Source organism: Mesoplodon bidens (genome assembly GCF_964165515.1).
Source record: "Mesoplodon bidens genome assembly, chromosome: 11".
NCBI classification, from domain to species: domain Eukaryota; kingdom Metazoa; phylum Chordata; class Mammalia; order Artiodactyla; family Ziphiidae; genus Mesoplodon; species Mesoplodon bidens.
The window spans coordinates 24977504-25121682 of record NC_138167.1 but is presented as its reverse complement, the minus strand read 5'-3'; the positions used below and the strand labels follow the sequence as shown (position 1 = coordinate 25121682).

Here is a 144179-nt window from a genome sequence, read left to right as displayed (position 1 = left end):
GGCCATGGTGTATGATCCTTTTAGTGTGTTGTTGGATTCTGTTTGCTAGTATTTTGTTGAGGAATTTTGCATCTATGTTCATCAGTGATATTGGTCTGTAATTTTCTTTTTTTGTAGCATCTTTGTCTGGTTTTGGTATCAGGGGGATGGTGGCCTCATAGAATGAATTTGGGAGTGTTCCTTCCTCTGCAATTTTTGGAAGAGTTTGAGAAGGATGGGTGCTAGCTCTTCTCTAAATGTTTGATAGAATTCACCTGTGAAGCCATCTGGTCCTGGACTTTTGTTTGTTGGAAGATTTTTAATCACAGCTTCAATTTCATTACTTGTGATTGGTCTGTTTATATTTTCTATTTCTTCCTGGTTCAGTCTTGGAAGGTTATCCTGTTCTAAGAATTTGTCCATTTCTTCCAGATTGGCCATTTTATTGGCATACTGTTGTTTGTAGTAGCCTCTTAGGATGTTTGTATTTCTGTGGTGTCTTGTAACCTCTCCTTTTTCATTTCTAATTTTATTGATTTGAGTCCTCTCTCTCTTTTTCTTGATGAGTCTGGCTAATGGTTTATAAATTTTGTTTATGTTCTGCAAGAACCAGCTTTTAGTTTTATTGATCTTTGCTACTGGTTTCTTTCTTTCTATTTCATTTATTTCTGCTCGGATCTTTATGATTTCTTTCCTTCTGCTAACTTTGGGTTTTGTTTGTTTTTCTTTCTCTAGTTCCTTTAGGTGTAATGTTAGATTGTTTGAGATTTTTCTTGTTTCTTGAGGTAGGCTTATATAGCTGTAAACTTCCCTCTTAGAACTGCTTTTGCTGCAACCCATAGGTTTTGGATCGTCGTGTTTTCACTGTCATTTGTCTCTAGGTATTTTTAATTTCCTCTTTGATTTCTTCAGTGATCTCTTGGTTATTTAGTAGCGTATGGTTTAGTCTCCATGTGTTTGTGTTTTTTACATTTATTTCCCTGTAATTCAGTTCTAATCTCATAGCGTTGTGGTCAGAAAAGATGCTTGATATGATTTCAATTTTCTTAAATTTACTGAGGCTTGATTTGTGACACAAGGTGTGATCTATCCTGGAGAATGTTCTGTGCACACTTGAGAAGAAAGTGTAACCTGCTGTTTTTGGATGGAGTGTCCTATAAATATCAATTAAAACTATGTGTTCTATTGTGTCATTTAAAGCTTGTGTTTCCTTATTAATTTTCTGTTTGGATGATCTGTCCATTGGTGTAAGTGAGGTGTTAAAGTCCCCCACTATTATTGTGCTACTGTTGATTTCCTCTTTTATAGCTGTTAGCAGTTGCCTTATGTATTGAGGTGCTCCTATGTTGGGTTCATATATATTTGTAATTGTTACATCTTCTTCTTGGATTGATCCCTTGATCATCATGTAGTGTCCTTCCTTGTCTCTTGTAACATTCTTTATTTTAAGTCTATTTTATCTGATATGAGATTGCTACTCCAGCTTTCTTTTGATTTCCATTTGCATAGAATATCTTTTTCCATCCCCTCACTTTCAGTCTGTATGTGTCCCTAGGTCTGAAGTGGGTCTCTTGTAGGCAGCATATATATGGGTCTTGTTTTTGTATCCATTCAGCAAGCCTGTGTCTTTTGCTTGGAGCATTTAATCCATTCACGTTTAAGGTAATTATCGGTATGTATGTTCCTATGACCATTTTCTTAATTGTTTGGGGTTTGTTTTTGTAGGTCCTTTTCTTATCTTGTGTTTCCCACTTAGAGAAGTTCCTTTAGCATTTGTTGTAGAGCTGGTTTGGTGGTGCTGAATTCTCTTAGCTTTTGCTTGTCTGTAAAGCTTTTGATTTCTCCATTGAATCTGAATAAGATCCTTGCCAGGTAGAGTAATCTTGGTTGTAGGTTCTTCCCTTTCATCACTTTAAGTATATCATGCCACTCCTTTCTGGCTTGTAGAGTTTCTGCTGAGAAATCAGCTGTTAACCTTATGGGAGTTCCCTTGTATGTTATTTGTTGTTTTTCCCTTGCTGCTTTCAATGATTTTTCTTTGTCTTTAATTTTTGCCAATTTATTACTATGTGTCTCGGTGTGTTTCTCCTTGGGTTTATCCTGTATGGGACTCTCTGTGCTTCCTGCACTTGGGTGGCTATTTCCTTTCCCATGTTAGGGAAGTTTTCGACTATAATCTCTTCAAATATTTTCTTGGGTCCTTTCTCTCTCTCTTCTCCTTCTGGGACCCCTATAATGCGAATGTTGTTGCGTTTAGTGTTGTCCCAGAGGTCATTTAGGCTGTCTTCATTTCTTTTCATTCTTTTTTCTTTATTGTGTTATGCAGCAGTGAATTCACCTTTCTGTCTTCCAGGTCCCTTATCCGTTCTTCTGCCTCAGTTATTCTGCTATTGTTTCCTTGTAGTGGAGTTTTCATTTCAGTTATTGTATTGTTCATTTCTGTTTGTTTGTTCTTTAATTCTTCTAGGTCTTTGTTAAACATTTCTTGCATCTTCTGGATCTTTGCCTTCATTCTTTTTCCAAGGTCCTGGATCATCTTCACTATCATTATTATGAATTCTTTTTCTGGAAGGTTGCCCATCTCCACTTCATTTAGTTGTTTTTCTGGCCTTTTATCTTGTTCCTCATCTGGTACATAGACCTCTGCCTTTCCATCTTGTCTATATTTCTGTGAAAATGGTTTTTCTTCCACAGGCTACAGGATTGTAGTTCTTCTTGCTCCTGCTGCCTGCCCTCTGGTGGATGAGGGTATCTAAGAGACTTGTGCAAGTTTCCTGATGGGAGGGACTGGTGGTGGGTAGAGCTGGCTGTTGCTCTGCTGGGCAGAGCTCAGTAAAACTTTAATCCACTTGATGGCTGGTGGGTGGGGCTGGGTTCCCTCCCTGTTGGTTGTTTGGCCTGAGGTGACCCAGCACTGGAGCCTACCTGGGCTCTTTGTTGGGGCTATTGGCGGACTCTGGGAGGGCTCACTCCAAGGAGTAATTCCCAGAACTACTGCTGCCAGTGTCCTTGTCCTCACGGTAAGCCACAGCCACCCCCGCCTCTGCAGGAGACCCTCTGACACTAGCAGGTAGATCTGATTTAGTACCCCCTGGGGTCACTGCTCCTTCCCCTGGGTCCTGATGCACACACTACTTTGTGTATGCCCTCCAAGAGTGGAGTCTCTGTTTCCCCCAGTCCTGTCAGAGTTCTGCAATCAAATCCTGCTAGCCTTCAAAGTCTGATTCTCTAGGAGTTCCTCCTGCTGTTGCCAGACCCCCAGGTTGGGAAGCCTGACGTGGGGCTCAGAACCTTCACTCCAGTGGGTGGAATCCTATGGTATAATTTTTCTCCAGTTTGTGAGTCACCCACCCAGCAGTTATGGGATTTGATTTTATTGTGATTGGGCCCCTCCTCCCATCTCATTGTGGCTTTTCCTTTGTCTTTGGATGTGGAGTATCTTTTTTGGTGAGTTCCAGTGTCTTCCTGTTGATGATTGTTCAGCAGTTAGTTGCGATTCTGGTGTTCTCGCAAGAGGGAGTGAGAGCACGTCCTTCTACTCTGCCATCTTGGTTTAGGGCTCAATCCTGTGTCTTCTGTGTCATAATAATTTTAGTATTATTTGCTCTAGTTCTGTGAAAAATGTCATGGGTATTTTGATAGGGATTGCATTATGCTTTGGGTAGTATGGCCATTTTAATGATATTTATTCTTCCAATTGAAGAGCATGGTATATCTCTCCATTTCTTTGAATCATCTTCAATTTCCTTTATCATTGTTTTACAGTTTTCAGTATATAGGTATTTCACCTCCTTGGTTAAGTTTATTCCTAAGTTTTTTAATTTATTTATGATTTTAAACAGTTTTTTTTTTTACTTTCTCTTTCTGATATTTCATTGTTAGTGTAAAGAAATGCAGCAGATTTCTGTATATTAATCTTGTATCTTGCTAGATTCATTTATTCTAATAGTTTTTGTATGAAGACTTTAGGGTTCTCTACATAGAGTATTATGTTATCTGCAAATAGGGACAGTTTTACATTTCCCTTCCAATTTGGATACCATTTATTTCGTTTTCTTGTTTGATTGCTGTGGCTAGGACTTCCAATACTATGTGGAATAGAAGTGGTGAGAGTGGGATCCTTGCCATGTTCCTGAATTTAGCAGGAAGGCTTTCAGCTTTTCACCATTGAGTATTATGTGGCTGTGGGTTTGTTGTAAATGGTTTTTAATATGTTCCCTCTAGATCCACTTTGGTGAGAGGTTTTTTTTTTTTTTTTTTTTTTTTTTTGCGGTACGCGGGCCTCTCACTGTTGTGGCCTCTCCCGTTGCAGAGCACAGGCTCCGGATGCGCAGGCTCAGCGGCCATGGCTCACCGGCCCAGCCGCTCCGCGGCATGTGGGATCTTCCCAGACCGGGGCACAAACTCGTGTCCCCTGCATTGGCAGGCGGACTCTCAACCACTGCGCCACCAGGGAAGCCCGAGAGTTTTTTTTTTTTGTTTAATCATTAATGGGTGTTGAATTTTGTCAAATGAGTTTTTCTGTATCTATTGAGATGATCATGTTTTTTTATCTTTCCTTTTGTCACTGTGGTGTAGCACATTGATTGAATCCAACTTGATCATGGTGTACAATCCTTTTAATGTATTGTTGGATTCAGTTTGCTAATGTTTTGTTGAGGATTTCTGCATCTATATTCATCAAAGATATTGGACCTAATTTTCTTTTTTTGCAGTTTCTTTGGTTTTGGTTTAGGGTAGATGGTGGCTTCATAGAATGAATTTGGGAGTGTTCCCTTGTCTTCAATATTTTGGAATGGTTTGAGAAGTATGGGTATAAGTTTTTCTTTGTATGTTTGGTAGAATTCCCCTGTGAAGCCATCTGGTCCTGGACTTTTGTTTGCAGGGAGTTTTATTACAGATTCTATTTCACTTGTAGTGATAAGTCTGTTCAAATTATCTGTTTCTTCTTGACTCAGTTTTGTCAGGCTGTATGTTTCTAGAAACTTGTCCATTTCTTCTAAGTTGTCCAATTCATTGACATATAACTAAGTGTTCATAGTATTCTTTTATGAGTTTTTTTTTTTTTGTATTTCTGCAGTATCAGTTGTTATTTCTCCTCCTTCATTTCTTATTCTGTTTATTTGGGTCCTCTCTCTTTTCTTGGTGAGTCTGTCTAGTTGTTTATCTATCTTGTTTATCTTTTCGAAAAACCAGCTCTTGGTTTTTCTGATCTTTTCTATTGTTGGTTTTTTAAAAAATCTCTATTTTATTTATTTCCTCTCTGATTTTTATTATTTCCTTCCTTCTGCTGACTTTGGGTTTTGTTTTGTCTTCTTTTTCTGATTCTTATGGAGGGTAGGTTCGGTTGTTTATTTGAGATTTTCTTGTTTCTTGAGGGAGGCCTGTATCATTATGAACTTCCTTCGTAGAACTGCTTTTGCTGCAGTTCTTCTACTCCGCCATCTTGGTTTTGCTGCAGTTCTAGATTTTGTGAGACTGTGCTTTCATTTTCATTTGTCTCAAGGTATTTTCTGATTTCTTCTTTGATTTCATGGTGACCCATTGTTTTTTAGTAGCATGTTGTTTAGTCTCCATGTGTTCATTCTTTTCCCATTTTCTTTCTGTGTTGATTTCTAGTTTCATACCATTGAAGTTAGAAAAGATGCATGAAATAATTTCTATCCTCTTAAATTTGTTAAGTCTTGTTTTGTGACCTAGTATGTGGTCTATCCTAGAGAATGTTCTATGCGTGCTTGAAAAGAATGTGTGTTTTGGGTTTTTTTTTTTTGAATATAGTATCCTGTAGATATAAATTAAGTTCAACTGGTCTACTGTGTCATTTAGGACCTCTGTTGCCTTATAGATTATCTGGATTATCTGTCTATTGATGTGGGGTATTAAAGTCTCCTACTATTATTGTATTCCTGTCAGTTTCTCCCTTTATGTCTGTTAGTATCAGTTTTTTCTATTTAGGTCCTCCTACATTGGGTGCATATATGTTAATGAGTATAATATCCCCTTCTTGTATTTGTCCCTTTATATAATGCCCTTCTTTTCTTTCTTTATGGACTTTGTTTTAGAGTCTATTTTTTTGGATATGAGTATTGCTACCTTTGCTTTCTTGTCATTTCCATTTGCATGAAATATCTTTTTCCATCCCCTCACCTTCAATCTATGTGTGTCTTTTGCCCTAAAGTGAGTCTCCTATAAGCAGCATATTGTTGGGTTTTTTTTAATCCAATCTGCCACTCCATGTCTTTTGATCAGAACATTAAGTAATTATTGATAGGTATGTACTTTTTGCCATTTTAAGCCTTGTTTTCCAGTTGTTTTTGTAGTTATTCTTAGTTTCTTTCTTCTTCTTTTTGTTTTTCCTTTTGTGGTTTGATGATTTTCTTTTGTAGTATGCTTGACTTCCTTACTCTTTGATTTTTTGAATCTATTGTATGTTTTTGATTTATGGTTATTCTGGATTTCAAGTATGTTGATCCATAACTATATCTACTTGCTTTATTTTTTTAAATAAATAGTCTTTATTTATTTATTTGTTTGTTTGTTTTTGGCTGCATTGGTTTCTGTTGCTGTGCATGGGCTTTCCTTAGTTGTGGCGAGCAGGGGCTAGTCTTCATTGTGGTGCACGGGCTTCTCATTGCAGTGGCTTCTCTTGTTGCGGAGCACGGGCTCTAGGCATGCGGGCTCAGTAGTTGTGGCTCACTGGCTCTAGAGCACAGGCTCAGTAGTTGTGATGCACAGACCTAGTTGCTCCTCGGAATGTGGGTTCTTCCCGGACCAGGGCTCGAACCCATGTCCCCTGCATTGGCAGGCGGATTCCTAACTACTGCTCCACCAGGGAAGTCCCTATCTACTTGCTTTAAATCAATAGCCATGCAAGTTCAAACACATTCTAGAAGATCTATATTTTTATATTCCCCTTCTGCACATTTTGTGATTTTGATGTCCTATTTTACGTCTTCATGCTTATCCTTTTGCTGTTGTAATTGCTTGTAGATATAATCGCTTTTACAAAATGTTTTGATTGTTTTTTAATCTAGGTACTGGCTTATTTAAGTGATCTTCAATCGTTTTATATATCTGCCTTTCCTATTGTGACTTTTCCTTTCCTATAAATTCTTGCTTCTTTTCTATTTAGAGAAGACCTTTCTATATATATATATTTAACATCTTTTTTGGAGTATAATTTCTCTATAATGGTGTGTTAGTTTCTACTTTATTACAAAGTGAATCAGCTATACTTATAAATATACCCCCATATCTCCTCCCTCCTTTCAATACTTCTTTTAGGGTAGGTTTAGTATTGCTGAATTCTTTAATTTTTGTTTGTCTGAGAAATACTTTATCTCTCCTTCTATTCTAAATGATAATTTTGCTGGGTAGAGTATGCTAGGCTGCACGTTTTTCCTTTCAGGATTTCAGATATATCATTGCCACTCCACTTCTGGCCTGCAAAATTTTTGCAGAGAAGTCAGCTGAAAGCCTTATAGGGGTTCCTTTGTAACTGACTCATTTTTTGTTTGTTTTGCTGCCTTTAGAATCCTTTCTTTAACTTTTGCCATTTTAATTATAATATGTCTTAGTATAGGTCTGTTTGTGTTCATCTTGTCTGGGACACTTTGTGCTTCCCATACTTGGATATCTGTTTTCTTTTTTAATTTTAGGACGTTTTCAGCCATAATTTTTTTTATAAGCAGATATTCATTTTTAATTAATTAATTAATTAATTAATTATTTTTGCTGTGTTGGGTCTTCGTTTCTGTGCGAGGGCTTTCTCCAGCTGTGGTGAGCGGGGGCCACTCTTCATCGTGGTGCACGGGCCTCTCACTATCGCAGACTTCCTTGTTGCTGAGCACAGGTTCCAGATGCACAGGCTCAGTAGTTGTGGCTCACGGGCCTAGTTGCTCCACGGCATGTGGGATCTTCCCAGACCAGGGCTCAAACCCGTGTCCCCTGCATCGGCAGGCAGATTCTCAACCACTGCGCCACCAGGGAAGACCCCATAATTTTTAAAAATTTTTATTTTATTCAAGTATAGTTGATATACAATGTTGTCTTAATTTCTGCTGTATAACAAAATGATTGGTTATACATATATATATATACACACATATATATATATACATATATATGTGTATATATATATATATGTGTGTGTGTATATATATATATATATATATATATATATATCTATCTATCTATATACATTCTTTTTCATATTCTTTTCCATTATGGTTTATCACAGGATACTGAATATAGTTCCCTGTGCTATACTGTAGGTCCTTGTTGTTTATTCATTCTGTATATAATAGTTTGCATCTGCTAATACCAAACTCCCAATCCCACCCTCCCCCCCCGACTTGGCAACCTCAGTCTGTTCTCTATGTCTGTAAGTCTGTCTTGTAGATAACTTCATTTGCATCATATTTTAGATTGCACGTATAAGTGATATCATATGGTATTTGTCTTTCTTTTTTTTTTTTTTTTTTTTTTTTTGCGGTATGCAGGCCGCCTCTCACTGTTGTGGCCTCTCCCGCTGCGGAGCACAGGCTCCGGCCGCGCAGGCCCAGCGGCCATGGCTCACGGGCCCAGCCGCTCGGCGGCATGTGGGATCCTCCTGGACTGGGGCATGAACCCATGGCCCCTGCATTGGCAGGCGGACTCCCAACCACCGCGCCACCAGGGAAGCCCCTGTCTTTCTCTTTCTGACCGTCTTCACTTAGTATGATAATCTCTAGGCCCTTCCACGTTGCTGCAAATGGCATTATTTCAGTCTTTTTTATGGCTGAGTAGTATTCCACTGTGTATATGTACCACATCTTGTTTATCCATTCATCTGTTGATGGACATTTAGGTTGCTTCCATGTCTTGGCAATTGTGAATAGTGCTGCTACAAACATTGGAGTGCATGTATCTTTTTGAGTTAGAGTTTTGTCTGAATATTTGCCCAGGAGTGGGATTGCTGGATCATATGGGAGCTCTATTTTTAGATTTTTCAGGAACCTCCATATGGTTTTCCACAGTGGCTGTACCAATTTACATTCCCACCAACTGTGTAGGAGGGTTCCCTTTTCTCCACACCCTCTCCAACATTTGTTATTTTTAGACTTTTTAATAATGGCCATTCTGATCAGTGTGAGTTGGTACCTCACTGTAGTTTTGATTTGCATTTCTTTAATTATTGGAGATGTTGAGCATCTTTTCATGTGCCCATTGGCCATCTGTATGTCTTTTTGGAGAAATGTCGATTTAGGTCTTCTGCTCATTTTTCATTTGGGTTGTTTGCTTTTTTGTTACTGAGTTGCATGAGCTGTTTTGTATATTTTGGAAATTAAGCCCTTATCAGTTACATCTTTTGCAAATATTTTCTCCCGGTCCATAAGTTGTCTTTTTGTTTCATTTATGGTTTCCTTTGCTGTACAAAGCTTGTAAGTTTGATTAGGTCTCAGTTGTTTATTTTTGTTTTTATTTATATTGTCTTGGGATACTGACAGTATCTAGTACTATCATACCTAAGAAAACATTGGTACAATTTACGTCAGAGAATGTTTTGCCTATGTTCTCTTCCAGGAGTTTTGTGGTGTCATGTCTTATATAAGTCTTTAAGCCATTTTGAGTTTATCTTTGTGTATGATGTGAGGGTGTGTTCTAACTTCATTGATTTACATGTGTTCAGCCATAATTTCTTCAAATACATTTTTTTTTTGAAGTACGCAGGCCTCTCACTGTTGTGGCCTCTCCTGTTGCGGAGCACAGGCTCCAGATGCACAGGCTCAGTGGCCATGGGTCACGGGCCTAGCTGCTCCACGGCATGTGGGATCTTCCCGGACCGGGGCACGAACCCATGTCCCCTGCATCAGCAGGCGGACTCTCAACCACTGCACCACCAGGGAAGCCCTTCAAATACATTTTTGATCCCCATTTCTCTTTCTTCTTCTTCTAGATCCCCTATTATGTGTAGGTTGGCATGCTTTACATTATTCCATACATCTTGTATGTTGCTTTCATTTTTTTTTTCATTCATCTTTCTGACTGCTGTTCTGATTGGGTGATTTCCATTATTCCATCTTCTAGATCACTTATTCCTTCTTCTATGTCATTTAGTCTGCTATTCATTGCTTCCAGGTTGGTTTTTATCTCAGCAATTGAATTGTCTAATTTTGATTGGTTCATATTCATTGTTTCTATTTCCTTGTTACTGTGGTCTGCATTTCTTTCAATAATCTTTCTTAATTCCTTTAGCATTTTTATTGTCTCCTTTTTGAACTCTGGTTCTAGTAGACTGGTGAGGTCTGTTTCATTATTTGTTCCTTCAGGGGATTCCTCTTGTTCTTTTAATTGGGAGTAGTTCCTCTGCTTTTTCATTTTACTTAACTTTCTCTCTTTCTATGAACTTAGGAGAAACAGTTAGCTACTGTGGTCTTGAACTGGTGTTTTTTGTGGGAGCATCCCTGCCTAGACTTCTGTGACTCCAACTCTTTTGGTGCAAGAGCTGGCTTTGGTATGGATGCCAGCCATATCTTTCTTTATAGTGTGCCAGTTGTTATCCCCTTGATAGGGGATGTGATTTGTGTCGTGGTATCCAGAGTCTGTGCTGGATGTGTGGCAAGGCTTCCTCTTTGCAGCTGTCACTGCCCTGGCAGGAGTGGGTTCTTCTCCCCAGTTGTAGGAGTAGAAGCCCTGAGGATTGGGTTCGATAAGGCTCTTTTGCCTTTGAGTGCATGCCCTGCCCCAAAGGAGGTGCTGTTGAAGCATGTGAGGCCTGTGTGGTCACAGCAAACCTATGTGTTACCCATGCAGGTGTCTGCAGTTCTGCCCAAAAGTAGCCTAAGGTGGCATCCCTTTCTCTGTTATGTTTTTCCCAGACCTAGTGCAAGGCTGTGGTGTGGAGTATGCTGGGGTGGGGACCAGAGTGCTGTTGCTGCAGGTCGAGGTGGCTGTGCTGCCACTGAGGTCCTGGGCTGCCACTGTGGCAAACTTCTCCCAGGATCTGTTCACCCCAGATCCAGCTCCAAGCTGAGGTGTGGAGTGGAGGAGCTGGAGTGCTCGTAGTTCACGGAAACAAACCAATGTGTACTCGTGCCAGGCCCTGTTTGCCCAAGACTCAGTGCCCAGCCTCTGCACATTCTGGACCCACTGCTGCTGTGCATGCATTAACAATGGGCTCCCTCTGCTGTTCTCCCTGGACCACACCCCAGCTGCATCCAGTCCTCTCCTGGGGCCTGTCTGCCTGAGATTCAGTGCCAGGCCACTGCACATTCTTGTGGCACTGCCCAGTGCATGTGCTGACAATGGTCTCTGTGGTTGGGCCTGGATCACACCCCAGGCATCCCTGCCTGTCTCTGCACAGCTAGACTGAATCTCTGCCATGATCTCATGCTAGGCTATGGTGTTGAGCGAGTGGGGCTGGGCATTCACCCCTTCAGACTGGGAAGAGCAGTGAGGCAGCAGCCACCAGCACGAGTCTCGCTCAGCCCTGATTGCTCGCATGCAAGCACTCCTTGTGAGCAGAATCTCGTCTTCTGCAGCCCCTCTATCTGTCCAAGTAGATTTCCCAGCAGGCAATTTGGCTCCCCAGGGTATGAGCCTGTCCATGTGGAACTTCTCTTTCTTACAGATCCCTCCCAGGGGCGCCAGTCCGTCCTGATGCCTCTTTTTCCCTCGTTCTACCTCTTTATGTGGAGATCTTTCCTGTAGCTTTTTTTTCTTTCTTTCTTTCTTTTTTTTCCCGATACGCGGGCCTCTCACTGTTGTGGCCTCTCCCGTTGTGGAGCACAGGCTCTGGACGTGCAGGCTCAGCGGCCATGGCTCATGGGCCCAGCTGCTCTGTGGCATGTGGGATCCTCCCAGACCAGGGCACAAACCCATGTCCCCTGCATCAGCAGGTGGACTCTCAACCACTGCGCCACCAGGGGAGCCCCTTCTTGTAGCTTTGATTGTATAGGAGCACTTCTGCCAACTTTCAGTTGGTTTTCTGTGAGAAGTGGTCCACATGTAGATTTTTTTTTTTTTTTCCAGTACGCGGGCCTCTCACTGTTGTGGCCTCTCCTGTTGCGGAGCACAGACTCCAGACACGCAGGCTAAGCAGCCATGGCTCACGGGCCCAGCCGCTCTGTGGCACGTGGGATCTTCACGGACCGGGGCATGAACCCGTGTCCCCTGCATCGGCAGGCAGACTCTCAACCACTGCGCCACCAGGGAAGCCGTGTAGATGTATTTTTGATGTGTTTGTGGGGGGGGGTGAGCTCCATGTCCTCCTGTCAGCCATCTTGGTCTTCCTCCCTCTAGTGGCTTAGTAAAAGTAATGGACCAGATGCTCCAATGCTTATATCACCCAAATGGCCTGATGGCTCTGAAAGCCTTCAGCTTTAATCAGCTTTTTGACTGCAGCAGGCTCAGCAGATTCCATGATCTCTGGTAGCCAATTCTCTCTTCTTCCATGGTCTGGCCTTCTTTCTTGTTTCTCCTCTGTGTCTTCAAATCTCTCTCCTCTTATAAAGACCCCAGTCATTGGATTTAGGGCTCACCCTCATCCAGTATGACCTCATCTTAACTTGATTATATCTGCAAAACCCCTATTTCCAACTAAGGTTACATTCATGGGTTTTGAGGTTAGGACTTCAGCATTTTTTTTGTTTTTTTTCTTGGTATGCGGGCCTCTCACTGCTGTGGCCTCTCCCATTGCGGAGCACAGGCTCCGGACACACAGGCTCAGCGGCCATGGCTCACGGGCCCAGCTGCTCCGCGGCATGTGGGATCCTCCCAGACCGGGGCACGAACCCATGTCCCCTGCATCGGCAGGCGGACTCTCAACCACTGCGCCACCAGGGAAGCCCTCAGCATATTTTTTGATGGACATAAATCAACCCATAGCATCAAACCACTCACCCATTTAAAGTGTACAATTCAATGATTTTTAGTATATTCACAGACTTGTGCAACCATCATTACTATCAACTTTACAGAACTTTAATCCCCACAAAGAAACCATGTATTAGCAGTTGCTCCCCATTTCCCCCTAGAAATTCCCCCAAGCCCTGGACAACCAACTAATCTACTTTCTGTCTTTATAGATCTGCCTATTCTGGACATTTTATATAAGTGGAATAATACAGTGTGTGGCCTTTTATGTCCGGCTCTTTTCTTGTAGCATGTTTTCAAGGTTGATCTGTGCTTTTGCATGTATCAGCACTTCATCCCTTTTTATGCTTGAATAATATTCCTTTGTATGGGTATACCACATTTTATTTATCCACTCATCAGTTGATGGACATTTGGGTTGTTTCTAATTTGTAGTTATTCGAATAATGCTGCTGTGAAAATTTGTGTTCAAAATTTTTAGTGGATAAATGTTTTCATTTGTTCTGAGTGTGTATATATATATATATATATATATATATATATATATATATATGACTATATACTTGGAATTGCTGGGTCATATGGAAGCTGTATGTTTAACTGTTTGAGGAACTGCCAAACTGTTTTCCAAAGAGGGTATACTATTTTAAATTTCCGCCAGCAGTGCACGAGAATTCCAATCAATTTCTCCACAGCCTCATCAACATTTGTTATTATCTGCCTTTTTGATTATAACCATTCTAGTAGGTATGAAGTGGTATCTCACTGTGCTTTGATTTGCATTTCCTTGATGACTAGTGATGTTGAGAAGCTTTTCAGGTACTTATTGGCTATTTGTATATCTTTTTTGCAGAAATGCCAAGTCAGATTCTTTACCCATTTTTAAACTGTTTTTTAAAAAATTATTTAGTTGTAGAGTTCTTTGTATATTCTTATATAAGGAATAAAACGCAGATGTGGAGAATGGACTTGAGGACATGGGGGGGAAGGGGAAGCTGGGACGAAGTGAGAGAGTAGCATTGATATATATACACTACCAGATGTATAATGGATGGCTAGTGGGAAGCAGCTGCATAGCACAGAGAGATCAGCTCCACGCTTTGTGGTGACCTATAGGGGTGGGATAGGGAGGGTGGGAGGGAGGCTCAAGAGGGAGGGGATATGGGGATATATGTATACATACAGGTGATTCACTTTGTTGTACAGCAGAAACTAACACAACATTGTAAAGCAATTAAACTCTAATTAAGATGAAGAAAAAAAAAGAGATAACCAGAAAAAAAAGTACAACATTGTATATATATAATATATATTGGTGATATAAGTACCTTATCAAGTATGTGATTTGAAAACATTTTCTCCAGTTCTGTGAACTGTCTTTTCATTTTTTTGATGGTGTCCTTTAAAACACAAAAACTTTTCAGTTTTGATGAAGTCTAATTTATTTTCTTCTTTTTTTTGCTTGCTTTTTTTTGCTCTCAGTGTCACATGTAAAAAAATAGAACTTTTTAAAGATGTATTGCTTATTAAAGATGAGTAAATAATTTATGTGAGAAATTCTGAGGTAACAATATGATGGTGGATAAAAAGTGACAAAATAACTTGTACTATTTTAGGCTTTCTTTTAGGATAACTTTTTCATGTTTCATTTAGGATTCTTGTCCTTTTATGGGGGGAAGAATTATACAGATTACCATTTATTCAAATATTTATTATTATATATTATTTTTGTGGTTCCATTTGGACAATTAACATTTCTGTTAAATAATGAAGTATCTAAGTGATACTTCAAGTAAAGTGTTATTTATTTTTTTTCTAATTTCTAACTTGTTCACAGGAAAGTAAAAAGAAGATAATTAACATCATACAAAATTCTAGCACTCAAACATAACTCAGTTAAAATTTGTTTTAATAAAAAGATATGTACCATATGTTAAGTGAAAATGACTATATTGCCAAATGCTTTTAGTACATTCCTATTTTTGTAAAAAGATTATACAGATAATTGCTTGGAAATAAAGTCTGGAAGGATGTAAGCAAAAAATTAAGAGTAGTAGTTTTCATGTTTTGGGGAAATTTCTTGGGTCTACTTTGCTATCTAAAATAAACATATGTGGGAATTCCCCAGTGGTCCACTGGTTAGGACTCCACACTTTCATGGCCTGAGGGTCCAGGTTTGATCCCTGGTTGGGGAACTAAGATCCCACAAGCCACGTGGTGTGGCCAAAAAAAAAAAAAAAAAATTAAAAATTAAATAAAATAAACATATGCTATAAAAATAAAGAGGAAAATATCTTCTAGCCTTTCCATGCATATTTAAAATTAAATATTTTACAAAATCACAACTGTATTCAATGTCTTATATTATTATCCTGCCTTTGTTTACTTTGTATAATATCACGCCATTGAATATTATTTTAAAAGATTTGTACTGCTTGAATTATAATTCATGGGTTAGAGTCTCCTTATTCAGCTATTTCCCTACTTTGCCTAGGTTTTTGTTTACAATTTTCTATCACTTAAAAAAGGCTGTGATTAGCATTTTTATAAATAAATTATTGTCTGCATCTCTCATTATTTCCATAGGAGAGATTCCTAATATAAGGGCTATTGGATCAAAAGATATGACTATTTTACAATGTCTTATTCAATAAATTCCTTTGAAGGGGACTTCCCTGGCAGTCCAGTGGTTAAAACCCAGCGCTTCCACTGCAGGGGGCACTGGTTCAATCCCTGGTTGGGGAACTAAATCCTGCATGCCACTCTGTGCAGCCAAAACATAAAAAAAAATTCCTTTGACGAAACAGTAACACTAATTGCTTATTCTTTGTGCTTCTAGCTTTGTCAGTGTAATTCTGTTTCTACCCTTTATTCTCTATGGAAGCAGCAAGGAAAAGGGTTGAAGCTGCTTGGAATGCACTTTGCACTAGTGGGCAGGAGACCTTGATTCTTTAGGTCCTCAGAAAACTCCCAAATGTCTAGAAGCTTTATTTACCTTATCTTTAAAATAAGGGGAGAGGTTTCACAGCCCTAAGGTTCTCTAGTTCTCCTCAGGATACCAGGAGAAATGCTGGGCTTCACACTGTTGGAAAAGAAGCACATGAAGATACCTCAGCAGAGGATATGCCTTTTCATAAATGAAATGAAGTCCTTAATGACACCATTAAGCAGCTATTATTGTCTTTCTCTTAGAGCTGAAGGAACTGAAGCCCAGAGAACTTAGGTAACTTGCCTAAGATCACTGTGAACTAGTAAGAATCAGATCCAGGTGTGCGTGGTTCCAAAGTCTGTGCTGTTGACCCTTTACAATGATTTCAAAGTTGGACACAAACAGTATTTTTATGCTCTTGATATTATTAACCACACACACATTCACAAGTTCTAAACTGATCATTTCTCTCCAAAGAAGTTTTATTTCAAAGGGACTTACTGGTGAAACACTGTTAATGTATTAATTCCAATACCATAAAAATAGTTTAAACAAAACCTCTGGGAATGTGGTGCTATAATTTCATGAAATAATAACCCCACAGAAATATTAACCTTAGAAACTCTAAGAATTCTGTTATAATGCTTCAAAGAATTATGGCAAAAATTTTTTTTTTTCTAACTGAAGGCTATATTGGTCAGTCCTTCACTTACATAACTATCTCTCCTCAAGTATTTGAAGAGACACCCAATGAATCTGAAAATATGTGAAAGTGCAATATTTTAAAATAACTTTACTATGTTATCTGTTCCCTGAGAATCTTTCTTAGCCTTTTCTTCCTTCCTTCCTTCTCTTCCTTCCTCCTTCCCTCCCTCCCTCTCTCTCTCTCTCTCTTTCTCCTCTCCCCACCTTTTTGTGGCAACACTCCAGAAAGCCTTGCAGAACCAAAGAGAAACAGATTTCTATCGCTTGTAACAAAATATACAAGATAATTTCTCTTATCTCCACTCATATGCTACCAGCTTCAACGTCCTTTGGTGAAGTAATCTTTCCAGCTTCAACAATATGTAGCTACATTAATTTTAAGTGACTACAGCATAACCATTCCTATAGGAACCATGCATTTGCTAGACAATGCATATTTAAAACCTTCACATTTTCAAGGTATGCAAAGTTCGGCTGTTTTTACAGAAATGAGATGATGCATTATAAGTCTTTAGTATTTTTGTTTTTCTATTTTGAGTTTGTTGTTTTTGCTATTTATTCCTGCAGCTTTTATTGAATTCCCACTCAGCTCCATGAGGGCAGGGGCTATATTTGTCTCACTTATTGTATCCCTATCACCCAACACATATCTGGTGCCCAATAAATATCTGGTTTTCCCCCCAGCTTTACTGAGATATAACTAACATAACAAACATATTTGTTGAATGAATGTATTCTTCCCCCATTGATTTGAAACAACTTTAAAAATCACATTTAAATATAGTAATTCGTTGCTAAGCTTAGAGGTGGCTATCCACAAATACTGCCTCACTGTTGGCAAGGCAAATCAAGGTGTAGAAAATAGGGAGTGGGGGAGGGGAAAATAAAGACAAGCCCTAACAAGTAAAAACTGAGGGGGCACGTGCTTTCAAAATAAACTGGATTCATTGGTTTTAAAGATCTTTTCTAGCAGGAAAGCTTTTTTCTGAATCACCTTTTTCCTTTTTTTCAGGAAACATCACTGCAACATTATCTATAAGGTACAATCTCCTACAAATGTTATGCTGTGCTTATACAGATGGTACCTTACCAGACTTGAAATTTAATTATGTTTGCTTTTGCATTCTTGATTCATCTTCTGAAATATGTTGGGAAATAAAACTGTATAGATTTACTCAGAATTATTCCATTTAGTGGAATATTTAGGATCTATGGCTAGATCTATATGACCCAAGGGATAGTTTATTATTTGTCAATTAGAAGGCAAACATTTAATGATTAATATGTCTGAAATACCATTCTGAGGTTCACTATTAGTTCAGGCTACAACAGCATAACCTGTGTTGTAACTTTGAGCCTGCTTGTTGATCCAAAAGTGTGTCCTTCACATTTTTTTTTTAACTTTGTCCACTTTTTTGCTTCCTCCCCTCACGTTAAGCAGCTTCTGCTCTATCTCTGGTTGTAAACAACGAAACAAATGGACAATGTAGTATTTGTCTGACCCTCAAGGTCACATATGGGATTCAGAGATTCAAAGCTAAAATGCAACATTAAGGTACAATAGGTTACCAGAGACTGAAAAGAACACAGATAATAACTGGCAAAATACTGTATCAATAAATGTTAAAAATCATGATAATTTTTGTGTAGGTTTCCCCAACACTTTTAAACTGGACTTTGGTTTCTTTGATTATACTTCTGATTTTTCTCTGTTATTCTCTTGCTAGTCTAAATAACTTTTATCAGAGCCCCAAGGACAGGACCTAAAACAATTCTATTTGGTATAATAGCTGGACACATGGTAGGTATTCCTGTTTTTCTTTTTTTACCCCCTCTTATTCTTTTGGTATGAGAAACACCATACCTTCCTTCAGAAACAGTGATGTATTTCCAGCCTTTTCTCTTAATTTGATGCAACCTTACCAAGATTTTTATCAGCTTTTTCTCTGAGTGACAACGAATTAATCTGTTTCAAAGCAACAAATGACACAGCCTAAATAAAATCTTGTTACTGAAGGTTGCGGAGTCACCCACTCCGTTTTTATGGCAATGCTGGTTTGGAGCATTCTGCTCTTACATGCTGTCCTTTCTGAGGAAACGGTGATTTTTCCCCATCCTACTGTGAAGGATGGAATCTGGGGGGCAAAGGCATCCCTGCGTTTCAAGAGTGCCCACCTCAACCACCAGAGGCTCAAGCTCGGTTTAACTGGCAATTCCACAAAGGGCTCGCTTCGCTTTTCGAGTGATCGAAATCACCTGTTCAAGGTCGCACATCCAATTGTTACTGGATGCAATCAGCAAGGTCGGGTAGGGCTGCCAGGTCTGCGACCCCCCAGCTCCCGGAGGCAACTCAGCAGGCCCACCTGGTGACCCGCAGTCTGCGCAATCGCTGGGAGAACGCGCCCTCTCGCGACCGACTTCGCGCCGCAGCTGGGCCTGGCGCAAACGCCCCCCGGGCGGAGGCCGGCGGCTGCAGGGCCGGGGAACCGGAAGGAGGAGGCAGCGGCGACCCGAGGCTGGGAGAGCGGGTGGGGGCGGGGCGCGCCTATATAAGCCCCGTGCGGGGTTGAGGGCGGGCCTAGGTGAGAGCGGCTAAGTCGGCGGAGCGCCTGGCGCCGCAGACCCGGCCAGCGAGCCCTGGGGAGGGAGAGGGAGGAGACTGGAGGAGGAGACGCGAGTGCGGGGTGGCGCCAGTCCACCTCCGCAACTCTCCTGGCTCCCGCCGGCTTTCGAAGGCGGGCCCGTGCTGCGGCAGCGGCGGCGGCAGCGGCCTCGGCGGCCTGCGGAGGTGAAGCCTGGCTGCCGCGGCCTGGGTCGGCGGCGCGGGGACAGGTGCCGGCCCGCGTGGGTGGGCAGGGTTGGGCGGCCGCCGCCGTGAGTGCAGGGGCGGCTTTGCATCCTCGGGGCGGGGCCCTGGAGGGCAGGTGGCCCGTGCGTCTTACTGCAGGTCGGCCTCCTAGAGGCACCTACAGAAGTGGCCCCGGCCGTGTGCTTCGGCGTCCGGAGGACTGTGGGGAGGGCGGGGGTCGCTGCCTTCGGGGCGCCGAGGGCCCGTCGCGTAGAAGCGCCTCTCGCCCGGGCCCTGCAGGGGCTTGGGATCCGCGCCGGCTGCCTGGGGCCTGTTGTGCCCTTGCTTTGAGGATGCTCCTCAAGGGGAGTGGGGGGAATAGCGCCGATGCGCGGGGGTGGAGGGGGAGCCAGGGTCACGGTCGGGGCGGTGTAAGACTCGCCAGGATGAGCTCTTAAACCGGTTGGATGTGAGTGGTTACCGGTTAGTCCAAACAAAACTGAATACCTACTCGGGGCGGTCGCAGCTTCAGAGAGTACCTCGCTCCAAATGTCCAGTAGTGACGGACTTGCCTTATAGGCCCCAGAGCAATTAAAGGGAAGTTAGCATTCTTGTTCAAGAAGTTTCTCTTCACTTAGTGAATGAGAACTCTAAAAGAATTGTGTGTGTTCGGGATTTTCTTTTAAAAGTCGTTGTTAGTGATTGGGGTCGGGGCTGCTGGTGAGGGATAATGTAGACAGTTTCGAATGGCTGCCTTGTCCCCATGGGGAAGGCTTATTTTTTGTGTGTCATCACTTGACCATAGAAATTATTCAATATGTGGATTGCCCTCAGCTCTGAAGCCACTGCTTGATGAGCGGCTCTTCCTCCCTATGTGGGAAATTGAATTTCTGGAAACGTCCCCCATATTGTAGATTTTTGCCTACGTAAAGGCGCCAGTGCGTGGCACTAATTGCCTTCAAGGTAGTGAAATGGAAGTGTGGTATTTAAAGCATCATTAGGTTTTGAGCTCACTTCTGTGGAAGAGAATTTTGAGGCGTGGGTCTAGACTTTTCAGGGAATTTAAAGCCTCTAGTCGTAATTGACTTTTATACTTAGTTTTTTTTCTTCCCTCTTTCAGCCTCATCTGTTTCAATGGTGCAACTCTCTTCATCTCCTTTTGGTTACCAGTCACCTTCAGGCCATTCGGCGGAGGGAAAGGAGGGGAATATGAAGTCAGCCAAGCCCCAAGTGAACCACAGTCAGCATGGGGAAAGCCAGCGGGCCATGAGCCCCTTGCAGCCTGCTCTCAGTTCTGCTGCTTCTCCTTCCCAAGCATATGAGACATATATTGATAATGGACTCATATGCCTTAAACACAAAATCAGAAACATCGAGAAAAAGAAGGTAACTTTTTTTTTTTGCCCCAGCCCTGTATATGCACCATCTTAAATAAGGGTTAAGGAACTGGCATTTTTGCTTTCTATCGGGGCTCATAGGTATTCTTCCTAAAGATTTTTTTCCTAAAGATTTAAGTAACCTTGAGATTTAGCTGGCTAAAATGTACAAGTGGGCTAAATATTGGCTATATTAAACACTTTCTGTTTGATTTGTCAGAGTAACTGAATAAAAATATTCTTCATAGTAAAATTATTATGCATGCTACTGTTGAAATACTTGAAGAGCTGGCTACTTTACATCAGATTAACTCCTTGAGTGTAGTATTAATGTTTCTTTTCATAAATGAGTAATAGTCTGAATTTTTTAGCTTGTTTTCCTTGTGACTTTCTGCAGCAGTTGATATTGCAGTATAGCTGCTGCAGTCTTTGGAAGCTTCAATGATGGTAGAGCCAGAAAATATTTTAGCACTAATTTTTGTGTTGCTAGGTGATCGTTTAAGATTGGTAGGTGAAAGCATTGTAGAGAGCCTTGTGAAGATACTCAGGGTTATAATCAGCCTAACGTTACAGTAAATGCTGATGTAAAGATCCAAATCATTCTTCATTTCCTGAGTCATGTAGCCTGTGAAACGGTACTGCACGTAGCTTTGTTATGTCATGATTCTCTTTTGCTTGTGATAGTAAGGTGAGTTAATAACTATCTGGACCTAGGAACTCTTAAATATTTTTATGCCAAGACCTAGTTAAACCTTAGAAAAGTTGCTTTTAATAGAGGAGGGTGAAGCGATTTTTAAGAGTCTGGTTGACTCTTTTTTCCTCCCCCTTCTCCCCTCCCTCGGCCCCCCCCCCGCCCCCACTAACACACACACTAGGAAGGTAGTGAAGAAGAGCCAGTTACTAGTAGCTTCTCTGTAGCCCCAGCTCTCACCAGTTGTCTTTTGAATGCATGCAGTTGATCACAAGTGTGATAAGGTGAGTGTGCCTGGGTCAGCACAAATTCCCTGCCACTGTGGGAAATTAGTCAAAGCAGGATCTTTTGATAGAGACTCAGTAATGTCTTACCCCAGGTGGAGGAACTACATATATATGTATAATTATGCTCTTCAGTTTAACTATAGTGCCTCTTTAATTTTGAATACCAATCTGGTCAGTACTTATACATTTGTTTCAAGCTTCTGGAAGAGCATTTTAAAGCTATCAAGCCAATATGGAAGGAGCCTAAACATTGCTTTTAGAATACCATAAAGGGTATGTCATTATTATGTGGACAATAAATGCAATTTGTTTGTCATCTATTTACTTAAATATCAAATTTTATATGAAAAATAGCTTCAAGTTGAGGCTACTATAATTCTAGAAAAGAAGTCATTTTACATTTCTGTACTTCCATTAGGAAGTTTCCTATTGAACAAATGCCTACATAATTCAACAGGTAACAGTTTCAGTATGAGGTTAGAGTAGGACTTCTCAGTCTCAACACTATTGACATTTTGGGCTGGATAATTCTTGGTTGTGGGGGGCTGTCCTTTGCACTGTAGGATGTTCAGCAGCATCCCTGGCCTCTACCCACAAGACGCCAGTAGCACCTTCTTCCTCCCTCCCATCCTCCAAGTTGTGATAACCAAAAATGTCTCCAGACATTGTCGTATATCCTTGGGGGACAAAATTTGCCCCTGATTGAGCACCACTGGGTTAGGAGCATATGATTGATTAAATCCCTGTGTGTCACGTAGTCTAATTATAATTATAGAGGCCATTAAGAGAGAAGGGTTTTATTACTGCTTAACTTCTGTAATTCCAGACTAATGTTGATTGTGTGTAATATTTTTTTCCCTGACTGGAACTCACCTACAATTGCTGCTTGCCTCCTACTAAAATGTTATTGTTACAGATTGATAGCTAACTTCAAGAACTTTGTTTTCATAAGGAACAGTCTGGTATTTAGTTTGTTTCAGAATTTTATATCAGGTTGTAGTAGATACAAGTTTCTCTTTTGTAGCTCAAACTGGAAGATTACAAGGATCGCCTGAAAAATGGAGAGCAACTTAATCCAGACCAGTTGGTAAGTGGTTTATGATCCTTTGGCCAGACCTACTGATTTTCTTTTCTTAGTAAAACTCTAGATGAATTTGGGGGAGACCAAAGATTTGATAGGCTAAAAAAGAAGAGTGAGAATCCACTGGATATTTCAAAAGACTTTGTCTTCACCTATTAGATCTCATAGCTTTGACTTTACTTCTTTTGCACTAGTAGATGGTTTACGGATGGGTGTGTGTGTTGTCAAGTAAGAGGGAAAATGTAGCCTATCACTGAGAGTTAACGTATGGATTTAAATTAACCTTTCACTAGAGTGGACTAAAGGAGAAGAGCAGGGAATCATCTAGCTTCCTACTTCTCTAAACCTAACATCTCTGCTCTGAAATATAAAAGAATAGTCACTACAGCTTGCCTTGGTTTTCTCTAGTTGCTTCCCCCTAATTCCTTTGATGGTTTCTCCCTGCTTTTCTATCCTGAATTGCCATGTTCCTTCTCAGGAGGCATGTTTATCTGATAGATAGATGTTGGGCTTTTTTTTTTTTTTTTTAATCTTACTATAAATATTTACTATTCACCATATTTAAAAATATTGTTTACCTTGCCCATGGTATACCTGGTAATTGCAAATTTTATCTAATGTGGTGAAGGAGAGTTTTTGCAATATGGAAAATTTAAAAGATGCTTTATTGATGTTTGCCATTTTGACCTGATCACATCTCCTGGCTAAGATGGGGACAAAATTAATCTAAAACTTATTCAATCTAGCTTGTAGATCTGTTGTATTTTATCTTTTTTAACTAAAATTTTTGGTTGTGAATCATAGGTCCTGGTATTCAAGGGCTTTTCCCTTGCCATATTGGCTGTTCTTCACTGACCTCGAATTTTTGTGATGTAGTAAATTACAGTTTTGCTGAGGCACAGATTTGAATTGTCTGAGCTCCGAGAATGATGGGCTTAGATAGCTGGTGAAAGGACTTAGCTGGACATTTCAGCGTTTCAACATGGCTTTGTTTTTAAGTAGTCATGGTATATTCGATAACTTTTAAAGTGATGAAACTTCCCTTTGTGTAAATACCCTTGGAGGAAATGTTCTGTTACAGTAGTGTTTTTGACTTTGGGGAAACATAGGAGATGGGAGTGGGGAGGTTGGTGGTTCTCATGATAGCTCTGTAAGAAATGTCGAGGATATGCTATATTTCAGAGCTCCAGCCAGGTAAACTTTAATCTCAGCATTTCATTACTGCCTTCACAACTACATGTTGCTTCTAGAGTATTAACTTGGAATTTTTGGGTAATATCCTGACAAATGCCAAATTTATATTGCCAATAGATGAGTCCTCTGAACTCTAGATTCTTATGCCCGGTTGTCTTTGACATTTTTGACTTCATTTTGCTTCCCAGAACCTGTTCCTCCTTTAACCTTCACTATGTCAGTTAATGGCTTGATGAATTGGAAGGATGGAGTTGCCCAAAACCTTGGAGAATTTCTCGTTTTTCTTCTCATACCTCATATCTAGCCCATCAGCAAGTCTGGTCAATTCTGCCTTCAAAATAAATCCAGAACCAGACCATTTCTCATAAATTCTGCTTCTGCCTTCCTGTTCCACACCACATCACCTTTCATCTGCATTACTGTAACAGCTTCCTCACAGGTTTTTCTATTTCTGCTCTCTATCCAAGTCTATTCTTAACATAGTAGCCTCAGTAATTCTTTTCAGATACAAGTCAGTTGGTCATTTCTCTGCTCAAAAGTCCCTCCCTATTGGTTCCCATCATGGTGGCAAAATGTCCTATAAGGCCCTACGGAATATGCTCCCCACTTCCTTTTGCATCTTTATTGCATTTCCTGCACTTCTGTTTCTTGCTGGCTTCATCCCAGCAACACTGGCCTTCTTGCTGGTCCTCAAACATCCCAGCCACACTTCTACTTCGAGGCTTTTGCATGTGCTGTTCTTACTGCCTGGGATGCTTTTTTCCCAGATGTCTAAATGGCTCCATTCCCAGCCTCCTTCAGCTTTTTATTTGAAGGTCATCTTAGTAACGCATGTCCTGACAATACCATACCTCCATTCCCCCATTCCCACTCTTTTGCTCCCTTCCTTGCTTTAATTTTCTTAATAAAAGTGCTTCTCTGACCAACTGTAAAGTTTTATCTCTCCTTCCCTTACACTGTAAGTTCCATTAAAGTAGAGATTTTTGTCTGTTCACTGTTGTTTTCCTAGTACTTAGAATGGTTTATAGCATATGGTAGGCATTTAAATATTTATTACATATAGATTTACTAAATATAAAATGATTGAATGTTAGGTTTTTAGGTGTGATTAAGTACATAGTTAGTGGTACTTTTGAGAAATAACATCTCCTCATCCAAGGAATATATACTTAAGGTAGAAATTTAGAAAATGCAGATGAGTCAGAAGAAAAAAAATCTATAATCTGACCCCTCAGAACGGTCGTCAGTAGTATAGTACTTAACTTAAAAGCTCTAAGTTTAGTTTTTAAAGTTGGAAGTAATTCACATAGTTTAGAAATCAGGAAATATTAAAAAAGATAACAGTTTTTCTTTCACACTGTCCTTCCTCTGTTCATTTCTCATCTTACAAAATAATGATTCTAATAGGTTACTTTGTATTTGTCCATAGTTTCTTTAAGCCTGTATACAGTTCAGCTTAATATAGATACTTCTGGGGCCTTTATTTTTGCTTCTTTTTTTCTTAGTGTACTTTATTTTTGGGGCAGCTTTAGAAATTGATCCCACAGTAGAGAGCACTCCTGTGTACCCCTTGACCCCACTACACACGCACAGCCTTCTCAGCTGTCACCGTTCCATACCAGAGTGGTACATTGGTTACAGCTGAACCTACATTGACACGTCATCGTCAAAGTCCATAGCTTCCATTAGCGTTCAACTCATTCTGTGGGTTTTGACAAATACGTAATGGCATGTATCCATTGTTATAGTGACATACAGAATAGTTTCACCGCCCTAAACATCTGTGCTCTGCCTGTTCATCCTTTATTAATATGGTGTCAGTGTTACCATAATACTTTAAAGTTTGGTTGAAATGTTCTAAAAACTGTCAGCCTGGTTCTTTTTTGGGTGGGAGTGCTTCGAAAGTATTCTCCATTTTTTCTTTGAAAATTGACCTATTTAGATACTTAATTGTTTTTGGAGTCAACTTTGTACAACTTTTCCTTGAAAATCACTAATATTTCCTCCAGTTTTAAAAAATTATTTGCAAAGATTGGGACAAAGTAATTATTTATAAAAGCCTATTTCTGTATTACTTTGTTTATTTCTAACTTTGTGTGGTTGTATTTCCTCGTTTACTCAATTAAGTTAGTGAGTATCTTAAAAAAATTCTTTTTTAAAGCCAGCTTTTATTTTTCCTCTCCTACGCCTTTTATCTTTTTGCTTTCCTTTGGTTTATTTGCTTCATTTTCTATCTTTAAGCTGAGTGCTTAATTTGTTTCCTCCCCCCACCCCCAATAACCTATATGTATTTAAAGCTGTGACTATTACTTCAAGCACTGCTTTAGCTGATACTATAGATTTGATTTGATACTGTTTTCGGTATTGTTGGCTAGAAATTTTGTAATTCAGTTTGTATTTCTTCTTCAACCCACCAGATATTTGTAATACTGTAAATAAAGCTTTCTATGATCTGCATGATTATATGTGCCTAGCTAATGTAACCTCTTTTGGTAGTAACTCTTAAGTAACCTGTTGAGACTAAGCTATAGACTTCTAAGATTTCACTATTGCTAACATAAACTTAGATTTCTCCTTTAAAATGGTAAGAAAAGTGTCTTAATGAAGTTTTTTAGAGTCCCATTTGTAACTTTAATATCTATTTTGATTCAGGTCTGGATTTGAAATGGAGAACCGAGACTCAAGTGAGTGCTTGAGCAAAAGGCAAGGGTACTTGATGCTTTCAGCTGCTATACCTGTAGTCTAGGTCAGAGCTTTTGGGAGCTGGTACCAAGATACTGGCAGAGGGGTTTGAATAAAGTAGTTGGATTTGAGAGGGAAAATCAACATAGCTTGGCACTGTGTAGGAACAGAGAGAAGAACCAAGAGTGGTTTCCAGGTTTCTGGCTTGAACAGTTGGGTGGATGGCAAAACCATTTATTGGGCTTGGAAACACTGGGAGAGAAGAATGTTTGGGGAGGATGGGATAAAGAGCTCAATTTTGGACCATTGATTTTAATGTGCCTGTGAAACATTAAAGGGTGAGAGAACTAGTAAGTATTTATGAGAAGGTCTGGAGCATAGAGAAGTTTAGTCTACAGATCTATCACCTGTATGGCTGCTAATTGAAGCCATGAGAAAAGATGAGACTATCACGGGTGAGAGTATAGAAAGCAGAACAGAAGCGTTAAGACAGAATGCTAAAGAAATCTAACATTTCATGTTTGGATAATAATGACTAAAAATATTGATAGTGAACTTACTTTGGGTCCAGGCATCATTCTGAGTGATTTATAAACATGAAATCATTTAAATTGCACATCTCTGTGATGTAGGTCCTATTATCTTTATAAGTGATTAAAAACTGAGGTGAGAATAGTTAATGGAAAAATTGCCAGTAAATAAGAAGCTGGAGAAATGGGAAGTTAGTGTTACAGAAAAAACAAGGGATCTTAGTAGAGCAGGAGGATGCCTTTATGTTGAAGTCTTCTGAGAAGTTAACCAAAATGAGAGCTCTACAAGATCCATAGGTTTAAAGGATGGGACTGACATTGCTGACTTTAGCCAGGACAGTTCTGGTGGAATGGTGGAAACAATTCAGGTTGATAAGGGCTGATGAGGAAATGGAAACTGTAGGCATTTCTGATGTATGTCTGAGACTGGAAGGACGTGGTTGCCAGAAAGGCACTTTTTATTTTTCTTATTTAGGTTGGGGGAGACTTGAACTTGTTCAATGCTGGTTTCAGCATCAACAGAGAGGGAGAGGCTCAAGACATTAAAGAGGGAATCAGAGTAAGACCTCCGGGGCTTCCCTGGTGGCGCAGTGGTTGAGAGTCCACCTGCTGATGCAGGGGACACGGGTTCGTGCCCCTGTCTGGGAGGATCCCACATGCCGCAGAGCGGCTGGGCCCGTGAGCCATGGCCACAGAGCCTGCACGTCCGGAGCCTGTGCTCCGCAGCGGGAGAGGCCACAACAGTGAGAGGCCCGCGTACCGCAAAAAAAAAAACAAACAAAAAAACCAGAGTAAGACCTCCCATGAAGGCAGAATTGAATACGATCAGGGCACAGGTGGAAGGACATCTCCTCCACTATATAAAGAAAGAGAGAAAGAAAGGAAGGAGGGATCCACTATTTGATAATGGCAAGTCGAGGTAGTTCCCATTTGATTTTGCTTTTCTTGAGTCAAAGTTAATACCATTTGGGAGTAGATATGAAGCGGTATTCCTTTTTAGTTTTACATCCCTTTGAGGACTGTATGATATGGTTATGTTATCTGTGCATTCTTGGTTCTATATTTGGAAGGCCTCTCTACCTGTTTTATTAAGAAATATGTAGTCCAAACAAAGTATTGCATGTAAGTTACAATGCATAATAAAGCAAGTGTCAGAACCCACTACTCAACCCAAATAGTTTATTACCAACAACGCTGAAGCTCCTTTGCAGAACTCTTTCCTGTAACCTGACCTTGAACTTTTTCCCCCTCATTCCCTTCCTTTTGTTTTAAGAGGACTAATTTGTTGTCCTTAAATCTGTTAGGGTTGCTTTTTTGAAACTTATGATAAATGTTATACTGTATAATCTTCAGTTTATCATTTTTACTCATTATGTTTAGGATTTTTATATTGATGCAAGTAGCTATATTTCATTTGCTTTTCTCTACTTAGTAGTAGTCTGTAAATAGATGGATGTTTGAGTTGTTTATTTTTTGGCATTCTACTTTGATTGGGCTTATATGTGTTATTGAGATACAGGTGTAAGATTTCTTCAGGGTGTATACCTATCATTGGGTTGTAGGGTATACCCATAGTTAACTTCATAATAAAAATGTTAAACTATTTTCCAAAACTATTGTACCAATTTATGCTAAGACAAGTAGTACACAGGAGTTCCTATTGTTCTGTACCTTTATAAAGACGTAGTACTATCAGATTATTTTAAAAACAGCTTTATTGAGGTATCATAAATATAACAACCTATTGTGAATGTACAATTCAATAATTTATAGTAAATTTGTAGAGTTATGCAGCTATCACAACAATCGAGTTTTAGAACATTTCTATAACCCCTTCAAGTTCTCTTTTGTGCCCTTATTTGCTTTCTATCTCTATAAATTTGGCTTTTCTGTATATTTCGTATAAAATAAAGTCTTGCATCTGGCTTTTTTGACTTACCATTATGTTTTTGAGGTTCATCCATGTTATAGCATGTATCAGTAATTCATTTATTTTTATTGCTAACTAGAATTCCTTTGTATGGTTATAACACATTTTGCTTATCCATTTACCAGTTGCTGAATATTTGGATTGTTTTTATTTTGGGCTATAATGAATAATGTACTATATAAATTTACTTACAAGTCTTTTAAGTGGGCATATGTTTTAATTTCTTTTGGGTAGATACCCAGAAGTGGAATATTATATTATTTTAACCATGGAGGCTTTGTAACATGCCTTTGTCTGATTGGACAAGTTCCCCATCTTGTTCTGTTTCATAATGGCCCTTTGAGGTAAAGTCCCACAAAAAAAATAGATAACTAATGAGAACCTGCTTCATAGCACAGGGAATTCTACTTCACTGTACAGTAGAAACTAACACAACATTGGAAAACAACTATACCCCAATTAAAAAAAAAACAAAACAACCTACCCCTTCTCTAATTATCATCTTTGTTCATCTGTGAAATCTCAAAGAAAATTTCCCTTTTTAAATTTACAGGGAATTCCCTGGAAGTCCAGTGGTTAGGACTCTGCACTTTCACTGCTGAGGGCCTGGGTTCAATCCCTGGTTGGGGAATTATGATCCCTCAAGCCGCACGGTGTGGCCAAAAAAAAAACAACAATATTTCTGTCACAATACTTAATTTGTCTGTTATAGGTAATTATTTACAAGTTTCTCCTACCATAGTATAAATTTCTTGAGGTTGCTTTCATCTGTGTGATTCTCACTGTGCTACTTGTGTAATATATTTGTGTAGTGAGTGAATATTGACAGAGGAATCCTATTGGCTCAGTGCTCTTAAAACCCACAGGCCTCTCTGACCTTAGACTTTATAGATAGTCAGCTTTATTATTATTATTATTATGGTTCAGATTTCTAGCATAAACAATTGAATTTTTAAATTTAACTTTATGTAACTTCTCTTAAATACTTTCTCCTTACTTTTTTTGAGTATGTATAGGCTAGTTCCTAAAGTCTTAAATCTCCTTTGCTGTTATTAAGGAACCTATTTTGAGATACTTGTACTTAGAAGTTCACAGAATTGATTTTTTTTCATCCTGTTCGGTAGGAAGCAGTTGAGAAATATGAAGAAGTGCTACATAACTTAGAATTTGCCAAGGAGCTTCAGAAAACCTTTTCTGGACTGAGCCAAGATGTGAGTATGTTTTCTTTGCTTTTCCTAAAACGAATTTAACCACTGATCTTGAAGAAAATATCAGTGTCTGATAATGGTGTTTGGTTATTGTTCATCTAATTCCTGCTGATATTTTATTGGGGGAGGTGGGGTGGAGTATAGTTTCTGAAGAACTAGTGTTTTCAGATTTCTAGAGTCTCAACACAAATGTTATCTGAATATGAGGCACTGTGGAATTACGGAAATCATTGAGAAGGGGAATGAAAACTATTTTGACACATACATTTATTAAAGACATTTTAGAATATAGGCTTGAAAATTTATATTACATAGGCTTGTAAGTTTAGCGTTATTGGTAGACTCTTCTTGTGAGCGTGGTAGTTATTACCAGGAAAATTTATGGTTCATCTTAAATTTAAATAGCGTTAAGTCTGGTCCCACTGCTTGTTTCAGTTGCTCTGTGTTGGCAACTCAAACTTTTCTCTTCCACAGATTTAATCAGTAATTAATAGTGAAGTCTTAAGCATTCATTAATGAAGTATTCTTCATTGTTTTAGAATCTTAGTGTTAGATGGCCCTTTAAAGATCATGTTCTACCAATTGAGGAAATAATTTGGTGAATTCATTTCTGAGATGGGGAGCGTGCCTCATAAGATAGTCTTTTCTACTTTTTGGATATTTTCTTGTTTGGAGAATTAAAATTCTCTTCTCCATTCCTGTGGCATCAAAAAAGAACAAATAAAAAAATAAAAACCCCAAACCATCATTCTGAAGCTGAAGACAGCTGCCATCTTTTTTTTTTTTTTTTTTTTTTTTAAATTTTATTTATTTATTTATGGCTGTGTTGGGTCTTCGTTTCTGTGCGAGGGCTTTCTCCAGTTGCGGCAAGTGGGGGCCACTCCTCCTCGCGGTGCGCGGGCCTCTCACTATCGCGGCCTCTCTTGTTGCGGAGCACAGGCTTCAGACGCTCAGGCTCAGTAATTGTGGCTCACGGGGCCAGCTGCTCCGTGGCATGTGGGATCCTCCCAGACCAGGGCTTGAACCCGTGTGTCCTGCATTGGCAGGCGGACTCTCAACCACTGCGCCACCAGGGAAGCCCCAACAGCTGCCATCTTAATCCTTGTAAAATATAGTTCTGAGTTGCTCTCTTCTGGATGTCTGACTTAATTAACTTTTAAAAGGTATTGTGAAACCTAAAATAGTGTAGTATAGAGACACTTCCTTCTGTTTTCTGGATAATTCTGTTAATGCAAGTCTAAGATGATATTAGCTTTGTTATCCATAGCACACTTTAACTCGTGTTTACTTATTCATCACTTAATTATAATACTTTCTGTTAGTTTCACAGTTGTTAAATACTTCTAGGCTATTTTATTTAATTTATTTTTTTAATTTTTATTTATTTATTTATTTTTAGGCTATTTTAGATATAATACTTCTGAGTCATTTTTTTTTCTTGTGTGATGGATTCCCCATCCCCCCACCCCCCATATGTTAAGTTTATTTAGTTTTGGTCCATTGTGCTAAAAAAAAGATCTTTTATATCTGCCTTCTGGTTGGAGGTTTGAAGTATATTTTTATAATACTTAAAAATTTCTGTTAACTATCTTTTGTGATTTACCCTATCAAATTTTCATTTTCCACTCAGGTGTTTTTTTTTTTTTTCAATGTATGATGTTCTTTTTAGATTTAAATCTTTTTTAAAACACCATCCATGTGCCAGGCACCTATGGAGGTTCACTATTTTTTTTTTTTAATAGATTTATTTATTTACTTTTGGCTGCGTTGGGTCTTCATTGCTGTGCGCGGGCTTTCTCTAGTTGTGGCGAGTGGGGGCTACTCATTGTGGCTTCTCTTGTGGCGGAGCACGGGCTGTAGGTGCCTGGGCTTCAGTAGTTGTGGCATGTGGGCTATAGAACAGAGGTTCAGTAGTTGTGGCGCAGTTGCAACTAAGCACGGGCTTAGTTGCTCTGTGGCATATGGGATCTTCCTGGACCAGGGTTGGTACCCATGTCCCCTGCATTGGCAGGCGGATTCTTAACCACTGCACCACCAGGGAAGTCCAAGGTTCACTATTTTTATAGCGAAGTACCTTCCAGCCTAGGAATTTGGGGGCTTTTTTTTTTTTTTTTTAAACTAAACTCTTTTGTCAGACCTCTTCTATGATAGCCTGTTTTGCAGTTTGTGTAACATTTTCTTCTTTCCCTTCAAACTAAAGTTGGAAGCCTTCAGCCCACCACATCTCTCTTTATCTTCATAATATGAGCTTTGTCCTTTGGGGATTTATCATTCTAAGTCATGGTTCAGAAAATAAATTTTATGGTTCGGTGCTATTGCTTGACAGCAGTTTACTTCGTATCTTCTTCTTTCTAAATCAGTTTTCAACTGAAAGAAGAGAAGTAACCTGATTTCTTAGTTTCCACATAAATAAGAATAGGCTGCTGTCAGTGGTTTTCATGACATCTGATTATGACCTAGGAGACAGCATGTTTCTTACTTGATACCTGATAGAATCGATAAATATTTGAGGTCCTGTCATGTGTCAGACTCTATGCTGGGTACTAGTGATATACTGGTGAACAACAGAGATATAGTCCCTGTCATCATAGAGCTGAAGCGTAAGGGGGATGCAGCTAAAGAAAAAGATAAGCCTTTCATGTAATAGATACTTTGATAGGGGAAGTTCAGGGTGACCTGAGCCCATAAGAACACCTAATCCAAACCTGGGAGGTGGCCAAAGAGAGATCTGAGGTAATCATGTGATATAGTCCTGAAGATGTCCTCAGCACCAATTGCCTTTTCTTATACCATCATGAATCTGTGTCCAAGGGAATCCCAATGTCTTGGAGAGCTAGAATTGCCACCTCTATCGTCTTTCCTCCTCAAGCAGAAGCTGAGTTTGGTAAGTGTTATTGGTGTAAGTCCATATTAAGGTCTTGGAAAAAGCTTTTCTGAGCCTTTGCCATCTTGAAGAAAATACCCTTGCCCATGTAACCCCCAACCAGTCCATTTCTCACTCTTAAAATTTTATCTTCAGCCATTGTCTCTTGTTCCTGGTAGTAGCACAAGTCATATTTATTAAGTTGCTTTCATACCCTGTAGAAAGGAATTAATAATGCCATAATGAATCTTTTTCCTGAGGGTTTTTTTTTTAAACCCCCATCTTGATTAGGATTTATGAACATTTCTTTTGTAGAGTTTTAAATGTTGATGCTGAATCAAAGTACTTTAACTCATCTATAGGAAAATTCTAAAAGTTTTTTTTTGTTGTTGTCTTAATTTTCATACCTTGGAAAATATCCAGTACGATGGAAACATTACAGACAGAAAAACACCTATGGGGAGAAAAGGCCTTTTGTGTTTCTCAGTGGAAATAGATGGTACTTTTTGTTATTGGTATTTTATAAATGAGAAGCCACTTTTGGGACCCACGTATTATATCAGACTTTAAGGTTTTACAGTTGTAAGCTTTAGAGTAGACTTGGAACTGCTCAGTCTACACACACACACACACACACACTCACTCACTCACTCACTCAGTCATTTGAGGGAAAACTTACATTCCACTAATTTTCCATGTGTGTTTCCATGACAAACTATTATGAAAATCTCTCTCAATTTTCCTAAAAAAACCCCTGTTTGCTGTGGCTGTTTTTTGGCATTACATTTGTAAGACATTTTATTTCTGTTTGGTTTTCAATTCCTTATGCTTTAAGCAGTCTTTGGTTGGTTGAAAATCAACCATCTTAAATACTCTTCCCCTGGAACATAAGATTTTAAAAAGAACCTAAACTAAACTGAAGCATTTTCTTAAAATATTTAGCCTAAAAAGGCTTGGTATACATAATATGGAAAAGTAAAACCTTGTGATTAATATGGACATTAACGATAGGTACTTTGCTTCTCATCATGGTGATAGTAGAGGTACTAGATTCAGCCTGGGTTTGGGAGTCACATATTTGGACTTCTTTAGCTTTAATTAGCTGAGACAAACCAGCTAAGTACTCGGTGACTTCTTTAGCTCAAAAAGCAAGCAGGCGGTTAAATGACCTTGTCAGTTTCACAGTCAGTGTTATATATTTGAGATTTATCATCTAATTTCAACTCTTTGGGATTGTACTTTTGTAGACTAATGGATTGCTAGTATGGGTTGTGGAGAGTTGTCAGCCTTAATTAGCGTTTGTTTTCACAGCTGCTTAAAGCACAGAAGAAAGCCCAGAGAAGGGAGCACATGCTAAAACTTGAGGCTGAAAAGAAAAAGCTTCGCACTATACTTCAAGTTCAGTATGTATTACAGAACTTGATGCAGGAACATGTACAGAAAGACTTCAAAGGGGGCTTGAATGGTGCAGTGTATTTGCCTTTAAAAGAACTTGACTACCTCATTAAATTTTCAAAATTGACCTGTCCTGAAAGAAATGAAAGTCTGAGGTAAGTTCATGAAAATATTTTCCTGAAACAGGACACATAACACTTTAGTCTAGCTTTTCAGCATGTATATATGTATATGTATGTGTGTATGTGTATATATATATATATATATATATATATATTCAGCTTTGGAAACGTTGGCCTGCCCAGACTCTCACGAGGTTGATAGCCTGTCTAGTAAGAAAGTGAATTTGAATGATCTCATTGACTTGCTTCTTTATTTCAACACTGATTTTTAAAATGTCTGATCAAGTTTTAACCTTATATAGGTATTAACCATAATACTAATTATGAATATTCTTAAAAATTTTTTTGTAATTATATCAGGTTGTTGTGTTACCTGAGAGTCTTTGCCTCCTTACTACTGCTGTACTTAAGTGGAGGTGAATAAAATTTAACTTGATTAGTATCACTAAACTGTCAAAGTAAGAATTATTTGGTGTTCTTCTTAGGCTGTGAGTAAATACTGAGAAACAAGTCTGATAATTTAAAACATAAAACCAGCAAATTGAGGCAACCCAATTTTTTTCTCCTACAGTATCTATTTACTGTTTTTGCTTAGATGGAGTAAATCAGCTAATGAGCAGAAGCTCTATGCTTTTGGTTTGTTAGATACAGGTTGTTTCAATGCTGTGTCTGTTAGCCATGCAAAAGCAGTTAGATTTCAACTGCTTTAGAAATTAGCCCTATCAGTGCAGGAAGAAACCTGATAAAACTCTTAATTACCTATATATAGCCATATATATATATATTTATTCCCATCCCAATAGTCTATTCCATCATCATTACCTATTTGGATGCTTCCTTCTCTTGCTTCACTTTGGTAGATCCAAGGAATGTAGCTTACTTTAATATGTGAAATGTAAGTGAAACAATTTGAAAAATGAGCTGCTCTCTTTAAAGACAAATGCAGCTCTTAATATTTCCATTCCACTGTTTTTTTTTTATTTTTTATCTAGGGCATATACTTGATAATGAAGGATACCACACTGATTGCTTTAAACTCTTTTTGGTCTATTCCTTAATAGCTGTATTTGGTAAAATCTTTATTTTAGTTGTTTTAATGAAAAATGCTTACATTTGAAATCCATAAATGGGTATTTAGTCATCTTTATAAAATTTCAATTTTTCACTTCCAAAGAGTAAAAAAACACAAAATTAACCTTGAATGTCTTAATTGTTGATGGGTTATATTGTATAAATTGTACTGCTCCATATATAAATATATGTGCCTCTAAAGCCACTTTGTTCTGCTGCTGCTTTTCCTTGTCAGTGTTGAAGACCAGATGGAGCAGTCATCCTTGTACTTTTGGGACCTTTTGGAAGGTAGTGAGAAAGCAGTGGTAGGAACGACATGTGAGTTTTCTCTACTCTGGACTTATGCAGTAAATACTAAACTTTATATCTAGGAGTTTAGTATGATATTGAGGGCCAAAACTGTGTCAGTCCATCAGAACTTACATGTCTGACAATACTAGATTCATCGGCAGAATGATATCTTTGTTTAGTTCTGTTAAAAGCAGCTATTGTACAATTGTACTCGCTAAAATGGAGCCTAGGGAGAGTTTTGAGGTGATGAGTCACTGTGATTTGGGAACAAGAGCTAGGGACTAGTGCTTGACCATTTTGGGGTTCAGTTCTCTATTGTGCGTGGTAGTACCTGTTCTATTTACAAATCTTAAATCCACATATTGTTAATATCAAGGCTTATCTACCAGATCTGCTTAAGAAAATAAGAATGATTTGGCTACGTAGTCTATTGAAACATTGTTGTCTATTGGTCTGGAAATGATCTGGAGAGAAAGAATCCTTTTGGCTTCCTAGACAGGCTTTGGCCAAATGACCAAGTACAAATGTTTGGCCATGAAGTACAGAGTTTTGTGTACTAGTGTAGGATAATGAAAACTCATTGGAAGCTGGTAAACATTTTTGTTACTAGTGATTGCTTCCTTTTTAAAAATATTTGAGTATGAATAACTATCTCAATTTCTAAGTCCTTTCAAGTTTAAACCACAGAAATTTATTGCTTGGCTAGAATGCAAAATGATACAAACACTTTGGAAACTAGTTTGTTAGTTTCTTATAAAATTAAGCATGCACTTACTATATAACCAAGCAATTACCCTTCTAGTACCGGAGAGAATTGAAAACATACATTCACATGAGTACTTGTACATGAATGTTCATACCAGCTTATTCAAAATAGTCCCAAATTGAACACAGCCCGGATGTACACCAACTGATAGTTAATAAACAAAATGTAATATATTCATGCAATGGAATCTACTCAGCAATGAAAAAAGGAATGAACTATTGATACTGCAACAGCATGTATGAATCTCAGAATAATTATGCTGAATGAAAGAAGCCAGACAAAAAATGAGAACATATTGTATGATTCCATTTATATGAAATTCTAGAAAAGACATAACTAGAACCATAGCAGGTCAGTGGTTGCCAGGGAGTAGGGGGAGGAGATTGATTATACAAGGGGCATAAGGGAACTTTTTGAGTTGTTTAAAATGTTCTGTATCATGGTTATGGTGGAAGTAACATGACTGTTAACATCTGTTAAAACTGTACACTTAAAATGTGAATTTTGTAAATTATACCTCAAATTTGATTAAAAAAAAAAAGGTCATCTGTGTCATAGTATTCCTGTGAAAGGAATAGTAGACCCAAATCAAGTATGAGAACTCTGCTTAATTTGGAAATTATGTTTTTAGTGGATATTAAAAATAGAATAGACTTTAGACCTATTTATGGTACAGTGACTTTAATAACATCATTTTAAGATTTTTCTTGATCATCAAATGGTGATGTGCTAGGAGTGAAATATAGCATAACTCAAGAGTAAACTCTTAATCATGGAATTTTTATACTTTAAAAATTCTTTAGAGGTTGTCCAAAATAGCTTTTTCTAAAGTTTATGTTTGAGGAACTGTGTGGTTTATTTTTCTTAAAGCCTAATTACTTGGGGAAGGTAGAGTAATTGCTTTTTGTGATGTCTTGGGGGCAGATGGGAGAAATCACTTCTCTCCCAGCTCAGGGAATAGATGTGTGCTTTTATAACATACTAGATAAAGTCCTTGATTGGAGTCTCTGATTTTTAGCCATTTTTCAAATGGTGGAAATGGAGGCCCAGGGAAACTTAAGTGACGTGCTAAACTTTGGGATTCTGATTTTTAAAATTTATATTGATTCAGCATGACGTAACGATGGACTGCATATTTCCTTTTCATGGTACGACCAGTTCTTTGAACACCCCCAGTGTAGACTGTTATAATGACATACTGCAACTAGGATAAAATTATATTAGGATTTCTATTCCAAATAATTTGCCATGAACTATTAGGCTATGTGATAACTAAGTCTTAATCACTCTTTCTTAGACAAACACATGAAAGATCTACTATCTAAATTGTTGAACTCAGGCTATTTTGAAAGTATCCCAGTTCCAAAAAATGCTAAGGAAAAAGAGGTATCATTGGAGGAAGAAATGCTAATAAAATCAGAGAAGAAAAAACAATTATCGAAGACTGAATCTGTCAAAGAGTCAGGTTTGTTGTGACCTCTGAAATTCTTTATAGTGGTTGCATTTTTAACACTTAACCAAAATGAGTTAAATCATTGTAAAATGATTACTTTATTTTAATTTTATTTTCTACATGCATGGAAATCTTTACTTGCCCCAGGATAAGCCTAGATTTAGGACACATCTCTAGGCTTTACTACCATGATTTGCAGAGTCAACCTTAATAGAAACATTAGGTTATACTTTGTTACAAGAGAGTACACTGTTAAAATGAGGCATTTATGGAATTTGAATTCTTTGTTAAACTATTAAAGTTTAACTCTTTGTTAAACTATTAAGATCATTCCATTTAAAACCATTGTTTAAAATGTGAGTTACAGTACATTCCAATACTCTATAGAGCAAGAATGTAAATAATCTAAGGTTAACATACTGATTTAGGAAAAAAATTGCCAAAATCAGTAAAAGAAATAATATTTTTCAAAATTCCACTTTTCTTGGGGAAGAAATACTTTGAGTAAATGGCACCTTTGCTATTTATTGTTGAGGCTGGATTTATTTAAGAAATATTACTTCTAAGGAGGTAGTCCAAGCAGGCTTCTGGTAGCCACTAGCAAGATTCGAGTATTTCTCGTTTACCCCATGGCACCAGAGCTATAAATCCAACTTGAAAGAAGCTGTGTTTGTGGGTAAGAGGAGATAGTCCTATTTTCAATCAGAAATCAGTTTTTAACTATAACCTGACTTCAGAAAAGTGTCTTATATAAGCGGAGCTACTAGCTTCAACTAGCCTCAGACCACATGCTTTTGACCAGCACCCAATAGTGAGAATTACTCCTGCCCTGAATGTACTTAATTGCACTATCCTTTTTCTGTTACTATTCTGAAATTTGTCGCTAGAATGAATTACAGTGTAATCAGTCTAAAAACTTGTAGTTTACCTAGTACTTATTTAATATTCCTTTTATCTTCTCAGAGTCTCTTATGGAACTTGCACAGCCAGAGATACAACCACAAGAGGTAAGGTACCGAAAGGTAATTTTCAGTCAGTTGTGGTTTTTGAAACTTTTGTATATTGTTGGGGTTAGGAGCTAAGGCTTTGGAGCTAGACTGCTTAAGCTTGAATCCTGGCTCTGCAGCTTATTAGCTTAATGACTTTGGGCAAGATATGTAGCCCAGCTGTGTCTGTTATCGTCCTACATAAAATGGGGATAATAACAGTGCCTGCCTCATATGGTTATTGTGAGGTTTGAAGGAGTTAAATCTGAATTACTTACAATTTGGCCTGGCACGCAGAACGGCTCAAGTGTTAGCTGGTGGTGGTGGTGGTTTTGGTCCCTGTATTGGAATTTGAAGATGGGTGGGATTTTGCTCTTTCCAGAATTTACTCATTGGTAATAGAAGAGGGCATTTGTTCTCTTTGTGAAGTGACATCGGAATTCATGGAAGCCGAAGAGAATGGAAGAAGCAAAATCACAGTATGATTGATATATAATGGGAATAAAGAAAAAGCTGGTAATTCAGGAAACATAAGGCTTCAGTGTAAAGAGTAGGACTTTGTGTAGTTGAACTACCCTCTGCCTTAACTTGAAGGGAGTCAGGTGGTCCTAAGCCTGGCAGAGGCAGAGTAACCTTGGTAAAAGAGCCTGAGTCGAGCAAATGTGGCACCACGGTGTGCACTGCTTACCAGTCTTAGGTGAATCAAATATAGGTTGCTACTTTTGAAGTAGACTTTTGAAGTTTGTCTTTCTGTTAATTGAGGGGAAAGGAATGGACATAAAAGTAGAATACTCTTTTCAAGTAGGATAAGGTCACAAGTTTCCTGTTAGCACAGTGGCTCAGACCAGTGTACATAGGAGTTCAGTATTCCCTTCAAGGTCTTCTACAGACTGTGACTTGAGCACGTTTTCCCTGTGGTTTAGTTTCTTAACAGACGCTACATGACAGAAGTAGATTATTCAAGTAAACAAGATGAAGAGCAATCTTGGGAAGCAGATTATGCTAGAAAACCAAATCTCCCCAAATGTTGGGATGTGCTTACCGAACCAGATGGTCAGGAGAAGAAACAGGAATCCTTCAAGTCTTGGGAGTCTTCTGTGAAGCACCAGGAGGTATCAAAGCCTGCAGTTTCCTTAGAACAGAGGAAACAAGAGATTCCAAAACTCAGGTCCACTCTGCAGGAAGAGCAGAAGAAGCAGGATGTCTCGAAAACCAAGTCAACTCCTAGCCAGTGGAAGCAAGAAGCTCTTAAATCCAAAGTGGGATACATTCAGGAGGAACAGAAGAAGCAGGAGACACCAAAGCCTTGGCCAGTTCAGCTGCAGAAAGAACAGGATCCAAAGAAGCAAACTCCAAAGTCTTGGACACCTTCTGTGCAGAGTGAACAGGACATCACCAAGTCATGGACCACTCCCATGTGTGAAGAACAAGATTCAAGACCACCAGAGACTCCAAAATCCTGGGAAAACAATGTTGAGAGTCAAAAACACCCTTTAACACCACAATCACAGATTTCTCCAAAGTCCTGGGGGGTAGCTACAGCAAGCCTCATACCAAATGACCAGCTGCTGCCCAGGAAGTTTAATACAGAACCCAAAGATGTGAGTTGATTTGTATCAGTTTGTTCCTATCAATGTAGGCATAAATAGAGATTTGTGGTAGTGATAATTTAAAAGTTCTCTTTAGGAAAAGATCAGTAAAACCCATGTTTTTTTTTTTTTCCGGTACGCGGGCCTCTCACTGTTGTGGCCTCTCCCGTTGCGGAGCACAGGCTCCGGACGCACAGGCTCAGCGGCCATGCCTCACGGGCCCAGCCGCTCTGCGGCATGTGGGATCTTCCCAGACCGGGGCACGAACCCGTGTCCCCTGCATCGGCAGGCGGACTCCCAACCACTGCGCCACCAGGGAAGCCCCCCATGTTTAATTAATGTATTAAGTATTTCACTTAGCTCTTTAATGCATAATTTGTTTTCCCTAGAAAATTGGAAGCAGATTTCTTCTGTCATTTGCGCCTAGCCTGAAGTGAAATTTCCACAATTAGAAAATATTGTTTTAATGCTCAAATTTTAATGACATGATACAACATCAAAATAGTGGATAGTTCAGGAAAGACCATAATGTTGAAGAAGTGAGAAACGTAAATGCATGTCGAAAGGCAGGAGACCTTTTTCTGACAGAAGTTACATTTTTCTATATTCTCTTCCTTCTCTTTCATTTATAGTCACTCAGATTAGCCTGTCCTCTTTGAAGAGGATACAGATGGTCAGGAGGAGAAACAGGAATCTTTCATGTCCTGTTTCAGAAGAAGCAGTAGTTGGGGAAGGATCTGAATTAGTTATCTATTTCTGTTTCAAAAGAATTTTCTGCAGATGAAAAGTATAGGCATTAAATATTCTGTAATTAGGTTTTGGAGTATGAGATTTAGTTCAAATATAAGGCCTCATTCTGCTAGTGATAAATAAGCCATGTCAGTAAGATAAGAAGCCTTATAATGAGTAATCTTGCATACAATGCTAGTTAGTGTTGTCTCTTATTAAAGTATGTTATTTACCGCTGTTTCATTGCAAACTTCGTTGAAGACTTGTTACCACCTTGTTTGCTAAGAAATGTGAACTTGCTACCCTCCCAGTGTTCTCCATATACATCTAGTAGTGTTCCCTGCACTTGCACGCCATTTTAGCCAAAGGCATGCCTGGAAATCTTTGGTCCTCTAACAGTTTGAAAAACATTTTGCTAAGGACCTACTTTATTGCACAGGGAACTATACTAAATATTTTGTAAAAACCTATAAGGGAAAAGACTCTGAAAAAGAATACACATACACACACATAAAACTGAATTACCATGATGTACACCTGAAATTAACACGATATTGTAAATCAGCTATACTTCAATTAAAAAAGGTGGGGGGAGAAAAACATTTTGCTTAGGGAATTCAAAGCATTGCATTTTATAAAGTACCCCTGCCTCAATTCTACCTTATGGGAAGAGGATTTTAGAATTATTTGTCTCCTTTTATTTTCCTTTCTTCCTCTTTAAGTGGTAATACAATTTTAGCTTCTTCCTGACCCTGCAGAAGATTGATAGCCTTTTTCATTAACTAGATATCATATGACAGTAATTGTAATATAACAACTATTTTGAGAGATTTATATCTAAAAACCCAATTTAATACCTCAATAAAGCTGTTTAAAAAACCGCAGTTAAAAATTCCACTAGGTATAGCAGTGCTGAACGTTTACTGTACCAGAATATTGATACCATGCTGTTTGCTGAATAGTATTTAAAATTAAGGGTGTTTAATTGGAAAGGTCAAAACTCATTTAATGTGCCTTATGGCACAGACATCATTATATTGAAGTTACAGGGTCTCTCAGTGACTGAGAGGACGCTTCTCTGTATAGTAGAGTATTTGCCTCTGTCTGTATTGAAATCTCAGCTGTTTGGAACATGACCAAGTACTGTCAAGGACAAAATAGAGTTCAAAGCCAAAAGACTAGATAACATGAAATAAATCACTAAAGTTCATACTTTTCTCCTAAAAGAGCCTTTCATATATTCCCTTAGGGTCTATTAACAGTTATTTTATGACGCTGTTGACAAGCTTAGCTGTGTGACTTCCCAGTGGATTAGAAGGTGGAGAAGTGGAGCTGGTAGGGACAGGCTTGCTGATGCCTGTAAGAAACAACCATAAACATGGGGTCTATTTCAGGGTATTCAGCAACCTTAAGAAATGTAGCAGGAGGGCGAACCACCTTCTAAACATCAGTAGCCTCCTCCCCCCCAAAGTATACCTACCGTATAACAGAATATAATAGTGTATTTCCTCAACTCTAGGATATACATGTATATGTTTTTACATCTTACTGTTTCTGAAATCAGATACGTGTTAAAAATGGGATGCATATTTAATGTGGTAGTAGTAATTTTGTTCCCTGGAGAAAAAAATCATGTGTTTTATATTAGAGTCAGTGGCATCTTATCATAGAGGACACAGGGTAACTGATGTCCATAACGAGAGAACTTCTATCACGGAAGGTCTGTTGCTCTGGGCCTTCCCTTTAAAAAGATGATGTTTAGAAACATTTCCCATTACAGTTGTTCTGAAGGAGGAAGCATGTAAAGTTTGCTGAAATTACTTAGAAAATGCATTTATGTGGAAATTCTTTACCTGAGATAAATCTGTAAATGAGCACTGCTATGTGTTTTGATTACATTAAGATGTAGTGATAAGCTTAGTTTCCTGAATTAGGCTTTTGAATTTGAATTTCACTCTTATACATTATGGGTTTATCTTACAGGTGCCTAAGCCTATGCATCAGCCTGTAGGTTCTTCCTCTACCCTTCCAAAGGATCCAGTATTGAGGAAAGAAAAACTGCAGGATCTGATGACCCAGATTCAAGGAACTTGTAACTTTATGCAAGTATGAGTCATTATTAAGTGAATCTTAAATGATAGTCATGGGGCTACTAGCTTCTGATGTGAAGCATTAAATGAAGTTGTTAAGAGCATAGATTCTGGTGTCCAGAATGAGTACAAATCTCAGTTCTGCCACTTCCTAGCTCTGAGAATTTAGGCAAGTTACTTAACTGTCTGCCTCAGTTTCTTTTTTGAAAAAATGATAATAGTTCCTATTCCTGTTTGTTGTGAGTAATAAAATGAATTAAACATGTAAGAAGCTTAAAGTGCTCAAATGATATTGCTGCTGTCGTGTGTAGATAATCGTAAGACATTCATTATGACACATGCTAAATTGTGTCATACAGACTCTTACAGAATTTCAGAATAGTATGGTATTACTGAGGGATGAAGTAGGCAGATAAGAGATCTTTGTGTAGTAAAAAGATTTTGAGCTTTGGAATTAGACTTGCATTTAAATCCACTTCTACCAGTTACCAGTTGTATAATCTGTGGCAAGTTATTTAACCTCCAACCTTCTGCTTATTTGTAAAGTGAGGGAATTGCATACCTCTTCAGATTATTTGATAAATAAAAGACCTAAAATGGTCACTGTAAGTATATAAGTTAAGTACTCAAAACATTGGAAATATTTTTAGGATAACCAGGATAGGCAGATGGGAGAAGAGAATGCCTTCTTGTCATGAAAGTCTCTAAGAGCATGAGTTAGTTTAGTGGTTGAGATAAAATAATTAGACCCTCTCATAAAATAATTAGACCCTCTCATTGGTTATAATAAAAATGAGGGCTCAGTCTATGCTAGGATTAACGTTTAAGACTTCAAGTCAGGAGTTTTCTTTTCCTAATTTGGCCTTAGAATTACTATTAGAGTTTTAACACTTGATACAGTCTTTTTTAAAAAAATTAATTAATTAATTTTTGGCTGCATTGAGTCTTCGTTGCTGCACATGGGCTTTCTAGTTGTGGCGAGCAGGGGCTACTCTTTGTTGTGGTGCGCAGGCTTCTCATTGCAGTGGCTTCTCTTGTTGTGGAGCACGGGCTCTAGGCACTCAGGCTTCAGTAGTTGCAGCACGTGGGCTAAGTAGTTTCAGCTTGCAGTCTCTAGAGCACAGGCTCAGTAGTTGTGGTTCACGGGCTTAGTTGCTCCGTGGCATGTGGGATCTTCCCGGACCAGCGCTTGAACCTGTGTCCCCTGCATTGGCAGGTGGGTATTTAACCACTGCACCACCAGGGAAGTCCTGACACAGTCTTTTTTTTTTTTTTTTTTAATAAATTTATTTATTTTATTTATTTATTTTTGGCTGTGTTGGGTCTTCGTTGCTGCGTGTGGGCTTTCTCTAGTTGTGGCAAGTGGGGGCTACTCTTCATTGCGGTGCGTGGGCTTCTCATTGTGGTGGCTTCTCTTGTGGAGCACAGACTCTAGGCATGTGGGCTTCAGTAGTTGCAGCATGCAGGCTCAGTAGTTGTGGCTCTAGAGCACAGGCTCAGTAGTTGTGGTGCACGGGCTTAGTTGCTCCATGGTATGTGGGATCTTCCTGGACCAGGGCTTGAACCCGTGTCCCCTGTGTTGGCTGGCAGATTCCTAATGACTGCACGACCAGGGAAGCCCCTGACACAGTTGTAAGGTTTGACAGTTACTTTAGATTTCGTTTTTAATTCTCAATTTCTTCTCCTATGAAGACTAAGTTATTAACATCTTGAGATGGTTATTAGCTAGATTCCTATAGCTAATAAGCAGTTGACGTCATAAATAATTTAATGGTAATAGCTTTACCAACAAATGATAATCTTTGTTTTCACTCATTATTTAAACTCTTGTCTTTAGGAATCTATTCTGGATTTTGACAAACCTCCAAGTGCAATTCCATCATCACAGCCGCCTTCAGCTACTCCAGGTAGCCCAGTAGGTATGTCCTCATTCTTAAGACTTGTTAGACCTACAGCTGTTTTTCCAATTACTTCTTTTACATATAATTTTACTCTAGATTATCTTAAGGTTAAACTATGTCTGTGTGTTAACTTTTTCTAAATGTGTACATATGTTATCAGAGTTACATACGGGTAAATTACCATGAGGATGTTAGTGTACTTAACTGACGTGTTTGCATTTTAGAGAAGGTCTCCAGATCGGTGAATGGAAGTACACAATATTAGTTGTCTTTGCTACTTTTTATATTCTTCTTGGAGTGAATTCTGCCTAGAACCTGCTTGACTTCTTTCAACTCTGTATGTCTAGTGTGGAGGCTTTTGGATCCTAACTATGAGTGAAATTACATCAGTGGTATTTAGTGCAGAGTTTAACACAGTAACTAATGATGCAGCCCAGATCTGAATCTGGTCTGATGCTTCAGACTTTAGGCTTTTTGTTCTACACTAGTTTATCTCAGAGGTGGAATGACATAATCGAAGCCATAGTTCAGCTGCAGTGAGCAGTAGACACCAACCAGAAGACTGGTCCAGTAATTCCTGGGTAGGGTAAGGAGAAGGAAGAGAGAGTACTTAACAAAAGTGATAGAGATTAATAAGAAGAAACCAAACTGAAACTATGTAATTGAAAAGTATATTTAATTTACATGATCAAAGAGAAAAAAAAATTGAAGAGCCAGATGACCTCTGCACTTGTAACTTAAAGTGTATCAGCTAATTACTGCTCATGATAGCTCAGGTTTTATCATCCAGATTACAATTACCGTTTTTTTAAAAGTCATAGTTCTTTTCTTTTGGAAGCCTTGAAATGCTGCGTTTGTCCATTGATGGAACTAATATCCTTTTCTTCTGTAATCTCTCTGACTCTTTTTAGAGCTCTACTACAGTAGAAAGGACTTGAGAGCTAGTTCTTCCAGATACTGCTTTGTTTTATAAAGTATAAACTTTAGTTTCCACCCAGTTGGTATGCATAAACTTTTCTCCTCCCTCAGTAGTTTACTGTTGATTTCACTCTCTGCAGCATCTACAGAACAAAATCTATCCAATCAAAGTGATTTTCTTCAAGAGCCATTACAGGTAACTTTTCCAGACTGATCTTTCACTTACTCTTCTTTGCTATTCAGGGAGGAAACTCTTGCTTTGGCAAGAATGCTCAGACTCGCTGATTCTAATATACCTAATGAAATTATTGCAAATGTTCTAAGGATACCTAGTTTTTTAGATTAAGTACAGCTGGTTCTCAAAAGATTCCATAATAAACATGGGGAAGTCATCTGTTATAATAGAGAAGGTTAGCTGATGTTAGTAAGGAAAGAGTGAGCCTGAAGAATTCGGAGGTACTTTGGGAATCTTACTTTGCTGTTGAGCTACCTAAGTCACTTAGTATATTGGCAGAGTAAAGGGTGTAAAGAAAGAGACTAATTTTGCTTAACTCATGGTTAGCCAGTCCCACCCGCCTACATATATCTGACATTCTGATGAACTAATTTTCACAGAACACACTTAAAGTTATAAAGGGACCAGATCATTGAGATCTGTAAATGCCACATTGCATTTCCATCAATAGTAAGTTCAAGATTTGCTAGTTTTCTGGTCATTACTTAAAAAAAAATTTTTTTTTCTCAGGATCCCTCTGAAAACCTTATGGCAATTTTCTAGACAGCAACTGCTTTGACAGTAGGTTAAATATTTTGATCAGGTGGTTCAGCAGTTGTTGCCTTCCCTTCCAAAAACTTATGAGTAAATACCATTTGTTTACAGTGGTTTATATTTAGTTTAAGATGTAGCTCGGTTTTCAAAATGTGTTTGTTAAGCAGGGTCCCTCACCCCAGTCACTGCTTTAACTAAAGAATTCCATGTTATCTGGTCTAGCTATTAGGTTCTATATGAGGCTTTCAAGTGACAAGTTTAAGATTTTGTTTGATAAACCAATAGTCTGGTAGTTCTCAGGGCATGCCTGTGGGATGGCTACATCAGAATCACTTGGTCACTTTAATAAAAGTATATATAGTTGACCCTTGAACAGTATGCATTTGAACTGCTTGGGTCCACTTATACATGGATTTTTTTCCACTAAATTCACAGAGTACTACGCTTCACGAATTTGCATGTCATCCTTGTGCAGGGGCCATGCTAATCTCTGTACTGTTCCAATTTTAGTATATGTGCTGCCGAAGTGAGCACTAAATACATAGAGCACTACGGATCTGAGGTTGGTTTAATCCAAAGTTGCGGAACCACGGGTATGAAGGGTCAACTATGGGACCTGAGCATCTGCGAATTTTGGTATCCATAGTGGGTCTTGGAACCAGTTCCCTGTGGATACTGAGGGATGACTGTGTTGTTAGATACCACCTTAGACCTATAGGGTCAGAATTTCCAGGGGTGTCGTCTAGTCATCTGTATTTTTAATCTGCTCCCTGGGTGAATCTGCACATCCATTTTTTGGAACCACTGGCCTCAAACATCATGCTTACTCAGCAGTACTTAAAATGAACTCTGGTCTTCTTAAAGAGCAATAATTTGGAAGCAAGAACTGCCGTAACTTCTAAATAAGTACTAATGTAAAGAATGTTTCTTTATCTTTTCTGTTAAGTTAACGTTTTAACTAAAATTCAAAGTCTTTTAAAGCTTAACTATCAAGTGGGCCAAGTTGCCTTAACTTAGTATCTTTGAATTTTTCTTTGGCAATAGAGTTAGTTATGTCCCCACAATAGCCAGTCTCACTTATTTTGGGTGGTTGTCTCATTGTTTTAATGAGAGGACCAGAAGAAAGACCTACTTTTAGAAACACTACCATTTTATAATAATTCTAATAGTTTGGTCAGATCTAAATTATACCTATTTATTTAGGTACATTAAATGCTCTAAAGGATTTCAAAATTTTCTCCATAAGACCTTTTAAAGGACTTCCATGAGACTTTTTAGAACTTGGTCACCATCTCCTTATCAAGAAGTGGCAAATCATGATGAACCCTTCTAGAAGGTCACTGAAACATAACTGTTCTGATATTTGGTTACCATTAATTAGTTTCTGTTTAACCCATTTTATTACTTGGGCTTCTGAGAACCACACTGAAACATTTAGATAAAAGGAGTGGATTCACCGACACTTCAGACCTTGCCATTGCTAGAATTTTATGGATCTCTGTTATGTTCTAGTACCTGTTGTGCCATAGCATTCCTTCCTAGCTACTCTTAGTTTTTAATTGATTACAGTTGTCACAGCATTAGTTCCTACTGTGCTTTCTCCCAATTTGTATTTTATACCTATTAGCTTTAATTTTTCTTAGAATATTGGTGCTATTGTGATTTATATAGAGCTTATCCTTTCTATTTATACTTCTGCCAACTTCTGTAAGACACTGAGAGCACTTAGAGTAAAAGCATAGTTGTCATGATCCCTGGCAGGCCCGTGCCTAGAGCATTAATGTGCCCTGGGCTCATCTCCCATGGAACTGCTATTGAGAGCCTGGTAGAAAATCTGACCCCAGATTTCCAGGGCCAAGAGTCTTGATAAATGAGGATGGGATCAGATGTGTAGCTCTGGTGACTAGGCCTGGAAAGGCAATGTAGCTGACTGCTTGGATTTGAATCTTAGCTCTTCTGCTTAATTTTAGTGTGACCTTGGGTAAATTGCTTAACTTTCTTTGCTTCTGCCTGATTATGAATAAAATGGGAATAGTTGTACCTATTGCACAGGGTTATTGTTAGGATTAAATATATTAATATGTGTTAAAAGTGTTTAGCATACCATTTGGCACTAGTGATTGCTCCACGAGTAATGTGTTAGGAAGCCCAGGGCCCAAGAAATATAAAGTGAACAACATGTGCCTTTTACAATGTTTTATATCTTCCTGTATTTAGGCTGCTTCTTCTCCAGTTACTTGTAGCTCAAATGCTTGCTTGGTTACTACCGATCAGGCCTCTTCAGGATCTGAAACAGAGTTTATGACCTCAGAGACTCCTGAGGTAATAAGAGACCAATTGTCTTAATTTCTTTTCTGTCTTAAAGAATAGCAGGACCAGTTTATTGTATGAATTACAGGCATAATCGGTTTAATGATTTAACATTTATACCTTACTAATGTTTGCTTTCTATAGATGTTGTAGTCCTGGAACTTATACAGGTAACTTTAACTTTATTGTGACCTTACCGTATACATGGACTTAATAGTGTTTTGCCTTTTCAGATACAATAAATATATCCAAATTGCTAGTGTCAAAAAAAAGTGAAAATTTCTAGGTAAGGGTAGGGTTAGTTCAAGTTTCTCACTGTATTCATACTGAAGGACTCCTTAGGAGAAAAATCTTTTTATCCATGTAACAGAAGACTCAATAACTTTATAGTTTTAATATTAGCACTGACTCAATTGGAATGAGTTACATTCTCTTTTTGCCTAATTTTGTCAAAGCATTTTGACAGTATTACGTTTTTCCTCTCGATTCTCAAGTGAAAGTTTTCGCTGTGTTTGAGCAAATCCTTGAGATAGATATAGCAAGATAGGATGATTTTTTGGATTAATTTAGCAATTCTTAGGTTTTATTATTATGTTTTGGTTAACTATTATATGAGAATTTGTGTTCTTTGTATAAGAAAATAAAGGTAAGCATTAGTTTTTATGGTGTTGACTTGGTCTAAATTAAAATTGCTTGATTCCTTATTTTAAGAAGAGGAAGTGTTTGCCACCTAGTGAGTCACAGCTGTCTGCTTCAAAATCTCATTGGTATTGGTTTCTTCATATCTTTTAAAGCATTTGGCTTTATAATCTACTATATTAAGGACTTGCTTATTCCCTTAGTTAAGAGTTATTTAGATTAGCTCAGGTTTGGTTTTCTTTTTTTAGGCAGCTGACTGAGGAATCCACTAATAAGACTTTAAAATAGAGAAAAATTAACACTGACTAAGTAACTAACCCAAGGTTTTTCTTAAGCCTAATTCTTCTGTATGAATTTGGAATAATACTAGATTCTGAACTGGAAAATACCATTACAGGGTTTGAAAAGGACTAGGTACTCATAAAAAGTTCAGTCCCTCGTCTGTTAGACTGATTAATAGTAAGATTCTCACTTAGTCAGCAAGCCGTGCAAAAGCAAATGCTAGTGTGCATCCTCAGCAATTGAGATTTGAAATTGTAAGCAAAAGCTATTCTTCTGCATTCCTGTGTCCAAATGTCGTCCTATAGGACTTGCTGACTTATGCCAGTCTGGGGTTTAGTGTAAGTTAACTGTTTATTGTATGGCAGGTGATTGGCTGATATTGCATTTCTCCTCCCTAGGCAGCAGTTCCCCCAAGCAAGAAACCGTCTTCACTAGCTTCTCCAAATCCTCCCATGTCAAAGGGCTCTGAACAGGGCTTCCAGTCACCTCCAGCAAGTAGTAGTTCAGTAACCATTAACACAGCACCCTTTCAAGCCATGCAGACAGTGAGTATGAAACGTGAATGATGATTGCAGTTCATTATTCCTGTTAAAAAGCTATTGTTTCTCTTACATCTCTTACATTAGGTACTGTGTGAAAAAATTTGCCTTTTCTATTACTCTTTTTGGGGCTGGTAGAATTTGCATTTGTCCAATGGAAATATTGTTTGTGTGGGAAGAGTATTAAATCCAAAGCCTTAATAATTTTGAATGGAAGTTTTTATCAGGGCCTTTTCCCCTCTGAAAATTAGTGGCAGGCAAAGCTGAGGACCCATATTAAATAAATGAAATGTGAGTGAGAAACATAATTTTCTGTAAATCGCTTAATAATACTAACCATTACTAATATCACAGTAGTAATGTTCCATGGCATCAATAACCTGAAATACAGGACACATACTTGTGTGTTCTATCACTGCTGAAACTTTCATTTGATTTCATCTTCATCTCATCTGGGTTTTGGAGAATTGTTCAGATTTCTGTGGTATTTTGAATTACATATTCCGCTACAAATTGCAGTTTAAAACTTCTTAAGGTGATATTTCAGCTAGGTTTGTATGTTTATTCTCCAAACGTAGAAAAGAATAAAACTTTTCTTTAGAAAAAAGCAAAAAGTCTTAGCCAAGAAGTACCTTTCCTGATGGTGCTTTAAGGTCCCACTCCGGGTACTTTCGTGTGATGGTGGTGGGATGGGGCCAGTGGAGTGGTAGTGGAAAGCAGGCACAATGCAGGGAGATGGTCTGGTGAATTCACACCCCTGAGTTCACTAACCTTATTACTTCCTGCTTGGCCACGTAGCACAGCTTTGTGTCCTTGCTTTCCCTCTATCCCTGTCAATCCATCCTACACGGTATTGCCACATTGGTTTTACTAACTTTTTCTTATTCCTAATTGAAAGCAAGTATTGGTCCATTATAGAATGATATTGAAAGTCCTTTGCCTGACACTCAGTAACTTTTGAAGTCCGGTGTAACTTGCCAGACTAGCCCCCCGGGCTTGCCTTGTACACTCTTGTCACAATACCTTTTTTTGTGTGGTGTGTGTTTTAAGATTTTCAATTTTAATTTGCAATGAAATACAGTTATTCATTCAACAAATTGGAAAATATTCCAACAGTTATTATCTAGAGTGGGGACAGGAATACGAAAGTTTTCTGCACTGCTGACGTGACAGTAAATCGTCACAGCCGTTTGGGAGAGGCGTCTCCTGTTACAGTTTGTCAAGCAGGGGGCATAAAGCCGTGACAGAAGGTTCACCGTGAGGAATCTAGACTACAGGAACAAAGGGATTAGTAGCTAAGGATATGCTTCAGTAGCTGAAGATACGTTGTATATAACGGCACCAGAAGGCAATCGCAACAAAACCAATCTCAATTGGAGACCATCTGAACGTCTGTTAACTGGGCAATGATTGACTAAATGATGGTATTTCCAATTCTATGGCTCGCTCATTCACTCACCGTATATATTTTTCGAGGCAGGCATTGTTCTGCTGTATGCCAGGCATTGTTCTAGATACTGGGGGTAAGGAAGTGAATAATACAGATTTGTCCCCTTTATCATGAAGCTTACATTCTAGTGTGTGTGTGTGTGTGTGTGTGTGTGTGTAGCAAGGGAGAGACAAAAATGATAAATGATAATAACAACAGCAACAATAAAACAAGTCAGTTAACCTTTAGAATAATTGCCTGTTTCTAGAGGCAGGTACCTTGGGTTTTTCAGTGAAAAAATTACATCCAGATTTTTATTCTGCTTTGAATCTTTGTGTCCTGATTAGTTGCTCCTCGTGTGTCTTCTCATTGTATTTTGGAAATTTTTTTTTTTTTTTTTTTGGCGGTACGCGGGCCTCTCACTGTTGTGGCCTCTCCCGTTGCGGAGCGCAGGCCCAGCGGCCATGGCTCACGGACCCAGCCGCTCCGTGGCATGTGGGATCTTCCCGGACCGGGGCACGAACCCGTGTCCCCTGCATCGGCAGGCGGACTCTCAACCACTGCGCCACCAGGGAAGCCCTGGAAATTTTTAATAGCACTTATCCTACTTTATTTTTATGTTTTTTAAGTGAAACTTCAGACTTTATCTGGATTTCCCTAGTTTTTCCACCAGTGTTCTTTTTCTTTGCCAGGATCCCATGCAGGGTGCCACATTGCATCACAGTACCTTTTTGCTCATGCCAATCTGTCTTCTCTACCTGTTTGGATTCTATCCAGTATAGATTGGTTCTTATTTGTTTGCTTACTCATTTATTCAATAAACAGGTAGTTATGAAGCCAGGCACTGTTCTTAGGGGTTGTAACAATGGAGAATAGACAGGTATTTGTGCTTAAGAAGCTTATACTTTATTACGGAGGTGGGAGGGCTAGAGAGAAAAATATTCATATATATATTATATCAGATGCTATGTGTAGTGAGGAAAAATGGAGCAGGATAAGGCGGCTAGAGAGTAACAGAAGTGCTGTATTATAGATGATTACCAGAGTCTGGACAGATCATTGCCTGCTACATGGTAGAAATTCAGTAAATGGCATATTTTTTCATTTGTTTTCAGTTTCTGAAAAAGTACCCTTTTCCCCTATATATAGCTTTCATTCTCAGTAAGCATTATTATAATGTAATAGCAGGAGAGTTAATTTTTGTACTTGGTTTAACTTCTGTCAGAAATCAAATAGAAACTTGTTTTTTTTACTGTGGTAAAATATGCATAAACATAAAGTTTACTGTTCTAACTGTATTTAAATGTATAATTCAACGGCATTAAGTACATCCACAGTGTTGTACAGCCATCACCACTATCTATTTCCAGAACTTTTTCATCATTCCCTCCCCCGTCCTAGCCCCTGGTAACTTCTATTCTACTTTGTCTCTCTGAATTTACCTATTCTTAGGTACCTCATATAAGTGGAATCACGGTATTTGTCCTTTTATATCTGGCTTATTTCAGTTAGCACAGAATTTTCAAGGTTCATCCATGTTGTAGCATGGATCAGAATTTCATTCTTTTTTATGGTGAAATAACATTCCATTGTATGTATGTACCACATTCTGTTTATCCATTCGTCTGCTGATGGACACTTGGGTTGTTTCCATCTTTTGGCTATTATGAATAATGCCATGAACATTGGTGTACAAATATTTGAGTCTCTGCTTTCAGTTCTTTTGGGTATATGCCTAGAAGTGGGATTGCTGGATCATATTCTACTTGGTAATTCTACTTGGTAAATGGGAGTTCTGCATTTAGCTTTTTGAAGAACCGCTGTACTATTTTCTGCAGTGGCTGCACCATTTTACATTCCCACCAGCACTGCACGAGGGTGGCAACTGTACCACACCCTCAGCAATACTTAGATTTTCTTTTTTTTTTTTTTTTAAGTAATAGCCATCCTAATGGGTATGAAGTGGAATCTCATTGTGGTTTTGATTTATATTTGTCTAATGACTAATGATGTTGTGCATCTTTTCATGTGCTTATTGGCCATTTATCTTCTTTGAAGAAATGTCTATTCAAGTCCTTTGCCCATCAAATAGAAGTTTTTGAATGTTGCAGAGTTTTGCTGAATGTCACCTTTAATTGTTTTCTATAAAACTTCACAAATGACTCAGTGTACCCTGTCTTTTAAGGTATTTAATGTTAATGCACCTCTGCCTCCACGTAAAGAACAAGAAATAAAAGAATCCCCTTATTCACCTGGCTACAATCAAAGTTTTACTACAGCAAGTACACAGACACCACCCCAGTGCCAACTGCCAGCTATACACGTAGAACAAACTGTCCTTTCTCAAGAGACTGGTAAGATCTTTGTGTATCATATTTTGAAGACTTAGATGAGAGCTAATTAAATGGAAAGCAAGTCTGTAGTGACACTTGAGAGGTTCTTTCTTGACTAGTAAGCCTTATCTTTTCACATGTTCAAGTACTGAGAAACACTTAATGCTTTTTCATCTCTTTAGTTAAGTTCACTTATTACTTTTAACTTTTGTAGAGGTAGAACTTAGATGGTTGATTTAACCTTGAAGTAGGCTTTTATTTTTACACCTGATTGCTTTGATTACCATCAACAGTGGTAGAGGTGCATGAGGCACTATCCAGCTGCTTTTATGAAGGTTTTGAAACCATTCTGTTAACTCCGTGTTAGCACAGATGGCTGTCTGGCCTTTTTTCTTCCCTCTTGTAATAAAGCATTGATTAATGTGAGGATATAATTTAGTATGCTTATTCTACTCTTTGCTTAGAGATGGGAGACACTTTTGATCGTTCATGCTATTCTAATACGTACATGAAAGAATAGCAACTTTGTAGTTATTTCCCAATTTAAGAAGCACTTGTAGATTTTTAGTGTTGGTATTTCAGGCCCCTATTGGGTTTTCTAAAACTTAAGCTGGAGCAAACAAATTGCTTGGTTAATCACAAGAGGTAGTAAATGTAAATCCCTGGACCTAGCCACAAATGACCTCATGCTCTTCTCACCTGTACTGTGAAAACATAGGGCAGGTGATTTACATAAAGGATACTTTTTGTCATATTCCTTTTCAATTACAGTATTAATAAGAGTTCATTTTCTTTTACTCCTCGATCTGGCATATTTAGCCTGTTTTTTTTCCTTTAATTGTGGTAAAATATATGTAACATAAAATTCATCATTTTAAACATTTTTAAGTGTACAGGTTTTATGGCATTAAGTACATCCAGGTTGTTGTGCAGCCATCAGCACCATTCATCTCTAGGAATTTTTCATCTTCCCCATTTAACACTAACTCCCCATTTCCCTTTCCCTGTAATCCCTGGCAACCAGCATCCTACTCTATGAATTTGACTGCTCTAAATACTTAACTTATATAAGTGGAATCATAGAGTATTTGTCCTTTTGTAACACCATAATGTCTTCAGGGTTCATCCATGTTGTATTGTAGAATGTGTCAGAATTTTCTTCCTTTCTAAGGCTGAATAATATTTTATTACTTAAATATATATATATATAGAGAGATATCTGTGTCTTTCTCTATATATACACATACATATCTATAGCATCTGTTTTTTTAAAAAAGGGACAAAGTTGTATTAAAGGTTTTGATATACACTGACTTCTAAGTATAACGAATATTAAACTTTTATTACCATTTAACTCTTGGACTCTAAAACTGTTTCCTTAAGCAGCAAGTTATCCTGATGGAACTATTCAAGTAAGCAATGGTAGCCTTGCCTTTTACCCAGCACAGACGAATGTATTTCCCAGACCCTCTCAACCATTTGTCAATAGCCGGGGATCTGTTAGAGGATGTACTCGTGGTGGGAGATTACTAACCAATTCGTATCGGTCCCCTGGTGGTTATAAAGGTATGCTCTGAATAAAATTTGTATGTTTACTTGACTCAAACTGTTTTTACTTTACCTTGTTCCTTTTTGTGGTTTCCATTTATAATGTAGTAGAGAATTACCTGTTTCTGCAAAATATGGTATTTCTAATATGTCTGTTGTCTATAACAGAGGAACTCTTTGAATGAAAAACAGATCGATCCTGTGACTTACTGAAGTGAAAGGTTGAGCATTTTGGTTTTTTTTCAGGGATGAATTTTGGTTTTCATATTTGAAGAATTCCTTTTTTCTGTTAATTGACTTGGCTGGCTCAAAACATGTCATATTTAAGACAGCGCCCATTTCCTAGTTATCAGAGTATACCACAGATGAAAACTTTGAGACAATAATAGTGATACGCTTTTAAGTTAGATATGGTTCCAAGTATTCTAGTCACTGCTGGTATTAGCAGAAGTACTCTAGACCAAGGCCTTAACCACCATCCTTTCCCAACCCCACCTGCATCCCAGCAATAGTAAATTTCCACAGTTTGCTTGTTTGAAGTCTGTGATATTTTTATAAATGTGTGTTTTATTGTGGAAACAGTATTATGGAGTTTGCTTAAAGAAGGCATAAATCTAATGATGGCTTTATAGGATCAATTTAACTTTCCAAGTGGTATAGAACAGACTATTTAAAAGTTTAGTGTAATTTTGCCCATAATTTTATGTAAGTTGTTTGTTTATTAGGTTTTGATACCTATAGAGGACCTCCTTCAATTTCCAATGGAAATTATAGCCAGCTACAGTTCCAAGCTAGAGAGTATCCTGGAACACCTTATTCCCAAAGGGTAAGAATAATTGTTATAACTGAACAATAGTACCATTGACGTGAAGCTGGTGACTAAACTATAGTAGAGTCGTAATTTGTTTTGTAAAGACACTCTTGTAACTATGGAGAGTGGATCTGGAAGCTTTTCTAAGAACCCAAGTAGGGTACATGACAACTGCCTGTCACATGGAACTTAGGAGGTCTTAAGGACTTTATTAAGTTTGCATTAACTCATTTACTCCATCATCCTATAAGGGAAACTGGGGTTCAGAAACAAGTAACTTATCTAAGGTCACTCAGCAAGTAAATGATAGAACTAAGATTAGATGCAGGTTTCTTTTTAACTCCAGAGCCCATGGTCTTTACTATTTTGCCTTCAGTTTAACTTTTTTAGATATCAAGTATAGGAAAGTCCTTTTTTGTCAGTTTGATTTTTTTGGTTTATTCTTGATTGACTAGTTCAGCAGATTTTCTTTACTATATATGATAAAAGACTGATAGGACAATGGTAGACATTCCACTTGAACAGCCCTTGGGAACTCCCTGTCGTTGGTCATGTATGTATATGAATTTATACTACATTAGCATTTTCAGTTTTGAAGTTTTACAAGCCTTTAAGTATGTATATGGTATTTTACTGAGTTCTGTTGTTAATATACAAAGGACCTCATGGTTACGTGAGGTAAGATAGATGTCTATACAGAGGCAATATTGAAGAACACACCAGGTCACCTAAATGACTTGGGTTTGACCCCTGATCTCACCAGTTTCCTCTTTGTGTGACCTCGGGCCTGTTACGTAAACTTTCTGAGCTTTAGTTCCTTATCTGCTAGGTGAAGACTCATCTGTTTGAGTTACTTATCTTACTCTGAAGTGTTGAGGATTACACTATGAGAGATTCTGAGGATTAAATGAAGTCATATACATACATAAGTGCTTTGCATATATCAAGGATGCAAATATTAACTGTTATTACTTGATTGTCACGTACTGTGTGTGCAGGGAAAACTTTGATTAACGCGGTCTTTCAGTAATGGAGCTATCTGTTCTTAATACCAGTATTCTAGTATTTTTGTGTGCTGCTTTAAATTTCTTCCTGAGGAAACATAAGATATCAATGATAGTAGTGCTATTGGGAAGAGGATTAGGCGTTTGGGGTAGGAAAATTTATTATTATTTTTACTGTATACATTCTCTGTTTAAATTTTTATTACATGTATTGATATTAATCTGATTACACCATTAATTATTCTTTTCATGACTTGCATGGCGGCTGACTTTCACCATACTTGGGAGTCAGTTTGAAATGTTGCCTCGTGAACATTTTTTCTTAAAGATTCCAGGCAATAATATGTTCATACATTAAATTCTTATCAATTTCCCTGTCAAAACAAAACCAAACCCTAACATAGTTTGTAATTGTCTTCACCCTTTGGTTTATAAATAGAGCAAGACTGAAATTGTCTGTATTTTTGCTTTATCATCTCCTTTTGTATTGAGATGAGGCACAGAGGACCAGGACATATTTCTGAATTTCCCTCATTACCTAGCATTGTGTCTTTTATGTAGTGTTCTCTAAATGCTTTCTTGTTTTTGCAAGTATTAACATATCTAATTTGTCAGGTTAATTAACTGATGAAGCAAACATTGCTACTGTGACTCTTGCTTTATTTGTTTTTCTTGGTGTCAACTGAGCCCCTTTGGTTGCTGGAGAAGACTAGATCAAGGGCTAGGAGGACTTAGTCTTACAAATTTATCTGCCAATAATAACTAATGACTTTTTCATTTTTGGTGCTAAGGTAAATATTATGTGTCCATTTTAGGATAATTTCCAGCAGTGTTACAAGCGAGGAGGAACATCTAGTGGTCCTCGGGCAAATTCGAGAGGTAAGGATAATTAATTGAGGAGTTTATTTACCCAAAACATACCTCTAGATCTTTCTTCATCCTTTGTCAAGTTCTCCCCAAAGTGTATTAGCATTTATCTTTTGAGGTTTTCAGTTTGCTTAAATGTTGTACTGAAGATCTGAGGGAGATATTAGACTACTAGAAAGGCTGTGGAAATCATTTGTCAATTTAAGTGTGTGTGTGTTTTAAATTTGCTTGACACCAGAGCATAATTTAACCTTCAATACATATTCACTATGCTGACTTGATATAGTTTCAGGTGATATTTCAGGACGGTGGTTTTGGAATAATGGGCACTTTTAGATACTCTAGTGCTCCTTAGTACTTTGATAGATAGGAATAAACAACAATTAGGACACAATGACTTGAACAAAAGCAGGATACTTTTAATACTTCTTAAAATGTGAAGGTACTATTAAAAGGTTCAGTGTAACTGAGAAAATCAAGAATTACTGAAGATTAACTTTGTCACAAGAAAAGAGAAACTTTTCCTTTTAAGAAAGTAGCCACTATTCACAAGAAAAGAGAAACTTTTCCTTTTAAGAAGGTAGCCACTATTCACATTATCTTTGCCTTCTATCTGAGCAGTGTTTTTGTACAGTACTGAAAACATTAAAATTTTATGATACCACATTAACTTAGAAATAAAGAACAAGCATTTATTATGGGGCTTAGTACCATAACAAAATATGTTTGAATGTCTAGTAGGCTAGTAGTTCCAGAAGTTGCTACTTTTATGTAATCTCAGTTTTCTTGAGTCCTTCTCCGTTAGATACTTAGAGTAGATTTATCACTAAGGAATTAAGAACTCAGAATTATGGGAGAAAGGTAGAGAATTAAAGAGTGTTCACACCTGGGTTTTAGACTCTGCTAACCATAATTACTGTTAAGTTATCCAACCTTTGGGGGCCTCATTTTTTTAATATTAAAAAAAAATGAGGTTGCTGGACAGAATCATCCAGGTCCTTTCTGGCTTTTAGAATAGTAGTAGAAAAGCCTATTGTCAGAGAAATCTAGAAGAGTATACTGTAGCTATACTTTATTGCTTTTTAAAAAAAATTTACTATAAAATGTATTTTTATCTGTATTTCAGTAGCCGACTAATGTTAAATATTGTGTTCAAAGCTAACTGCTTCATTATGAGAAACTCACTGTTGCTAATAAAACAGCAGGGTGGAGTGATTCTTCTCAGGTGAGCAGCCCAGAAAGAGACAACGAAACCTTTAACAGTGGTGACTCTGGACAAGGAGACTCCCGTAGCATGACCCCTGTGGATGTGCCAGTGACAAACCCAGCAGCCACCATACTGCCAGTACACGTGTATCCCCTGCCTCAGCAGATGCGAGTTGCCTTCTCAGCAGCCAGAACCTCCAATCTTGCCCCTGGAACTTTAGACCAACCTATTGTGTTTGATCTTCTTCTGAACAACTTGGGAGAAACTTTTGATCTTCAGCTTGGTAGATTTAATTGCCCAGTGAATGGCACTTATGTTTTCATTTTTCACATGCTAAAGCTGGCAGTGAATGTGCCACTGTATGTCAACCTCATGAAGAATGAAGAGGTCTTGGTATCTGCCTATGCCAATGATGGTGCTCCAGACCATGAAACTGCTAGCAATCATGCAATTCTTCAGCTCTTCCAGGGAGACCAGATATGGTTACGTTTGCACAGAGGAGCAATTTATGGAAGTAGTTGGAAATATTCTACGTTTTCAGGCTATCTTCTTTACCAAGATTGAAAGTCAGTACAGAATTGACAATAAAAGGATATGGTGTTCTGATTAGTGGGAATAAAGGAAAAGTAGTCCTTGCCCTTCTGACAGATTGGTTTAGGAAAATGTTTTCATTCCTAGAGGAAGGAGGAGGTCCTTACTTTTTTGTTTTCCTCCCCATGGTGAAAAATTTCAAGCTGAATGACAATTAGCACTAATCTGGCACTTTATAAATTGTGATGTAGCCTCGCTAGTCAAGCTGTGAATGTATATTGTTTGCACTTAATCCTTAACTGTATTAACGTTCAGCTTACTAAACTAACTGCCTCAAGTTCAGGCAAGTTATAATGCCTTGTTGTGCCTCAATAAAAAAGTTACATGCACCTTCAGTGTTCTTACTTGATTAAACATTTAGTTAAGAAGCAAAATGTTTAATTTTTAGTGTTCACACTGGTAACTCTTGAATGGGAATCTATTCATGGGTTCATACTGTTATTTTAAAATAAGCCTTTTATATATAACAGCTCCTTTTAGAGTTACTTTTATCTGTTGTTATACATATCATCCATCAAAAGATTTCATCTGTTTTCCACTGGCCAAATCACATATTCTCCTTGAAGCTGTTTTGCAGTAGGGTGTTTTATCCTTTAGTTAGCTATCTTCAAGTACCTACTATATGAATAATAATACAAGATAGAGTACGCGATACATGGGTAATACTACTGGTCCACCATCAGTAAGGCTTATGCTTTCTAGTGGATTCTTAATTTGAGTAGGTAAAATATTTAGTCATCAAAAAGCATAGGTCTGTGGTCAGGCAATGCTGTATTTGAGTGCTGATTTTGCCACTTAGTAACTGATCTTGGGCAAGTTATTATACCTCAAAGATTTTTTTAAAGACCATTTCCCGAAATGCAAAATGGGCATGATAGAACAGCCTCAGGGCAGTTGTGAAGTTCAACTAGGAATTTATCTAAAAGGCTTTACACAGTGCCTGGCACATAAGCATTTAATAAATGTTAGATGCTGTAATTGTATTTTTCTCATTCGGAATATTTTAGGGTGCTGTGTGTGTATATACTGTCTTGTATGCAGTGTATCAGGCAATGCCAGAGTTTAGTATCCATTCTAGACATACATCCTCACGTCTCAATTTAAGTTTGTATATGATTCTTACTACTAAGAACTTAATAATATGTTTCTCAATTACTTTAAAGAATAGTAATTCAAAATAAACATTTTGATTGAATATTCCAGAGTTTATTAAGGGTTGGAGAAAGGGCATTCTTAGCCTGCAACCAAGCAAGTCACTTGCTGAGACAGAAGGTTCTTGTTTTGATCCTCCGCTCACTCTGTGTTGTTAAATAATCTCAGGAAGATGTAAGAGCATTAAATTATTATGGTTAATATTTTTGAGCTAGGTGTGGGTTCAGCAATTAAATCCTTAAGCCATGTTTAATTCTGTGGTGTTTAGTGTTAGTACAGTGCTCTCAAGACAGAGGATGTAATGTGATTCACTATTTAACAGAACTTTTTCAATTCATGGTAAGTACTTTGTGAGTTAGGGATATTAGTATTCCAGTTAAATAAATTAGTTCATGGCTTTTATGTCCAGAACACAAAATGAAAAGTATGCAGGAAAGCAGAAATATGATGAAATGCTTGAGGGGAAAACTTGATGTTTAAGAACAGTTGTTGACCAAGTTCAATGAGGCCTTAGTCTTTTTTAGCCACTGTTTTCTGCATTAGGGTCTTCAGCTTAGTCTTTTGTCCTGCACATGATCGACATTTATTGAAAAAATATTGTGAATGACTCTTTATATTTTTTAAGGTAAGTGTCCAACAAGAAGAGATTCATTAACTAGAGTATCCCCTCATGATAAACTCATGTTTTAGGAGAGTATTTTAAATGAAATACTATTTCTCTAAGTGTAAAGACAATAAACTCGAAAATTATTCTCAGACTTAAGGAATGAATAGACAAGATCTTTCATTCTGAAGCAGTGTAACTTTTGAAGACACAGTTCTTTTGGAAGCTTTTAGTAAAAGTCCAGATGTCTTTACAGAAAGGTGTACACATGCAGATTTTAGATACCTTTGCAAGAGATGTAATGGGGATCCATAGATAGGTAAAGCACATTTAGGGACCTTGAATAAGGAACTTATATTTTACTGAGAGGATCTTGTAGCTATGACTGAAGTGGAAAGGCATTCCATAAAATTACTATGTATCTCTGAATATATAGATTCTTAGTTGCTTACTGGAGGTGGAGATAAAGTAAGTTTTTCTATTTTCTATAGATAGATTTTCTATAAATTCACCTCTGAGTTTCCTTTCACTTTAAATCTTTTAGTCTTTTGTTAAATGAATTCTTCCTTAAGAATTGTGAGCAACTGACTCTTACCTCCTCTAAAGTTATTTAGTGAGTAAATGCAGGTATTTAAAGCAGGAAATAATTTTGAGAGGTTTGGTCACTTGCCTCCCATACCAAGTATCTTTCTTGTCAACCATTCCATTTTTAAATTGAAACTTTCTAAACTCCATAATAGCTACAATTTTACAGTGCTTTGACATCACATACTGTGTTTTTATACTTCAGTCTTCCCTGTTGGCAAAGTTTTATTCCTTTATTGACTGATGTTCTGTTGTGATCCTTGTGATAACTGGGATGATATTTTATGTATTTTACAAGGCATATAAAGTATTTTATATGCCAAATAATTCTTGGCATATAGACGTTAAAGTCTTTCCATATGAATTCCACTCTGCTCCCACAGCAAACACTTCATTTTGATGAAAAAATTTTGAGTTGTCTCTCCAGGTCCTCCACTTGCTGATGTTATCTCAGAAGTATTTTTTTTTTTTTTTTGCTGTACGCGGGCCTCTCACTGCTGTGGCCTCTCCTGTTGTGGAGCACAGGCTCCGGATGCACAGGCTCAGCGACCATGGCTCACAGGCCTAGCTGCTCCACGGCATGTGGGATCTTCCCGGACCGGGGCATGAACCCGTGTCTCCTGCATCGGCAGGCGGACTCTCAACCACTGCGCCACCAGGGAAGCCCACTCAGGGGTACTCTTAATTGCCACTTTAATGATTAGGCTGATATCTTTGTCCTTATTTTTCAGCTTTTGGGCAAGTGTTGACAAAGTGATAGGTACAGCTCACTTGCTACCAGTGCAAGACGCTGAATGCCAGATGATAAAATATTGTTACCCATTATCAATATCAAGAGGCCTTAGGCTCACTAATTGTAAGCTTCTTAAGCATTATTATTATTATTATTTTTTTTTTTTTGTGGTACGCGGGCCTCTCACTGTTGTGGCCTCTCCCGTTGTGGAGCACAGGCTCCGGACGCACAGGCCCAGCGGCCATGGCTCACGGGCCCAGCCGCTCCGCGGCATGTGAGATCTTCCCAGACCGGGGCACGAACCCGTGTCCCCTGCATCGGCAGGCGGACTCTCAACCACTGTGCCACCAGGGAAGCCCCAAGCATTATTCTTTTACTCATTTTAATTCAAGGGCCTTATATGTTGAAATAAACCATTAATTTAGGTGGGTTTTAATTTACCATAAAACCCAAATAGGTGGGTTATCTATCTGATTTGTACCTGGCTCACGGGCTACAAAGATGAATGTTCAGACACATCAAGTATATCAATTTTATCCATTTCATCTGCTGAGAGCAAATCTCGTGAGTTATTTCTCTGATTTCTATCACACTTCTGTTTTTTTCTGTTCTATATCTGGAAATCTTACTATTCAGAAGCTAAACCTCCTTGGACAAGTTATTTAATCTCATCTTTTCTCTTGTTTCTAAGTTTTCACTTTCTGGAAGATATCCTTGATTTTGTCTTCTGACCTTTTTACAGAGTTTAGATTTCTGCTACGTTTAAAATTTATAAGTACACATCTGTTATCTTGAATGTTCCTTACATGTGTATTCCATTCTTGTGATTGCACTATTGTCTAATTCTAAGGATAGTTGGTTTTCTTAAAGTTTTCTTCCCTCTGTAGTCTATTTCTGTACTTCATTTGTCCTAGTCTCATATCTGTATTGTTATATTTGCTCAGAATCTTGTGATTATTTGTTGACTGTTGATATTTAAGAATGTGGCACCTAAATATGATTGGAAGCTTTGAATGCAGAGGTGGGGTTTGTTGATTTTGGGGTTTGTAGTAGCATGATTTTTGTGGGGAGAACACCAATGTGGAAGTAGGGAAGAGCTTTCTAAGTGGGGCACAAAACCCAGAAACCGTAAAAGATGGATAAATTTGACACATAGAATTTATTCCCCTAAAACTTGTTAGGGGACATAATGTCAAAAGACAAATGGCTGCCTGCAGTGGGAGAAAATCAAGAAAAAGATGGCCCAAAAAAGGAGCCACAGAAGTGAAGAGACAGTTCATATGTGCTTACAAAAAAAAAAAAAAAAATCAGTGAGCATATGTAAAGTCTTAAAGTGCGTATTTTGGCAAGCATGTGGGAAAAGGGGCACTCATAATGTAGATGGTAATAAAATTAGTACTTTTTGGAGAGAGAAAGTATATGCTTTCTAACCCAGAAATTGCACTGCTAGGAATTTACAAGTAGTTTTGGAATTCTGCCAAGGTACAGGCATAGAGATATTGTGTATAGCATTAATTATAACAGCAAAAACTGGAGAAACAACCTAGATGCCCCTCAGTAGGAAATTGGTTAAGTCAGAACAGAAGAATATAGATCAGTGTGTGCAAAATATCACTTGTGTAAAAATTCCTAAAAGCACATATATGTGATTCCTTGAATTATATTTTTTTTCCTGGTAGTATATACAAAACTTGATAGTGTTGGCTTTAAGGAAAAGGGGTTGTAGTAGGTATTTTTCATTCTGCATATTACTATAGAACTTTAAATGTACATATTACTTTTTGTTAAAAATTTTAAAGATAAAATGGTAGATTGCTATGGTACTTACCCTGCTTTGTCTTTCCTTGGCTAGAGCTTGAGGGTCTGCTTTAATTATCATTAAGCCCGGGATAACACATGGAAGAGTTACCGTAAAAACCTTTCACCTTTCACTAATATTTGCATTTCACTTCATAATTTAAAGAGTACTCTCATTTGTGTAATCTTATTTGATCTTCACAATGGTCCTGGTGAGGTAGATGCTTTTCTAGGGGATAAGAAAATTGGGACTCTTGGAGATTGACTTCCTAAGACCACTAGCAGTAGTGCCTGAGCCAGGCTTTGAGTCCAAATACAAGCGCGACCTTTCTTACCGTACTTCTTGCTCTTCTTTAGTTCTCAGGTGTGGTTGCCTTCACTTTATTTTCCATTGCTGTTTTGCACACTGATGTTTTAGATGTACTACTCAGCTTTACTAGAGCAGAATAAACACTGTGAACTGGATAAACTGGACCCAGTTAAGGCTGTCATAAGTTATCATTTCTTGTATGTCCTGAATATCAACAGGATGACTCCTTTTCCAATGTGAAATGTGGAAAGCCTGAGGAAATGAAGGAACAGAACATTTTGAGGAAAAAACTGATTTGAAAGTACATATTTCATTTTCAGTCTTAGTTAATGCCACTCTCTTTAGCTTCTATGCCTCCCGCCCACTACTACCATTTTAGTTTCTTGGAGATGGAAGTTTCTGGCTTCTGATCAGAAACTTCCTAACCCCCTATTACTTTAGCTTATTATACTGATTTTTTGTTTTTAAAAAATTCTGCTTTAACTGAGAGGTCTGTCATTCTTTTAGAAAATTCTACTCAGGGCTTTTGGTTACATGTGACAGTTTAAAGGAGATTACCATACCATTGACTTTATTATACTAACAAAATACCGAAGACCTTACATTTATAAGATGTATGTACATACTCTTGCCTGTTTTTCAGGTGCTATGATGTAGAGCTCTGCCAATATAGACCCTTTTGAAGTAGAGGCATTTAATCAAAATTAACGTACTGTATTCACGTACAGATCATTTAAGTGGTTTAAGAGATATATTATTAAACTTACAGGTAGAGACTTTTGTGCACTGGGTTTTAACTCCCATTTTGTCTTTACCGTATGGACTAGATTCAAGCCTGCTTGCTAACACAGACCAGCAGTTGAGCTGCTGCCAACAGATGGGGAGGACAACTGTGTGGTATTCCATTTAGATGACTGAAATGTTAAATCTCAAAAAAGGCCACAGTGGCAGTGCTGGGAGTGAAAATTGCTTTCTGTAATTTGAGCTGTAATCATGCCAGTTATCCTCTGTGCTATATTTCTAGGATAATGTCATCCATTTCTATGGTGTCAACTAACCTATATACACAGATGACTCACAGTTCTCTAACTCCATCCCTTTCTCCTTCCTCTAACCCCCTGCCATAGCTTCCTCCTTCTCACCTAGCTCTTCTGTGAGAGCCAGAAGTCAGTTTCTGATGGTCACTGGAAACCTCCACTTGTATAACCCATAAGCACTCCTAGTTCAACATGTCCAAAGACAAACTCATCTTCCCTCCAAAATATAATACTCCTTCCATTTTCTCATAGGTCATCAAAGCTAGATACCCTAGAATCATTTTTGACTTCCCTTTGTTACTTTGTGTATCAGTCACAAATTTCTGATGCTTCAACCTGCGAAATGTCTCATATCTGCCCTACCTTCTTTATTCCTACTGTGCATATCCTGTTTCAGACCCCTTATCTCTCTCACATTCATTCATTTATTCACTACTTATTAATTGCTTATTTTGTGTCAGGCATAGTGTGAGACTGCCTCACGATGTCTCATTTATCAAAGGTTGAATAAGGTCTCTCCTCTCTCCTTAATAGAATACAATGATAATAGTTAATATTGAGCAGGTACCATGGGCAATGTACTTATGTCATTTATAGTCTTCACAGTAGCTTTTGGAAGCAGATGAGGATACAGGCACAGAGTGGTAAGCCGTATGCAAACCATGATACTACAACAAGACAATACAGCTCGCTCAAATTCTACCTTAAACAAGGTGACTGTGTTAATAAATATAGACATCCTCTCATATTGTGCATAGTAGTAAAAAAAAAGGGACTCATAAACAACGAGCCATTTCTAAGTTAAAGATACAGATTAGGGAAAGCAACTTTAAAACAGTTGCAAAGAAATCTAAGAGCGGAATTGGATGCTTGGTTTTTTTGTTTGTTTTCCTGTTGTCTCAGACATCACTAATTTGACAGCATTATTTTTGGGTAACTTGTCTTCACTGAGTCTTTTCAAAGCATACAAAGTTTTCATGGGAACATCATCTCTTTCTTAAATTATATATTTTGTAAGTTAAAGTTTATTTTTTGAGATAATTATAGATTCTCATGTAGTTGTAAGAAATAATACAGATGGGTCCTGTGTGCCCTTTGTCCAATTTCCTTCAATGGTAACATCTTGCAAAACTATATATATATATATATATATATATATATATATATATATATATATATATATATATATATATATATATATATATATATATATATATATTACAGTGTCAGATACCAGAGAGAGGTTTTAAGATAACTAAAACTGTCTCTTGCATAGGTCAAATGCACATATCTTAGATACCAACTAAGGGATTCGTGTTCATTTTTTGTTGGCAGTTTCAGTAGGGAAAATGAAGGCAGAAGCCTAGGAATAGCTGACTGAAGCACAAATAGGAAGTAAGGAAGTAGAGACAAGGAATGAAGACCCTTCCTTGGAAAAGAATGAACGTTAGTTAGTGAGCATTACTGAAAAAGATTGGTTTTTTTAAATTTTTATTTTTATTTTTTGCTTTATAACAAATTTAATCAGTTATACATATACATATGTTTCCATATCCCCTCCCTTTTGCGTCTCCCTCCCACTCTCCCTATCCCACCCCTCCAGGCGGTCACAAAGCACCGAGCTGATCTCCCTGTGCTATGCGGCTGCTTCCCACTAGCTATCTACCTTACGTTTGGTAGTGTATATATGTCCATGCCGCTCTTTCACTTTGTCACAGCTTACCCTTCCCCCTCCCCATATCCTCAAGTCCATTCTCTAGTAGGTCTGTGTCTTTATTCCTGTCTTACCCCTATGTTCTTCATGACATTTTTTTTCTTAAATTCCATATATATGTGTTAGCATACAGTATTTGTCTTTCTCTTTCTGACTTACTTCACTCTGTATGACAGACTCTAGGTCTATCCACCTCATTACAAATAGCTCAATTTCATTTCTTGAAAAAGATTGTTTTTTAACTGGGGGAAATATTTTTAGGCTGAGGTTGAATCAGTGGAGAGAAAGGTTGAAACTATAGGAAAGAGTTTTACAAATTGTCAACCATAAGTGTGTAATAAGACTCAAAATTTATTTTAATGAATTATATATAGAATAGAGATTTATGGAGCAAGGTCCCAGAGGAAATGGGAGAAGATTGGGTTCAGATTGGAGGCAAGGAAGTAAAGAGGGGTAAACAGATTAATTTGTGTTTGAGTGATTTGAACCTAGTGGTTTTGTTCATCTTTGCAGAGCTCTGTGGAAAGAGGTAGGGAGTTTGAGAAGAGTCTTGAGGGTGGGAACAGTTGCCGAGATGCTGAAGGTGGTGCTGAGCAAAGGAAAGGAAATGGATTGTTGAGCCTAAGGAAAGAACACATTTGTAGTGGTGTCGGTTTGCACAGTGGGTCAAGGGTAGACTTGAGAAGTTAAATTGGGAGTTTATTAGCAGAGAAGGAGGTGTAGTCATGAATGAATAGACCAAGGAAGGGCTGAAAAGTGACTGAGTTGGAAAACCATTATAGAGTTATTGAGGGAGACAGCGATGGAAGAGAAGGTCCTAAATTGAAAAGAGGATATTGGAGTTAAGATTTCAGAGGTCAAGGCATTTTAGATTCATGTGGTCCAAGAGAGTGGGATAAAGAAATAGTGTGAAGATGAAAGGCACTATGATTCATAAAAATTTGGAGTGCTAAGGAGTTTGTATTTTATCTTGAAGTTGATGGGAAATCATCAAGGAAGGGACATGACAGTATTAACCTTTAAGAAACACTACTCTGATGGAAATGTAGAGAATGGGAAAAACTGGAAGCAACCAGAGACATATTGCTAGGCACTTTTGCACCCAGCTGAAGGGCGTGGTCCCATTTACAGCCCCTGTAGAGGGGAGAGCTTTCAGGCAGCTAAGTTTTCCACCACAAAGTTTCTACCCTCTTGATTGAACCCAGTTAGCTGAACCAATCTGTCTTAATTACCTGCTCCAGGAAAGATCACACCCCTTCAGATGTATTTTGCCCACAGTCATCTTCTTTACAAATGTAATTAAACTCTCTTTTTCTGGGTTAACCTCAGGAACAACTAGCTCCTTAATATTTTTATGCCATTGAAATTTGGGGGCCAGATATGGCCACAGTGGGTGGGGACAGTATACCCTTTCTTGTCTTTCACTACTTTTCTGAGAAGATCTGGAAATATTTCAGAAACCCTCAGGCATAGAGTTAGTTTCTCTGATCTGGAACAGTTACTTTCTAAGTATATTTTTTCTGTTTACATTTGTCTCTTCTATCACATTGTAAGTTCCTACATAGTAACCTGCATCGAATTCATTTTGTTATAATGTAGTGCCTAAGTATCGTAGTACTCTGGCCCAAAAATACACGTTTAAAAAACGTTCAGTGAGGGACTTCCCTGGCGGTGCAGTGGTTAAGAATCCGCCTGCCAATGCAGGGGATACAGGTTCGAGCCCTGGTCTGGGAGGACCCCACAGGCCGCAGAGCAACTAAGCCCCAAGCGCCACAACTAATGAGCCTGAGCTCTAGAGCCCGCGTGCCTAGAGCCCACCCAACGCAGCCAAAAATAAATAAATAAGAAAAAACAAAACAAAAAAAACCCGTTCAGTGAATGAATGAGTGAATGAAAGAATGATGGCTCCCACAGACTGAGGGAGCCTTGTTCTCCTGTGGGCTAGATGATCTCAAGGTCCCAACAAGTCTGCCCTGGAACAGGCTCAGTTGTAATGCCCAAAGAGTGCTCAGACTAACAAAAAGTGCTACGCCATCCATATATGCTTAATTTGGAGCTAGCTCGTTTCCGGATCTCCGAAGAGGCGGGAGGCTCTTTTCCGTATGGTAGCAAGACTGCCGCCGGAGCCAGTGAAACCGGTTTCCCTCCGGGAAAGAAGCCGAGACTACTTTCCGTACAGTAGCATGGTGGCCGCCAGCGGGGGCGGCCATAGCATCACGCCCGGGGGGAAGAGGCCGCCGTAAAGGAGGCGCCGCTTCCTCTTCTTACTTCTCCCGCCTCCCAACGGCTGTCGTAAAAGGGTGAATGGAGAGCGAGTTGTTGGGGGTTGAAAGGGAGGACAGGGGGCGCGGAGTCAGAGTGGCGCAGCAAGTGGCTGCAGGTGGCGACGGTGGCGGGGGGTGGGGAGTGAGGTAGTGCAAGGGTCGCGGAGGAGGAGGCTGAGAGGGTCAAAAGAAAAACTAAAGCTGCAGCCTGGCCTACTGGTCCGGGGGCCGCGTAGCCCCCGCCCGGGGAAATGGACCTCAACCGGATCATCCAGGCGCTGAAGGGCACCATCGACCCAAAGCTGCGGATTGCAGCTGAGAATGAACTCAACCAGGTAAGGAGCAGGCCTGCGGCGCCCCCCGCCGGCTCGCCGGACTCTCCCTCCTCGGCGCCCCTGATCTCCACCCCCACCCGGGCCCCGGGCCCCGGGCCCCGGGCCCCCGGCCCCATACCCCGACGCGTCTCTCGGCCGGTTCCACCCTCGCCCCAGCCCCCGCCCCGGGGTCCAGTGGCGCCGCACTCACCGGATCTTTTCCCAACGGCTCACGCACCTGTTGGCCACCTTTGCATCTTTTCATGTCGTTTTCCTTCCCCAGTGCAGTTTGTTCACCCTGCCTGCTCCGCAAAAAGAAGCTTTGCTAGTGTTTTCGGGATGTGATTTCTTTTCCTTAAGTACGCTGACTTGGTGGGAAAATTCACTTAAAATTCAAATCTGAGTTCAGCTTTTCTGCAGACCCAGCCCTTTTTAGGTGTTGCTGTGGGAAACCCTGCCCATCGCCTGCTTCTGTGGGGTTGGCAGGACCGTTTAGACACTGATTGGCAGAGTTCTGTTGGAGCGTTGGAGAAATGCTGTTGGGAGAGTGCTCTGGGAAGAACAGGCAATTTTTATGGTGTTAGTGCTTTGCGAAAGACTCGCCGAGTAGTAAGTGATGGTAGGGATTTCTTATAAACGGTAAAATGTGTGAGACTTTCTTTCATCCCCCATCGTCTATTCTTAGTAACTAGCCTTGACCATGTTCCAGCGATACTACCGACATTTCCAAATTTAATGATCGCAAACTCTAGCTTGTATTTTACTCCTCACCTGTAAGAATGAATCAGAGACCTCTCACTAAAAAGTACGAATTAAGGTCCACCCCCGGGATAGATTGACAGCTGTCTGAGGTTTCAGTAATCCTTAAAATGTAAAGGAATATACCTAAATTAGTGGTTCTCAAAGTGTTGCCCAGGGTAAGCAACATCAACATCGTTTGGGAACTTGTTAGAAATGCAAATTATGGGGCTTCACTCTAGACTTAAAGAATTAGAAACTCTGGGGATGGGGCCCAGTTATGTTTTAATTAGCTAGCTAGGTGATTCTGTGCTTCCTAAAGTGTGAGAACGACTGTCCTAAGTAAATGTTTCTGTAGGAGTTCACTTAGGTTTTCCCTGGTTGGAGTTGACTTTAAAGTGCACATATCCATTGTGAATCTCTGAAAGGGATTATTTTAATGGAAAATCTGGGTGGAGTAAGTGTGAATCCAGGATTTCCAAGAGATAAGAGGGAGAGTGAAAACACTGACTCTGGAGGGAAGGTTGAGTTGAACTGAAGCCCAAAGGGAATGCACTGGTGCTTCAAAGAGAAAAGGATTCTCACTCAGAATAGGGGAAAGTTAAAGTCAGTACCTGTCCCAGGCTTTGCAGAGTAAAAGTACTATATGTTGCTTGGCTAGAAGAGTAGTAATCCAGGCATTGGTTAGGAGGAACAAAGCAAGAGCTGAACTTGCAATCTACCAGTATGAACAGGGGAGTTAGCCTGTTTCTCTTCACAATGAGGCCAGATGTTATACTGATAGTGTTGACAGGGATTATGTCTTTGCTATCACGTTGTACTACCCTGCCTCTGTTAGCCTACCCTTGCTTTGTTTCTGAGTCATCAGCATGTAAGTGCAGTTGAACTTATAGAAGTGGAAAAGGTAGGTAGGAAAGCCTACAGAACTGCAAGAGACGTTTAGGATCCAATTCTACCCTTTTCTTCGTGGTATTTCAATCCAAATCCATTCCAACCTCACTGTGCCCTGCCCCATATCCACCCAACTCATCACAGACCACAATTTCCTCTGCAACTTCTAAAAGTAGCTTATTGCTATGTCACTCATTTAGCATTTATATTTAGTATAATGCTTTGGATTGTAATATGCTCTAAGTATTTTTTTGAATTGTAAGTAGAAGACCAAAGTATCATGTCACATAACCTTTTAATAAAACATGGTTTTAATGTCGGATTTTGTATGCTTTATCCTTTACCACCACTGTAACCTCTTTTTTTGTTGAATAAACAGGTGGGTAATCTACCATAAATGATTAGGGTCCAGCTCATTTAATATTTTAGTCTAGGTCCCCCCACGATAAATATTCTCTGCATAGGAAATAGGGGCAGTTTCTACAGTGCACTGATGGATTTGTCAGTTGCCATTTAGAAGAGTAGGCAGTTTCAGAACATAACGGCCTGTGTTCCAAACGATAAATTCTTTTGCACCTAGATTTTTTTTGTGTGTGTGTGTGGTACGCGGGCTTCTCACTGCTGTGGCCTCTCCCGTTGCGGAGCACAGGCTCCGGACGCGCAGGCTCAGCGGCCATGGCTCACGGGCCCAGCCGCTCCGCGGCATGTGGGATCTTCCCGGACCAGGGCACGAAGCCGTGTCCCCTGAATCGGCAGGCGGACTCTCAACCACTGCGCCAACAGGAAAGCCCCAAAGGATAAATTCTTATTTGGAACTATATTTTTCTGTAGCCAACATCTTTCTGTTACCAGAAAGATGACTGCTATGTCTGATATTGTTTCTCTGGAAAAATGTGTTTTCAGTTTTATTGGAGGATATTAAGAATGGATCCTGTACACATTTATCATTGTCTTTAAACCCAAAAGTCCCTTTAGCAGCAGCATAGGGAAGTAGGAATGGGTAGATATCTTTTTCCAGTAACTCATCCAGAAAGGTGCCTTCTTTTAATAAATCATGGCTTCAAAAGGGAAATCAAGATATTTACTTTCATTGCCACGCTTTGGAATCTCTCCTTTTCCATGCATCTGTATGTATCATTTTTATTGTCGTTTAAGAGACTTTGTGGGGCTTCCCTGGTGGCGCAGTGGTTGAGAGTCCGCCTGCCGATGCAGGGGACACGGGTTCGTGCCCCGGTCCGGGAGGATCCCACATGCCGCGGAGCGGGTGGGCCCGTGAGCCATGGCCGCTGAGCCTGCGCGTCCGGAGCCTGTGGTGAAGAAGTAAACCAGATGAAGAACTGGGAGAGGAAGAAAGGGAAAAGCAAATTCAGTAAAGGCCTTCAACTTGGAGTGTTGGAGGACTGGAAAAGTTAATGTTGAGGGAGCAATGAGGCAGAGTGGGAAAACGTCAGGTTTTTTGCTTTAAATCAATTCTCATAAAATGCAGAATTTAGCTAAGCAAGGAAACTTTATTTTCAGAAAACTTCACAGGTATGAACCAAAATCCTCAAGAAATCATTGAGAGATAGTATTATTATTTTTTAGAAACTTGAAGCCCAGGATAGAAAAGGAAATTGGATAAATATTTGTAAGGAAAGTCGTATGAAAATATATCTGAATTTACCACTGAATGTTTTAGCTGGTCAAATTAATGTTGATTGAATCAAGGCTGAAAGAAGACAAAAAGTTGCAGAAGTTCTCTGAAATGTCAACCAGTTGTAAAAAGAGGAGTTCCAAAACGTGTACAATGGCAACAGTGTTGAAATAAAGTCTCCACTATAACTACTTCCAAATAAGTAGTATTAATCTAAGTGTAAAGGTTATTTTGTACTTACGTATAAAAAGTAAACTATGTAGATTAGAACTAGCAATATATATGTTTCAATCATTGATTCACTACAGGATCTTACAGTATCTCAAAAGTTATAAATGTGAGTTATTTCACAAGAATGTAAATATAGAAGGTGAGACTGAGCTAAATCTGTTTTAATTTTGACTCCTGTAAACTGCTATTAAAAGAAATCTGTTTTCTTAAAAACTACTTTAAATTTCTAGTGGTTTCAATTTACTTTATATACAACAGATGTAAGATTTCGAGGTTTATACAGGATGAAAGGAAGAGCAATTATAAGATAATTTAAAATTTTACTGAAGGATATGGAAAGACTTGGAAAGCATAATGTTCCTGGATGGAAAGAAGCAATATTTTAAAGATACCAGTTTTCTCCAAATTTTTGGTTAAACATTTATCTTTTTTTTTTTAATATGTATTTATTTGGTTGCACTGGGTCTTCGTTGTGGCAGGCGGGCTCCTTAGTTGTGGCACACAGGCTCCTTAGTTGTGGCATGTGAACTCTTAGTTGCGGCATGCATGTGGGATCTAATTCTCTGACCAGGGATCGAACCCTGGCCCCCGGCATTGGGAGCGTGGAGTCTTAACCACTGTGCCACCAGGGAAGTCCCTGAACATTTATCTTAATAAATGCTATAACAAATAATAGGAAAGGTGATAAATATAAAAAATGGAGTGGTATGCATAAACCTAGTGGTGTACTGAAAGGGATGCACCATAGATCCAGGCTCCTGGGAGGAAGTAAGCAGAAAAGACTCTGTGTCATGGTCTGGCTTTAGCCTCACTGAGTATGAGTCTTTTCTGGGAATGTCAGTGGGCAAGGCCAAGTGTAAGCTCTGGGAATGTGGCAGGCCTGTACTAGACAGGTACTAGGTCCAGGTACTAGACATCTGGAGGGTATATGATCAGAAGGAATAGGCTGCTCTCTCTCTCTTTTTTTTTTTGCTTCTAAAGTTACCATGGCCAAACTCAGGAATAGGTCAAAGTAGAACACGTCTATGGGGAGAAATGGCCCAGGCAGCAGGCAGTTCATCAGCACAGGCTCACTTAGGCATTGTTAAGTTTAAAAGATGCTCTGGCAACAGAGAGCAGCTGGTGATGACAGCTCTCAACACTGTCTTGTGAAGCACACTGTTCCAGTCTGGGCTGGTTCCTCTCTATAGCTCATGCACAGCCATTGTCCATTTTCTGTGTTGGATCTCTTGTTTTCTGTAGCCCATGTTTTCCTGTTTGTCAAAAATACCGTAAACAAAATTGAAGCATAAATAAGCTGGAAACAAACACTTGCAATGTATAAGTCAAATAAAAATTTGAGATTAAATTCATAAAATAGCTCCTAGAATTTATTAAAAATAAAACAAATATTCCATTTACAAAAGGGTGAGGGGATAAAGGAATTTGTAGAAGAAACCAAATAGCCAACAAACAGGAAAAAAAATTCAAGCAAGAATAAATGTAATTTAAAATATGAATAAGGTTTAAAAGTTTTGAAGGAATGATAATGCTAATCCCTATATTAGATAGATGAACACACACATATTCTACTCTTGGGAGTGTAAATTGCTACACCCTTTCTGGAGAGCATTTTGACAATATATGTCCAAAAAACATAAAATTGTTCTTACTCATTTATTCGTCAATTTATTCTAAGTAAATTTTTCTGACTTGGAGTATTTTAGTAATCTGCATTTGGCTTTGGAGAGTTTCTCTCACTTTAAAAGTTTTTCTTTTATTTGGACAGTAATGTATTCAGGAACAGGTGCTAACAGTTATTCATTTATATTGCCCTATTTTTTTATAAAATATTTCTTTGTAATTTCAGTCTTACAAGATTATCAATTTTGCCCCCAGTTTACTTCGGATTATAGTCTCTGACCATGTGGAATTCCCAGTACGCCAGGCAGGTGAGTTGGTTTTTTTATCCTTTATAAGTTTATTTATGGGTAAAAGTAGGACTAGCGTTTTATTTCATTTCTAAATATCTGCTTTCTTTGAAAACATAGGAAACACACATGAAGTATGGCTTGACAACTCACTCTCTTTTTCCCTGGAGATTTAGAGGTCCATACTGAGCTCTTAAATCTCCCATAGCTTTTTCTTTCCTCTTCTCCTTTCTAGCTTCTAGCTACAGTTCCTTTTCTCTATAACCTTGCCATTTTTCCCTCTTAGCTTTCCCAGTTTTAATAGCTTTATCTCCCTAATTTTTAATGATTCCTGGTGGCCTTGCCTTTGGGCCCATAGATTAAGACCATGAATTTGTATATATTAATTTGGTTCCATTCATGCATCAGATCATGGAGATAAGGTTTGCACAGGTGTTCTTTTTTTTTTTTTTTTTTTTTGTGGTACGCGGGCCTCTCACTGTTGTGGCCTCTCCCGTTGCGGAGCACAGGCTCCGGACGCGCAGGCTCAGTGGCCATGGCTCACGGGCCCAGCCGCTCTGCAACATGTGAGATCTTCCTGGACTGGGGCACGAACCCATGTCCCCTGCATTGGCAGGCGGACTCCCAACCACTGCGCCACCAGGGAAGCCCTGCACAGGTGTTCTTAACCACATGATTGGGGAGCAGGATTTTGTTATAAACATGAAACTTACTTTTGAGTCTGTGGAATCTTAGGGTAGTTCCCTGATGTTGTGTATTATTCTTCTTTTTGCTTTTTTAATGAACTGGTAATTAAAACCCAGAAGGTTAAAAAATGGAGAAAGTCTTAGAGTGTAATGAGTACTGGAAAGAGAATAATTTCATGATAAAAGGGGTAAAATGATAATAGCTGATTTAAAAATATGTAATTGAAGAGACTTAAAGAATTATGTAAGTGATATGTACTAATAAATAATTTGGGCAATATAGAAAAATAGAAACAAAAAAGTAGAAAAAAATTACCTGACATTCATCACTCAGAAATGACCGTCATTAACATTGGGTGAACGTTAGTCTTTGCATGTGTTCAGGTAGAAGGATAGATGAACAATATAGAAATGGGATTATACTATACATGCTGATAAAAGTATTTAGTTTTAGTTGAACATAACAGAATAAAAAAGTAGGGAATCATTAAGTTTTGGAAAAATATGATTTTCTAAATGATCCATTTGTGGTTAAGAAAAACTATGGAAAAACATTCACGGTGGAATTATTTTTTTACTTTAATAAGGTTTATAAGACTTCTATGTAAGTTTTTTGAAACCACAATTCTCAATTTAATCTTTGTTTTATAAAATAGGGCTGTTTTGAAACCACATTTTGCTAAGTGGAACCTATTTTAATAACCTAAGTGTTTATAGGGCCATTGTGAATTTCCCATAAAGCTTTGTAGAAACAGTATTTTTAAAGATCTTAAAGCAATTTATTAAATTAATATGTCTTCTTTATATGACATATAAACATTACAAAAATACAGTTTATATTATTAGATTCCTCTTAATCCCACCCCCAAAGATACCTACCGTCAACTTTGGTGCATGGTTCTCTATTCTTTTTTTTCTGTAGATAGGTTGCTTTTATTAAAAAGTAACAAAAATCTGTTTGTATTACACATGCTATTTTATAATATCCTTTTTTTTCATTTAACCTTATACCCTTGGGGCATCATTCCATGTCAGTACATGTACATATACTTCATTCTTTGTAACAGTTATTCAATATTTCTTTGAATTAGAACTGCCATAGTTTATTTAAGCAATCTGATATTAGTGGAGATTTCCTTTATTGTCCCTTTTTGTGGTTTTTGATAGAGGCGGTGCTGAAGTGAACATCCTTGGACACATATCTTTGGATGCTCATGTGGATAGTTTCACAGAGTATATTTTAACAAATGGAAGTGCTAGGTCAATGATATTAACAATATTAACATTTAGAATTTTGAATCTTATCACCAAGTTGCATTTACTTGCTTTTTCTATCAACAGTGCATTAGAATGCTGGGTTCCCCATGTCCTCACCAACTGTATACAACTTTAAATCTTAATAACTTAGGTAATTAAGTTTTGATATAAAATGTAAATAGCATTTAAAGGCAATTTTTTCTTCATAGTTATGTAGATTTCAAATCTGTTAGCCACATGACAGGGTTTGTCTTGGTGGTTGATCATGTCCTAATTTATTAGGACAACTTTCTACTTTAGAGCATCCATTTTATTAGACAGTCTGAAATATACTGTGTAGACTTCTACATTATCACCTAAATTTAAGTGCCATTTATAAATTTTCTGTTCTATTTAATCTATTATTAAAATACAAATGCTCCAAGAATCTGATGGTGACACCCAGACAGATAATTTATCATTTTAGCGTGACATTTAAAGAAGAATGATATGATCTTTGATTTAAAAATATCAGCCTGTATAAAAAATTATGCTAATATTAAGTGGAAATACTTAGTTCTGCAAAATATTCAGTTTTTGATTATTTTGTTTGTGGGGAATTCTAAAATATTCTTGCTATTATCAAGCAAGCTCATTAGTGAATGTCCTTTATTACCTTACTGTGAAGAAATAGGAAATAAATGTAATATTTTGATATTGGCAAGCCAAACAAAATAAATTTGGATGTTTGCTCCACTGTCTTCCTTTTGATTGGTAAGCTTAATAGCATTATTAAGGTTAACCTCAGTGTTCCAGAATACAAAACCTAGAAATAAACAGAAAGTTGCCTCTGATCAGTCCAGAAGCACTTCAAGAAGCTCTTTTGTTAAAAACTAATGTGTCTTATTTGTAGGATACTCAGAACCTATTTAATCTTGTTTTAGATATAATATATACACTTTGTTACCTTATTTCCTAGCCTTTAACAGATTAAAGTAATAACAAGGGAGAGAAGGAGAGAGGGGCTACCAAATTACTATGAAAAATGGAAAAGCTTAAAAACATCAACTCAAAAAAGCACAGCATTCTGCTTCACAGAGTTTAATGGCATCCTTTCCCCTTTGAGGTTATGGAACCCAGTTGATCTGTGTAGTGGTGGCTCTGGGTCCAGAGGATAGAGCGTATGTGATGATTCATTGTGTTTGAGAAGGGGAGAAGCTTGTGTATGTTTTAAAACTAATTTCAAACTTAAGATGCTTGAAATTGTAAGTGGATTCTGCAGAAAAGCAAATTTTAATACTTAATTTCTTTATGAATGAATTAAGATGTTTGTATTTTCTTAGCTCTGGCAAATGTTAGATACTTGAATTAAATGATTAAAGGGAGATTTTTAGATTATTGATACAGTTTCAGTTATTTTTGGTATTTTTCCTTCATTATCTTTAGTAATCCATGATTGTCCATGAGAGTAATTAATATTCTCTTTTCAAATTATTCATTAAGTTCAATTTTATTTTAACTAATTGCAGATTTATTCCAACATATACAAATTTGTCAGTGTGCCTTTTATATAGGCCATCTCTTGTGGTGTCCCATAATAAAAATATTTTTTAGTTATAAAATTAATAGCCTTTAATGACTGAATTATGAGTAAGTCCATGATTTTACCATGTCTGTATCTTTGCTGTCTGAAAGTTGTTTTTTATTTTCAAGATTAGTTCCATAGGGATTAAAATGGTGTGTATAATATATTGATTTTTTGATTTTTCTTTTTGCAAAGATTAATCTCATGAAATCAGTCTGAACTGCTGACAGGTTGGACCATATTCTTAGACCATTTATTCATTTTTTTCAACAGTTTATGTATTTTTATTGCTGATGACTGTAATATTAAAAAACAAATATACTGGGATAAACGATGGTACTTAGTCCAGAGCCTGTGTGGTCTGAATTAAAAAAAGACAAAAACCCAAACTCTCTCACATACAGACACATTTTCTCCCTCTCCCTCCCTCCCTCCCTCCCTCCCTTTCACTCTCTCAAATAATTTTTGTTTTTATCCTAAAAAATGGAAATCCTAGGTGAAATTGTTTTTTTCAGACCTATGTTGAATCAAAACTAATGAAAGAGGAGCTTGTAGGATGTCAGGTTTATAATTTCATTGGGTTTCTGTTGTATTATAGCCAACATAGAACATGTTGGTTTATTCTCTGTGGTATAATGCTTTTACAAGCCAATTTAGTTTATGTTAAAATTGAGATGAAGGGAGGATTGGGTAGAGGGGAGAAGGGAGAGGAAAAACTTAAGGGAAGAAAGTTATAATGCTTTGCAGGTCACCTTTCTTTATTCATATATATTATGTATATGTAAGAATATGACACCATAAGTAAGTATTTACATTCAGTGCTCAGCTGGGATGGTTAGAAAACTTCACATCCCCTATCAAAATTCTGTAGCAGTATGTTAGCTTCTTTTAGAAGTCTTTTGTTAAATGTTGATGATGATTAAAAAGAATAGGAACAGAATCACTGATTATGTGTTTTGATAGAAATAAACAGGTAAGAAATTTCCTGAGATTTTCCAAAAATATTTGAAAGCTGATGTCCTTTTCTTTATTGTTATATTTACAAGTGGCAAATATTTCAAAAGGGTTAGATAAAAATTACCAATACTATAGGTATTTCAAAACGGTAGTGCGGGATAATAGCCAGTGAAAAAAAACCAAAAATAGCAATCTCCATGAAGGACTGTAGAATTTCATGTGTTGTCAGTTCATATTAGGCATTATGAACAGTATGACTCTTACGGCCTCAAAGTACATTTAGTAGAGTTTCATTTAGACCATCTTGGGTTGAGTTTAAGGACGCATACTTGAGTTCCTGGATCATTTTTCTGTCATGTAAACTCTGGAAGCTTGATTTAATGAGATGTTTTCTGCTTAGACTTGCTTTACTAGCTAAAGAGAAACTTTAAATTCTTATCCATTTTCCCTTCCCCACTTGGCTATTTATAACTGTAAGATTTTCCATTTTTACTGGGTATCATGTTTAGCATTGAAGGGTTTAGCCTTTCATGCTCTGTAAAGCTGAATGAAAGCCATCTTTCTGATACTGCTACTTTAGCATTTTTTTTTCTCTGACTTAGCTGCCATTTACTTGAAGAACATGGTGACCCAGTACTGGCCGGACCGAGAACCTCCACCAGGAGAAGCAATATTTCCATTTAACATTCATGAAAACGATCGCCAGCAAATACGTGATAATATTGTGGAAGGAATAATTCGGTCTCCAGATTTAGTGAGGTACATTATACTGTATCTATATGCTTAGTAGGAAGCCCAAAATATATGAATGGGGGAGGTTGGATTTAATTGTCAGCCTCAAGTTTGTTTTTTAAAAGAGATAAAGTAATGAAGATGGGCACTCAAAGAATACAGTTTTAGTAATTTGTTTTTGAATTTGTAATTCTTTGCCTCAAAATATTTTGGAAAAAAAAATTAGTTTCTATAAGTTGCCACAAGAAGAGTGGAAGCAAAAATCTAAAATTGTTGTATAGATCCTTGCTATGTGAATAACCTATGTTCTTAGTTATGAGCTCTTGACTTTTTACTATCTGCTTTTCTTTTCCCTGATACAGGGAAATTGACTTCTGGGGGTTTTAACCTACCAGTTTTTGTAACACTTTACCTATCTTTTTGTTCATTTTTGTGAACTGAGCTTCTTTTCCTTTGAAGAAGACAGGATAGAGAAAATATAAACTAGAAGAATTGTCTCTGGTTTTTCAAATTTAGATTAGATGCTATAAAGCAGCATTGTCCAATAGAACTTTCTGCAGTGATGGAAATCTTTTATATCCACACTGTCTCATATTTAGCCATGTGGCATAGAAGCCAACTGAGTACTTGAAATGTGGCTAGTGTAACTGAGGAACCGAATGTTTAATTTAATTTTGATTAAATTACAGTGTGTGCATGTAGCTGGTACCTGCCCTTAGTGGATAGCAGAGGTGTAGGTCAAAAGAAATTTGCAATCTTAAAACAGAAGAAACAAATTCTTTTCACCATGAGCAAGTGATTAGGTTTCTTTTGAAAATGTGGGAGGGAAATAGATGAAATTGAGGTAGGGAAATGAAATTATTTAACCTCAAGAGATTAGATGTAACCTATCCCTGAGTGTATAATGTACATCGGCATAAGCAGAAGAAAGGGAAGAAAGTGTGAGGATAACAGTGAGGAAGGTGGACAAACACTGAACACCTCTTTGTGCAGTTGTTTGGGTAAGAAGAGAAAATAGGGGTATTGATGAAAGAAAATCATCATTCTCATTGGTTGCCCAAATGCCGTCTGGCACTGGCTTCCCTGTGGTACCATCATGTGTCCATTTCTTGTCAAAATCTTTACATTTTCAAATCTCTCTGAATCTTGCAAGCAATGCTTCTACACTTTAATATATGAAAGGATGGCTCTTCATAAACATCCTTTGCTTGGCTTGGCATTGAGAAAGGATTAAGAGGGTCAACCTGAAGATGAAATTTAAAAAATGAAAAGTTTCAGTTTTATTGAATACAAATATGACCTATTTGTTGTTTAGGAACAGCTGCTGGTGGCACAAGAGGTTATCTTTATCTTTATTATGAGACAGTTCTTTGTGGCTTTGCTTCTTTTATGTCCTGAAGACTTAACTGTAACTACTCTTAAAGAAATATTCTCAAAGTTTATTTAAGAGTATTGCAAAGGATCTTTTGCAATTAGATGTGGAAAAGATCCTTTGCAAGGAAAAGGCATTATTTGTTTGTTTCATTTCAGTGAAATCAAGTTATTGGCTGTTGAACTGAACACATATGTTTTTCTTGGCACTATGGAATCCTAATTTAGCTAGATTCACTCTCCATCCATTTGCAAGTGACCATGTAAGGACATACTAATAGTTGGTAGAAGAGAATTTTTTTTCCCCTCACTCTTTTCAATCCCAATTACAGTTGTATCCAATTGAGGAAATGATTACTGACCTAAGTGTTATGAGATCACATCCTTCGTAGCTTCACTTTGTGGTTTCATTAAAGAGATTTCTTCTTTTTTTTTATGTCTTTCCTGTTGCTTTTTTCTTTATTTCTTTGGAAATAGTTCTTAGCATTCCTCTTCAGGAATTGCCAGCTAATGCTTGTTACTTCATACAAAAATTAGGATCTCAGGAAGCTGTGATAGGTGCAAAATACTGTGTGACTGGGAACTGATGATGAATGGTTCCAGGCTTTGGCTCACGGAGATGTTTCCCTCTGTTATGTAGGCCTCCATTTTACCTACTTTGACCATTTTTAGGCTAAGTTTGTCCAGTTGAAATGGTAAAATACTTTTCTGGTTTTGTTTCCCCCTTAGGATATGATAACCAAAATACAAAATATAACAAGCTGGGAAATTTTACAGAGCTGGGGTAGATTCATTGTCTTTCTTTTGGAAAATTTATTATGAATTAATTTTTTATTTTTTGGTGTGGACCATTTTTAAAGTCTTTATTGAATTTGTTACAATATTGCCTCTGTTTTACGTTTTGGTTTTATGGCCACAGGGCATGTGGGATCTTAGCTCCCCGACCAGGGATCAAACCCACACCCCCTGCATTGGAAGGCGAAGTCTTAACCACTGGACCACCAGGGAAGTCCCTGTATTTATTTTTAAATTCTTTATAGGACTTTATAGGTTTTTCTTTATAGGACTGCTCTTTTTCCCTCCACCGCAGATAAGTATCTATATAATGTAGGTAAATAGGAATCAGAGTGTTTTTATGTACAATATTAGAGGTCTTTGAAGCCTGATATTTATAACTACTTAGATTTTGGACTTTTTTCCCCCACTTTATAGAGTCCAGTTAACAATGTGTCTCCGTGCCATCATTAAATATGATTTCCCTGGTCACTGGCCAGCGGTAGTCGACAAGATAGACTATTACTTGCAGTCACAGAGCAGTGGAAGCTGGCTTGGCAGTTTATTATGTCTGTATCAACTGGTGAAGACATATGAGTAAGTTGATTTCTATTGGCTGAAGATACCAGCCTCCTGTTACTTAGAAAGAATTACATTGCATAGAGGGGTCTGCTATGGGTGTTCTGCAGAATCAGGTTAGTTTGGGAAATGTTGGATTAAACACAGTTAAACATGTTTGTTTACTACAGTTTTTCAAAGAATCTTTAATCTGCTAATGTACTAATCTCTAAGTTAGTGCTTCTCAAACTTATTTGTTAGTTTCAGAGGACCATTTATTAACAGTTTTCCTTGGAAATTTTGATGGAGAGGTACCTTAACATTTGTATTTAAGTAAGCACATCATTAAGTAAACCAAACATTTACCTTTTTGGATGCAAGGTAGAAAATGTTCAAGTTTCTTTGCTAGTGACTTTCTTTTCTATAAAAGTCGCTTGGGAGGTGTGGGACTAGTGTCACATTTAATAGCATTGCTTTCTAGCTTCTAAGGGGATTGCTGCTCCTGCATGCAAAGTCCTGTAGTCTTCCTTCTAAAATGATTTTTAGAGGATATTTTAGATTTATACCTGTTAAAGTGATCTAAGAGCACCTAAATTTGTAAACTGTTTTAACTTCTCAAAGGAGGGTGGTAGATGGAGAAATGTTTTTTCCACCACATTATTTGTTATATAATAGGAATGTCTATTTGAACTGTTTATCAACTTGTATTTTATAGCAAGAACTGTGGTATGTGAAAATTAATTTAAGTACTAGAAAAATTCATGTAGGAAAGTTGCAAAACTGTCTTGGATTTTTTTGAACTAGTCTAACTCTTTCTAGAAAGATTTTAGGTATTCTGCCTAAAACAGGGATATGCTCTTTCAAAGTTCCTTTCAAGTTTATTCTAGCAAACCAAACAGAAAGTGTAAGCTAGTGTTTGGAATGTTATTGTTTTAGCTTTATATAGTTTAAAAATATTATTTTTCATTCATTGTTTATAGCTCTTTTGTAGGGGGAGAAATTATTGTTCTCTCTTTTTGTCTTTGCTCATGTAGATATAAGAAAGCAGAGGAAAGAGAACCTCTTATAGCAGCAATGCAAATATTTCTGCCTCGTATTCAGCAACACATCATGCAGCTCCTTCCTGATTCCTCACATTATTCTGTATTAATACAGAAGCAGATCCTGAAAATCTTTTATGCACTTGTGCAGGTAAGTTTCTATAGCAGAAGACAAATATGGTGCCTTGTATGACTGCCTGATACATAGAAAGTCCTCAGTAAGTGTCAGTTATTGTTAAAAATTACATATTGTATATTCTCACATGTATTTCTTTAAAAAAATCCTTATGAGAGAACAGACTTTGAGAGGTCAACTTAATTGTCCAAGGTTATATGAGTGGCAGAGCTGAGATTCAGTGTCCATATGTCTTTCGCCCCCAGTGTCTGAAGTCTGGGTGTGGAAGAAACAAGGTAGTTAACTTCCCTGAAACCCGATAATTTGACTAATCTGTCCATAGCATTCTGCCTGTAGATTAGTTATGATTATAGGAGAAGAGGAAGGAAAAGAAGAGAGTTCCTTTTTTTAATTGGGAAATCATATTGATGCTAGTTTCTTTGCATTTGACCCATTTAAAGCTAACAAACAAGATTGAGTGCCTCATTTACCTTCATTTAAAATACTTCCTTTTTCTTACCTGAAAACTATAAAGAACATGAATATGGAATGTTTTAAATATAAAAATATTTAAAATTTAATCCTCAGAAGACTTGGGTAAGTTATTTCGATCTGGGTGGAGAAAGAATAATTGTTGTCAGTTTAAACCGTTTGATGTTGAATGGATTAAGGCTTTATTTCATGCTTTCTAGTTAAATTAGTCACGGCAAGAGGGTAGTTTCATCAGGCTAGAGAGCCAAGATAGTTTGGTTTTGTTCTTGGCTTCTATCTGACTTAAGTATTTTCGTACTGTTCTAGAATATCTCACTTGAATAAAGATTTATATTTTTAGCCTCACCTTTTAAACTTTTAATAGAGACAGTCCAAGGCAGATTTTCCTTTTTTTTTTCAGCTTAGCCTTTTTTGGGTGAGAGAGAAGGGGAAAGGAGGCACATCTGAGAAAAGAGAAGATACTAGACTACTAGGAAAACATATTCCTTCACCCTCTTTTTTCTTTTTTTAAAAGTAATAAGATAGGAAGATGTATGGTGCTTTTGTTTTTGTTTTTCTGTTCAGAAATCTTCCTCAGGAGAATCACTTTGTGGCAAATATTTTTTATTCAGTGAGATGTTTTGCCATTAGATATAGTAATATCCCATTTATTTGGAGCCAGACTTCCCTTTCCCCATTGGGAGAAGCATAGCCAGGAATCAGTAAGTGAGACAGAGCCTGATGAAATAGTTTTCTTAAAGCCTCTGCTTCTACTTGGTTTGCTAAGAGAACAAAAATCTAAATTTTTTTTTTCTCAACATGTATGTGCTAAAAACCTAAAAAAACAGAAAAAAACCCTCATCATTTTAAACCATTTTAGTAATCTATTATATGCTAATACAGTAATATTCTTTAGTGGGAAATCCTGGAAGCAAATATTTAGAAGGCTTTAGGAGGCACAGTTACAGTGTTTATGTAAGTAAAAAGTGATTGTCTGACAGTTTGGGATGAGGCAGAAAAAGTTATGTTTTAAAAAGTACGATACAATGAAATTGATTTTGTCTAAGCATTTATTAAATATTGTGTACAGGGCTGTTGAATATTCCATACATATTTCAGAACTTGTTTGTCCAGAAGTGAACTCATTGTTACTTTCCCCCAGCCTTTAGCCTGCTCCTCCTATGTTCCCCATCGTAAAGCCAACTGACTCCCCACTGCATTTAGAACAAAGTGTTAACTTTTTCCCATGGCCTATAAAACCCTTCATCTCTTGCCTCATCTTATACCATACTTAGCTTTAGCTTTGTTCTTTGCACTCCAGCCATATGGAAATTCTTTCAGCTTCATGAGCAGATCATGTCCTCTGTCACTTCTGAGCCTTTAAGGCACCGTGTTTCTGCCTGGAGCATTCTCCTTCCCCTTTATGCCCTGGTCAACTTGTGCTCCTCCAGGTCTTGGCTTGCATATGACTTCTTCCAGGAAGTTGTCTCTGATAGTAGCAGGCTGCATTAGGTGGTCCTCACGGGTGCCCTTATCAACATTATACTGCTTTTATCTGTATTATTTATCATACCATATTGTAATTCCTTGTTTAAATGTGTTCCCCCACCCCCCGCCCAACTAGACTGTGAGCTTTACTTAACATTATGTCCTTAGTGTGTAGTAGGTTTTGGACTCCATGGATGCAGAGGTGCTATGCCTCGTCTCCTGTAGCTCAAGGTGTAGTAGGGGTGGGGTTGCACACAGTAATACAGTGGACTGTGATTTCATGCCACAGTGTAGAGGAAAGTAATTGAAAAAATGTTTCTTGAATGTTTCATGACGTAAAGATTTTCATTAAAGTCATTAAAATGAGTTTCCACCACAAAAAAATATAATTATGGGAGGAGAAATTAAGGAAACACCCCTATTTACAATTGCATCAAAAAGAGTAAAATACCTAGGAATAAACTTAACCAAGGAGGTAAAAAACCTATACTCTGAAAACTATAAAACATTGACGAAGGAATTTAAAAACAATACAAAGAAATGGAAAGATATTCTGTGTTCTTGGATTGGAATAATTAATATTGTAAAAATGTCCATATTACCTAAAGCAATCTATAGATTTAATGCAATCTCTATCAAAATACTGATGACATTTTTCATAGAACTAGAACAAATAATTTACAAAAGACCCTGATTTGCCAAAGCAATCTTGAGAAAAAAGAACAAACCTGGAGATATAATGCTCCCTGACTTCAGACTATACTACAGAGACACAGTAATCAAAACAGCATGGTACTGGCACAAAAACAAGCATATAGATCAGTGGAACGGAACAGAGAGCTCAGAAATACACCCACACACCTATGGTCAATTAATCCATGACAAAGGAGGCAAGAATATACAATGGAGAAAAGACAGTCTCTTCAGTAAGTGGTGGTGGGAAAACTGGACAGCTACATGTAAATGAACGAGATTAGAACATTTCCTCACACCATATACAAAAATAAACTGAAAATGGATTAAGATTTGGAAACCATAAAACTCCTAGAAGAGAAAATAGGGAGAAAACTCTTAGACATAAATCATAGCAATTTTTTTTGATCTGTCTCCTAAGGCAAGGAAATAAAAGCAGAAATAAAGTGGGACCTAATTAAACTTAAAAGCTTTTTCACAGCAGAGGAAATCATTGACAAAACAAAAAAGACAACCTACTAAATGGGAGAAAATATTTGCAAAGGATATGACCAATAAGGGGTTAATATCCAAAATATTATAAACAGCTCATACAACTCAATATCAAAAAAACAACCGAATTAAAAAATAGGCAGGAGACCTGAATAGACATTTATCCAAAGAAGACATACAGGTGGCCAACAGGCACATGAAAAGATGCTGAACATCACTAATTATCAGAGAAATGCAAATCAAAACCACTGGTCAGAATAGCTATCATCAAAAAGTCTACAAATAACAAATGTTGGCAAGGATGTGGAGAAAAGGGAATCCTCGTACATGTTGGTGGGAATGTAAATTGGTACAGCCATTATGGAAAGCAGTATGGAGGTTCCTGAAAAAACTAAAAACAGAACCACCACATGATCCAGCAATTCTACTGCTGGGTATATATCTGGAAAAAAATGAAAACACTAATTTGAAAAGATACATGCACCCCAATGTTCATAGCAGTATTATTTACAGTAGACAAAATATGGGAGCAACCTAAGTGTCCATCGATAGATGAATAGATAAAGAGGTGGTGTGTGTATCTACATATACACAATGGAATATTACTCAACCATAAAAAGAATGAAATTCTGCCATTTGCAACAATGTGGGTGGACTTAGTGAAATAAGTCAAAGAAAGACAAATACTCTTATCACTTATATGTGCAGTCTAAAAAAATAAAACAAATGAATGTATATAACAAAACAGAAACAGATTTACAGTTATAGACAACAAACTAATGGTTAACAGTGAGGAGAGGGAGGTGGGGAGGTGGGGAGGGTTGAGATAAGGGTATGGGATTAGGAGACACTAACTACTATGTATAAAATAAATAAGTAACAAGGATGTATTGTACAGCACAGGGAAATATAGCCATTATTTTGTAATAACTTTAAATGGAGTATAGTCTATAAAAATACTGAATCACTCATATACCCGAAACTAATATAATATTTTAAATGAATTATACTTCAAAAATAAAAAGATAATTTTATGAGGTAATGGAGGTATTGACTAACCTTATTGTGATAGTAATTTCATAATGTATATGTGTATCAAATCGTCCTGTTGTATACCTTAAACATACATAGTATTATATATCAATTATATCTCAATAAAGCTGGAAAAATGAAAAGTTTGACACACAAAGGGGTAAATGGTAAAAAATCACTTATCTAGAATCTCATGTTGAACAAATGATGCCTTACTGTATTATTATTATTTTTTACTTAAAAGTGTAGCTTAGGGACTTCCATGGCAGTCCAGTGGTTAAGGCTCCACGCTCTGAATGCAGGGGGCACAGGTTCGGTCCCTGGTCAGGGAACTAAGACCCCTTGTGCTGCACAGTGCGGCCAAAAAAAAAAAAAGCCTAGAGAAATAATTCATGGCATGTATATTTTCTAGATTTAAAAAATTTAATTTACATACATATGTTTATAGAGCTGTTTTAAGTTAATTTTAGGTTGAACCACCTGAAATTACTAATTTCATGGTCAGGTGTTAACCATTTCATATATTTCAACCTTTCAATATAGATAAATTGCTGATTTTTTAGAGGGGAGGAATTATTGTCTGATGTTGTTGTCCTTTGTTTTCAGTATGCATTGCCTCTTCAGCTGGTGAATAACCAAACCATGACAGCGTGGATGGAGATCTTCCGAACTATCATTGACAGGACTGTTCCACCTGTAAGAAAGGGCTTCTGTTCGTAAGAAGAATAGGGAAAACTTGGGTTTGGGTTATTTGTGATAGATTGATTTTTTATACCAGCCTGCTATTTAGAAAAAAAAAATTACTACTGTAATAAAAGTAATTAATGATACATACTCATTTTTAGAAAGTTCAGATAAACAAAATTAATAAAATAATAACTATTTAATTCTACTAAAATGATAACCATCTTTAAAACTTGGTATTTATTCCTCTTGTCTTTTTTTCTCTGCATTTATATACAACCATATTTTTTTTCTTTCTACAAAAAATATTACAGAATCTTTATAGGAAGAAGTGATTAAAAAGGGTATGCTGACAAAATCTTATTAAAAAGTAATTTAAAAGGGTATACAGAAAAAGAAGCATTAATAAAATTTGTCAGGAGGAGCAATCATATTTTATTTGTAAAAATGGTATAGATAGGTACTGTTTTGAAGTTCATTTTTCACTTAAAATCTATTGTAAATATTTTGTATGATTATGAAGTTTTTTACATTGTGTCATTTTTGTTGAATGCTTCATTTGCTAGATATTTAGGTTGTTTTAGTTTTTTAGTGTTTTAACTATAAGGATGTAGTTAAATTTTTATGCACATACATGATTATTTTGTTTGGATAACCTCTTAGCCGTGTTTAAGGCTTTGACAGATCTTTAATTAATTAATTAGTTAATCAATTAATTGAAGTATAGTTGATATACAATATTATATGTTTCAGGAGTACAGCGTAGTGATTCAGTATTTTTATAGGTTATACTCCATTAAAAGTTATTAGAAAGTAATGGCTATAATTCCCTGTGCAAGACTTTGACAGACCTTGTAAACGGCTTTCCAGAAACAGTGCACTGGCTTATACTTTAATAAGCAGTGACTGAGAGTGTCTGTTTTGTTAAATTCTAAGTTTGCCGGTTTGATAGGTGAAAGATGGTGTCTCATTTTTATCTGTAGTAACAGTGATACTATATTTCATCTATCAAATTAACTCAAATAATCAAATAAACTAAATTAAAATATATCAAATATTTAAAATTTTGAGCTTGTCTCCAAATGTGCAGTATTCCTTCCTTTGCCCATATCTTGGGACAAATTATGTTGAGGTTTAGTTTATACACATAAATACACAGAGCTTAGTGAACAGTTCAGTGAATTCTGACAAACATACACTTGTGTTACTATCACCCAGATCAAGAACTTTTCTGGCATCTCAGAGAGTTTCCTTGAGGGATATGGTATTTTGTGTTTTGTTTTCTACTTATTTGGGCCTTTTAAAGATAGAAGATAAAAACAACAGCACTGGTTGGTTGAAATTTGCTTTGCTTGTTTAATTCCTACCTAGCAATCTATAAAGTAAGAATTTGCATTTGTTTGGCAGTCTGAATTCACATTTAATATTACTTAATTTGTATCAATATTTATTCTGCCTTTGTTAGTCACACAAACCTTTTCATTATGTGGGAATTTTATCTGGGTGTTTTTGTCCTCCTAGGAGACTCTGCAGATTGATGAGGATGATAGACCAGAATTAGTCTGGTGGAAGTGTAAGAAGTGGGCATTACACATTGTAGCTCGTCTCTTTGAACGGTAATTCTGGTTATTAGATTTACAATCTATGGTTAGTATCTCAGTATTGGATATAATAAAATTGAATAGGTCCCTTTATGCTCTACAGTTTATGATTATTTTTCTTTAGAGCAACAGAGGGCAAAAAGTCACCCTCTGCTTTGTTTTAAAGCAGGCTTAACTGTGATCATTGGCTTTGAGATCATAGTGAGGTGAACAGTCTTCTCTGAACCTTTCTATTCTTTGTAAAAAGGATCGAGAAATGATATTTCTGTCTGAAATTTTAAGTATGGCCTGGAGTCTAAGTACAGCTTATCATAATTTCATTTTGGGGCTTGTGAAAAAAGGTAAAACGTTAGTTTTCTGTCCCAATAGAGTACATCTTTCAACAAGTATTTAAACTGGTGAGCGTGCTTTGTTTCTAAAGTTTGCAGTATTTAAACATTTTCTCTTTGTATTTTAAGATATGGAAGCCCAGGAAATGTCACAAAAGAATACTTTGAATTTTCTGAATTCTTTTTGAAAACGTATGCAGTGGGAATTCAGCAGGTAATAAACTTACATTTTTTAAATAGAAGGATGGTTACTACTGAAAGTAGTTAAGTCACTTCTATCCATTTAAAAGTAGTTTACAAACATGTTAATTAATACGTATTTATAGGGGATGAAATGGCAGCTCTGGGAATCTAATACAGTGCAGTTTTAGAACCAAATGTCCTAGGGTAGCTACTGCAAGAATGTCCCTTCTAGACTCCTAGATGCTGGACTGAAACCTTTCAAGTCTGTTGATTGATACTTGTGTAGCAGTCGCCAGTATTAGATCAGGTTCTTCAGTTAACTTCCTGACCTCACATGAGTTTCTTACCCTCTATTTGTTGGAGCCCCACCTCTTTGTTCTAAGCTTTTATATCAGAAGATTTAGGTAATAGGAATTGATCTATTTCAAGAGGAGTTGAGCTCAGAAGTTAAGACTTTCAGCTGAGAACTCACACATTTTTGTGGAAGTTTGGGAACCATTTTGTACAGTGAAAACTAGGAGTTCTTGAGAAATAATCCAAGCTGATATTAATATTTACAAACTACAAAGGATAGATGGGTGTGAAGACTATCTGTATTGCCATTTGAATCATGAAATTTTTCTATTTCAACAAATGAAATTCAGTAATGATTGAGCATTGGCTGTGTCAGGGCTATATTAAGGAAGCAAAGATTAATCAGACATAGTAAAAGGCTTTCATGATACAAAGGGTGTTTCTAGATTTTTATAAATCTATGCAGATTAGTCTTCTTTACTGTCAATGATAGAAAGTTCAAGTCTTAGATAGAATACTTCCTTTTATGGATTATCATTTTGACTAGTATCATTTTATGGATTATCATTTCTAAAAATTACCTTGCAACAATTCAGGAAAGCTATGGCTATAATTTTCTCACAGATTATTTTGTTGGCCCATGAGAAAGTCTGTAGGGAAAATTGGTGAGTGATGAATAAAATTATATATTCAGCCATTCATTTTGGATACTAGGATAATCAGGGAGCTGTTTAGCTCTGTCTTCTGCTGTCTCTGTCTTTCCATGGCTGTTAAACCCCAGTAAGCATCCTAAAGTTGATGCCCTCTTCTAGTGTGTTCAGTAGAGGTTTTCCAGTGTCACATAAACATGTATGTACACACACATTTAAATTTCATGCTGTGGCATCCATGTCATAAACTGTTAGAACCTTGGTCATTTAAGGTATATATTCCTGATATTTTTAAAAGTTTTTTTTTTTTAATCAAAAACTGTTCTCTTCTTTACTATTGTGTCTCATCTGCGACCACCTCCACTTTGTGTGAACAGCAACTGTATTAGGAAGAACTGTGTTTAGTAGCATCCATTTTTAGCCCGCATTGCAGAAGGAGTTTCTAGGTGATAGTAGGACTTCTGACAAATTTTATAAACCTGAACTTTATATAACTTGAACTGAATTCATGTTCTGAATTTATAAATTCTGTACATGTTTTAAAAGAACCCCTTTTATTTATTCAGCAGTTCAGTGATAAGCTTGCTGTAGTGAAGGGCTCTGGAGATCAGGAATTGGAAGACTTGGACCGTGTTGTAGTGCAGCCTCTGACTGCGTGTCCTTGGGTCCTCACAGCTGCTTTGGGCATGGTTCTTTCCTTAGAAACAATCTTTTTTAAAAAAATCAATATTTAAAAAAATAACTTCTCAGTTTTGTGGTATTTCTACAAAGACTTTCCGTGGTCTGAGATTATAAAATAAAAAATTTCCACACTCTTTTTTAGTTACTCTGTGGTTTCATTTTTTGTTGCTGTTGAAATATTTCCCTATCTGGAATTTATTTAGGTGTGAAGTTTAGTTAGGGAGCCACCTTAATTTTTTTCAGAGGGCTAGTCAGCTGTTCCAATACTGTTTTTTGTATAACTTACTGTTTCCCTTCCAGTTGAAATGCACCTTTGTCAAATATTAAAATATGTTTATGGTGTCTCTTGCTATATGGATGTTTTCAGTGTTCACTTAGTCAAGTCTGTTATTATTTGACAGGAGTCTTAATTTATTTGAAGAGCTAGTATGTGGAATAGTGTATAGACTTCTTTTGAGTAGTTCCACAGGTTAGAAGCAGGATAAATGGCTGAAAATCACAGTGAGACACCCTTCAGTTCAATATCACAAGGACCTATCTAAGAATTAAAACAGCTCGTGTGCTTTCTCACAAAATATTTACTTCTCTAAAAATCTGTTAACTTTTATCTCTATGACCTCTGCGTTGGTTTTATGTCATGCCTAAAATGCCCATCCTGTTAACTTCAAAATTGTTTATGTTTTCCTATGTTTTCTCTTCTTATTTTCCTGTAGGTACTACTAAAAATTTTAGACCAGTATAGGCAGAAAGAGTATGTAGCTCCCCGTGTTCTTCAGCAAGCATTCAACTATCTCAACCAAGGCGTTGTTCATTCTGTAACCTGGAAGCAGATGAAGCCGCACATACAGGTTAGTGTCAGGGAGCGGCTCTCGGAAATCATTCTCTGGTTATATTTTCTGGACAGGGTAAGTGTTAACTAATCCCATATTTTGTATTTAATATGTTTTTGTTTCCATTAATAATTTCAAATGAATGCAGTCTTATATCTGATATGAAGGACCTGGAAATTTAAGTATTTGAGAAGAGTGAAGTTTTCAAGCTGTATGAATTGGAAGACTTGGATTTAGTTAATCTAGCTTGGAATCTTATTTAGCCTCTGTTTCTCCTCTGTTAGGTCAGATAATATTTTTCTACCCTTTTTACCTAAAGGTTGCTAAGATCAAATGAGGTATTTTGTATGATAGCATTTTGAAAACAGTCCCCAGGGCTCTACTAAGGTAGTGTTATTTTGCAGGAAATGCCGCCTGATACCTGACCATTTTCTTTTGTAGCTATGAGCGAACAAGGTTTTTATTTCTCTTTTTGGATTGTTAAATTCTATAAAAGAAGTTAAAGTTTTCGGTTTTTATATCAGTTGTGTACTTAAAGGTAGAATCAGCATTGTTATTAAAGAATAAATCAGAATGAAAAATTATGGACCATTAATAAATTAATATTTACATACAGATAATTTTGGGTAATTCAAAGATGTTAGGAATGGAATTTTTTCCTCTCAGTCTATGAATTCTTAAATTCTGTAATCTCTAAGATGGTATCTAAAAAGTAAAGCAATTCTTTTACTTTGTCTTTGGTGTCTAGGATAGAATTTGTTTAGTGTTATCTTATTATAGGTCTTATAGATATTAGATCTTTTGCATTGTTTTCTGTGGACATTTTAATAATGTTTGCCTAATTCCCTTGATCAAATAGTGATTGGTTCTTTGCAATTAATAAAGATACAGATTTCATTTTATTTACTGTGTGCCTGTAAAGTAAGGGTGAACTGTGATAGCATTTTTTTCTACTTGATGCCTTTGGCCTTATTTTTACATGGCTGTAATGTAGCAGTAAGAAAACTCTGATTATTAGGCTGAATTTTTTTCTCTTAGAATTACTTAATTTGGAAGAAGTGATAGGAGATAATTTTGTTCTTACATATGTAATTGTTAGAGCACGGAAGGGCTTGGTAGAGCATTAGCGGCAGTGAACATAGAGGCTGTTAGATGTGATTTTTTCCCCCCACTGAAGCCTGCACTTGTAGGGTAGGAAATTAAGTTGTTGAAAATGAAAAAAGAAGAAAATGTTAATGTTGTTGAAATATTGACATTTAGGATCAAAATGGAAATGTAAAAATGTTCACAATAAGTAATATAATAGTAAATATAAACTTGGTTTGACATTTATTTCTCTTCCTTAACGAATCAAGGTATGTTTAGGTATGTTTAATATTGATAGTAAGACTTTATTATCCCCGCTCTTGCCTCAAAGAAGAGCATTCACCTCGTTCTCTGTACCTTTAATCAGTTGTTGTTTAAAAACAAGCTTATGTTTAACTTCTTCTGCCCCCGCCTCTACCCCTTACCCCCAAGGCTTTTGCTTTCCTGCTTTCACTTTAGCCAATGCAAACTTAACAGAAAGATTAATATAACAGTTTGGAAAACTAACTTCATGAAGGCTTTCATTATTGGTGTTCCCCAAATGTGAATAGTCTATACCCATTTGTTGTTTTGTTTTTTTCTCTTGTTAGAATATCTCTGAAGATGTGATTTTTTCTGTGATGTGTTATAAAGATGAAGATGAAGAGCTGTGGCAGGAAGATCCATATGAGTATATAAGGATGAAATTTGGTAATGGCGATGATTTTGGTCCTCCTCAGTTCCTGGCTCCGTAAAGTAATAGAACTAAATGTATACTTTTAAGCAGATTTTACTACTTTGTTAAATTCCCAGAGTTCTGCTTTTCACGATAAACTCTGAAACTCGTGAGAGTTTGATGTTCTGTTGAACCGATGGACTTGAGATGAAAAGCTGCTTTATTTGTCCATCCCTATCATCGGTGCTGAAGCAGTCATGGAGCCATCTGTGTATAACTCTTTCTGTTGTGATGCTGATCTGCAGGGACCCATTCCTTTCTGTGCCTTTGGGATACCTATTTGTAGATTGGGTTGTTCTCAGTCTGGGAGGTCCTTTGCATTTCTGCATATTTTAGGAGCACCCCAATTTAGTTTGCATCCTTAACCTAGGGGCTGAGTATTCCACAGGGGAATGAGATTACTTCTGATGACCCCACTGTGTGGCCCATTTCTCTGTGAGTCCTTTTAGCCTTGCATCATCCAGGAAGCTGTTGAATTGTGTAGGTTGCCTAAGTTCATTCCCTTTTGTCACCAGTTTGAATTAAGCACTTCCTGGAGTACTCAGGCACTTAGCCTAGGAAGATGTTACTTGTGTACCTCTGTTCCTCCCACGGTGATGAGGCTCTCTGAGGGCAGGGACTTTATCTCACTTGCTTTAGTTTGCATTCTCCATCCCTTCTACACCCCTACATTCCTCTGCAAGTTCTTGGCCCTGGTCTGCCTTCAGAGAATGTTGAAACAAATAGTTGATAAGACTCGCACTGCCCAAGGCATGCTGAAGGTACTGTGACCACAGTGCTTTCCCCTCGTTGGGCCATATGTCTCTAGTTACTTGAGTTAAGCCTACTAATATAGATGCTAGATTATTGGGCTATGTTGTTTTCACAGTGCTTTGTGTTTAGATTCTTTGATTCAGTAAGTGAGGAAGTGCCTCTTTCCTTTGGAGACAAAGTACAGGAAAAGCAAGTGAATGAGAAACAATATTTACCACTGCTTTATCCTTCCATTCTATCATTTCTATTTGAAAATCATTGTACATATGCATGATTTATTAATTCCCCTTCCTAATGTTTTTGTTTTCCTAGTTTGCTTTGACAGAGCAGAATGATTAACTGGTCTTTCTTCTGTCTTTTTTAAGGCATTTTTTTAGTGTCTGGCTTTTCTGTGATACCTGTTTTTATAATGTGCAGTGTATTTGTTTAACTTTCAGAGGGCTATCATTATTTTACTTATTCTTCATATCAAATAAGAAAGTATCTCAGTTTTTAGAAAATAAAATAGTTAAGAGCTGTGTGTGTTGATTGATAGAATTTACATTTTATTGATTAAAAGAGAATATGGATAATTCAAGACTAGCTAAAGTGCCTTTTTTCCTTAATCATTTCCTTCTGTAGAATGCAGTGGGTATTACTTAATTTGTGTATTTTACTTTTAGATAACTACTGGGGAGAATAATTACGTTATTAGTTTTCTTTTTATATTTTTGTCATGTGCAGTTATTTATATTAACAAAATACTCTTGTCTAAGTGTACTGACTGATATTAATAATGGTATTTTTAGATTTGGTAAAAACTGAAGGAGCTCAGGCTTTGATGTTAAGACGGCCTGGATGTGAATGCTGGCCTGGTTGCTTACTCACTGTGTGACTGTGGGCAAATTACTTAACCTCTCTGAGATGGAGTGTTTTCAGCTATAATATCTTGTGTGTGTATGAGTCTCTATATCTGTATTATCAGTTTGTTTCTTTCTCTTACTACGTAAGCTCCATGAGAAGCTTTTTTGTTTGATATTTGTATCCCCAGAGCTTAGAACAGTGCCTGGCACATAGTAAGCACTAAATAAATTTTTATTGTTTTTTGATAGAGGTAAAGCATTTTTCCTGTCCTCAGTGAAACAGGTATACCTAATATGTATTGTTTGTTTTAATAAGATTATTTAAAAGGGCAACCTTTTAAGTAACTATTTAAGTATTTTAATAAACATTTGATGTTTATTTTAATAAGTATCAAATAAAATTTAAATATTTAATAAATAACATTTAATTTAAATATTTAATAACTATTTAAATATTTTAAAAACATTTAAAATAAATATTTGATAAATATTGTGCATGAGAGCAGTGATGATATATCTTTAGCTTTTTTATGCTGTAGACCAGTGTTATATGTTGACTGTTTTATTTCTTGGTTTTGGAATGGTGGTCAATAAGGTTTAAAATCTATAATAAGTAGTTGTATTTTTGCTAACATGGTTTAAACTTTTAAAATCTTAGATATTTTCGAAGATTATGCTTCTCCCACCACAGCAGCCCAGACTCTCTTATATACTGCTGCAAAGAAAAGAAAAGAGGTATATAGTTATTCTTTCTAAATACAAAACTGAAAGGTGGCCTGTGTTCATTTGACACTCTAATGAATGCCCCTAGTATTTGAAAAATTATGTTAGTAGTTATAATCTGTTACTTTAAAAATATTTTTCTGTCCTTGTAAGGGAAAAGGAATATTTTGTTTTCTTATAATTGCTTGATAGCACACAATAAAATGGCTTTATTTTTGAAAATTTGTATATCATATTTAATACAATAGTAAGGCAGTAAAAGTTCATATAGACTAAAACGGTTTCTTCTGTTTCTTTAGGTGTTGCCAAAAATGATGGCATTCTGTTATCAAATCCTAACAGACCCGAACTTTGACCCTAGGAAGAAAGATGGAGCCCTGCATGTGATTGGTTCCCTAGCTGATATTTTATTGAAGGTTAAGCTACTCAAATTTAATTTACTTAATAACACTGTGTAGCAGAGGCAAATGAGAGAATATGAAAGTTATGGATAATTTAAAACTGGTGACTTTCTGCATAATTGAATTGACTAAATATTTTTCTTTCCTTAATTAAAAAAATGACTTTTTCCCATAGTTCCATTATTTATTTATTTTTTAACATCTTTATTAAAGTATAATTGCTTTACAGTGTTGTGTTAGTTTCTGCTGTATAACAAAGTGAATCAGCAATATGTATACATATATCCCCATATCCCCTCCCTCTTGCATCTCCCTCCCACCCTCCCTATCCCACCCCTCTAGGAGGTCACAGAGCCACTGAGCTGATCTCCCTGTGCTATGCGGCTGCTCCCCACTAGCTATCTCTTTTACATTTGGTAGTGTATAATGTCAGTGCTACTCTCTCACTTTGTCCCAGCTTACCCTTCCCCCTCCCTGTGTCCTCAAGTCCATTCTCTACATCTGCGTCTTTATTCCTGTCCTGGACCTAGATTCTTCAGAACCATTTTTTTTTTTTTTTAGATTCCATATATATGTGTTAGCATGTGGTATTTGTTTTTCTCTTTCAGACTTACTTCACTCTGTATGACAGAATCTAGTCCATCCACCTCACTACAAATAACTCAATTTCATTTCTTTTTATGGCGGAGTAATATTCCATTGTGTATATGTGCCACATCTTCTTTATCCATTCATCTGTCGATGGACACTTAGGTTGCTTCCATATCCTGGTTATTGTAAATAGTGCTGCAGTGAACATTGTGGTACATGTTTCTTTTTGAATTATGGTTTTCTCAGGGTATATGCCCAGTAGTGGGATTGCTGGGTCATATGGTAGCTCTAAAAAAAATGACTTTTTATTCATCACTTTTTCAATATGAAAATGTTGCTGTATAAAAAAAATGATACAAAATGACTTTAGTGTTATTTCTAGAAAGATCACTCAATATCAAATTATATCTAAAGTACTATTTCTGTCTTGTTTTAAAACATGCAATATGTAGGTAAAATGATTTTACAAAATTGTAAATAGAAGTATATTAAGTGTAAGTCATAACAAATGTATTTTATTAGGAAGTGATTTTTACATATGAAAAAGACATTGGTAAGTTAAACTTAATTTCTGTTTCCTAACAGAAGAGTTTATTCAAGGACCAAATGGAATTATTGTTGCAGAATCACGTATTTCCATTATTATTGTCTAACCTGGGATACCTTCGAGCCAGAGTAAGTTTTCCATATTTCCATTATAGTATCTCGAAATCTTCATTTGTAAGTTAATTATTGAACTAAATATTTTTGAATAAGTTGACCTTTTACCACATATTGAGGCGAAATGAAGGCAATTAGAATGTCTTTTATGGTCACATAAGCTGAATAAAGAGCAAACTAGTGAATAAAGGAATTTAATTCCAGCTCTTTTTTCCCCTAGCCTCACTTGCTGCATATGCAAAACATTCAGTGAGAGGGATGATGTTACAGCAATGGTACAATGTAAATTCATAAGCTGATTAGTGTCCAAAACAGCATGGAAATTATATTTTGGCTAAAAACTTGATTATGATTTCCAGTATAATAGTTAGGTATGCCTTAATAAAATGGAGAAAATAATAATCCATGTAAATTTATTTGTGTTCTAGGTGTATATTATTTATAGAAATAATATATTTTATGGAGAAATAAAAATAGAACTTTAATTTAAGAGCCTAGTACTTATTTTTATAACTGTATCAACCCAACAAAATGTCTTGCTATAACCAATATATGTTAAAATGCCTTGTACACTCTAAAGCATTTTATAAACAGAAGATAATAGTCACTAGGGAAATATTTGTGTGAATGTAGATTAGCGATGTGGAGGGCACACAAGTATTTTTATAAGTAGGTTGTTATTTCTGCAGACTCTGTGAATTAACTCTTGTTAAGTCTTTAGTCATTCAAATGAATTACTGTCAGTTGTGTTTTATGCACATAGAGAATTTAAAAAAATAATATGATTCTGTGGTCTAATAGTTTAAACTTCGGTAATTTATGCAAAGTTAAATTTCTTCATGTCTTGTGTGAGTGAAAAAATCAAGTTTGTTAAGCCAGTTAGTGTAAGGGAACATAATATTTCATTCATTTGTTGTGAAGACCAGTAAATTAATATCAGCATTGGTTGGTTCATAGTGCTTTTTGCATATAAATAATAAATAAGTTATGAATCATAATATTTATTAAAAGCATTGACAGGATTTCTATTTTCAGAGACACTTAAATTTGGCTCTGTTTTCTTTTTCCTGTGAATAATGATATTGCATAAAGGTAATTTAGAAGTAATAAAACTGCCTTTATTATAAGAAGTCTGGGAAATCCAGAAGTTAGCAACTAAGGCTAATATGCTTCTCTCCAAAAACAAATAAATAAACAAATAGCACTTGGTAGAATTAATGATATTTTACTTAGTAAGAAGTTCTTATATGTGTGACATTATTACATAACGCCATAATCCTAATAGTTTCCTACTAACTTTTTTCTTATAACACAGTCCTGTTGGGTACTCCATGCATTCAGTTCTTTGAAATTTCATAATGAGCTCAACCTAAGAAATGCAGTTGATCTAGCAAAGAAGAGCCTGATTGAAGATAAGGAGATGCCTGTCAAGGTTGAAGCTGCCCTTGCTCTTCAGTCATTAATTTCTAACCAGACACAAGGTAAAGACAACATTTTTAAATTAAAAAAATTTAAAATAAAAACACACCTTTTAGAGGGTGTATTTAATTTATTTTTTTGACATGGTCTTCTCAAGTAGTTTTGTTCACTTCCTTCCCTAACAAAGATGAGTCCCTAAGTCTTAAGGTTCAGGGTTTGGATTTTTGAGCTTTTGCCCCCTCAGAATTTTATAGGAGTTTATTCTTGCCACTTTTAGAAGTGTCTATTGACTGTGGTTTCCAGAAAAATTATAGATTAGAAAAGAAGTTGATGATTGGTAGATGGGGAATCAAGAGACCTGGGGGTCTAGTTTTGATTGTGCTACTACCTTGCCATGTAGATCTGGGCAAGGCACATGATCTATCAAGACTTAGATGCCGTATGTTTAAATTTAGGGGGATTGGACTAGATGGCTTTAAGATTCCTTTCAACTCTAGGATTCTATGATTCTGCTAGTTCTGAAAGTAGCAAGTATCATTTCTAGTGAGTGATAACACATATCTCACTTGTTTGTTTAGAAGAATGTTCTGTTCAAAATTCAGATAAACCTTTGAAAGTAAATTCGGCTTTATGAAGAACATGAACCTTTACCTCTATTCAACAATGTTCCAATGGAAGGACAGTAATGCATAAGCACATGTGGGGAGAAGGGTGGTTAGAGATGGGGTGGGGGAGGGAACAGACACATCAGTGTTGGGCATAGTCTTTATGTACATGATTTTTTATACTTGTATCATGATAACATTCATGTTTGATAAGTCATGCTGATGACAGAGCACATGTGTAATTAGAATTTCTCAGTGGGTGCTATCGGCATTTTGGGTAGGACATTTCTTTACTGTGCTGAACTGATTATCCCTATGTTACTCATGGGAAAATTGATACATTGGTGAACATTATTTTGGTACAGCTTTGTAACTTACTCACTGTGAAGCAAATATGTTATCTAGAAGCTATTACCCTGTGTTATTTACCTTGGGACCAAGTTACTTTCCTTCACCATTTGTCAATGGCTAATTGTTTTTACTAAGTTTGTTTTTTATTGCATTAGCTAAGGAATATATGAAGCCACACGTGAGGCCTATCATGCAGGAGCTGTTGCACATTGTTAGAGAGACAGAAAATGATGATGTAACTAATGTTATCCAGAAGATGATATGTGAATACAGTCAAGAGGTAGCCTCAATTGCTGTTGATATGACTCAACACTTGGTAAGACTGGGCAAAGTTTTATGTTAGTTGGTATAAAGGCTTTGAATAATCTAAATAAATTAAACTCCAAAATCTGGAGTTCAGTTTACATGTAATTGAAATGCTAATATAAAAATATTTGCTGTAATAATTCTGATAGTTAATAATTTTCTATATATACTTTTCAGTTTTCCTAGATTTTGGATTTATTTATTTAATGACAACCAGAAGTTAATTATTTGCTATCTGATTATAATAGCTAATATATATTCCACTTTAGTGACTAGATAAGGGAAAAATGCCTGTGTTTAAAACATGACAGATTCTATCATTGATTCACTTGGCAAAGTGCATATCTTGAAGTTTGAGCAATGCTGACATTTGGATGTGTGACATTCCCCCTTTTTTTTAAAAGAATTTATGTATTTATTTATTTATTATTTATTTTTGGCTGTGTTGGGTCTTCATTGCTGCACGCGGGCTTTCTCTAGCTGCGGCGAGTGGGGGCTACTCTTCGTTGTGGTGCGCGGGCTTCTCATTGCAGTGGCTTCTCTTGTTGCGGAGCATGGGCTCTAGGTGCGCGGGCTTCAGTAGTTGTGGCACACGGGACTCAGTAGTTGTGGCTAGGGGGCTCTAGAGTGCAGGCTCAGTAGTTGTGGCGCATGGGCTTAGTTGCTCCGCGGCAGGTGGGGTCTTCCTGGACCAGGGCTCAAGCCCGTGTCCCCTGCATTGGCAGGTGGATTCTTAACCACTACACCACCAGGGAAGCTTGACACTGCCCTTTTGCTAACTTATAGAGAAGGGCGGGTATAGCAGTACTAATTGTTGAATGTGTTTGCTGTTTTCATAGGCTGAGATATTTGGCAAAGTTCTTCAAAGTGATGAATACGAAGAAGTTGAAGACAAAACCGTAATGGCTATGGGAATTTTACATACCATTGATACTATCTTGACAGTTGTAGAAGACCATAAAGAGGTAGGATTTCTCTGTGTTTTATTATGTCATTATAGTAACTGAAATTTATATGATCACTGGTGATGAATTTTAAAGTCTTAACCTTTAAATTGCTATTTATGATGCTGGGTTTTAAAAATTACCCTCAAATTTTAAAGAAAAGTATTAAAATGATTGAAGGGAAATATTACATGTGGTTTTAAAGTATATAGTATATCTCTTTGTGCTAAGCTTAGTTCAGTTCATCACATCTGCTATGTGCCGGGCTAGGTTTCGGGGGATATCAAATTGAATAAGACTTGAGCCCTGCTTTTTGGAATCCATAGTCTGGTCTTCTTGGCAGAGAGAGACTGCCATTCAATCATGGTGGCAAATTTTAAATAATGGAACAAAATGCTGATGTAACAAATATCTGAGAATGGAAGGGAAGAAGAGCTTAAAACATCATCTTTCCTAAACTGAGTTCCAGAACAATATTGGGATAAGAATTTGTGCAAACAGTTGTTAAGCGCTCTCATATCCGTTAGCTGATAGAATGTTACTATGTCACCCTGCCATAGAGTGCGTAATGGTAGCGTCCTTTTGCAGAAGTGGAAAACAAGGTTCAGGTAGTATCAAGAGTCTGAATCATGTTCACAGAGCTAGTAAGTTGTAGATTTGGGGTTGCAGTCAATTGATATATCCTGATAATATGTCAGTTAATCCCTACCTAAAACCTGCTGCTCTCTTCCCCAAGTATTATATATTATATAGCCTCTACTTGACTGAGATTAGATTTGTGTTCATTACTTCTGTGAGCACGGTTGACTCGTTTGGCAATGATGGCAGCTCTCATTCTGTACAGTGGGACTTAGGAAGCAGGTGCTGGTTCTTTAAATAGCATTGTTAAACCCTGTGGCTCTTGACTTATCCTGTATTTATCACATACCAATGGACACTTACCAGGTTCATAAAAATGGTTCAGTTTTCTTCTCCTGGGCAGGGCTTCCTTTGCCTAAAAGGCTTAGTGTGAATTTTTTTTTCCGTATTCATTATTGTATTGTTGTGTCCTTGTTGAAACAGTATGGGCCTATCAGTAAAAGTGAGATTTCCAAGTTAAGTTACATGTATACTTAAGGATTATTCTTTTACCTTATATGTAGAACTTATATTTTAAATTTGAAGAGAACTTAGACATTGCCTTGTCAAGTTTTCCCAAATATGTGTGTGTGGAGGATGGGCAGTAGTAGAATGAGCAGCAGGGTTAGTTTGAAGACAAAACAGCATTTTATCTTTTTGTTTTAATTTTTAAATTCTTGATATTAATTTTATTTTGAATTTCACGTAAAGTTAAAGGAGCAGCATGTGACCTTATTGTGATTATCAAGGGAGGCATGGGTTAAAATTGAGGTGCACTAATCAAATCCAGCTTCCTTAACCTACAGATGAAAAAACTTAAAGCCTTCAGCTAAATGGCTTTACCAAGGTCATAGGTAACTAGAGGCAAAACAAGGACTGGAATCTTGGTCTCCTGACTACCAGTCTTATGATTTTGAACTTTGACTTACTAAAAGCAAACTTTGAAAACAAGATTTCCTTAAAAGGAATATTTACATGTGTACAAATACTTAATGTACGAAGAACAGAATTAGAAATCTGGAACAGATGCTTAGTATTTTTATGGCTTAAGCCTTCACATTGAAATCCTAAATATATTAGGAATTAATTTGGATATAAAATATGAGATAAGGAAGTAATTTAATTTGTAATTTTATTATGAATTTAACGGCCACTTCTATCATTAGTCTACTTTTCAGAATTTCCTGGTTATTCTTGCATGTTTAATTTTTCACATGAAGTTTAGAATTCTCAATTTCTCTTCTCAGAACAGTCCTGTTGGTATTTTTATTGGGATAATATTAAATTTATAGATTAAATTAAGAGTTATGATGAATTTTAAACTAAATGTTTAAAATTTGTCTTTAGGTTACTCAGCAGTTAGAGAATATCTGTCTACGGATCATTGATCTTGTTTTACAGAAACATGTAATTGGTAAGTTCAAAGGTAGAATAAAAAGGTAAATTGGGACTCTTTAAATTTGATGAAAAATGCATTTTAGCCCTTCAAATTCAACAAGATGGACAGTTTTGAGAAAGAGAGCCTTGCATTCTGTTCAATTTTTAGATATACTTCCTGATAACAGGCATCCAGATTTTCATTTAGAGGTAAGCTTAACATATCCAGTTAAGAATTTTTGGTCTTGGAGTTTTTAAAGAACAGAGTATTTAAAGTTTTTTAGAAAGGAGGAACTGGGATGAGGTTCAGGTGAGGTTACTTTAATCTGGGATTGAAAAATGTGAAATGATAGACATATATCCTATCAGAAGTGTGAATTAGTTGTTGTTCTGTTATCTGTTATGGTGCCTGACTACTGAGTAGAATCAGTAGCTAATGCTGGATGTTATACACAGATTGGAATTTGTAGAGGAGGCAACTTTTTCATAGTATCCAAGCATTTTGAAGATGCCAGCCCCAAATCTTGTGGGCATGAGGGAAATGCAACCTGTATAGTGTATAGATAGAAAGATGGAACAAAAGCATGTTACTGCCTAAGAGCAGTCGTCTCCAAACTTTTTATCATTCACACCATTAGTAAAAAATTGAGCATGTACTTCTAATGTATGTGAATAATATTTGAATACCTATTTATAGGCAATATACATGTTACTATACTACATTTATGTACATAAAAATAGAAATGTAAAAACATGAGATTAAATATAAATATATATGTATATAGCCACTAAGTGTTCTAATAACATTCTTCTCCCACCTCAGTGGATTATCCTGTACCCTGCCAAGGGCACTCCTTACTTTTGAAATAGTTGCTATAAAGCAGTAGTTCTAAGACTTAGGTGTGCATAAGAATCACTGAGGATCTAGTTAAAATGAAGATTCCTGGACCATAATTCCAGAGATTCTGATACACTCAAAAAGAGTACATTCACTTATGTCCTTATTCATGGAAGAGATTGTAACTGAAAATTCTCCATTAAAAAAATTTTTTTAAGGACTTCAAACGTGAATTTTTTTAATTGATTTACAGTATTATATTAGTTTCAGGTTTACAATGTAGTAATTTGATATTTTTATAGAATATGCTACATACAAAGTTATAAAATATTGACTGTATTCCCTGTGCTGTGCATTACATGCTTGTAACTTATTTATTTCAGGTGAAGGGGATTAAGAGATACAGATTACTAGGTATAAAATAAATAAGTTACAAGGATGTAATCTCCATTTAAATTTAAAGTAAAGTAATCTTGAGGAAAAAACTGTAAAGTAATCTTGAGGAAAAAACTGTAAAGTAATGCAAAGGGAAGTAGTTTATACCAACATTCTGTAATCTGCCTACACCAAATATTTAATTTGAGCAATTACAACATCAAGATGTTAAAAAAAGGAAAGAGGCCTATTTCTTGGGTGTGGTGGGCAGAGGAGAAAGCCATGATTTCAGCTGCCTGTCTCCTCTAATCTCATCCCTAGTCCCAGGGTGATAGCTGATCTCTCTTATGTTTTCAGCTGTGATGCACTTAATGTTAGTGGCCCTTTTTTGAACCAATATTTGGCTATGCAAGATCTCAGATTTAAAAAAAACAACAACCAAACTTGTTCTGGAAGATGTCATGGGCTGAATCTGTTAATCCAGGACCCCCGCCACAGTAGTCTGACCATGTTATGTCCATGGTCCAGTCTCTTTCCATTGTCCCACTTCTCCCTCCCTCCTTTGCCTGTTTTCACTGCTAATTTACTCATGAAGTTGATTTATTATTAGAAGCCAGGCTTAGCTGTTACTGATTTAACTGTTCTGTCTTATGCAGTAAGTCAAAGTTAGTAAAACCATCCTACCCTAATAGTCAGTCTTCTTGGTTGAGAATAAATGAAAAAAACTTCTGGTCAATTTAAGCAGAAATGGAATTTAGCGGAAGGATAGTCGTAGCACACCAAAGCAGTGGGAAGGCTGGAGTTGGCCAGAGCCAGCCAGGATTCTGCCATAATAGTGGTCTGCTTAGAAGGCCAGTGCTGCCTGGGTCAACACTTGGTCCTAGGCTGCTGCCTACCATAGTCCAGACTCCAACACAGACCCTGTCCCCCCTACCCCCACCCCCCAAAACTGGAACAGCTTTGTGCCTTCTAGTTTCTCCCTCAGGATTCAGGGTCCTGGTCTTGAGCATCTGAGTAGCCAGGTCATGCACACATGCTGTAGCTGTCAGGAATGTGAAAGGAAATATTTCTATCTTTTAGGTTTCACTTTAGGAAGAGGCATTTGCTTTCCTGAACAGAACTCTCAGAAATTTTATATTCAGACAATTGGTTGTATTTCAAGTGATTGTCTTACATAACAAATTATTTCCCAGTATCTATGATTTCCGTCTTATTTTGCTTTTGGTAAGGCATATATCTGTATTACTAGCTTTTGAATGTATTAAGTTTTAAATAATGTTACAGAAAAAAACTTTATTCAAACTTCCATGGTGAATATTAGTTCCTTTTAATAAGAAGGGAAAAAAATAATTAACTTTGAAATTAGACTTTTTTGTTCAGTGACATGGTAGGAATTATTTGAAATTTTTGTATTGAGGTTTGTGTTTTCTGATTGTATGTTTAGGTATAATTTGCTTTTGAGTGAGGGTAATAATAAATATGTGTACAAATGCAAGAACATTCCCTTTGGACTCTTCTATACTTTGAGTATAATTGTCTTGAGGTAAATTAAGAAAATACTGTACAAATTTTACAAGCTTTGTAAATTGACGAAATACTGTCCAGTATATAGTTTGTAAAAATATGTGAGACAGACAGATGTTTTCACCTAGATTAATTAAGCTCTCTGAAGAACATTAATTATTTGTAAATTTAAAATCCTGTGTAGGAGCCACATACGATATATAAACTATACTTTCTATATTACAAAATATAAAAAATATAATTTTTCAGTATTATAAGTAAGTTTAGTAAAAACAAATCTTTGGCTTGTCTTATTGAGTAGGGGGCAGATCTTGGTAAGAAACGGAAGGTGGCAAATAGATGTAGCTGAAGATGTGAATGCTGAGAAACAGATGCTCAAAAGTACATTAGATGTAAAACATGTGTGAGTGTATAGCCTAAATCCTCTTCTGAGTGGTCTCTGTGTTTAATTTTTGCTATTTCCTGGGATTCTAACTAGAGATTTTCTTCTTTCTAGAATTCTATGAAGAAATTCTTTCACTGGCATATAGTTTAACCTGCCATGGTATTTCTCCTCAAATGTGGCAACTTCTAGGTATATTATATGAGATTTTTCAGCAGGATTGTTTTGAATATTTTACAGGTATGACTTTGACCATGTAACAGTTTTGCTTTCCTGTGTCTAAATAGATATTATTTTCGAGTAAAGGGTGGTGCTACCATAGGAGTGTTTTTCAGCCCTAGGAATAGAGATAGTAGGAGGGAGACCATATTGCCTACTGTATCTTAAATTACTTTGCAGTCAGAGTATATATCCATATATTTATTAATATTTTCTGAATATCAACTATATTCCAAGTATTGTTCTAAGCTCAGCAATACATCAGTGAAAAAAATAGACAGCCCTTGCCCTTTTGACACTTCCATTCTAGTGGGGGGAGGGAGAGGGTAGGAAACACACAGCCAAGTAAGCAAATATACAGTATGTCAGATGGTGATGAGTGCTGTGGAAAAAGAGGAGAAAATTAATAACAATCACTATAATAAATGATGAGCATTTTAGTCTTTCTGATCCACAATTTCCTCATTTACAAAAAAGGTGGATTTAACACTTTCATTTCTAGCATTTTGTGGTTGCAAGGGAAGATAGTAATGTGTGGGTGCTACAGAAATATGCTTTCAGTGGTAATAATTTATTTCTACTTGTGTTACTCAAGTCTCACTGGGATTTTGAATTTTTTTCCAGACATGATGCCTCTTCTGCATAATTATGTGACAATAGATACAAATACTTTACTATCAAATCCAAAGCATTTAGAAATACTTTTTACAATGTGTAGAAAGGTAAGCATGTCCTAATCATTTGTCATAGTGATTCTTACTAATGGTTTACTTACTAATGTTTACTTACTAATGTTGTATTTTACTTCAGGTACTCTCTCAATTTGTTTCTTATACATTTAGTTCTATATTGCTCTCATCAACATATATTTGTCATTTAGTATTTGCAAATGGAGTTTGGAATTATAATCTGAAAATTTCATATTGTGTGTTATACTTAAGAATGTTTGCTACTTTTATAGCTGTGTACTTTATAATGCTTAGGTAAATAATTTTCTTTGTGTTTTTTCTTTCAAAAATGCAGACTTGCTCCTTGATTAAAAAAGAGTGCTAGGAAAATACCACACAGTTTGTCAATTATTGATTTTTCTTTTAATTGAATGTATATATTAGAAGACACTAGATATAGGTAATTTGAACATAAATAACATAAGACAAAAAATTGGAATAGTTGGAAAAACATCATCGTTTAGCTCAATACAGGATAATTGGTAAGCCACATAATGGCTACTGTTGTATTTATGCACAAACATGATTGTCTACTATGTTATCTTTGTCACAAGTTAGATTTGGCCCTCTTGGTTGTATCTGGGAATCATTGTTGACTAATGCTTTCCTCCTCTTTTAGGTGAATATATGTATCAATATATACATAAATATAAAACTGTATTGCATAGAGATGGCAGATTTTAGAAAGCTCAAATAGCCAGAAAACTGTTTGGCCTTGGAGTTGGGAGTAAGATAGCTAGTGTACAACCTATTTTCCTCCCTAGAAGAGATGTGTACCAGACTCTGTTAAAAGCGCTGAACTGATAATCAGTTTATCTGATGGAGGTCTCAGTTCAGTTATAAAGAGCCTGGGAGATTTTGGGAAGTCACTAAGTTTCATCACATGTAAACAGCAGGAGTAGAATCACGATTTTTGAAGACTCATATTGCTCTGTAATAACCCAGCTTGTTAAGTCATAATCACCTGGCTGTCTTCAGTTTTTTCCTAAGTTATAGAGACAGCTACTAGTGAGGGAAAGGGGAAGAAAAAGCAAGGGTAGGAAACATAACAATCCTACATGGTCCTTTATAACTCACAGTTGCTCTGTATTATAGCAGATATAGTAAAAGTGATGTTCACAGTGATCTCCTTCTACTTGTCGAGTAGTTAAATATATTTCTTATTTCTGGTCTTATTATTGAACTCTTACTGTATACTGGTATTTCCTAAGCACTTTATACACATGAATTTATTTAATCTTTACAACATTATATCACCTTTTGTCAAAGAGGAGACAGGCATTTTGCATTGTGCCTGAGGTTTAGAAAACTGACCTAGTCACATAGCTGTTATGTGTTGGAGCCAGATTTGAATCCTGGTAATCTGGCTCCAGAGCCCATTTTTTAAGCTACTGTACTATATTTTGTTTCTCTTCCTTTTGTGGGGGGACAAAACCTCAAACCATCAAAACCAGCAAACAAAGAAACCAACTAAATGCAATTTTGGGAAAAGGGGCTGATTTTTTTCTTTCTGTATCATATAATCCTATGACATAAGTATATTACTATATTTCTTTTTACAGATGAGGACTAAGGTACAGAGGTTAAATATTGGGTGGGCCAAAAGGTGCGTTCGGTTTTTTCCGTAAGATGGCTCTAGTAGCATTTAGTTGTCTTTAACTTCATTCAAAACAATTTTGTTAGGGCTTCCCTGGTGGCGCAGTGGTTCAGAATCTGCTTGCCAATGCAGGGGACACGGGTTCGAGCCCTGGTCCGGGAAGATCCCACATGCCGCAGAGCAACTAGGCGCATGAGCCACAACTACTGAGCCTGCGCATCTGGAGCTTGTGCTCCGCAACAAGAGAGGCCGCGATAGTGAGAGGCCCTTGCACCGCGATGAAGAGTGGTCCCCGCTTGCCACAACTAGGGGAAGCCCTCGCACAGAAACGAAGACCCAACACAACAAAAATAATTAATTAATAAACTCCTACCCCCAACATCTTCTAAAAAAAAAAACCAAAAAACAATTTTGTTAGATTGTATGTGACAGCTGTCATATCACCGTGAGTTTAAAAAAAGACTTATCAAAATCGGTGAATTTGGGCTTCCCTGGTGGCGCAGTGGTTGAGAGTCCGCCTGCCGATGCAGGGGACACGGGTTCGTGCCCCTATCCCGGAAGATCCCACATGCCGCGCAGCGGCTGGGCCCGCGAGCCATGGCCGCGGAGCCTGTGTGTCCGGAGCCTGTGCTCCGCAACGGGAGAGGCCACAGCAGTGAGAGGCCCGCGTACAGAAAAAAAAAAAAAAAAAAAAAATCGGTGAATTTTTGTATAGCCGTTTTAATATTAAAGATGGAAGGAAAACAACATTTTTGGCATATTAAACTTTATTATTTCAAGAAAGGTAAAAACGCAACTGAAATACACAAAAAGATTTGTGCAGTGTTTGGAGAAGGTGCTGTGACTGATCAAATGTGTCAAAAGTGGTTTGTGAAGTTCCATGTAGGAGATTCCTTGCTGGCCGATGCACCACGGTCAGGTAGACCAGTTGAAGTTGATAGCGATCAAATCGAAACAATAATTGAGGACAATCAACGTTTTACCACATGGGAAGTAGCTGATATACTCAAAATATCCAAATCAAGTGTTGAAAATCATTTGCACTAGCTTGGTTATGTGAATTACTTTGATGTTTGGGTTCCACATAGGTTAAGTGAAAAAAACCTTCTTGACCATATTTCTGCATGCGATTCTCTACTGAAACGTAATGAAAACGTTCTGTTTTTGAAACAAGTTGTGAAGGGCAATGAAAAGTGTATACTGTACAACAATGTGGAACGGAAGAGATCGTGGGGCAAGCAAAATGAACCACGACCAACAGCACCCAAGGCTGGTCTTCATCCAAAGGAGGTGATGTTGTGTATATGGTGGGATTGGAAGGGAGTCCTCTATTACAGATGTCCCCAACATTTTTGGCACCAGGGACTGGTTTCGTGGAAGACAGTTTTTTCACGGACCGGGGGCGGGGTGGGGGAATGGTTTTGGGATGATTCAAGCACATTATATTTATTGTGCACTTTATTTCTATTATTATTACATTGTAATAGATAATGAAATAATTATACAACTTACCATAATGCAGAATCAGTGGGAGCCCTGAGCTTGTTTTCACGTGCCACTCACTGATAAGGTTTTGATACGAGTCTGCAAGCAATTGATTTATTATGGTCTCTGTGTGGGCAAACCTGTCTGCTAATGATAACCTGTATTTGCAGCCGCTCCCCAGTGCTAGCATCACCGCCCCAGCTCCACCTCAGATCATCAGGCTTTAGATTCTCATAAGGAGCGTGCAACCTAGATTCCTTGCATGCGCAGTTCACAGTAGGGTTCACACTCCTATGAGAATCTAATGCCACTGCTGATCTGACAGGAGGCGGAGTTCAGGCGGTAATGCGAGCGATGGGGAGCGACGGGACCAGTGGACCGCTACTGGTCCGTGGCCTGGGGGTTGGGGACCCCTGCTCTATTATGAGCTCCTTCCAGAAAACCAAACCATTAATTGCAACAAGTACTGCTCCCAGTTAGACCAACTGAAAGCAGCTCTCAACGAAAAGCGTCCAGAATTAGTCAACAGAAAACACATAATCTTCCATCAGGATAATGCAAGAGCACATGTTTCTTTGATGACCCAGCAAAAACAGCTTGGCTGAGAAGTTCTGATTCATCTGCTGTATTCACCAGACTTTGCACCTTTGGATTTCCATTTATTTTGGTATTTACAAAATCTCTTAATGGAAAGAAATTTCAGTTCCCTGGAAGACCGTAAAAGGCACCTGGAATAGTTCTTGGCTCAAAAAGATAAAAAGTTTTGGGAAGATGGAATTATGAAGTTGCCTGAAAAATGGCAGAAGGTAGTGGAACAAAAGGGTGAATACGTTGTTCAGTAAAGTTCTTGGTGAAAATGAAAAATGTGTCTTTTATTTTTACTTAAAAAACTGAAGGCACTTTTTGGCCCACCCAACAGCTTTTCTAAAAACACAACTCATAAATGGTAGAACTAGGATTTAGACCATGGCATTCTGGTTCCAGAGCCCACATATTTAGAATCTAGATCTAGAAACACTGCTCTTGAGGTAGAATTTTAAGTTTATGTAAATAGGGTTGGTTCTTGGTTTTGCTAGCTACCTGCTTATGTTTCAGCTCACTGATCCATCTGTTTTCCAGCTTCTACAATTTTATAGCTGTCTTTTTTTTTTTTCCTTTTCTCTGCCTTTGTGGATATATGCCTCTAAAATATCTTTACCTTTATTTTAATGGCCTTTGGGAGGGGATAAAATTGAATGGGGATGTTCAATCTGTCATCTTTATCTGGAATATCTTTTAAATTCAGTTTTCTTAAATTGTATTTGTCTAGGAAATTATCCAGTTCATCTAAGTTTTCAAATATATAAGGAATATAATATTGTTCATAGTATTCTCATTTTTAATCTTTCCTTTATCTGTATTTGTCTTTCATAATGTTTTAAAATTTTGCTTTCTTTGCTTTTTAAAAATAATTTTGGCAAAAGTCTACTTAAGTCTTTTTTTAATGAATCTATTTTTGATTTCTCTTTGTTTTACCTCTTTTTGTTTATATTCCTAATTTCTATCTTACTTTTATTCTCTGGGTTAAGTCTATTCTTTTTCTTATGTCTTGTGTTTGAACCCTTATTAATTTTTCCATATTTCTTTACTTCTAATTTAAACATGCCTCTACTCTATAAATCTCTCTTCTGGGAACCTTATTATAAGGCTACCACATTCGGTGTATGAACATGTGCACTGTATAATTGTTCATATCAGTGAAAATGCAGAATTGACATTAGGGGAACAGGCTGGTAAGCTTTCTTATACTCATCTTCTGTAATACTGTATAGTCCTAAATGGTTATAATGTCTATGGAAAGTACTTCAATTTATGAAGTCCAAATGAGGAAATTAAAAGGTGTGTAATATTAAATTTATGGTTTCATTATGAAAAAATGGGTGCATATAGACAAGAATTCAAAAGGAACAGAAAAACACAGGGTGTATTTAATTGTTTAAGAAGAAGGTTATTTTGTTTTCTTTTGATTTCATTGTATTTTATTTTTTTGATGCATTCCATAAAGGGAAGCTTCATTTGTCTAGACAGTTAACTCATACAGTCTATTTTATTAATCCAAAGTTAAATAAGTGAATTATTACACCTTATAAGGAGTCAGAGTAGATAAAGAAGATAGATGAACTTCATTTTGAACTTCCTTCTTTGGGTTGGCAAGGTAAACTTATGACGCAAGCAACGCTGAGATTCTAATGGCTGAATTTTTATGTGATATTTACTTCATGTAGACTTGATTAAATTTTTTGCAACTGCTATTTACTGCTGAGTGAAATTTTAATTACTGCAGGTACTATGTGGAGATGCAGGAGAAGATGCAGAATGTCATGCAGCCAAACTTCTTGAAGTCATCATTCTTCAGTGCAAAGGAAGGGGAATTGATCAGGTAATATATGTATAGAAAACATCCTACTTGATGTTTACATTTAAAATGTGCATGTCTGATTGATGTTTTGTTTATATTGTGATGGAAAATTATAAAGATAGCCTATAGTTTATGTTTACTGGTACAAATCCTATGACAAAAATACCCAATGCAATTTGGCATCATATTTAAGAAACCATTGCTAAATTCAAGTTCACAAACATTTTCCTCTAAGAGTTTTATGGTTTTAGCTCTAACATTTAGGTCTTTAATTCATTTTGAGTTAATTTTTGAGTATGGTTTGTGGAAGGGGTACAAATTCATTATTATGCACATGGATATCAAGTTTTCTCAGCACAATTTGTTGGAAAAAAACTATTCTTTCCCCATTGAATTATCTTGGCACACTTTGTGAAATCAATTGACTGTAAATGTGAGGATATATTTCTGGATTCTCATTCAGATTTGATTAATTTTTTTGTCCTTAATCCAGGACTGCAGTATCTTTATTACTGTAGCTTTGTAGTAAGTTTTGAAATTAGGAAGTTTGTGTCCTCCAATTTTGTTCCTATGTAAGATAGTTTTGGCTATTATGGTCCCTTGAATTTCCATATGAATTTTAGGATCAGCTTGTCAATTTGAGCAAAGAAGCCAACTGGGATTGTGATAGGCATTGTGCTAAATCTGTAGATCACTTTGGGAAGTATTGTCACTTTGAGGATATTTAGTCTTTCAATCCCTGAACATGAGATGTCTTTCCTTTTATTTAGGTCACCTTTAATTTTTTTCAAAAATGTTTTGTAGTTTTCAAGTACAAGTTTCTTTCGTTAAATTCTTCATAAAATATTTTATCATTTTTAATGCTATTGTAAATGGTATTGTTTTCTTAATTTTATTTTCAAGTTGTTTTATTGCCTGTGTTTAGAAATACATTTTCTATATTTATGTTGTTTCTTGCAACCTTGCCGAATTTGTTTATTAGTTTTAATAGAGTTTCAGAGAATTTCTTAGGATTTTCTGTACACAGGGTCATCTCATCTGCAGATAGAGTTTTACCTTTCCAACTTGGGTGCTTTTTATTTTATTTTTCTTGCCTAATTGCCTTGGCTAGAACCTTCAGTGCAATGTTGAATGGATGTGGCGAGAGAAGACATTTTGTCTTGTTCCTGATCTTAGGGGGCAAAGCATTCCTTTCACCATTAAGTCTGATGTAAGCTGTGGGCTTTTCATAGATGTCTTTTATCAGATTGAGTGTGTTCCTGTTTATTCGTGGTTTGTTGAGTGTTTTGATCATGAAGTCATGTTGAATTTTATCAAATGCTTTTTCTGCATCTATTGAGATGATCATGTGGGTTTTGTCCTTTATTCTGTTGATACGGTGTTTTGCTTTAACTGATTTTCAGATGTTAAATCAACCTTGAATTCCTGGTGTAAATCCTTCTTGATCATGGAGTATGATCCTTTTTATATATTTCTAGATTCAGTTAGGTGGTATTTTTTTTAAACTATTTTTGTACCTGTATTTATAAGAGATATTGATCTGTAATTTTTTTTCCTTGTGGTATCTTTGTCTGGCTTTGGAATCAGAGTTATGCTGGCCTTGTGGAATGAGTTGGGAAGTGCTCCCTCCTCTTTTATTTTTTGGAAGAGTTTCTGAAGGTTGGTGTTTTTTAAATGTTAGAATTTAGCAGTGAAGCCATCTTTGCCTGAGCTTTTTTTGTGGGTAGTTTTAAAATTACCAATTCAATCTCATTATTTGTTATAGGTCTACTTGTATTTCTATTTCTTTTTTTTTTTTTTTTTTTTTTGCGGTACGCGGGCCTCTCACTGTTGTGGCCTCTCCCGTTGCGGAGCACAGGCTCCGGATGTGCAGGCTCAGGGGCCATGGCTCACAGGCCTAGCTGCTCCGCGGCATGTGAGATCTTCCCGGACCGGGGCACGAACCCGTGTCCCCTGCATCGACAGACGGACTCTCAACCACTGTGCCACCAGGGTAGCCCTCTATTTCTTTTTGAGTTAATGTAGGAGTTTGCATCTTTCTAGGAAGTTGTCCATTTCATCTAAATTAACTAATTAGTTGGCATTCAGTTCATAATATTTCATTATATTACTTTTTGTTTTTGTAGGTTGGTAATAATGACCCTGTTTTGTTCCTGATTTTAGTAATTATTATCTTCTCTTTCATTCTTTTTCCCCCTTTTGTTAGTTGAGGTAGAGGTTTGTCAATTTTGTTCATCTTTTCAAGGAACCAATTTATGATTTTGTTGTCTGTTTTTTTGGTTTGCTATTTCATTAGTTTTTGCTCTAATCCTCATAATTTATTCCCTTCTACTTGCTTTGAGTTTAGCTTGCTCTTCTTTTTCCAGAGTCTTGAGGTAGAAGTTTAGGTTATTAGATTGAGATATTTCTTCTTTTTTAATATGGGGATTGATAGCTATAAATTTCCCTCTAACCACTGCTTTAGCTACGTTATAAGTTTTGGCATGTGTTCATATTCATTCATCTCAAAATATGCTCTTATTTCCCTTGTGATTTATTCTGGACCCACTGGTTATTTAGGAGTGTGTTGTTTAATTTCCATATGTTTGTGAATTTACCAGAATTCTTTCTGTTAATGATTTCTAATTTTACTCCATTGTAATTGGAGAACATACTTTGTGTGATTTCATTCCTTTTAAGTTTATTGAGGCTTATTTTATGGCCCTGCATGTAGTCTGTCCTGGAGATTGTTCCATGTGCACTTGAGAATAATATGTACTTTGCTGTTATTGGGCTGAGTGTTCTATAGATGTTGTTAGATCTAGTTGGTTTATAATGTTGATTAAGTCTTTTATTTTTTGCTGATCTTCTACCTAATTGTTCTATTCATTATCAAAAGTGAAGTATTAAGTTCTCCAACTGTTATTGAATTATCTAGTTCTCCCTTTATTTCTGTCAGTTGTTTCATGTATTTTGGGGCTCTGTTATGTGTATGTATGTTTATAATGGTTTTATCTTCCTGATGGATTGACCCTTTTATCATTAAAATTGTCTCTCTTTATCTCTAGTAACACTTTTTGTTTGTTTTGATGTTGTTTTTGTCTAATATTAGTATATCCATTTCAGCTTTCTTATGGTTGCTGTTTGCATGATATATCTTTTTCCATTCTTTTACTTTCAACCTATTTGTATCTTTGAATTGACCCATTCACATTTATTGTTGTTACTGATACACACAGATTCAATCTGTCATTTTATTTTTTATTTATATGTCTCATGTTTTGTTGTTGTTCCCCTATTCTTTCTTTACTGCTTTCTTTTGAATTAAGTACATATTTTCTAATGTCACATTTTAATTCCTTTAATTTTTTTCCACTATTTAAAACATTTTTCTTAGTGGTTGCTCTAGGGCTTACCATATATATCTTACCTTATCAGAATATACTTCAGATTGAGATTAACCTAACTTTTAGTGAGATATAGATGCATTACTCTTATATAGCTCTATTCCCTCTTCCCCCTTTTTGTACTACTGCTGCCATATATATTGCATCTATATATGTTATAAATCCAACAATACACTGTTTGTAATTATTTCTATTTGCAATTTTATTTCAAAGAAGCTAAGAAAAAAGGCAACCAAGTATATATCTACAGATATACACTTGTTATATTAGCCTTCTTATTTACCATTTCTCAGTTCTCTTTATTTGTTTGCTGTGGGTTGAAGTTACCGTCTGGTGTCATTTCCTTATTCCAGTAGAATCTTGCTTCTACATCCTTTGTATTATTAATGTTGGATATATTACATTTTATAGTTTCAACAATACAATTATAACATGTTATTTTATGGGATTGCTTTTTAAAACAGTTAAGAAAGTGAAAGAAATACTATTTTTACTATTTTTTATAATTACATAATTACCTTTACTGGAGTGTGTGTGTGTTTGTGTGTGTGTGTGTGTGTGTGTGTCTTTATTTGTCTTTGAATTACCCTCTGGGTCACTTGCTTTCAGCCCGAAGAACTTCCTTTAGTATTTCTTGTAGGATAGGTCTGCTAGCAATGAGTTCTGTTTTTTTTTTTTTTTTTCTGAGAATGTCTTTATTTCATCTTCAGTGAGGTTGAGGTCTGAAGGTATTAGTTCTGTTCTAAGCAAGTAGCATTGGGAGTGGAAGATTAGAACAAGATTCATAGTGGGAGGCATTGCAGACATTGCATAGAAAACACCAGAAAAAATAAGACATAAGATGAGGGCAGGGAGAAGCCTGTGAGCACAGGTTTACCTTGGAAAATAGATGATCTTTTTCACAGAAACAGAAAGTGTAGATACCAGGAGATGGGAATAGAGTGATATTACTCAAATGGTGACCATCTAATGGTGTCAGTAGGTGTTCATAAAAAAGTGTATTCAGTGGTCTGGGGAAAACTGGATAAAACAAAATTCACTTCATTATTGCTTGAATTCTTAGTGCCTTTATCTGGAAATGTGCCTAAGGGGGAGTGGTTAGTATTCTGTGTTTTCCAAATTAATTTAACAGTGGAATCTTTTTGTTTTCCAAACCCAAGGAACATCTATTAACTGTTGTGACAGTGCCGTTTAGATAATGCTGATATAGAGATCTGTCTTGAGGTAGAAATAAGGGATGTGGAAACTTAAGTCCAATGGCTTTATTTTCGCAGTTAAATAGGAAGAGTTGTAGAAAATGAAAAAAGTTGAAATTTCAGTTTGGAGGAGTCTAGTAAGTAGTAAAGAAGAATTGAATAAAAGAATTGCTTTTAGCTGGATAGACTCATTTGAAGTTAGCAAGTAAGAATTTCATATGTAATGTATGTACAGTGGGTTTCTACTCCTAAAACTGGGTTGTTAGAGGGATTGGAAAGTTGGTACCCAAGCATTTCTATGTCAGAAAGTTAAGTGAGTTAACTCACTGTCTAATGTTAGTGAGGTTACCATTACTGTGCTGAAGGATTGTAATGCCTTAGAATTAAATTCCTCAATATTTCTTGTAAATTGGTAGTTAGATCTAGAGATTTGGTTGGATTCAATTTTGATTTTTTGGCAAGAATACTTCATAGGTGGTGTTGTGTATTTCTACTAGGGACAGAATGGTTGTCTCTCGTCTTATGATCTTAGTGCTGTTGGTGATGATATTCTAATTCTGTCATTCCTTCTTCATTTATGAGTGGAATTACTTCTATGAAGAGAAGTGTTTTTTCATCAATTATTAGATTACTCTGAGGAATAGTTTGAGTATTTGCCTTTATTTGTCATGATTGAGACAATATGTTTGTTTCCTTATGCTCCATCTTTGGAGCATCCTCCAAAGATGACCAGTGAGGTGTTTTTTATGGTTTTTTTTTTTTTTTTTAGCTTTTTAGTATTATTTGACCTTATAGATTCAAATTTATTTGATACACATCAAGTATATTCAGTATATTTCAGGTATACAAAGTTCTTTCAACTTAGGCCAGTGGGAGCCTCTTGAGTTTGCCATATGAGTGCTTTTGACCTGACTCGCATAGACTTTGGAAGTTTTCTGCTGTGTGGTGTGATTAGATGTTCCAGTTTCATCTTGTACATTTCCTGCCCTACCCTGGGAAATGGTATTCCAAGACTGCACAAGGGATATTCCTTGCTATTGAGTAGGTCTTTATTTCCTCAAAAGAGAACCAGGAAATACATATTATATTATCTTAAGATTAATGCATCACTAGTAGACACAGATGTTTCCAGTTCAAATTTAGAACTACATTATTTTTACTTAAACTAATTGATCCTAATCAGTATCTCCCACACCCAAAATCCTGGTTCTCATCATAATTACTCACTTACTTTACCCCACTAATATGTATATATTATCGCCAACATATGATCATTATGAACAGTTTAAGATTTTTTAGTAGCTCCTTCTATCTCAAGGGTATATTCATATGCTAGGGATATTTATAGCCAAACAAGTCAAATCATAAATTTTAAAGTAACTTAACATAATCCCTGTTTGTTTGATTATTTATTTCATTTTATTTTAACTTTTAGGGATTGCTTAAATTTTCTGTGAATAAAACATATGCAAAGTGTAAAGTCTAATTTACAAAACAAGGTATATTCAGGGAAATCTAGCTTCCATTCCTGTCCCCTCTACCATTACTTTCTTTCCCCATTTCTACCCTCCCCCCACCCCCCAGTTTTTAGTTCATCCTTCCATTAAAAAAAAAAAAGCAAATTGTTATAGCCATTCTCTCCTCACCTTCTTAAACAGTAGCATTCTAAACATATTTTTTTTCCATCTTGCCTTCTTCACTTAATAATATATCTTGCAGATCACTCCATAGTAGTATATGGAGGTATTCTGCATAATCAATCCCCATAATTGACTTTATTTTAATATAAACGGATCATTTTAGTTTTACTAATTTTGAAACCTCAAAGTTTCTTTGTATTCTTAATGGCTTTGCACCTAATAGTAGATATTTGTTAAAATGAAGCTTTGTTATTAAAATATATCAAAAAGTTTTTCAGACTTAGTTTACATTTTCTTTTGGCTTCATTGATTCACAATAATTATTTAACTGTAGTAATAATTTTTAATAGAGCCTATGTCCTATATGTGCTCTATATCAGAATATGAGACAAAATCAATAGAGTTAATCAGACTAGTCATTTCTTTATAAAAATCTCAATCTTAAAAGTACCACATGTAGTCATGTGTTTTGATATCATATATCATCCTAAACAAGTCTAGTATTCTTCTGATACTAATGTAGTTACAGTTTGGCTTACTAAAGGAAACATTGAAATTGTCTTAAATTTTTACGTGAAACTCTGATTATTTTTTAATAGATTTGATTTTTCAGAGTAGTTACAGGCTCTCAGAGAAATTGAGCAGAAGATATAGAGATTTCTCCTGTACCCCTTACCCCACACATACATAGCCTTCCCCATTATCAACATCTCCGCCAGGGTGGTACATTCGTTATAACTGATGAACCTACTGACACATGATTATCACCCAGAGACCGCAGTTTATACTAGGGTGTACTCTTGGTGTACACACTTCATAGGTTTGGACAAATGTATAATGACATGTATCTACCATTAGAGTATCATGCAGACTAGTTTCACTACACTGCCCTAAAAACCCTCTGTATTCCACCTATTCATCCCATTCTCCCCTGAAACTGTGATTTTTAAAGTTTAATTTAAAAATAAACTTATATTAAGACCTCAGAATTTTATTTTACACAAAATATTTTAGCCCATCCCTTTTTAAAAATTGAACTATAGTTGCTGTACAATATTGTATAAGTCACAGGTGTGCAATATAGTGATTCACAATTTTTAAAGGTTATACTCCATTGTAGTTATTATAAAAGATTGGTTATATTTCCCATGTTGTACAATATATCCTTGTAGCTTATTTTATACCTAATAATTTGTACCTCTTACTCCTCTACCCCTATATTGCACCTCCCCCTTCCCTCTCCCTGCTGGTAACCCCTAGTTTGTTCTCTATATCTGTGAGTCTACTTTTTTTTGTTATATTCACTAGTTTGTTGTATTTTTTAGATTCCACATATAAGTGATATCATACAGTTTTTTTTTTTTTTTTTTTTTTTTTTTTTTTTTTTTTTTTGTGCGGTACGTGGGCCTCTCACTGTTGTGGCCTCTCCCGTTGCGGAGCACAGGCTCCGGACGCGCAGGCTCAGCAGCCATGGCTCACGGGCCCAGCCGCTCCGCGGCATGTGGGATCTTCCCAGACCGGGGCACGAACCCGTGTCCCCTGCATCGGCAGGCGGACTCTCAACCACTGCGCCACCAGGGAAGCCCCTATCATACAGTTTTTATCTTTCTCTGTCTGACTGATTTCACTTAGCATAATGCCCTCCAAGTCCATTCATGTTGCTGCAAATGGCAAAATTTCATTCTTTATTATAGCTGAGTAGTATTTCATTGTGTATATATACCACATCTTCTTTATCCATTCATCTGTTGATGGACACTTAGGTTGCTTTCATATCTTGGCAATTGTAAATAATGCTGCTATGAACATTGGGGTGCATGTATCTTTTTGAATTAGTGTTTTTGTTTTTGTTTTTTTGGATATATACCCAAGTGTGGAATTGCTAGGTCATATGGTAGTAGTATTTTTAGTTTTTTGAGAAATCTCCATCTGTTTTCCACAGTTAGCCCATCCCTTTTAATTGAAAGTAACTGTTAGGAAATATTTCTAATAAAATTAAACAATATTGCACTTTAGAATTGGAGTCATAGGATTTTAATGTATGAAATCCACTATTTTTCTTCAATCTTTTTACTTATACCAACAGGAATTTTCTTTTTCAAAAATTTTATTGAGATATATTTAACATATAAAATTATCTTAATTTCAGGTATACAACATGAGTCAGTATTTGTATATACAGGGAAATGATCATGACAGTAAGTCTAGTTAACATCCATCACCATACATAGTTAAAAAATTTTTTTTTCTTGTGATGAGAGCTTTTAATGTCTACTCTTTCTTAGCAACTTTCAAATGTACAATACAGTATTCTTAAGTTTAGTCACCATGTCATTCATTACATCCCTGTGACTTTTTTAGGAATTTCTCAAGAGAAATTCTGATCACATCATGCTTATTTTTAGTCTCATTTTTTTTTACACTTGACCCTTGAACAATGCAGGAGTTAGAGGCCTTGACCCTCTGCACAGTCAGAAATCCACGTATAACTTACAGTTGGCCCTGTGTATACACGTTTTCTCCCTATCCACGGATTCAGCCAACTGTGGATAGTGTAGTACTGTAGTATTCACTATTGAAAAAAACCTACATTTAAGTGGATCCATATAGTTCAAACCTGCGTTGTTCAAGGGTCAACTGTATTTCCAATTTGATTTATCAAAGAAAAATTCCACCCTAGTCATTTTAACTCAAACATGGAAGTAACTAAGTCTACATTTGGATTATAGCCATCATTTGAGTGTGGACTCTTGTAGAACAATCTTCAACTAAATGTAATCTTCACATAAAAGGGAAGGAGATGTTTTGGCACTACTGTAGGACCTCTTTTTGGCCATTTAAGCTCTCTGGGTTTAATAATTCTAAAAATGATTTAAACAAGCAAAAGTTTCACTGTCATTAAGAGTATCTGATTTATTGATAACACTTCACCAACATTCAGCTTTCTATAAAAGTTACTTGATTTCTCTTTTTCTTTTTTCCTCTAGTGCATTCCACTCTTTGTTCAACTTGTTTTGGAGAGATTAACCCGAGGGGTCAAAACTAGTGAGCTTCGTACTATGTGTCTTCAGGTTGCAATTGCTGCCTTGTACTACAACCCTGATTTGCTGCTACATACCTTAGAACGAATTCAGTTGCCTCACAACCCTGGACCTGTAACTGTACAGTTTATAAATCAGTGGATGAATGATACAGATTGTTTTCTTGGGTACGTATGTGTCTTTTCGATTTTACACTGCATTTCTATTCTGGAAAGTTGACTTTTTAATATGTACATATAATAGCATATAAAGAGAGAATTTTTATATCTTAAGAAGTATTATTATTTTTTATTTATTTTTGGCTGCTTCACTGCTGCACGCAGGCTTTCTCTAGTTGCTGCAAGTGGGGGCTACTCTTCGTGGCAGTGGGCGGGCTTCTCGTTGCAGTGGCCTCTCTCCTTGCAGAGCACGGGCTCCAGGCTCGCAGGCCTCACCAGTCATGGCTCGCAGGCTCCAGAGCACAGGCTCAGTAGTTGTGGCGCACGGGTCCAGCTGCTCCGCGGCACGTGGGATCCTCCTGGACGAGGGCTCAAACCCACGTCCCCTGCACTGGCAGGCGGATTCCCAGCCACTGGGCCACCAGGGAAGCCCTTTAAGAATTATTTTTAGTGTATTGTTAACATAATATTAAATTCTTAGAGAATTAAGAATGTGTTTCAGCAGTATAATCTAGTGGAAAGAATGCAGGCTCTGAAAATTAGGTATAGCAGTTCCCCTCTTGTTTTTGACTTATGTGTATTGTTATATCTCTAGGCAACAAGAATTAAGTGTACACTTGGGTTCCATGACTATTAAGTGTCTATGGGTAACAATATTCTAAATATCGAGTCGTGTTTCTAAGGAAAGTACTGGTCTGGTAAAGATATAAAGACTCCAATGGAGCCCGTTTTCAAATGTGAGGTCAGAAGATTGTTAGTTGTAGTCCAGGTCCTACCTTGGTAGGAGAGTTTGGCTTTATGTGAAGCACTCTCCTAGCTTCACAACATAGGAAAAGTGAGATCCTAAGTAGTAGTTATAGGCCCACCTCAAGTGACCCAACACATATAAGTGACCCTGTTGTGTTAGAATTTGAGCTAAATTGCTGATTAATTTGTTCAAAACATTAGAAATAACTAGTGTTCTTTTTAAGTTTTGTAAGATATCATTTAGAAAAATTTACTGAGGGGAAAATAATTTCAACAGGAGTAGTTAGGACATTGCCAGGTGGTGGGGAGATGATGGAGGGGCTTGGATTAGGATGGTAGAAAAGGAATGGGGGAGCATATTTATAAGTTGCTATGTGTATTCTAATTTTTCTACTTGTAGGAGACTGGAATTTGTCCCTGATTTAGATTTCTTATTAAAGCTTTGAAAGGAAGAGCGTACTTTAAAAAGAAATTGTGCTTAAAGTTATCTCTGACAAAGATTTAGAGAGTAGAGATTTAGTCACTCACAGTTATAGTTAGTAGCATCTATAAGCATTTTTCCAAAAATAGAAAATCCTTCTCAGCTATTGTATAGATTGGGCATGCTTGGATTGTGCTCCCTTGTATTCTTCAGAGCCCCACTCGATAATCATCTTTTGTACTATGATCCATTTGACACCTGGTGTACACTACTAGTTAGAGGCTACATGGATGAGAAGGTCATCAGGTCAAGCACAGTTCCTGTTACAGTATACTATACTTTGACATTAGTAACTTGAATCAATAAAGCAATGGAAATAATGAAGACAAATAGAAGCTAGTAATATATTTGTCATTGGGTTTATTGTATATTACTCTCATTTTGAATTTTTTGTTCATGCCTGCAATTTTAAGTGTTATACTAATATAGAAAATCTTTTAATTCTTAATATTTTTAGTTTTAAACAATTTAGAAGAAACATTCATACAAAAATGTGTGTAATGTATATTGGTCAAACATTTTTCCTTCAGAATTAAAATTTCCTTATCCTGTTTTATAGAACAGGACATTTAATAGATTTACTTATAGCTATTACATTCAGCTTATTAGATGCTGAGTTTTTGGAGGAGCTTTTGGCACCTGGGGTTAGTATACAGTGTATGTGCCAAGATACTTTGTAGACCAATCCAATGAAGACAAAGTCTAAGGGACTCCTCATTTTTTCCATTGGATAGGAATTTTATGCTATCATATACAGGTATTCTTCTTTTAATAAAAGTTGTTATGCTAAGGCCCAGATACAGCATTTGTATTATCATAAATTGATATTACACAAGATTCACCATATTAATTGCAGACTCCCATAGGTCTTTGATGATGATAATTGGTTTACAAAACTTGATTTACATAGGATTTCATATAGTACAAAATGTAGATACCTCTGTGTAACTCCAGTGAATGAACCTTAGAATACACCTTGGACATTTCTTTTTGTAATTTCTTCAGAATTTGTTCTCATTTCTCATGTGCACATTTTTTTTCGCCTTTATAATTTGTAGGCATCATGACCGGAAGATGTGTATAATAGGACTGAGTATTCTTTTGGAATTGCAAAATCGACCTCCTGGAGTAGATGCTGTGGTGGGACAGATTGTGCCCTCAATTCTTTTCCTTTTCCTTGGCCTAAAGCAGGTCTGTGCTACCAAACAAATGGTAAACCGGGAAGATCGCTCAAAAGCAGAGAAAGCTGATATGGAAGAAAATGGTAAAGGGTTCTAATTGCAATGAATGCTAGAATTGATTGTGATTTGAGTATGTGTTTTCTTTGAGTTTTAGTCTATTTGGAAACATTAAACAGGTGTACATTTCTTGGCCTGTTACACGTTTAACAGATATTTTGGGTTTGTTTGACTTAATTATAGTAGTCGCTTCTTACCACAATTTTGGTTTCATGGTTTCAGTTGTCTAAAAATATTAAATGGAAAATTCTAGGAATAAACAATTCATAACTTTATTTATCTATTTATTATGGAAGTATAGTTGATTTACAATATTATATTGGTTTCAGGTGTACAACATACATAGTGATTCACTGTTTTTATAGATTATACTCTTTAAAGTTATTATAAAATGTTGGCTGTATTCTGTGTGCTGTACAATATATCCTTGTGCTTATCTATTTGATACTTAGTAGTTTGTACCTCTTAATATTCTACTCTATTTTACCCCTCCCTCTTCCCTCTCCCCAGTGGTAACTACTAGTTTTTTCTCCGTATCTGTGAGTCTGTTTCTGTTTTGTTATATTCATTTGTTTCTTTTATTTCTTATATTCCACATACAAGTGTGACATACAGTATTTGTCTTTCTCTGACATACTTCATTAAACATAATATCCTCCAGGTCTATCCATGTTGTTGCAAATTGCAAGATTTCATTCTTTTTATGGCTGGGTAATATTCCATCACATATCTCACCACATCTTCATTATCTATCCATTTGTTGATGAACATTTGGGTTGCTTCCTTATCTTGGTTGTTGTAAATAATGCTGCTGTGAACTTTGGCGTGTGTGTATCATTTTGAATGAGTGTTTTTGTTTTCTTTGGATATATATCTAGCAGTGAAATTGCTGGAACATACTTTTAGTTTTTTGAGAAATCTTCATGTCGTTTTCCGTAGTGGCTGCACCAATTTACATCCCCACCAACAGTGTTCAAGGGTTCCCTTTTCTCCATATTCTTGCCAACATTTGTTATTTGTTGATAGCCATTCTTACTAAGAGGGGTGAGATGATATCTCATTGTGGTTCTGATTTGCATATCTCTAATGATTAGCAATGTTGAACGTCTTTCATGTGCCTGTTGGCCATCTGTATGTCTTCTTTGGAAAAATGACTATTCAGGTCTTCTGCCCATTTTTTAATTGGGTCATTTAGTTTTTTGACATTGAGTTGTATGAGCTGTTTATATATTTCGGATATTAACCCCTTATTGTAGCATATCATTTGCAAATATTTTCTCCCATTTATAGGTTGTCTTTTCATTTTGTTGATGGTTTCCTTTGCTGTGCAAAAGTGTTTAAATTTAATTAGGTCCCATTTGTTTATTTTTGCTTTAGTGTCCTTTGCCTTAGGAGACAGACCCCTCCAAAATACTGCTACAATTTATGTCAAAGAGTGTTCTGCTTTTCTTTTAGGAGTTTTATGGTGTCTGGTTATACATTTAGGTCTTTAATCCATTTTGAGTTTATTTTTGTCCATGGCATGAGAAAATGTTCTAATCTCATTCTTTGGCATGTAGCTGGCCAGTTTTCCCAGCACCACTCATTATTGAAGAAACTGATATTCCCCATTGTATATTCTTGCCTCCTTTGTCATAGATGAATCAACCCTAAACGCAGGAGTTTATTTCTGGGCTGTCTATTCTGTTCCATTGATCTGTGTGTCTGTTTTTGTGCCAGTACTATACTGTTTTGATTACTGTAGCTTTGTAGCATAGTCTGAAATCAAGGAGCATGATACCTCCAGCTCTGTTCTCTTTTGTCAAGATTGCTTTGGCAATTCAGGGTCTTTTGTGGTTCCATATAAATTTTAGGATGATATGTTCTAGTTCTGTGAAAGATATTATGGGTATTTTGATAGGCATTAAATCTATGGATTGCTTTGGGTAGTATGGATTTTTTAAATGATATTCTTCCAATCCATGAACATGGGATATCTTTCCATTTCTTTGTATCATCTTTCATTTCCTTCATCATTGTTTTATAATTTTCAGAGTATAGGTCTTTCACCTCCTTGGTTAAGTTTATTCCCAGGTTTTTAATTCTTTTTGATGCAATTTTAAACAGGATTGTTTTCTTGCTTTCTCTTTCTGCAACTTTACTGAATTCATTTATTAGTTCTAAAAGCTTTTCAGTGGAGACTTTAGGGTTTTCTGTATATAGTATTTTGTCATCTGAAAATAGTGACAGTTTTACTTCCCTTCCAACTTGGATGCCTTTGATTTCTTTTTCTTGTCTGATGGCTGTGGCTGGAATTTCCAATAGTATGTTAAATAGAAGTGGCGAGAGTTCGTATCCTTATCTTTAGAGGAAAATCTTTTAGCTTTCACTGTTGTGTATGATGTTAGCTGTAGGTTTGTCATAAATGTCCCTTATTATGTTGAGATATGTTCCCTCTATACCCACTTTGATGAGAGTTTTTGTCATGAATGGATGTTGAATTTTGTCAAATGCTTTTTCTGTAGCTCTTGTGATGTTCATGTGATTTTTAAGCTTTTTTTTTTTTAATGTGGTGTATCACATTGTTTGATTTGTGGATATTGAATCATCTTTGCATCCCTGGAATAAATCTCACTGGATCGTGGTGTATCATCTGTTTTTATAAATTGTTGAGTTTGGCTTGCTAATATTCTGTTCAGGATTTTTGCATCTATATTCGTCAGAGATATTGCCCTGTAACTTTCTTTTTTTGTAGTGTCTCTGTCTTCTTTTGGTGGCCTCATAGAATGAACTTGGGAGTGTTCTCTTCAGTTTTTTGGAATAGTTTGAGAAGAATAGGTATTAGCTTTTCTTTATACATTTTGTAGAGTTCTCATGTTAAACTGTCCAGTCCTGGACTTTTGTTTGCTGGGAGTCTTTTTATTATGAATTCAGTTTCACTACTAGTGATCTCTTTATTCAGATTGTCTATATCTTCCTGATTGGGTCTTGGAAGATTGTATGTTTCTAGACATGATTCCATTCCTTCTAGGTTGTCTCATTTGTTGGCATATAAATATTTGTAGTATTCACTTATGATTTTTTGGTGTCTCTGTGATATCAGTTATAATTTCTCCTCTTTCATTTCTTGTTTTATTTATTTGGGCCCTCTCTCTTTTTTTCTTAATGAGCCTGGCTAACAGCTTATTAAGTTAGTTTATTTTTCAAAAAAAAAATAGCTCTTGATCTTTTCTACTTTTTTTGTCTCCATTTTATTTGTTCCCTCTCTGAAGTTTATAATTTCCTTCCTTCTTCTGACTTTGGGCTTTGTTCTTAATTTTTAAATTCCTTTAGATGGTAGGTTAGGTTGTTTATTTGAGATTTCTCGTGGGTTTTTTTTGCATTCTTTTAAACATCTTTATTGGAGTATAATTGCTTAACAATGGTGTGTTAGTTTCTGCTTTATAATGAAGTGAATCAGTTATACATATACATATTTACCCATATCTCTTCCCTCTTGCAGCTCCCTCCCTCCCACCCTCCCTATCTCACCCCTCTACGTGGTCACAGAGCACCGAGCTGATCTCCCTGTGCTATGAGACTGCTTCCCACTAACTATTTTACGTTTGGTAGTGTATATATGTCCATGCCAATCTCTCACTTTGTCCCAGCTTACCCTTCCTCCTCCCCATATCCTCAAGTCCATTCTCTAGTAGGTCTGCATCTTTATTCCCGTCTTGCCCCTAGGTTCTTCATGACCAGTTTTTTTTTTAGATTCCATATATATGTGTTAGCATACGGTATTTGTTTTTCTCTTTCTGACTTACTTCACTCTGAATGAGTCTCTAGGTCCATCCACCTCATTACAGATAACTCAGTTTTGTTCCTTTTTATGGCCGAGTAATATTCCACTGTATATATGTGCCACATCTTCTTTATCCGTTCATCTGTTGATGGACACTTAGGTTGCTTCCATGGCCTGGCTATTGTAAATAGAGCTGCAATGAACATTTTGGTACATGACTCTTTGAATTATGGTTTTCTCAGCGTATATGCCCAGTAGTGGGATTGCTGGGTCATATGGTAGTTCTATTTGTAGTTTTTTAAGGAACCACCACACTGTTCTCCACAGTGGCTGTATCAATTTACATTCCCACCAACAGTGCAAGAGGGTTCCCTTTTCTCCACACCCTCTCCAGCATTTATTGTTTCTAGATTTTTTGATGATGGCCATTCTGACTGGTGTGAGATGATACCTCATTGTAGTTTTGATTTGCATTTCTCTAATGATTAATGATGTTGAGCATTCTTTCATGTGTTTGTTGACAATCTGTATATCTTCTTTGGAGGAATGTCTATTTAGGTCTTCTGCCCATTTTCGGACTGGGTTGTTTGTTTTTTGATTCTCTTGTTTCTTGAGGTAGGCCTGAATTGCTATAAACTTCCCTATTAGAACTGCTTTTGCTATGTCCTGTAGATTTCAGAAAGTTCTGTTTTTATTTTCATTTGTCTCAGGGTATTTTCTGATTTCCTCTTTGATTTCTTCATTTGTCCATTGGCGTTTTAGTAGCATGTTGTTTAGTCTCCATATGTTTATGTTTTTCCCATTTTTCTACCTGTAATTGATTTCTAGTTTCATACTGCTGTGGTTGGAAAAAATGCTTAATGTAATTTGTTTCCCCTTAAATTTGTTGAGACTTGTTTTGTGGCCTAGCATATGTTGTCTCCTGGAGAATGTTCCATGTGCACTTGAAAGAATGTGTATTCTGCCATTTTGGGATGTAATGTCCTGTAGATACCTATTAAGTCCAACTGGTCTAATGTTTCATTTAAGACTACTCTTTCCTTATTGATTTTCTGTCTGGATGGTCTGTCCAGTGATGTAAATGGGTTGTTAAAGTTTCCTCCTATTATTGTATTATTGTCAATTTCTCCCTTTATGTCTGTTAATATTTGTTTTATATATTTAGATGCATATATGTTAACAAATATTATATTCTCTTCTTGTATCGATCCTTTTATCATTATATAATGCCCTTTTTGGTCTTTTGTTATAGCCTTTGTTTTAAAGTCTACTTTGTCTGATAGGCATATTGCTACCCCTTCTTTCTTGTTGTTTCCATTGCATGAAATATATTTTTCCATCCCCTCACTTTCAGTCTGTGTGTCTTTAGCTCTGAAGTGAGTCTCTTGTAATTGTTTATTTTGCTAAATATATGCAGACAATCACAGAATTCTTTTTTTCAGTATGTTGCATTCTTCATAATTTCTCGCTTTGCTCTCTAATGGGTTATAATTATTATGACTTGAGGGAAATTTTCTAGTAATTTCCCAGACTTTCTTGTTGAATTTCCTACTGAGGTGTAAGATGATTAATCAGTGAAAATTTCTCTTGCTGTCTTTGTTATTCTACATATATATATATATATATATATATATATATATATATATATATATATATTTTTTTTTTTTTTTTCCATGTATGTGGTCAAAACTATGGTTTCTTGCATTATCCCTAAAACTACCTTGCAGTTGAATCCAGGTGCTTCAGTATGGTGCGTTTTATAGAACTAGGTTTAGATTGATATTGCCTGGTTTGGGTTTACTCCAGGTTTCTCCTTCTAGGTTGATTTCGTTCTGCATTTACTGTCTTCCGGTTATTTATAATACTGGACTAACTGCTTGGAACAGACCAGCCCTGAAAATAGAAACTGAATCTATGGGGATATACAATTCAGCTTTCAATTTTTTTAACCCACATATAGCTAATTATTTTTCCTCTGTATTTCTATATTTTTCTGTTTCTATTAGCAGAAATGACCTCTTCATTTGAGCATTTCCGAGCAGTTCATAATCAGCTTAGTTAATTGCTAAGAGACTCAAATTCTCAGTGGTAGGTCATTGTTTTTAAAACACATGCACTGAATACATAATCATTTTATGTCATTTTTGACAAAAAAGTTAATTTGGGAATCTGTGACTAAATAGTATATTTTATATTAATGGATGTGAAGCAGCCATAGTAAAACAGTAATAGTGTTCATCTTTAGAGATAGTTAGAAATTGTTTTGAGTGAGGAGGATAAAGTCATTTTCAGTTTAGCAACTACAGTAAAGATAAGGTTTATTTTTATAATTTTACATAAAATTATTTAGTCATTTTTCCATTTCTAGAATGTCATTTATAATTTTTATTTTCTTTATGGAATTTATATTTTGTCCTTATGTGGTTTGATTCCTTTTAAATAAATAATGGATTCACAGAAGAGATTTCAAGTGATGAAGAGGAGACGAATGTAACTGCTCAAGCAATGCAGTCAAATAATGGAAGAGGTGAAGATGAGGAGGAAGATGATGATGACTGGGATGAAGAAGTATTGGAAGAAACTGCCCTTGAGGGATTCAGCACTCCACTGGACCTTGACAATAGTGTGGATGAATATCAGTTTTTTACACAAGCCCTGCTGAGTATGTTGTTACTCCCTGAATCTTCAGATATGTTTTTCATTCCATCTATTAGAAGTTGTTTTGGGATCTTCCCCCAAATTGGTTTAGATTCCCTTTAAATTTTTAATTTATTTTTAATTATAGAAATCCCCAAACATACACAAAATGAGAGCAAATAGCATAATGAAACATCCATCACCCAATCCCAGTAACCTTGATCATTGTAAAGTGGCAGGGTGAGGCTGCAGGGTATCCTCACAAAAGTAATTACAGGCAAGAGTATCTGCATATATTGTTCATCCTCTAGATATGAATGGATAAGGATTTTTGCAGAATGAAGTATCTCAGATATGTTGCTTAAAAATTGTGGCCATAAACTTATTAGCAATTCACAATCCCCATGTGAATGAACAGAGTCCATTAGAGAGTAGATTTTTACTACATAAGCAATTTACCAATTTTATACAGCAAAGGACACTAGAAACTCAAAGATTGGGAGAAAATATTTGTCATGTACATGTCATAGGCTTAAGACCCACAGATTACAAAGGCCTTCTATAAATGAATAAGACCAATAACCCAGTAGAAGAATGAAAGATATAAATGGAAAACTTACAGAATTAAAAATAAATAATAAGTCAATGAAAGCATTTAGAAAATTATTATAAACAAATTATAATGAAAAAATCCCACTAAATAGGTTGTTTTATAGTTACATCATATTTCTATGGTAGTACCATAATTTAGCTTATTTCCACTGATGGACATATAAGATATTTCCAGGTTTTTTTTTTTTTTTTACAAGCAATATTAAATTGAACATCCTTGTGTATAAAATATTGTTACTAACAAGGCAATGGTAGTGTAATATATTGGCATTATTTAGTATGCCAATGTATTGGTTGTTACAAATACCATTAATGAACCACCTCTATGATTTATTGAAATTCAGCAGGAACAAGAGGTAGAGAGTACAGGGAATGATATTCCAGAGCATGAGGAAGATAAGAGTATAAATGTGGAGACTGGAATGTGGAGGGTACACTCTAAGGCAGTTACTTCCAGACCTGGGTGTGCATCATAGGCAACAAAGAAGCTCTTAGGTCTTGGGTGGGATCTCAGGATATGTATTTTGAAAATGCTCCTCAAGAGATAGGCAGCCAGCTTTGGCTCAGTCAGCATATAGGGACCACTGCTTAAAGTCTCTGTGGAGTAGTAAAATTGTACCAAATTGTACCAGCCCTGAAATCTGGTGGGTTTTTTTTTCCTTTTTCTTTTTGGCCATGCAGCATGTGGGACCTTAGTTCCCTGACCAGGGATCGAACCTGTGCCCCCTGCAATGGAAGCAGGGGTCTTAACCACTGAACCGCCAGGGAAGTCCCCCAGTCTTGAATTCTGGACTGAGATTGTCTTTATCCCATTGCCCATTAGAGTGTTTTTGAATGTTTTTCTATAAAGAGGTGACCTTGGGGATATGATAGTTTCCTTCAGGGGTATTATCTGATGATGATGTGCAAAAAGAAGTGAAGGGGGCTAGACTCGGGAACCACGCGTTAGGAAATTACTTTATTGGTTTAGGAGTAATAGGGCCCTGGAGTGGGAGGATGGCATTTGATGGGAAAAAGCGTAGCAGTGAAAGACATCAAGAAAGCAGCACAGAATTGGATGTGGAGAGAGCATGATTAAAGATGTTAGGCATTTACAGTGGTTGACTAGGAGACTGATAGAACTGGTAATGGAAATGGGGAGATAAGGAGGGTTTGGGAGGTAAAATGTTAAATTTGGTTACAGTTGTACTGAGTTTGAGGTGAGCTATCCAAAGTAAAAGACCAGGAGACTTAGGGAAGAGTTTTGCCTAAAGGTACAAATTTGAGTTTTTGGTATAGAAGTGATGCTGAAGGAGCAGGTAGCATGAGAATTCCTGAGGAAAATGGTAACAAGTGAGTAAGGTGTTTCCCAAGATCTGGATTTTAGGCAGCATTCATAGTTCGTAAAAACCCAGGAAGAAGAGGAGATGGGGAGGGAGCAGAGAATTAGGCAAAGCAGGGATTTGTGATGTCCCAAGCTTCCTTTATAGCTCCACGTAGGTCGAGTACTAAAGTGAGTACTCAGGAGTAATCCTTTGTTGGAATAAATTTTATCACCTATTGTCTGTGATCATTTCAATGTAATTTGATTGTGTTATTAGTTATTCTCTGAAATAATAATTGTCATTGGACTCCTTTATTTTTCCTTCTCCCTCAACACACCCCCAAAATACAACAGCTGTGCAGAATCGGGATGCTGCCTGGTACCAACTGCTGATGGCGCCGCTCAGTGAGGATCAGAGGAGGGCGCTACAGGAGGTGTACACACTGGCCGAGCACCGAAGGACGGTAGCAGGTCAGCCAGCGTGATTTCTAGATCGGAGTGCATATGTCAGAGTGCCAGTATTCAGCTTGTATTTTACGAGCCTGGTGGCACCTAAATACTGTTCTAAAAATTGTTAGAGGCCAACCTTTCAAGATAATAAGGAATTATCATTATTGTATGATCTTTTTAATCATTCATGATATATTAGCTCTGTGAAACACCATGTGTTAATGTGTCTTTAGTGGTGTTCTTATTCACACCCTTATCCTATTTTGGAGCCAAAGGTAAGATGTAAAGGTTGGGATGAATCTTGCTGAGGGAGAGTTAATCAGCTGGGTCACCCACCTAAACATCTAAACAACAGAAGGGTCAAAAGCATTTTATGAATTCTTGCAGGGAGCTTGTATTCCTAGAAGTGAAATACTCTCCATTTCTATTTGTTGGGCTTTATGTGTTGGTGATTCTCGTTGATTTTCAGTTTTTGAGCTGGAGAAATTATTTTACACAGACGTTGTTATGGTCACTCCAAGAAAATTAATGGAAGATTTTGTAATTACAAAAGTATTTTAGTGGGGAACATCATGGAATAGGAATCTAGAGTTTAGAACCCAGGTTCTTCTGCTTGGATTTAGGCTTTAAGTCCTGTACAGATTCTGTATCGGCCCTCCTAATGTGAGAGGTCAGTGTGCCCTTTCAGCAATAGACACTAGCTTTGAGCCTTGTTTTTATTTTGCTCAGTTTTAGCAAATAGTCTTTCCAAGATAGAAAATATAACTACAGTCTTCCTTCGGTATCGGGGTGGGGGGTGGGGATTGTTTCCCTGACCTGCCTTGGATACCAAAATCTGAGGATGCTCGTGTCCCCTGTTAAAATGGTGTGGTGCAGTGGGCCCTCTGTATCCGTGTGTTCCGTATCTGCTGGTTCCGCATCCCCAGACACCAAGATGATGGTACTTACTGACATGGGTTTATTAAAGGCTAATGTTCAATTGGGCAGAATAATTAATACCACGATTCACATTCCTTCACAGTACTAACTCTAAAGAATCTGGCTCCTTTGAGGTTATTTCCAACTTTGTCACCTTAAATACTCTTCTCTTTCCGCACCCCCCCTTCTCTTGGCAAATGCTAGAGGCAAAGAAGAAGATTGAACAACAGGGAGGCTTCACCTTTGAAAACAAAGGAGTCCTCTCTGCATTTAACTTTGGGACTATGCCCACCAACAACTGAAAGAAGGAAGATCACCCGACCAAATGTCATCGCTACGTGGTACGTCAGCCGGAAGGAGAGGGTCAAGGGGAGCTGGGGCTGCTTTTTGTGCCACCTGCTGTGCCAGTTACTGCCTGGTGTCCGGCAGCACCCTTCTCCACCCCTGCATCCCCTTTGACCTTTCTCACCCTGAAATATATATTTTAAGCAGCTACTGTAATGTATGAAATTAAAGAACAACAAAATTGTTGGACTGCAAAGGACAAAGCTTATGCTCCAAAGGATGAATGACCAAGGTGGTTTTAGAGGATTGGATGGAATTGCACGTCTCAGGTTTTGCCATGCAGAATCAATGGATTTATGCGAATAACAGTGCCTTCTGTTGTACATGAATTATCTGAAAAAATTTTTTTGAGTGCATTGCAATTTTTTTTAAGGCATAAAACATATTTCTAGATAAATGTAAACCTTGGCTATGTGTTGACTTATTCTGCATTTCACTATGTGAATTTACTGTTAGGAAGTTAGCTACAAGTCACTCTGGTTTCAAAATCATCACTGCTCCCCTTGCTCTCCACTGCTGCTGGGGGCTTTCTTCAGGGGTTGTACAATATGCACTGGCTCTGGTTTTTCATAAGGTGTTTTTTCCTAAAGATGTGGCTTTCCTAAGAAGTGTCTTATTCTCTCTTCCATCATATTTCTCAGCCCTGAAAGGGGTGGTATTTCTTTTGAGTCAACCTATATGAATATAGATTTCATTCATAACCTAATAAGTTCAGGACTCAAAAATTTCTTGGCAGCAAGTGGCAGGGACTCTTTCGTCACTGGAATTAACAATCAGTCCAAGTATATTCTGAATCGTACTTAATTATGCAATTAATTGACAGTTATACTAAAGCACATTGGACTTTTATGAGAAAGGTGCTACATAAGCACACTGTCTTTCTGGATGGGGGCTTGCATTTTCAGTAACTTATCATTCCAGCTATGTTGGACCCGGGTCCAAAACATTTTGTAACAATACTTTTTATCTAGGAAAAAGACCCAAGCAAATCTAACTTCTTGCTTTCTCACACATCTGAATTTTCTCCTATCTAATCTGTCCTAGTTTTTATTATAGCTCAGTTTGGCTTCTTATATTTTTCAAGGGTTGGGGATAATCAGTCAGCTGCACTCTGACATGGTAATGATGCAAGATAGCCCACGATAAATATCACAGATGGAGGTGACGGCTGTTTTTCTGAACTGATTCAACACCAGAACATGGGTCACAGTGTTTTCATTCAGTAACGCAAAAGTGAGTTTTCAGAATTTAATATATTTCTGGATATGATACAGTTGTCTGTTTTTGTGAAATGTTTGCGGCTTATATTTTCTGGCAGTCCCTGGAGGAGTTTTCTCCAGGTGCTTTCTATATTACCATCCCTTGTTAATATGAACTCTTTTTAGACTTTTAGATTATTTCAGTCGTTCTTTACAGAAGTAGCCCAAGAAGCCATGAGTTTCAGAGTTAAATGATCCCCTGCTTTGTTCTGCTCCCGTCTTCCCAAGGTATTGATGCTGAAGGTGCCAGCTGGCGGTTAGAAGAGAAAGACGGCATGGGGGAGATTGTAGACATCTTAAGCTTTGAAGCTCTTCTTTTTCTCCTCATGTCCCAAATGGTTTAATTTTAACATAAGTAACATGCCTTCACACTGCACTGTAAAAGGCATGTGATTTTATTTTTGTGATGTATTGTCTTCTGCAGTATTAAAGGGAAAGAAGTGCTAATGTGTATCATTCTATCTTGCTTTTGAAGCCAGGGTAGTTGTACAGTTTTGTTACCAGCAGTGCTAACCTGAATGTGATATGATTACCTTGGAAAGGCAGGAACTCATATGAATGTACTGTAAAATAAAATGCGGACTGATTCCCAGGATCTTGAACTCCTCTGTGTGAAATGTTTTCTGAAATGTGGAGGTGCTTTATGCAGGTGATAAAAACCCATCGGTGTGTGTTTTCCTCACTCCTGGGGACCTGGAGCAAGGTGACCGTAGTGGGAGGGTAACAAGGGCTCATCAGCAACAGCTAAAGACTGGGTGTCCAAATATGAGCTGCAGAAGCTCTGAAAAAGCAAGGTCATTCAACCACATCAGGACCTTGAAGGAAAGGAAGAAATGCCTGAGGTGGAGCCATTTTCTGATGGGCTGCCATCAAATTAGGAGTGGAATGGTAAGCGCTGGCCTTTTGATTCTCAAATGTTTACCTAGCATGACAATAAGCTCCTCCTCCCCACCTCTAATTTATGTTAAGACCACACTGAACCAGTAAATTGTTAATCAGTGAAAATTCTAAAGAAAGAAAACAATGAAATTGTGTCATTTATTTAATATAGTGAATTACAGTCCAGTTTTCTATTCAGCAGGGGAGACTGAAAATTGTAATAAATTTATGGAGGAAATCAAGGAAAACTTGGCCATGTGATCAGAGACCACCAGCATTTGTATGTATGTATACATGTGTGTATGCACGTGTTTTATCTATAAAAAAAATCATTTCAGATAAACCTTAAATGGTAACCCTTCCTGTCCCCGTTTCACTCTCTCCATCGAGATCAGTGTACAAGTGGGTTGGAAACTTCTCAGACAGTCCACTTGTGAGTAAGGCCACAAAACCAATGAAAAAAAGGTTGGACTATGTTTTTAGGAAGAAGCATAAACGGCGCAACCGTGGTTGGTCCTGTAGAGGTGTGTATGCAACAGAACTTTGAGTGGCTGGGCAGCAGGAGAGTCTGGGGCAGACGGCAGTGCTGGCAGAGGGAGGAGAGGTGTACAAGGCTCTGACGTCAAATGGGGAGGTGAGCGAATGCACATGCTCCATGCAGGGTACCTGAGAGGAAGTTCACCTTGGAGATCACCTAATTTGAAAAAAAGATTTCACAAGTACACGGGGGCCTCTCAAGAGCTAGGAGTTGGCGGCTTCCCAGAGTGTTTGGAATATGCCTGGAGCTGAGAGCAACTTAGGCAGGAGTGACCTTATGGAGACTTTTTTCCAAAAAGCTTCCTTGGGCATGAAGGGAAAACCTGGGGAGGATGAGAACTACCCAGCGAGGCCTCCTGGGCACCTGTGTCCCCCACAGAGCTCTTAGTTAAGTGTGACACACCATTCTCACTGCCTAGTGAGTGAGGACAGTCCCCTCACTTCTCCCCCTTTGCAGTCATTCTCTCCTGCTGCAGCTTGACCCTCACCCCTTACCTCTGCTCTTACGCCCACCTCACTGCCCTTACCTAGTCACAAGGTAGAATGACTTTTCAAAATGCAAATCTTGGTTGTATCACTAACTGGAGAGATTAAGACCTCTCAGCGGCTCTTAGGGTGCAGATAAAATCATTAACGTGGCCCCAAAGCCCCGGAGTGATTGGCTCTAGCTCAACTCTCTCATCCTTTTCTCACTGCCTTCTGCCTCCAGTTCACTGGGTTCTTCTCCCTCCAGGTTCACTGATGCTCTTTTCTCCTCTTCCCCTCTGTCCTTTACCTGATAAATTCCTCTTCATCTTCACTTTGGAACATAAATATTATATTATAATATTTATGTTTATATTTATAATATTTAAATATTAAATTAAATATAATATTTATAATATATATTATAAAGGCTTCCTTATGGAAACCTTTCTGCTCCAAGGACCCCTAAGTCAACTTTGAATCATGTGTCCCACTTATAATCAAATAATGTGCAATATAAGCTGTTAGAGCCAAATCTGTGTCCTCCTCACTACTGAAACCCCAGCACCTAGCATAGTGTTTTGCTTACAGTGGGTTTATCATTGGTACCAGGTCCCCCCAGAGAAGACTCTGGTAATAGCTACATTGGAGAATTCAGGAGGACTCAATATATCCCACCTAAAATCTAATTATTTACTTTGCTGGCTACAGTCAAACAAATATTTAAAGGAGGCCAATAATTTGATTTCCCCTTTAAGTATTTAAGTACTGTATTTAAATACTTTGTTAAGTATTTGCTCTATTTATTTGGTGGAGTTGGGGAGAAACTGGTTTTTTATTAATAAAAATCATATACTTCTATTTTCAAAATAAGAAACTTTTGCATTTATTACAGTTTTCCAAGCCAGATAACCCAATATTGGTCATTCCCAATAACCAAAACTACAAATTCAATTTCCTAATTTTTAGCTCCCCGCAGCTGCTGATGTCGGACACCCCTCAGCTAGGTGGTGCCAGGATTGGGGGCATTTTCACATAAATTAGAATGTTCGACATTGGTAGATGCCAGCAAGAAGTATTTATTTTTTCATGAGGGTGTTGTCTACTTTGGTGGGAACAAGACTAGTGTTCATTTCATAGTTAAAGGAGGAGTTGTATTTGGAAAGGTTCATTACCTCGAACCATGTTTCCCGTGTGTCCCAGTGAGGTTTCAGCCCTCCTTACAGCGGGTGCTCCAGGCCACTCCCTCTGGCCAGCCCCTTCGTGGGGTTGTGGTTGGGCACTATCACCAGAGATTCTCTGAAGGCAGAGACCATTTAAATAAGCAGATTGTTTACTTTCTCATTGTGCCTGCTTCTGACAGGCCTTCAACCTCTCTTTTCAACCAAGATTTGAAGAATATGGTGCAGCCTAAACTTTGGATCTAGAGTTGTGTGACTCCAGTTGGATTCTTCTTCTTTGCTTGCGTGATGACCCCCAATGAACTTTGACATCCCTTGGGTTGTTCCTTCTCACACTGTCCCATGGTTGGACTGTGAGAGCAATAGCATGTAGGAGTTATGGTATGTCACTTCCAAGATTAGGTTATGAAAATCTGTGACTTACATCTTGGGTGTGTTTTCTCTCTCCCTCCTCCTCTCTCCATGTGCTCTGGTGGGAACCATGTCATAAGCAGCCCAACGGTGAGGACCACATGGTGAGGAACTGAAGCCTCCTGCCAGGAGACACATGCATAAATTAGGAAGCAGATGCTTCAAATTTGTCAAGTCTTCCAAGGCCACAGGCCTAGCTGGCAGCTTGACTATAACCTCATGAGGGACCCTAAATCATAATCATCCAAGTAAGCTACTCCTGGATTCCTGGCTCTCAGAAACTGTGAGACAATAAACAGTTGTTGTTTTTAGCTGCTAAGTCTGGTGACAATTTGTTATGGTGCTGTAGCTAACTAACACACCGTTTACAAAAACTCTCCTATACTTTGTACTATGAAAAAATAATATACCCTGGATTGGCAGGAAATAGAATGCTGACATCTGATATGAGGCAGAACTAGGTAATCTCCAAGATTTCTCCCCACCCCAAGATTCTACAATAGGTTGAAACTGAAGACTGCCTATGATACCCAAATTTCCCTAAAATAGTCTAGATTTTCTACTTCCAAACTAAGCTATATCTAAAAACAGATATGACAAAATCTGTAGCTCAGATTCAGTTTACATCGTGTTTATAGATGTTAGGCATTTGTTCTCAAGTATTACCATTTATCTTAATTTTTAGTCAGCTTTATTTTTTAACATGCAAAACTTTCTATAAATGAAAAGGCATGGTATAATTTATAGGCTATATTTTAATTGTCATAAAGCACCATTTGAAACCATGGCTGAATTAATTTTTGACATCTTCAGGCATTATCTTTTTTTTTTTTTCGGTACGCGGGCCTCTCACCGCTGCGGCCTCTCCCGCCGCGGAGCACAGGCTCCGGACGCGCAGGCCCAGCGGCCACGGCCCACGGGCCCAGCCGCTCCGCGGCGTATGGGATCCCTCCAGACCGGGGCACGAACCCGCGCCCCCCCGCATCGGCAGGGGGACTCCCAACCACCGCGCCACCACGGAAGCCCCAGGCATTATCTTGAGTTACACTAACTCAGAGGGTCAGCTCTACCAAACTCATGAAATGAGCCTGCTAGAATGCTGCAGGATGACTTGGATTTTAAAATTTTTAATATTTTAGGGAACAAAAGTATTAGAAGTGTTTCTTCCTTTGGAAGCTGAAAGCTTGATAGCAGTTCAAGAACAACTTGGAAATACCAATCATTTTCGTTATCTTTATTTTTGTTTCCAAAATAGCAGATGAACTTTGTGGCCTGGGACTCTCAGAAAACTGCCAATTTCTGTTTTGATTTTTTTGAAAATCAAAGTGAAAGGAAGAACAGTAAATGACTATATTTTTGGTTTTAGAAATTATGCCAAAGTGTCATAGTAATATCTCATCAAAGAACAGTTTCACATTCCCCATTTGTTAATGGACTTAGCCATTAACAAAATAATTTCTGT

General features: G+C 37.1%; 2 protein-coding genes across 3 annotated transcripts; both read left to right on the top strand.

Annotated features, from left to right (window-relative positions):
• The first annotated feature begins 19060 nt into the window (after positions 1-19060).
• CAPRIN2 (caprin family member 2) lies at positions 19061-61067 on the top strand. Its single transcript, XM_081248544.1, is given in 21 exon segments — positions 19061-19256; positions 20377-20642; positions 22635-22697; positions 30152-30238; positions 33047-33099; positions 33101-33119; positions 34410-34648; positions 35922-36004; positions 38041-38208; positions 39160-39203; positions 40106-40783; positions 43484-43606; positions 45428-45509; positions 46550-46605; positions 49396-49500; positions 50808-50954; positions 54563-54731; positions 56094-56276; positions 56984-57084; positions 58889-58952; positions 60143-61067. Coding segments are annotated over 20 exon segments (3285 nt in total). The 5' UTR covers positions 19061-19256; positions 20377-20390; the 3' UTR covers positions 60712-61067.
• Positions 61068-71015: 9948 nt separating this feature from the next.
• Positions 71016-139839, top strand: IPO8 (importin 8). Of its 2 annotated transcripts, none has more exons than XM_081250089.1 (25): positions 71016-71269; positions 76591-76672; positions 81718-81874; positions 84431-84589; positions 85585-85741; positions 90488-90577; positions 92087-92181; positions 92625-92709; positions 95017-95151; positions 96810-96909; positions 99188-99264; positions 99552-99668; positions 100830-100919; positions 102220-102385; positions 103435-103595; positions 104425-104550; positions 106495-106561; positions 109758-109883; positions 110487-110584; positions 115996-116091; positions 125280-125500; positions 127778-127983; positions 134179-134382; positions 136627-136743; positions 137845-139839. In XM_081250089.1, the coding sequence occupies exons 1-25, from the start codon at positions 71186-71188 to the stop codon at positions 137940-137942; spliced, it is 3114 nt and encodes a 1037-aa protein (XP_081106215.1). In that variant the 5' UTR covers positions 71016-71185; the 3' UTR covers positions 137943-139839. The 2 variants fall into 2 exon arrangements, with proteins under 2 accessions (XP_081106215.1, XP_081106216.1); XM_081250090.1 differs by having other exon boundaries at positions 71087-71269; positions 76620-76672.
• Positions 139840-144179: the final 4340 nt, after the last annotated feature.

What these genes read in the sequence shown, in the direction of transcription:
- IPO8 (XM_081250089.1), top strand. Translation starts at nt 71,186, where the DNA reads ATGGACCTCAACCGGATCATCCAGGCGCTGAAGGGCACCATCGACCCA. An exon ending in CAACTGGTGAAGACATATGA is followed by an intron (nt 84,590 to 85,584) that starts GTAAGTTGATTT and finishes TTGCTCATGTAG; the next exon opens with ATATAAGAAAGCAGAGGAAA. An exon ending in GCACCGAAGGACGGTAGCAG is followed by an intron (nt 136,744 to 137,844) that starts GTCAGCCAGCGT and finishes GGCAAATGCTAG; the next exon opens with AGGCAAAGAAGAAGATTGAA.